This window comes from Halichoerus grypus, chromosome 6 (assembly GCF_964656455.1).
Source record: "Halichoerus grypus chromosome 6, mHalGry1.hap1.1, whole genome shotgun sequence".
Taxonomy (NCBI): domain Eukaryota; kingdom Metazoa; phylum Chordata; class Mammalia; order Carnivora; family Phocidae; genus Halichoerus; species Halichoerus grypus.
This window is the reverse complement of record NC_135717.1, coordinates 161,488,865-161,633,043: the sequence shown is the minus strand read 5'-3', so window position 1 is coordinate 161,633,043 and position 144,179 is coordinate 161,488,865. Positions and strand designations below refer to the sequence as shown.

General features: G+C 43.1%; 2 protein-coding genes across 10 annotated transcripts; both read right to left on the bottom strand.

Annotated features, from left to right (window-relative positions):
• Positions 1-26,582: 26,582 nt before the first annotated feature.
• TXNRD1 (thioredoxin reductase 1) lies at positions 26,583-143,835 on the bottom strand. 9 transcript variants are annotated; one of them, XM_078076497.1, is made up of 15 exons: positions 143,770-143,835; positions 114,227-114,287; positions 74,234-74,356; positions 72,680-72,752; positions 70,370-70,489; positions 63,137-63,279; positions 62,660-62,775; positions 60,895-61,120; positions 55,651-55,743; positions 55,021-55,097; positions 52,848-53,004; positions 46,378-46,485; positions 43,643-43,738; positions 39,941-40,075; positions 26,583-28,484 (listed from the first exon to the last, which is right to left on the bottom strand). In XM_078076497.1, the coding sequence occupies exons 2-15, from the start codon at positions 114,260-114,262 to the stop codon at positions 28,422-28,424; spliced, it is 1,566 nt and encodes a 521-aa protein (XP_077932623.1). In that variant the 5' UTR covers positions 114,263-114,287; positions 143,770-143,835; the 3' UTR covers positions 26,583-28,421. The 9 variants fall into 9 exon arrangements, with proteins under 9 accessions (XP_077932623.1, XP_035959368.2, XP_035959329.1 ...); XM_036103475.2 differs by lacking the exon at positions 143,770-143,835 and adding an exon at positions 119,497-119,631; XM_036103436.2 differs by lacking the exons at positions 114,227-114,287; positions 143,770-143,835 and adding exons at positions 93,951-94,060; positions 95,358-95,649.
• On the bottom strand, positions 82,195-84,526 carry EID3 (EP300 interacting inhibitor of differentiation 3). The gene has a single exon (XM_036103487.2). It carries the CDS (start codon positions 83,583-83,585, stop codon positions 82,482-82,484), a length of 1,104 nt encoding a protein of 367 aa, XP_035959380.2. The 5' UTR covers positions 83,586-84,526; the 3' UTR covers positions 82,195-82,481.
• Positions 143,836-144,179: the final 344 nt, after the last annotated feature.

Here is a 144,179-nt window from a genome sequence, read left to right as displayed (position 1 = left end):
GCCATAAACAAAGTTTTCCACTGGCATTTACCCAAAGGAGCTGGAAACCTAGGTCCTCACAAAAACCTGCACAAGAGGGGCACCTGGGTGGCTCAGTAGGTGAAGCGTCTGACTCCTGATTTCGGCTCAGGTCATGATCTCCGGGTCCCAGCACATGAGGCTGGTGTGGAGCCTGCTTAAGATTCTCTCTCTCCGGGGCACCTGGGTGGCTCAGTTGTTAGGCATCTGCCTTCCGCTTGGGTCGTGATCCCGGGGTCCTGGGATCGAGCCCCACATCGGGCTCTCTGCTCAGCGGGAAGCCTGCTTCTCCCTCTCCTGCTCCCCCTGCTTGTGTTCCCTCTCTCGCTGTGTCTCTCTCTGTCAAATATATAAATCCTTAAAAAAAAAAAAATTATCTCTCTCCCTCTGCACCCCCAACCCCACTCGTGCATGCACGTGCTCCCCCCCTCTCTCTAAGAAAAACCAAAAAACAAAAAAGCAAAAAACCTACACACAAATGTTTATAGCAGTTTTATTCATAATTGTCACAACTTGGACGCTACCGAGATGTCCTTCAGCAGGTGAATGGATAAATAAACGGCAGCACATCCAGACAATGGAATATTACTCAGTGCTAAGAAAGAAATGAGCTATCAAGCCATGAAAAGACACGAGGGAGCCTCAAATGCAAATTGCTCTGCGAAAGCAGCCCTTGTGAAAAGGCTACGTTCTGGATGACTCCAATTACCTGACACCCTGGAAAAGGCAGAACTACGGAGACAGTCAGAAGACCAGAGGTTATCAGGGGCTGGGGAAGGGATGAACAGGGGGAGTACAGAGGACTTTGAGGACTGTGAAACTAATTCTGAAAAATAAAATGACCTCCTCTGTAAATTCCCCAGGGCTCCACCCCTCCCCATGGCCCCCCTGACTTGAGAGCTAGCGAGGGGAAAGAGAACACGCTGGATTAAATAGGCAAGAGCCTACGCTGTCTTTATCACTATCCTTTCTTAGGGACCGAACACGGGCGCCACGTTGTCCGGCTCCTCAGTGGCATCCACACGTGTTCTCGGCTCCGAGGCACTAAGCCCGTTGTCTTTGCGATGGACTTACACGCCGCTAGGCATAATGAGATCATCCATCCAGAAGAGAGGGGCCCGTGAAACCAATAAAGGCTGGATTAGCACCTGTCTCCCTCTCCTCCTGGGCCCAGAACGGATCTTCCCTTCCCTGTGTTCCCACTGAGACGTGCTACCAACTCCTGAGCAAGCTTATTTCTTTATCTGTTGCCCTTTCCTGGACCGAGAGTCTGTTAAGGACAGGGACCCCGTGCATCCATCGCTGGTTTAGCGAGCCCCCACCTGCGAGGTACTGCAGGTACGATGCTGAACACGGAAGGCAGAGATGGATAAGACACAGCCACGGCCGCTGGCGAGTGCTCGACGCGGGAGCCTCGTGTCTTGCTCATTTCTGCATCCTTGGCCTTGAGCACAGTGCCTCGCAAATAAGACATGTTTGTTGAAGGAACGGATGAAAATCCCTACATGACCCCACGTCACATTGCAGAAAGGGCTGCCCTTGAAATCCGTTCCGAGCGCTCCTGCCATGTAGGCCTGGCACCCAGGGAGGGGCAGTGATGAGGGCAGGAAGGGTCCGAGTCACCTAAGGACAGAAGGCATCCCTTACTGTCGCAGACCAACAGCCGTGCCAGCCAGCGCAGTGTCCTGACAGCCCAGCGCTGCCCTTGGTGTGAGCGCGCCATAGCTCGGAGACATGGACAGGAAAGGTGATGACAGGGTTCTTTCTTGTCATTTGATTTCTTTTCCTTTTAACAAAAATGGGACCATATATAGTATGCGCTATTTTGTAACTGTGGGCAGAGGGTTCCCCCTCCCCCCCCCCCCCGCTTAAATACATACAATGTATATATTTTTAAAAGATTTTTTTTTATTTAAGAGAGAGACAGAGAGAGTGCATGAGCAGGGGGAGGGGCAGAGGGAGACAAGCAGGCTCCCCCGTGAGTGGGGAGCCGGAAGTGGGGCTCAATCCCAGGACCCCAAGATCATGACCTGAGCTGAAACCAAGAGTTGGAGGCTTAACCGACTGAGCCCAAGCGTCCCAAAACATGTAACGAATATTTTTCCGTGTTACTAAATTTACATGTCCAGCACCAATTTTAATGGTTGCACAGTGTTCTGTTGCATGAATGCATCAGCTTTATTTAAATTATTTCCCCAGTTGGGGATATTTAGGCTATTTCCAGATTGTCATCATGAGGAATATCCTAAATTCTCCAACCTTTCGTGGAAATTCCTAGGACAGGAATTGCTGAGTCAGAGAGCATGTACATGTCGGCTTTTGACATTTATTACCGCCTACAGATTTCCCGCTGGGCGAGGATAAGCAGGCGGGCGTGAGCGTGTGTGGGCAGCTTTACCCAGCTCTGTGGCCTCATCTGAATCCCCTGGGAACAGACGCATTTCAGAATTCAGAATTTTCCAGGTTCTAGAGAAACACGGCAGTGTATCTACTCCAGGGGCTGCGTCACACCTCCAGCAGGTTCTGGGGCAGACCCACAATCCAGCTCATGACTCACATTTCCCCAGTAAAACATAGGAACATTCACAATAAGTGAGATAAATCAAAACCGCAAAGAATCTCCTGGCAGCACGTTTTGCCACTATCTATGTTTTGGAGCTAGAAGTATGATGGGGCGCCTGGGTGGCTCAGTCAGTTAAGCGTCTGCCTCCAGCTCAGGTCATGATCCCGGGGTCCTGGGATCGAGCCCTGCATCGAGCCCCGCATCGGGGTCCCTGCTCGGCGGGGAGCCTGCTTCTCCCTCTCCCTCTGCTGCTCCCCCTGCTTGTGTGCTCTCGCTCTCTCTGTCAAATAAATAAAATCTTTAAAAAAATTAAAAAGTATGTTTAAAAAAAAGAAACCAAACTTGCAGTGTTCAGAATTTTTGCAGTTCGGATTTATGGAGAAAGGAACAAGGTAGAGTCACTCTGCTGCTTTGAGAGAGAATCGGGCTTAAGCTGGGCCCAAGGAGATCATGACCGGGCCAGGTAAGGATTAAGTCCTCAGCTGGGGAACGAAGCCCATCTGCATTTGGATGCTGGCTTTCCCTACTGCAGGCTGGGGGACCCCGGGCCAATAACCAGCCCAGGCCCGATAACTTTCTGGGCCTCGTCTCTGCAGAGCTGCGGAGAAGTCCACAAGGGGTGAAAACACGCGGAAGGCTTAGCACGGACCTAACTGGTGCTGACAGAGGACAGCCGTCATTGAACTTGCCTAGGTCAGTGGCAGAGTTGAGCCGTGAAAGTTTTGCTTCTCCTGCAAGGCCAGGTGGGCCCAGGTACACACTGCGTCCCAGCCAGGCTGTCTGCTCTCACTCACCTAAGTGGAATGCCCAGAGATTTGGGCAGAAGGAAGGGCCCCAAATGGCCTAGGCCCGCCCTGGTGGCGCTGGGGTGCTCTGGGTGGGGCAGAGCCCAGGCCAGCCCCACCTGGACCTCCGCAGAGACCTATTTTGGTGTCCCAGCGTGTGGTTGTGGCAAATGAAGGCCTGGAGAGTTTGAAGCTGCAGTTCCAGGAGCAAGTCAACCAAATACCTGGGCAGGACACCAGCAGGTCTCACAAAGAGTCAAACTGTCTCCTTAAGGCCAGGGGCCGTCCAGTGGGAAGAGGTGTGAGAATGGGCAACCGTTCACTTTCCCCAAGTGCTGGGGTGCCGCGGTGGGAGGGGGAGGGAGGGTGGCTGGATTGGCGGGGGTGGGGGCCAGGGGTCTGGGCTCGGCTGCAGGGACAGAGCAGAGGGGAGGGAAGGGGCCAATGCAAGGCTTCTTTCCGCGTGTTGCGTGACCCCACAGACCAAGGGGACAGAAAAACTACACGCCTGGCTTGTTTACTAAAATTGGGGTGGGGGGGCGAGGAGAAGAGAAGGAACAGACTTGGTAATAAAGCCTGAAAAGCCCTCTGTCAAATCCCCTCTGTTGACGACGTTTTCCCAGGACAGATTATAGCACCTTGGTTGCTGGAGGCTCTTTGCACTGAGAGTTCTGAGACGAGTGTGCATTTGCCAAGAATAATTTTGCCAGGTCTGCACCGGGAGGTGGGGAGCTGGAAATTTTCAAAAGCCCCCAATCCAATGAGGCCTTTCACAGCTCACCACATAGACCCTGGAAAATAGCAAACTGGCTCATCTGTTTAGAAAGTGCTGCAGGGGTTTCTTTAAAAGACTTTAAAAATATCCTAGATGCCACTGTAGGACATTATCACAAGGGTTGCTTGCTTGCTCATAAGCCCGCTAATTGTATACAAGAATCACTTTCTTTTTAAATGCACCTTCCCATCTTTATCAAGAGTTACACGTGTATATTGTTTTAATCACAGTATTTTTAAATTTCATCTGTAGTTTTTTCTTTTACATTCCATAAACACTTTTCCATGTTTTTATGCTCTTCGGGGTAACTCTAATAATAGCATTTCATCCTATTCAATCCTATTCAATACCACACACAGGTTTCTCAACCAGACTATAAAAAATAGTTTTTCGCTATTATAAATAATGCTACAACGAACATCTCTGTGCCTATGTGATTTTTGCATACCGACTACTGAAATTAATGTTCAGTTATCTGTTCAACATATGTTTATTGGGTGCCTATTACGTTAGGCCCTGGGGACAAGTGAAAAAAATACACTGTCTCTGCCCCAAAAGCTAAGCATTCTATATTTTAATAATCTGCAGATCTTTCTCGAATATAATAATCCTCTAATTTAAACATTGTGGCATTCACTGCCAAGAAGGTAGATTGGGGCCTGGGACCCACGGAGCTGGGGCTCGTCACCAACACCGCTGTCTCACCACACACCCCCCACCGCCACCCCCAGAGCGCGCGGGAGTCACGGGGACGGACCGCGACGGCAGCTCACCTCCACAGGCACCAGGCTGAGGACACAGGCTCGGGCCATGCTGGAGCTGGCTGTTCTAACTGCAGAAGGACCTCGCCCGCCCCATCACAGGGCGCGCCGCGGGCCTCTGCAGGCCTCTCCCTGTCCCCTCCCTGCCACGCACGCACCCGGGGGCCCGCCCCTGCAAAATGCTGGGATCTGGGTGCAGGGAGGGTAGAAAGTATGCCTCCTGCAGACAGGCTGACTCCAAAGGGGAGAGGATGCTCTGAGCATGCGCAGCTCCTGCTCCTGAGCCCCCGAAGCAGGTAACTCGCTCCTCTCCGGACAGAAGCCAGGAGGCTGTTTCACCTGGAGCCCCCTCCCTGCCCGCACCCCCTGCACCCCCCAACCCTGCATGGAAACTGAGGGATACAGCAAAGGCAGGGACGATGGATTCTGGCACAGATGGTCGGGAGCCCTCGGCCGCGGGCCGCTTTTGATTTATGGTTGCTAAATTCACGTACTGACCCCTTCCTGTGTGTCCAGCAGGGTGCCAACCGTTTGACAGCCCCGGCCTGCGGAATCACCTGGGTAGCCCCCGACCGGGAGCACTGCCCAGCTCTCCTTCACCCAGGAGGCCAGGTACCTTCTCTGGGCTCACACCGGGAAGGAGCCACCACTGGCCCGAATCAAAGTGGGTCTGACGGCGGGCAAAGCTGGGATTCCCAGCCTCTGGGCTCTGCGGCCTGTACCTGGTCACCCCGGCCTTCTGGAAAGTGCGCGCACTGCTTTCAGTCACTGCCCACGTTACCAAAGAGGAAGGAAAGAAAATGTGTCTTTTGGGCACACGCACGAATTCACGGGTCTGGCCGGGAAAGCCCCACGTCTCCTCCGGCCAGCTCTGCTGCTTCTCTTCGTGTGATCACCGCTAACAGCGGCCGAGCACCTAGTCCCCGTGACGACCACACGAGGGAGGGACCCATGTTACTTATCACCCCCTTCTGCTAGCTGACGAATCGAGGCCCAGAGAGGTTAAACAGCCAGCCCAAGTCACACAGCAAGTGCCTCAGCTGGGATCTGAACCCAGAAGCTGTAACTTTCACCACCTTCTCGGATTCCTTCTGGGCTGAAGATGAACAGAGCAGTCAGTCCATTCAGAGTACAGGACGCGGTGGGGATGGCTCGTGGTGATTTTCCCTCCGTCCTCTCGGCATATGCACTTCTAGACTTTTCCACCGGACAGTCTCCGGGAAATGTCCATTATTTCCTACAATGGGGGCATGGGCAGCAGGGAGGGGCAGGTGATGGAAGTCTCGTGCTATTTCTGAGCCTAGACTCCTCGGTGCCTTATTCTTATACCAAAGTACTTAACCCTTCTTAGCCTCTTTATTGACCGTCCCTGATTCTAAAATGTCTCCTGCATAAAACATTCCATTTCCATAATGTGGCCTTTCTTTCTCGTGAAGACTTCTCTTCCCTGCAAATATTGACAGAGGTTTTTTTTTTTTTCCCCTGTTGATGAATTAACACACGCCACAGCCCAGCCGGCGTTCAGGGCGCCCATGTACACCTTGAAATGTACCCGGAAGGTTTTTCACTGATTTTATTTGTAGAGAGAACTGGCGGGCCTCTGTCGCACTGAGAACAAAGAATGAACAGAACACGGAGGGATCACAAGAGGTGAGGTTTTAAAGCAAATGCTTAGAATGCTTAATGATGATCTAACTCACATCCAAACCTTCTCTAACAAATAAACAGGGGAAAGCAGACTGCTCCAGGATGGTTCGTCTTGCTTTCCCTTTTGGCAGCTCTGATATTCCGAATCATGCCTCTAGCTTGTTGTGCAGCACATTACAGAGCTCCTTCACGCACACAGTCTTCGCTGAGCCCATAACAACTGTGGGGGAGTGACGGAGCCTAGAGGAGGAAGACAGACATGAAACGAAGACCAGCTTCTCCTCTGCCTCCCTCCACTGCCTGGTGTTATCACTGCTTTGTGTGGCTAATCCACCCAATAGACTGGAAAAGCTCAAAACAAAACAAACTTCACTTTCCCAGTCTCCCTTGCAGCTCAAGGTGGCTATGGGACACAGCTCTGGCCAGGGAAAAGCAAAAGTCTGCTGGGGATTGCTAGAATAGCTGCATAAAAGGTAAAGAGGCAGTTCCACCTCTTTTACCCTCTCTTCTTACTGCCCTGAATATGCACTTGGTGCCTGGAGCTGCAGCAGCCATCTTGTGACCATGAGGGAAAGGAGAAGAGAATTGCAGAACCTTGACATCACTGAGTTGCTGCTCCAATAGCTGAAACCACCTGCCCCGGGACTTCTCCTTACGGGAGAAAAAGAAACGTCTATTTGTTTAGGTCCCTGTTAGAGGGTGTTTGTTACCTGCAGCCAAAAACACTCCTAAACTATGGAGTGCTATTTGGGTGGCTATTTGGGTGCTATTATCTCCATTATTCAGGTAAGGAAAATGAGGTCAGAGACACTGAGTGTCTTGTTCAAGGTCCCATTGCCAATCAACAGAGCATGAACTGAAGCATGAGTCTTATCCTGGCCTCTCCCTGCCATTTCACCGCTGCCTCCACGGTATGGTGGTGGAGAAATCCTAAGTAGCAAAAAATCCACTGGCCATGATAGCTAGTACTCCCTTCAAGCAGTTCATATGTTTTCCTGAGTCAATGGTCCAAGCGTTTGTGTGCAGGGCTCCCCCAATCACGTTTCAGACATTAACTAGTTGGGACTTTGGTCACAGAAAGGGAAGAGTAAACTACCTTAGCTGTCAGAAGCTTTAGGATGTGTTCTTTAAGTCGGCTTGAAGTAATACTCTGCAAGCTCTCCCTCCCACTTTGGAGGCCTAGCTGAGTGCAGTCCTGGCCACCATCTAACTGGACGATGTCAGGGAACACGGACGCCAGCTGAGGGTCCAGAGGGCACCCAGTGACTCCTGGCCTCCATCCACCCGTGCAAACGCTCATGGAGTCTCACCCGCGGGGCCAACGATGCACGTTTTCTTACCAAACTCCTGCCTCTGGCCTGTGCAGGCTGATTTTCTGAATGCTTAACCCCAGCTTCCCATGTGCCCGACCCCCAGACTATAGCGGTTCTCCCTGTTCAAATGCCTCTAAGTCATCTGTATTGTATTGTCTGTCACTTATCGCAGTTGTAATTAAACACTTATTTATGCAATTATCTGTTGGAGGTCTGTCTCCCCCACTAGACTGGAAGCTCCACGTGGGCAGAGACCCTGCTAGTCTCATTCACCGACATAACCCTCAAGTCTAGCACAGGCCTTGGGCAAGAGTAGGCCCTCGATGATGCTCTTTGAATGAATAAACGAATGGATAACTGCATGGGTTCAGCGGCTCTTTCTCCTTCCCGTGAATTCAAAACGCACCATCTCTTCAACTAACGCAGCAAGTTGACATGTTCTCTTGGCAACTGCCATTTTTCCCTCCTCTTTTTTTTTTTTTAATGATTTTATTTATTTATTTGACAGAGAGAGAGAGAGCACAAGCAGGGGGAGTGGCAGAGGGAGAGGGAGAAGCAGGCTCCCTGCAGAGGAGGGGGAGCCCGATGCGGGACTCGATCCCAGGACCCTGAGATCATGACCTGAGCTGAAGGCAGACGCTTAACCAATAAGCCACCTAGGCACCCTTCCCTCCTCTTTTGATCTGGCTTTTGTTCTAGGCCTTGAAATTACAGAGGTGAATAACAACAATAACAGCAGTTAACATTTATGAAACACTTAGTATGGGCCACGCACAGTGCTAAATGCTTTCTAACCATTACTTCATCTAATCCACATACGAAGCCTCTAAGGTAGATGCTACGTTTCCATTTTATGGGAAAGGAAAATGAGGCACAGAGAAATGCAGTCTCTTTTTTCAAAGCTACACAGCTAGTAAGTGGCAGATCAGGATTCAGTCTGGACTCAGGGCGACGGGCTCCCCACAGTGCCCTATACTGTCCCACAGATATAGCCCCAAGCATCCTGGACCTTCCAGTCTGGTTGGGCAGAAAGACATTCCTCAAATAATCCCCCCATGATCAGCGCTATAAAGGAAACTTCCAAGGGACGCTTGCTTTGATGATCCAATCTTTGTTTTTTTTTAAGATTTTATTTTTTAATTTGAGTTGGGGTGGGGGGGAGCATGAGTAGGGGGTGGGGCAGAGGGAGAAGGAGACTCCCTGCTGAGCAGGGAGCCCAAGGTGGGGCTCGATCCCAGGACCCTGGGATCACATCCTGAGCTGAAGGCAGACGCTTAACTGACTGAGCCACCCAGGCGCCCTCATAATCAAATCTCCTGAGATATGGGAAGAGCCTGTTGAGCACCAGGGTTGCTCTTTTCAATGCCCTTCTGGGTTGAAGCCACAGGGGATGTGCAGAAAAGCTCCCTGGCTGAGGTTCCTGGTCCTCAGAACACAAGGCCATGGGCAAGCCGGAAGGCTGCCGACCGAAGGCCGATGAGCTGCTGCAGCAAAACTCCTCCTGGCCTCCCTTCCTCTGGGGGCTTCTCTTGCACACCCTGCTTCCCACGTGTCTTTCTTTCCGGTCCCCATGCTGGCTCCCGACAAGACTTCAGGCCTTCCGGAAGCCCTGCCCCCTGGAATGTACCTTAGAATCTTCCCATGGGGTATGATGTAGGGGAGACTGGGACTTAGGCTGCCCCAGTGGTGACCGACTGCCCTGATCAGTCTCCCACATTTCAGGAGAGGGTGGGGCCTCCAGTCAAAAGGCCCCACTCTGGAGGGGCCACCACACACTCTGGCACTCTTGATCTCGGATCCATACTGGAGAGTCTGCTACTTAGCAATAACAGATGTTAGAAATAGATTTAGGTGGTGAAATTCGTGGCTAGGGAGCATCATGGAAGCTACGTGGGCTCTCCTTGGGAAAATCTGTGGTCTTCAGATATGCGCATTGGCTGACAAACACTAGAGACGTGCCATCCGTGTGTGAACAGGAAATGGAGCCCGGGGCGCCCTCCTGCACGCTACCGCCGTAGGCTCCGATCCTAAAGGGTGTCCAGCCACCAGTTGAGATGATTGGGTGACACTTGGCCTCAATGAGCCTTTTATCCGAGGTGCAGAGAGAGCGCCTCCAAGGACAAAGAACTGGGACTTAACAAGCAGACCATAGGATTGCTTTGCACCTCTTTGCTGATAAATGTCAGTCCAAGTGGTAGCATTTCTACCAGGGAACAAAGTCGGGGAGTACCACCCCTAACATCTACCGGCCTCTGCCACCAACCAGAGGTTACCTCGCCATTTGCTTAAGGAAGCTGGCTGACGTGAGTTCACAGCATATATATATTCTACCATTCAACCCAACACTATATGCATGGGTCCTTTTAGAGTTCTGTGTTTTTTTTTTTTAATTTTATTTTATTTAAATTCAATTAACATATAGTGTATTATTAGTTTCAGAGGTAGAGTTCAGTGATTCATCCATTGCATACAACCCCCAGTGCTCATCACATCACATGCCCTCCTTAATGCCCATCACCCAGGTACCCCATCTCCCCCCCAGCTCCCCTCCAGTGACCCTCAGTTTGTCTCCTAGAGTTAGGCGTCTCTTATGGTTTGCCTCCCTCTCTGGTTTCATCTTATTTTCTGTGGGGTTTTATGGGGAGTCTTGCAGACCGCTCTGGAAGCCATCCTAAAGCAAGCCTACAGCCCGGTCTCAGCCCCAGCACTGTGGGCAACTTGGCCTGGATCATTCTTTGTTGTGGGAACCGTGCACCGTGGTATGTTCTGCAACATCACAGCTCTTCCACTAGATGCCAACAGCACGCCCACCCCTGCCTCCGCCCGGACCCCTGTGCCCAGCTGTGACAACCAAAAATGCCTCCAGATGCGAATGTCCCTTGGGGGCAAACTTGCCCCTCATTGAGAACCACTTCTCCTGGGGCGCCTGGGTGGCTCAGATGGTTAAGCGTCTGCTTTCAGCTCAGGTCATGATCCCAGGGTCCTGGGATCGAGTCCCACATCGGGCTCCCTGCTAGGCGGGGAGTCTGCTTCTCCCTCTGCCTCTGCCTCTGCCTCTCTCTCTCTCTGACTCTCATGAATAAATAAATAAAACATTAAAAAAAAAAGAGAGAGAGAACCACTTCTCCTTAACGATTGGGTCAGAATCCAACACGGTCAACACGTCCATTAATGGGAGGAAGGGCCCTTCAACTTCCCAAAGAACGGAGTCTCTGCAGAAACACACTGGCTAAAACACAGCCCCACATCTCCACTTTCTAGTGGAGACACAAGCTTCAAAGTTACAGAAAAACTAGGTCTGATGCACACTCTAACCTTTGAATCATCCTAATGTTTGGAAAAGAACGCAATCTGAACGGGGGGGCGCCTTGGAGCGCAAGCCACCAGCATCACATCCATCCCCAGCGGTCGGTGAGGTCAGAAATTCCCATCTCCCCGTGGTCAGAGCAAATCTTCCCACACTCGGGTTGCTTTGCTTTGCATGAGCATGACATTTGATCACTGTGTAAAGGTTGGCGCCACCAAAGCCACTTAGCTTTTCTGGTCCTCCAAGCTTCCTTTGGAAATCAAGGCTGGGAAGCCCTCACCTGCTCGAAGGCAGAGTGCTGGACAGAATGGGTCCTTGCAGGTTCTTCCGTCCAGCTCAGAGATCTAGGACTTTCTGCATCCTCAACTTGCTAATGCATCCAACGAGCGTTTGCCGAGAGATGCCGAGATCTGATGCCACGGCCAGGCATGAGCTGCACATCCTTGGAGAAGTCACTCCTTCCCGACCTTCAGTTTCTGCTTCTGCAAAGTGAGTGGCTTTTAGAAGCCACAGAATTCTTTGCAAATCTGAGAAAGATTAGGCACCATCTCCCTGGAAAATAGAGATGAGCATAAAATCTTGCATGTTCACAGGTGTCTTTGAGGAGGCATGAACCCAGTCAGGAATATTCAGTTGGAAGCCTCTAAGCCTGCTTTCAATTCTGACTTCCTGGAGCCTGTTCTCTTCCTGGAACAATGCTGACCACAAGTCAGGGCCCGGATGCTGAGGGCTGGGAGGGAGCTTGACAAGGGTTGGAAGGGAACAGCAGGAGTCAGAGTGGGAAGATGGTTCTTACAGTTCTTGTTCTTTGATTACATCAAAGAGAAAATCTCAGCTGGATGCTCTAGTCTCCTCACCCCCTCCCTCTGCTACCTAATCCTCTTTATCACAGAGAGGGCCGAGGCTGAGTACCTTCAGGAGGCAATGCCAATGTCTGGTTTTCATTGCATTTTTTTCAAACTATTTGTCTTTGTTTAAGTCCAAAGGCAGAAAGTATAAATGGGATTACACAGAAATAGTCACTCAAAGTGGTTCCCCAACCCCATCCCTAGCCACCAGTTCTTCTCTCCCAGGCAATCACTATGTGCTTCTTAGGCCTTCCAGAAATATCTCATGCACTGCAGGCATATGCAATGTGCATTTTTGCATTTATTTTAAAAATTAATATCTATTTATGGCAAGTGAGGCTGGTTTCCATTTATGATTTCGATATATGGTTTTCTTTTCAGATAAATGTGTTCAGGGGCTCCTGGCTGACTCAGTGGGTAGGGCATGTGACTCTTGGTCTCGGGGTCTGAGTTCCAGCCCCACAATGGGTATAGAGATTATATACACACATACTATGTGTTCACATTTAAAAGAAGGGGTGGATCACTTTATTAAAGCACAGTGTTAGGTAAATGCACAGAGATGACACCCACAGATCCTGCTCCCAGCCCTGCTCTCTGCAGGGGCCAGGGGCAGTCTTCCCTCTGTCTCTCGTCCACCCGCCCACCGTGACCAGTGTCAGAGGCTGGAACGTGCCTGGTTCAGATCCAGGCCTCCTGTTGGAGCAGCCCCTCCCCAGCACCCTCTCCCCTGGGAAGGAAGGGGAGCCCAGGTGGAAGGCTCAGCCCCTGCCGTCACAGGAATCTGGAGGTGGCAGCCGGGCCTCCTGTCTCCTGCAGAACGTCAGAAGCCTTGGAGCCCGTTTCTACTGCTGCCCCCGTGTGATGGAGGTGCCCTGGGCCCCCACGTGTGTCTCAGTAAAGCAGCAGAGAAGTTGCAGAAACAGAGCAGTGATCCCAAACTCGTACCTGCGCAGCGTTGGTTGTCTGGCAGCGCTTAATAGTTAGGAATAAAATGTTCGTGCATTTTATTTATGCACTAATGAATTTCATTATAAATACAATTAACGCTCTCATTCTTCTCAGACACAACACCTCATGAATCTAATGAACACAACTGAGAGGGAACCACCTCCCGTCACTATCCCTAACTGGATCCAGATTTTGGGAGATGCACAACAGCCTCTCAAGAGGGGCCCTGAGGACGCAGAGCATGTCCACCTCCCGTGCACAGTTTTGGGAGCTGCGCTGGATTCAAGAGCGGCGGCACGTGTTTGTCACTGCACAGAACGATTCCAAGGTGAATTTCACAGGGTCAAATGAAAACAGGCTCAGAAGTGCCTACAGCTGTCAGAGTCACTCTGTGGTGCCACGTGCCATGGGCCACTCGCAGAGTGACAGACCTGATTGTCCTATGATCCCTGGACGCTTTTTGCACATTCATCAGCTGCAGGGATCACGGGAACTTCCGGCCCAGCTGAGCCTTGAGAACCTATCTGCGCACCTCACACAGACAATTACTCACGAGGCACAAAAAACCCCATGTCCCAGGGGCTGCCTTCAAATAAACATGTGGGCCTCTCAGCAAGCCGTGAGAAGGTTAAGGCCATGCCACAGAAAAATGTGTGGTCTTCATACTTGGCGTACATCTACGCAGCTACGTTTTCTTTTCTTTTCTTTTCTTTTTTTTTAATGGACTTTATTTCTTAGGTTTAGGTTCACAGCAAAATTGAGTGGAAGGGACAGAGATTTCCCATATAACCCCTGCCCCTAAACACACACACACAGAGCCTCCCCCCATCTCGACACCCCCACCAGAGTGGGACATTTGCTGTAATCCATGAACCTATGATTGACATAGCACTAGCACCCAGAGTCCAAAGTTTCCACCAGGGCTCATTCTTGGTGTTGCACTTTCTATGGGTTTGGATGAATGTATAAAGACATGTGTCCACCATTATATCATCATACAGAGTAGTTTCAGTGCCCTAAAAATCTTGCTTTTATATACTGACTTTTTTTCCCCACAGAGCTATACACTATAAGCCTTTTCTCGTATCATGAAATATTCTCTGAAAAAAGTGATTGACACGGCTGTATTAGTTGGAGTACAGGCTAAGCCGCTATATCAGAGACCCCCCGCCCCCAGAGTGCTGTATCTTCAAAGAGGGACCCATGCACATATTTCTTTCCCTCTTATCCAGCAATTAAGAGGTGGACAGGGTACTCTGGGCCTGCTCACCCAGGGACCTGGTTCCTTCCATCCTGTTGTTCCTCCTTTGTATTTTATTTGCTGAAGAGAGCAGATCGTCTGTCCATAGTCTGCGCACGTGCCAACGCCCAGAGGTTCTCCTAAAACATGGGAGAGTAATGCCCAGCTCTTGGGCCCATCTGTGAGCGAAATGAGATACGGCAGGACAGAGCCTCCGACGACGTGCAGCAGAGTGCGTGCATTTATTAAAGCTTCCTTCTCATTTCAGAGGCTCAGGGGAGAGCAGAGTCGATGATGGTGACCACAAGCAAAGCCCTTAGGAAGCACAGCTCTTGGAATTCTGCATGTGGCTGAGGGAAAGCCCCCACGCCTGTCTCCCAGAGCTGCCCGACCACACCCAGCAGGGAGAGCCCCGGCAGGACCAGCCCTGATCCGCTGCTGATGGCCTTTCCTTCCCTACCTTTGCTTAATGGTCCACACCCAGGATTCGCCACTAGATTCGAAAAAAAGAAATTTGTAATAAGGCGGTCATTAAACTCCATGAGCCATACAGGAGGCAAGTCAATTACATTCCTATTCATTCTCCTATCTCTTCACTTCACCATGAGAAATTCATTTCACCAACTATTAGGCTCAAATTCACTACAGGAAGGAAGGCCAGGGGAGGGAGGTGCCTGTGATGCAGCCCATCACCACACCACCCCCTGGGGGGGGGGGACTCATCCACAAAATCCCCTCCCCATGGGTTGTTTCCACGCTAGAGTGATGCTACAGTGGACATGGTTAGGCATGCTCCCTTATGGCCGCGTGAGAACTCTCTGGGGCTGGTGTCCCAGAGCAGGATGGCCACGTCGTGGGGTACACGGTACTGGTCGTCTCAACTCGCACAGCCTGGGAGTCCCTTCATTTGGCATCAATCAGCCTCTGATGTCGGCGGATCTCATAAGAATCCAGGGCAGATCCTAAAACCGTTATCCATTCACCTCTTAGTTCCTCGCGAGCTTGCACACCTCTGCTGTCTTGGGAGACTCTTCATGGAATAACCAGCTCAGCGTCCTCTGCCCATTTTCTTTCAGGCGCCCTGTCTTCTTGAGGGTTGGGCAGAATTCCTTGGTGTCATCGGGGTCTAAGTCCCTTGTCAGTTTTAGATGCTGGCAGTTGTCTTTTCCCAATTTTGCTGGGTCTCTAATGACCTCTTTTCCAAGTGGCCTTTTGGGTCAGAACCTGTGATGTCATCAGTCCATTCGATGTTTCTGCCTACGGTTCATGCTTTGAGACCATGGTTGAAAAGTCCTTCCCTGCCTCCAGGTCATAGAGATATTTTCCTACATGACCATACACACTTCATGTTTGTACCATCCACACGCATTTAGGTCTTTCATCTGTTTCAAGGCTGCCTCTCTTAGAGGGTGTTAGACAAGGATCAGTTTCCCAGTTATACATATATACAGTTATACATATATAGTGATGGATTTTTCCCAGCATCATCTGCCAAACTGTGTGTCCTTCCCTCTTGATTTGCAAGTCCTGTAACTTTCTGACTCTGTGGACTTATTCATTCAAGGGAATTGTTTGTGTTCAGTAACTGATGATAAGCAGGAGGCAGAAGCGGCAGCCTGCTGTTCACATAGATGGACACCAGGGGGCACACCTTCTCTTTGCGCTGCTTACAAGCCCTGGGAGCTTGGACAAATGACTGGATGCTGGACTCGGAACCTTACCTTTCTCACCGGAACAATGGGTACAACAGTCCCGAGGGTTCTTACAAAGATTAATCGAACCGCTGTATGTGAAATGCCTTGGATGTGCAGTTCTTTTGTTCTGCTTGCCTGAAGTTTCCATCAGTTAAGGCCTCTTTTCACATTTCCTCTCGGGGCCGTTTTGAGGCCTCCATTCTTCCACACACTTCTGTTGGCAAGTTGCCCCCACACCATCCCAGACATAAGAAATGCATCCCCTTCCATGTTAACTATAATGTTTGCAAATATATGGGAACCAGATCTGATTGCATTTGATTGGTTGAGATAGTATTATGGAGGCATTTAAAGATGTCTCCACTGCAATTTTTCTGTGTTGACATTTTTCCTTCATATTTTGAAGCATTTTTTTAAAGGTCTGAAATGTTTTATAAACACTAGCACTTAGCGGATAAAACAGCCCAGGCTCCTCCACCTCAGCAATATTAAATAATCTTGTGGCTCCCATTCGCCAACCTGTGTAGACATGGGCTCAGAACCCAGCACCGCCCCTCCCTCCTGAGCCCGAGCCCCACCGTCCCATCTTCCACCTGACCGACCCCACCGAGTGCCCTGCCTGGATCTCACCCGAGGACGTGTGGTCTTCTTTTCTAGTGCCAACAGCCAAGAATGCAGGCCCTGGACCAGGCCAGCTGGGTTCAAATTCTTATTCCGCCATTTACTAGCCGTGACCTTGGGCAAGTTCGTTGACCTCTGTATGCCCATTTCCTAATTTGTAAAATGGGGCAGGAATGACAGTGACCTCAGAAGCGTTGCTGTGAGGAGTATATGAAAGGAACCCCATGTGCAAAGTGCTGGGCAAGTGAGTGCCGAAGTCCCGTGTACTATGAGTACAGTTCTGTTCTGAGAAGCAGGCTTCCCCACTGGAGGCACTCAGGTATTTCCGAAGCTGGCTCACTCACAAGAATCACCAGCAGGACTTGATAGAAATATAGATCCCCAGGTCGATCCTTTGAGGAATCCAATTCTGTTGGTCTGGGGTGGGGCCCTGGATTCCGGATTCAATCTCAGATCTGAATCATATAGTGTTAGGCAATTATGGAGTCTCTCTGTGCCTCAGTTTCCCCTATGTAAAATGGGGATAAGGGCTATCCAGGCTGCAGTGAGAATTAGAACAGTGTCTGTAACACCTGGCATAATGCCTGGGGCGTAGCTTCCTTCTCCGTCTCTCATCTTAGTCTCTGGCTTCCTTGGACCAGATCATTATTTCACTTTTTTGAGAATTGTTTTTATCAGTTAATTTTTTTGATAAAAACAGCTGGAGGGGCACCTGGCTGGCTCAGTTGGTAGAGCATGAGACTCTTGATCTTGGGGATGTGAGTTCAAGCCCCATGTCGAACAAAGAGCTTACTTAAATAAAATAAAATAAAATAAAATAAAATAAAAGGCTCTAAATTTTCCTAAGACCTTAACTATATCCCATAAGTATTCTTTTGTGTTATTTTCAATTATTATAGTTTTTTTCATTTAAATTCAATTAGCCAACATATAGTACATTAATCTCAGATGTAGCGTTCAACAATCTGTCAGTTCCACGTAACACCCAGTGCTCATCACATCACGCACCCTCACTAATGCCCGTCACCCAGTTACCCCATCCCCCCACCCACTACCCCTGCAACAACCCTCAGTTTATTTCCTAGAGTTAAGAGTCTCTCATGGTTTTTCTCCCTCTCTGACTTCCCAGTCAGTTTTCCCTCCCTTCCCCTATGATCCTCTGCCCTGTTTCCTATATTCCACATATGAGTGAGACCATATAATTATCTTTCTCTGATTGACTTATTTTGTTCAGCATAATACCCTCTAGTTCCATCCACATCGATGCAAATGGCAAATATTCATCCTTTCTGATGGCTGCATAATATTCCATAGTATATATACACCACATCTTCTTTATCCATTCATCTGTCGATGGACATCTCGGCTCTTTCCACAGTTTGGCTATTGTGGACATTGCTGCTATGAACATTGGGGTGCAGGTGCCCCTTTGGATCACTGCTTTGTATCCTTGGGGTAAATACCCAGTAGTGCAACTGCCGGGTCATTGGGTAGCTCTATTTTCAACTTTTTGAGGAACCTCCATACTGTTTTCCAGAGTGGCTGCACCAGCTTGCATTCCCATCAACAATGTAGGAGAGTTCCCCTTTCTCTGCATCCCCGCCAAACTTGTTGTTTCTTGTCTTGCTAATTTTAGCCATTCTGACTGGTGTGAGGTGGTATCTCATTGTGGTTTTGATGCGTTTTTCCTCAATTATTACAGTTTTAATGACTTCTTTGATCCAGTTTTTAAAGACTGTTTCTCAAGTTCCAGGTGGGTAAGTTTTCTGGGTTATATTTTTGCTCCTGATTTATTGCGATCAGATATTATGGTTGTGATAGTACATCTCTGTGAAATGTACTAAGGTTTCTTTTATGGTTTCTAGAAATGCTTTGTGGACATAAAAGAAAAATGTGTATTTTCTATTTGTAGGGGCAGAGCTATACAAGCTCACTGATTATGTCATTCAAATATTCTACATCCTCATTATTTTGGTCTTTTTCAGTGTTTTCTATACTAGAGTCATTAAAATACTCACTTTTGTGATTTTTTTCCATATCCACATAACAGCTATACTGCTATTTAATATATTTTACTTTAAAAGGAAACCAGTATCATTTGTCTTTTCAGCTCAACATCAACACAAGCCTAGCACAGGGCACTGAAATACTTGAGAATGAATACGTTAGGGGCTGAACCGTGTCCTCCCTAAAACTCGTGTTTAAGGCTTAACCTCAGAATGTGACTATATATTTGGAGATAAGACTTTTACAGAGGTAGTTTAGGTTACATGAGGTCATACGGATGGGCCCTCATACAGTAGGACTAGTGTCCTGAGAGAAGAGGAAATTTGGGATACACAGAGACACCAGGGACCCGTGCACAGAGAAAGGCCATGAAAGGAACCAGCAAGAAGGTGGCTGTCTGCGAGTCAAGGAGAGGAGCCTCAGAAGAAATGGAACCTGCCAGCCCCTTGATCTTGGACCTGTAGCCTCCAGAACTGTGAGAAAACACAGTTTAAACCCCCCAGCCTGTTGTCTTTTGATATGGCAGCCCTAGCAAACCAATATGCAAGGAATGAAGCTTCCCTTCTCTGGGGAGACCCAGCGCAGAGGCAGGCGGTGCTCCCACCGCGGATTCACGGCCTTGCCTGGGACCCACACAGCAGGAGGACTTGCCCAGAAGCTCACGGAGCTCCGGCCGCACTCTTTGCTGAGGGATGCAGGGGTCAGGCCCCCCCGGGCAACAGCAGGAATCCTTGCCCTGGGCCCTGCTGGGGACACAGCCTAAATCCGGTCTCTAGACCTACAGCCCCTACATCACCTGTGAATCCTGCCAGGCGAACAAATGAGCTGCGTTAGGCTTGTCTGGTTGAAGTGCCCGGCCGGAAGCTAGGGATTGAGCCTTACGCCCATCTCCTCTGGCCCCTGGAGTCCTTTTTGGAAGACTAGACTTTCCCTTGCTTTCCAGTCAAGCCAGCTCTGAGAACAGTTCAAGCAGGCGGTAGGAAATTTATACCAAACTGCAGAATGGCACCCTGCCGTGTCCCTCAGTGTCTACGGCTCTCACCTCCATCACAGCCACCACCCCATCCTTCCCGTGGCAACTGCCATTTCAGGCTCCCTCTGTCTCTTGCTCTGACCTGCAGTTGCCCACGAATCCATCTCTCCAACTCCTTCCCGTTCTTCATTCTGACCAAACCACGTAATAGCAACAGTTGGTTTTTCCACATGCCTTCTCTCCACATAGGAAGGTGGTATTGCAAGCACCTTAGGTTTCTCAACCTCACAGACACCCTTGGGGGGTACACTTAACACCCCCATTTGACAGACAAGGGAACTGAGGCAGAGCGAGGTTAAGCAACAGGTAATGTGGCCAAGCGGTGGCACAGCCTCGATTCAAAGTGTGCGGCCTTGGTGGGGGCGGGGTAGGACGTCCATCTGCCCAGAGCCTGACTGCCCGTCGGCTGCTCGGGGCCGGGGTGAGGAGCACGAGGAGCCGAGGGGGGCAGAATTCGAGTCCCGGAGCTGGGCCAGGGCTGGTCCCGCTCTTAGGAGGCCCTGAGTGGGCGGGCCTCCCTCACCTCACCCCCACCCCGGCCCTGCACTTGTGTTCCTTCCCTGCTCCCCCAGGCCCCAGAATGACGTCTGCTGGGGACCTTCCACAGGCTGCTTACGACTCACCTCTCGGTCTTCCCGTCTTTCATTTTGTCTCCACGTCGTGTCTGCTTGTCTGCCTGCGATGTCCTTTCCCAGCCCCACGTCTGTGGATCTAACACCTGCCATCCCTCGCCACACAGATGGTCCCCAGGGATCCTCCCACCCTGCTCTGTTCTCCTGTGGGGCCACTGCTGGTTTCCAGCAGAGCTTTCCTCTTTGCTCTCTGTGCTCATGCCCCGGGGTCTCATCATTCTCGGACTTGAAACCTCCTCCACTCTGGGCTGACGCTCTGACAGTCAACACTCTATCCTAAGCCGCAGACCTGCCTACTCGACACCTCGACTCGGCCGTCTACTAGGCATCTCCAACTCGGTCCCCAATGCCCGAGCATCTGATAAGACCCCAGGGACCACCCTCCTCCCAGTCCTCCCATTTTGGGTGAAACAGCACCTCCAGCCTCAATCCTTCCAGTTGCTGAAGCCCAAAGTGTCGGAGTTGTCCGGAGCTTCCCTCCCTCCCACCCCACAGCCTCCAACATTGAATCCCATTGGTTCTCCTCTCAATTTATGTTCAAATAGGACTTACTCATCACAGCTACTGCTACCACTCTGGACTCAGGCATCATCTTCTCTCCCCTGGATTGCTCAGCAACCCACCTTGCCCAGTGGCCCTCCACCCAGCCACCATCGTGCTCCTGATAATCTGTAAGTGGGGTCTTGCTCCTCCTCTGCTCAGAGCCCTCCCTTGGCTCCCAGTGGTGGCCAGTTCCTCTAACCAATAAAAGCCTACAGGATCTGCCCCTCTCTCTGTTCTCTGACCTTGACTCTTAATTCTCCCCCCTCCCCAGCTCACTCGAGTACACCCTGCTTAGTTATCCCCCCAACATTGCAGTCATACGCTGCCTCAGGGCCTTTACACTTGCTGATGTCTCTGCTGGAATGCTCTTTGCCTCAATACCTTCCTCACGTTCTCTGAGTCTTCAGTCAAATGTCACCTTCTCAGTGGGGTCTTCCCTGACCAACTTAGTTAAAATCCCACTCCCCGTGCCCCACACCCCATCCCCTTCTCTGCTTAGATTTTTCTCCTTGGCACTTATCACCAGTGAACGTTCTATACAATTGACTTAATTATTTTTGCCTGTTTCCCTTAACTATGGTGTCAGGATTATTGATAATTTGTTTACTGCTGAATGGCATTTTTAAAAAGATATTATTTATTTGAGAGACAGAGAGAGAGCATGAGCAGAAGGGAGGAGCAGAGGGAGAGGGACAAACAGGCTCCCCACTGAGCATGGAGCCTGACGCTGGGCTTGATCCCAGGACCCCAGGATCATGACCTGAGCTGAAAGCAGATGCTTAACTCACTGAGCCACCCAGGGGCCCTGCACAGCAATTTTTAAAGAAATGAAGGAATAACTGTGTACACTCAACCACCCTACCTGACCACACACACCTTCAGAGTTTTAGTCCGAGTTCTCTAGAGAAACTAGACCCATAGGATGTATGTATAGGAAAAGATTTCTTATAAGAAATTGGCTCGTGCCATTATGGAGGCCGAGAAGTCCCACGATCTGCCGTGAGCAAGCCGGAGAGACCTGAGAAAGCTGGTGGTATAGTTCAGTCCGAGTCCAAAGGTCTGAGAACCAGGAGCACCAAGGACAGGAGAAGACGGATATCCCAGCTGAAGCAGTCGGGTAGAACAAGCTGAATTCTCCCTTCTACCAAGGCCTTCAATGGATTGGACGGTGCCCACCCACACAGGGAGAGCAAACTGCTGTTCTGAGTCCACGGATTCGCTGCTGATCTCCTTCAGAAACACCCTCCCACCACACCCAGAAATAATGTTTAGCCAAATATCTGGGCATCCCATGATTCAGTCAAGTTGACACATAAAGTAACCATCATTGTGGTTATTCACTTCGTATCCACTGTGCCTTCCTTGGATGTAAGGAGCATTCAATTGTGTCTGTCTCTTCATTCGTTCAGCAAACACTCAGCCAGGATTTTCGCTTTTGCAATTATTAGGCAGGCTCTACCTCACTGTCCTGACATACGAGGTTCCCCCATCATACGCGCAGGGAAGCCAGCACCATGGGCTCCCATGCCCCGTTGCAGGTCCGTCGGCATGCGCTGCTGCATACCTACTGTGCGCCGGCCACGGGGCCAAGGACCTATCCGTCTGCAGGCTTTTTCTGAGTCAACACATGCTTCCGTGCCCGTCAGTTTCCCTGTAATCAAGAGAGTGCTTACATGGCCAGTGTTGTTGGGCATGTGGAAAACTACACAGGAGACGCTAGGAAGAACAAAGCAGCACCGCGCTGTGGGAAAGCACAAAGTTGGAAGCCAGAGTGGCTTCTGGTCCCAGCTCTGTGCTGAGCTGTTTAACCTTGACCTTGATGTTGAGGAGGCAGCTTCACATTCAGCCTGTTTCTGCACCTGTAATCGGACTTGCAGGAGCTGACCTCCCTTTCCAATCTCAAATACTATGGAATAGTGCCTGAGAGGCAAACGGCTGTAGTAAGGCTGTTCATGGTGAGGTCCCACGCACAGCCGGCCCCGGGGGTCCAGAAACACCCCAGGAGTGCCCAGAGGACGGTGTATGGTGCTACCGCTATGGAGCATTAGCAGGAAAGGTTCTCTGCAGGAAAACACTGTTTCCTTGCAGTGGAATTTCAAATTCAAAAACTTAAAAAGAAAAAGCTCTTTTCTTTTTCTAAATAAAAAAATCTTATGAAATATTAAAAGTTGAGTGATCTGATTTCAAGTGGGTTCAAGGGAAGAGACCTGGCCTGTCGTTCTATGACCTCCCTCTCCAACTCCCATCATCTAATGCTGTGTCACAAATTACCCCAAAACTTAAGTTTATGTTTTGCCCATTCCTGGATCTCCTATCAGGGATGGAATCGTGGTAAGTGATGGTCAGGAAAGGCCTTGCGCTGTTCGGGCACACCTCGTAGATACTGCGGGTCCGGTTCCAAGCCACTGAGATACGGTGACTATCACAATACAGTGAATCAATAAATTTTTGGTTTCTCGGTGCATGTAAGTTATGTTCACACTATACTGTAAGTATGCAATAGCATTATGTCAGAAAGAAAACAAAGTACACACCTAAATTAAAAAACATTTTATTGATAAAACAGCTATCATCTGAGCTTTCAGCGAGTCATAATCTTTTTGCTGGTGGAGGGTCTTGCCTCCATGTTGGCTGCTGATTGATCAGGATGGTGGTTGCTGAAGGTTGGGGTGGCTGTGGGGATTTCTTAAGATACTGAAGTTTGCTGCATCAGTTGACTCTTGCCTTCACAAATGATTTCTTTGTAGCATGAGATGTTGTCAGGTAGCATTTTTTTATTTTTATTTATTTTTTAAAGATTTTATTTATTTATTTGAAAGAGAGAGAGAACGAGCAGTGGGGAGGGGCAGAGGGAGAGAGAGAGAGAGAGAAGTAGACTCCCTACTGAGCAGGGAGCCTGATGTGGGGCTCGATCCCAGGACCCTGGGATCATGACCTGAGACGAAGGCTGACAGTTAACCGACTGAGCCACCCAGGCGCCCCAGCATTTTTTTTTTTTTTTTAGAGAGAGAGCACACACATGGGGGTGGGAAGGAGCAGAGGGAGAAGGAGGGAGAAGGAGAGAGAAAATCCCAAGCAGCCTTCATGCCCAGCACAGAGCCCACTGGGGCGCTCAATCTCATGACCCTGAGACCATGACCTGAAACCAAGAGTCGGGTGCTTAACCAACTGAACCACCCAGGAACCCCTATCTGGTAGCTCTTTACCCCCAGGAGAACTTCCAAAATTAGGAGTCAATTCTCTCAAACTCTGCCACTGTGTTATTACCTAAGTTTATGTGATATTCCAAATGCTTTGTTGTCACTTCAACAGTCTTCACAGCATCTTCACAGGGAGTAGATTCTGTTTCAAGAAACAACTTTTTTGTTAAGCCTCTGAGAGTCCCATGTTGGGAATCTGCGCTCAGCAGGGAGTCTGCTTGTCCCTCTCCCTCTGCCCCTCCCTCAGCTCCTGCTCTCTCTCAAATAAATAAATCTTTAAAACAAAGAAACCTTTAGTTCCTAGGTGCCCCTTCCTGACCCCACCTCCATTCTTACCCCTTCCTAGGCAACCACCAGCTTACACTCCATATTCTTCATTTTGAATTTTCATTCTCTTGCTTTCCCTTATGGTTTTATGCCAATTTCATCTCTAAACATACATACATATAGCTTCATTTTGCCTGTTTGTGTATGCAGTGGAGTCACACTGTACATATTCCTTCATGACTTTTTCACTCATTTTGTTGCTGTAGTCTTATTACATGGAGACACCACAATTCCTGTGTCCATTGTTGTCTGACGGCTCTTGGGGCTGTTCCCAGGTTTTGGCTTTTGCTGTTCCTAACAGCACCCCGAATATTCTCGTACGTGCCTTCTGGTGCATATTTGTACATTTGTGCTGGGTATGTATCTGAGTGTGGAGCAGCTTGGTAACAGGACATGCACGTTTAACTTGGTACTGGGTAATGTCAAACTGTTTCCCAAAGTGACTGTACCAATTAATTTACACTCCTGTCAGCAATAAATAAATGTTCCATTTGCGCCACATCCTTGCCAACATTTGGCTGCTGTCAGACTCGAAATCTGCTACGTGGCTGAAATGCAATGGTATCTCAAAGCAGTTTGTGTCTTTTTCCTCACTGCTGAGGTGGACTGTTTTTATGTTCCTGCCCTTTCTACTCTCATTAACATTTGAATCAAAGGTTCCCCAGGTAAAAGGAAGAGATTAACAGGCTCCATCTCTGACAGGCCCTGATCCAGGGCTAAGGCTCCACCAGCCAAGGCAATTACAGGAATGTTCCGGGTGCCTCTGCAGCGCACCTGCTCTCGTGCACTCACAGGGCCTTGTCCTAGAAGCTGGGGGGCAGAGGTGCAGAACCCTGACCACCGAGAGGTAGAGACAGACCACAAGTCACATATACCATCTCCATGCGGAGTAAACCGAAGTGCTCTAAGAAAACACTGAGTACCACGGAGTGTATGACACAATCCTTGGTGGAGGCAATCCAGAGCAGGGAGGTCAGGAGAAGAGTGCATTTGGAGCACAGAGCAGGTGCGCGCAGATGAGCAAATGAAAGCAGAGGTCTGCAGGTGACAGGCCTGCTGTCTGGCAGGAGACTATGGGCCTATTCAGAGGCCTCTGGAAAATGCTGAGGGCTTGGGGCGAGGGAAGTTTGAACAATAACATCCTGGCCACAGCCTGGCAAGAAACTGGCCGTGTAAAAACCAGTCGGGAAAAGTGCTAAAACAACGCAGACGAAGTACTGATCAGTCGTGCCCACAACACTGCACCGCGGCATGTGAGAAGCCGGGAGTCCCCCCGATGGGCCAGCAGCTCTGAAAGCTCCCATTCGTCAGAGGGGGACAGGAGGCCGAATGGAAAGGTGGCGAAGAGCGGGGCCCGGGGAAGTCACGGCCCTAGGCCTCGCTTCAAATACTTGCTCCATCACTGTCTAGCTGTGCCATCCCGAGCAAGGACCCCCAGCTCAGCCTGTTTCTCCATCTACAGCCGGGTGGGGACAGGAGCACTTCCCGAGAGAGCGGCCTGAGGACGAAGACGAAGGCGGCCAGCGCCGGGCACAGGCTGCAGCAAAGACGCAGCTGGCTAGCACTGCTAGCACTCTGCAATCACTCGGGGTGGAGCAGGAAGATTTTGGAAAGGTTTCTGGTTAAGGAGTAACACAAAATAGGAGTTTCTGCTCAACAACCGATGCCTAAGAAAATGAGGTGCACGTGGGTGACTAAAAGGCGCAGGGCAGGCAGCATTCATTAAGCGCTGACTGAAGAAGGGCTGCGCCGTGCCTGACCCGGCCTGGCCGGCAGCGGCAAGAACCAGTCGGTCCACCCCAGAGGGGAAGGGGGGAGCACACACCCACACACCGCTCTGTGGGCAGAGGCGCACAGCCATGGGCACCCGGAATGCTGGGAGGGAGCCTGGGCGGGGGGGGGGGGGGGTTTACTGCCCTAAAGATCAAGACCAAGCGGTCAAATCAGGATAAGCTGAAAAATGGAATCCGAAAAGCCAACAACACAAAAACGTAAAGCTCAGCGACCCCCATGAAGCTTTTTTTTTTTTTTTAAGATTTTTTATTTATTTATTTGACAGAGAGAGACACAGCGAGAGAGGCAACACAAGCAGGGGGAGCGGGAGAGGGAGAAGCAGGCTTCCCGCGGAGCAGGGAGCCCGATGCGGGGCTTGCATGACCTGAGCCAAAGGCAGACGCTTAACGACTGAGCCACCCAGGCGCCCCTCCATGAAGCTTCTTTAGCAGCGAGTGCTCATCATCGTCAACACGAAACCCGAACTCTTCAGCACTCGTGAGAAGAATCCCGAGACCGCCACTCAGTAAGAAGGCACACAGGGTGGATATGAATACCTTTTAATGTTTCACATTGTTTTTTTTTCCAGAAGATATATAACAAAATACATAGAATTTAATATGAATCTCAGTACAGTGGGCAATTACAGAACCTAAATAGGACAAGTCGATAAAGTATAATCCTTCTTGTGGGGGCCGAACATCCCATTCCACTAAGAAGAGAGAATCACAACATGATTAGGCACAAACATATCACACTGCCTATTGTTCTAACTTCTGAGACTGGCAGGCTTGGAGGAAAAAACTATTAAAAAAATAAATAAAACTGAACACAGTCAACTGCCTCAGTTTCCCCCCGTTCTCCTTTCCCGTGGTCTTCATAGAACCGCGTGGGTGAGGGCGTGAGGCAGAGCCGTGTGGGGCAGGTTTAGGCGCTCGGCTGACTAAGTGCCAGGCAGACGCAGAAGCTCCCTGAGGTGACCAAGAAATGTACTGCGGATCAGCCACTCGGCGTTGCTGCTGAGAATCCGGGCTGAGGGGAGGGGTGACCTGCTGGCGGGAGGCCCGACGGCCACAGCACAGGTTTCAAATCCAACTTCAAGAGAGACAAGGTGGCCCGCACGTAATGCTGGAGTAGTCAGCACATGCACGCAGAGATCTAGAACTGCGGAGCTCATCCCTCTCTGTCACACTACAAGTCGGAATGCTAATGGAGCATGAACACTCCTGCCACAATTCCGCCAGGACCAGTCATTCACTCAACAGAAAAAGTCAAAACCATTTGGTTTTTAAATGAAAATCCTTCACATCCACCTGTGGTCAAAAATAATAACTTATGACATTAATAGCTTCCTTAAAAAAGCAATTACCACAAAAGAGTTAAATCATAAGTGTGGGAAGACCTATTTTCCTATGAATGTAGCTCGTAGGAACGGACAGATACAAAGCACACGTGAAAAGTAAGGCCGTGATAGTCTGTGTTTTTAGCTTAAAGCTAAAGTTACCCCAAAAAAAGGTATTACAGAAGTTAAATGTTTCTTACTGCAAAAGAGCTCACTTAGACCAACACAATAAACTATATAAAGGACAACATTTATTGTTTTTCCCCATTTAAGGTGCCCCTCTGCCTCCCTGACGAGTCCTGGTGGGAATCCTCCTCTAGTGCGAATTCCACGCACCGGAGGATTACTTCCAACAGGCTGGCCAAGGAGCCTAAACACAATTACAACTGCATAGTCGGTGATGTAGCACATGGAGCAAACGTGGCCAGATTCAACCGTAACTGTACTTGTTCTGGACACAGAACTCATCAGGGAGACCCTGCTCAACGGTCACAGAGAACAGGATACGGGAATCCTGGGACAGTTCTCTTGCGCGCGACAAGCCCATGCAGCCTCCAAGGGACCATGCACCAGGCGCCTTACTTGCATACTCTAGCCAAGACTTACTTTTGGACAAAAACCGACTACTAACATGTCTTATCTCTAGTCTCATTTACCTCGGAGGAAAAAAGAATCAACGTTAGAAAGCTTAACAGTGAGAATCAGCAAACCCAGAAAGGGAAGGTCATGCTCAAACTGCTCGACAGCTGTTCCATCACTGCCCACCACACGGGCTTGAGGCCAGTGACTTCATGGATGCACCGCGCCGATGCACTGCCGAATGTCAGTTCCAGTCCGTCACGGTGACCCCAGTGGGACGCTGCCTGCCTTCCATTCACCACCTCCTACCCGGGAGATCCAAAGGGGCCTTGGGTGCTGTGAGCACAGGACATGCATGTGCCAAAGCCCAAGACCCTTCCTAAAACTTCCCCTTGGATTTGGGCAAGGAAACAGGGCAGTGGTTTGGAGTGCTGGCGGCAGCATCCACACTGGGGTTTAACCTCAGCAGCCGGCCTGGAGGATGCTTCCCCCAGAGCGCTTGGTCACCGACAGAGTCGTGAATACCTGCGGGGAGGAGAGAGCAGGAGATTTTCAGACACCCGAGCAGATGAATTAACAGCGAGCAGTGCAGATAACACCATACCTACCTATCAAGAGTGACTTAGAGGACTACTTAAAACGAATACAACAGAAAAGTAATATGACCAAGGATATCACCACTTCTCCAGATAAAAGGGGAAAAACATTTTAAAACCAAGGTAAAAGAGAAAAAAATTGAGCTTATATCAACTTTATTACCATGAGGGTGATTAAAGCATTAAATGTATCACCCAGGCTGCGTGTCAATTCTCTAAAAGAAATGCATGGTGAAATATTCTGGATACGCAGAAAGGTATAAAGTACACTGTTACAAACACCCATGTGCCTACTCAGCTTGGGGATTACAAACGTGGTTAGAGCCCCCCCTCAATCAGTGCTTACCAGTCCTCTACATTTCCTGCATATCTTCTGTGCGCTTTTAAAAACTTTACCTCTGAACAGCAAAGTGATATATGTACCCCTTACACCTGCTTCCTTGGCTCCATCCTGCATTTCTGTACCTCATTCACCCATATGGGTACAACTCTGCACTGAACAGTATTCAATTAACTACAGTCTACGATATACACTGTATACTACAGAACCCAATTATTCCAACGGCGAATACATATGACAAATTACATATCCAGGCTCCTATATTACTAATACGCTATTTGCAATATGCTCTAGGACATTCCAGCAGTCGCCTTGCACCCACAGCTAGAGGTACAATTGCTGGGTTGGAGGGTTATGTGTCACTTCTATGTGACTGGATTCCCAAGGTCCCAGACCAACGGATACTCTCATCCGCAGTGACTGATGAGTCCACCTCCTGTCACATCCCTGCAAACATCTGGTGCTTGTGGACTTAGAGCCTTAACATCTTCAGGTGGCTGTTTTACTGTCTACTACTCAAGAGCATCTATTCACAAGAACAATGATTCTTCAGTGAACAAAGTCTACTCACAGATTAAAATACACAGAAATTATACTGATCTTAATATGGCAGATTTAGGGTAAAAGCCCAAGAATCTCATTTTTAGCACAAGTCCCAACTGATTCATTCTAACACAGGCTTGTCTTATAGTAGAATTTCTTGTGGACACCAGCGCAGGCAATGCACTGCGAATTATGGGCAAAATCCAAAGTCTAGAAGTCTACTGCATGGTAAACTAACCAGCAGTTGCTTATCTTCGTAGTTTTACCAAATAGGAAGCCTACTATCAAGATTTTTAAAAACGTATATTCCGGGCGCCTGGGTGGCTCAGTTGGTTAAGCGACTGCCTTTGGCTCAGGTCGTGATCCTGGAGTCCCGGGATCGAGTCCCGCATCGGGCTCCCTGCTCAGCAGGGAGTCTGCTTCTCCCTCTGACCCTCCTCCCTCTCATGCTCTCTGTCTCTCATTCTCTCTCTCTCAGATGAATAAATAAAATCTTAAAAAAAAAAAAAAACGTATATTCCTACACATTTAGAAACAGATTTTCATTCCTGATCTAATGGAGTGATCGGTACCAAACCAGCTCCTTGGACAAAACTCATGAAACTACTTTAGACACCAGACAACAGGCAATCGCCTAAAAAAGAGAAACAAGGTGGCCTTCAACAGTCCTGGCTTTCTACGCAGAAGCATCTAAAAGACCCTGGCGCAGCCCAGAGAGAACACAGACATCTCGGGGACTTGGGAGAAATAGAGTGGAGACTGGGGAGGCTGAGGTGGCTGGGATTTGTGGGGCCAAATTCCCAAGAGGAGGCAGCCACCCAGAGAAAGAGCTGTCCCCTCATCTCTGCCTGAATACCAAGCTGTGCAATCAGGCCGGGGGTGGGGGGACAGGACCCCAGGAGGCCAGAGAAGTACCATCAAAGCTGAACCAGCACCAGAACTCACTCAGGGCCGGGAAATGTTCCCGTTCGCACCAACTGCAGTCAAGGGACTTCTCTGAGCCCCTGGAGCCATCAGGAGAGACCCCAGAAAGCCACATCTAAAAACAGGGCTAGGCATTACTAGCCCCAGAGTAAAAGCTACTCTAGACCACCCTAACAAAGCTTAAAAACAAGCTTCCAAAGGATCAAATGATCCACCAGGACATTAAGTGTCTACCACAAGAAAACTCCGTCCTATTTAAAGGAAGACAACAAAACCCAGATACTTGGCACAGATTCAAAGTGCTAAATAATGGGGGGGGGGGGGAGAAACCTGTCAACCTAGAATTCTACAGTCAACAAAAACTTCCTTCCATGAAGAAAGCAAAAAGAAGACATTTCAGACAAACAAAAGCTAAGCGACATTGTCACTAGCACAGCCACATTACCAAAAATGTTACCGAAGTTCTTCCAGCTCCAGGAAATGCAACCAGCCTACATCACCTGCCACCCGGGGCTAGCCCACTCTTCTAAGCCCCTCCTCCTGGCAGGCTGGGCTCTGGATCCCACCCCTCACGTTCTTATTTCATGTATCACCTGAACCCACCCCTTTTTATTCTTGACCTTGCCTTTTCCATTGTTCTTCCTTCTTGGCTTTTAAACAGGCTCACCCTGCATTAATCCCCCCAAAATTCTCCCTCGACCTTATGATCACCTCTACCACCACCGTCTCTTATCCTCTTTACAGACTAAATCTTAGGCTGTTGGTACTCATGGTCTATTCTGATTCCTCATTTCACTGAAATCTGGCTTCGGTCCCTGCCACACCTGTGGGTCATCGGGAATCTTCTGGCTGCCAAACCCAGAGGGCACCTTGCAGTCTTCCCTTCACACAACCCTCTGTAGCACTTCTTGTCATCTGCCTCACCTCCCTTTTAACAACTCTTTCCTCTTCTTGTCCCACAAGAAGGATCGTGGCTACTCCCACCATGGCACAGAGCTGTGCTGAGCACCCATCTCCCCCAGCTCGTGGCCGCTGAGCCCCTGGGCGGGCAGGCTGTGCGGCCCAGGGCCTGCTGTCCACTCCAGCATGCTGCACCCGTGCTATCACTGAGGCCGGGAGGCGCTGCCCCAGGCCTCCACCCCAGCTCTGCCCCTCAGACACCCTCGCGCTACCCGTCTCATTCAGTCTGCCTCTCCCTCTTAAGCACCATCTCTCCAGCCACTGTGTCCCTCCTGAACTCTCCACCAGCAAGACCTAACCAACACCTCTTCCTGGATGACACTTCAAACTCACCCTGTCCAAGACTGCACCTGCCCCCTCCCTCTCCCTGAATCCAGCTCCGCTCAGTGAGGGCCACTGCCAGGCCACGCATCTGCAATGAATGCTTCTTCCGTCTCCAGGCCTGCTGAGAAGCAATCAATTATGAGGTCTTACATAGCTTCTTTTCTGTCATATCTGATCTCTCTTTATGTTAACACTGATACTTAATTCATGTCTTACAACTCTGACCGAACTACTGGGAGGTTTTTGCTAGTTTCCAAAACACAGTGCCCCATGAGGACCTTCTGTGTGGACCACACATTATACACTTTCACCCTATTAGATGTGAGGGGCCCAGGGCTTGCTTTGGCCAGGGACATGTATGGGAAGTAGGATGCGTCGCTTCTGAAACCCGTGAGCACGGGTTTAGCGTGCTCTCCTACATCTCCTTCCCCTCTGCGACTTAGCCAGAGACGCCCTGGGAAGGGGCTGCTTCTACCAGTCGGGCCCTGGACTGAAGGGAGCATGGAAACAGAGTTGCAGCTGACCCATGATGACCACAGGGCACCGGCAATGAAGAGACCTGTTTTTAGAAGCAAAACACCACCACCACCACCTGTCCATCTATACTGCCCAGTCATGAAAACGTAAATGGGCTTTGTGTTCAATTCATTAAATTTAGAAGCATATTTGGTTATTGAGTACAATTAAGATTTCAATCCAAACCTTTCTGGGCACCCCAAGTAGGCTGGAGGGAAACACCAGTAAGTTTCGGTAGAGTTCGTCTGTCCTCTCCTACACCCAGGCTGACCTTCTCCAGCCACTACGTGTCTTCCTGAGACTGGAGGCCATGGCTTATTTGAGAGAGTCCCCGGGGCGAAGCAAGACTCATCGAGTACCCATATCTGTGTCGGCACACCTGGACACACTTTTTGGTCAGCTACCCCCTTGACTCCTGAGAAATAACTGGTTTCCTGGCTTTCAATAAAGAGGAAAGACCAAAGAAATCAAGGCCACTTTGACTTATGCAGGTCAAAGCAACAGGAATCAGCATCAAAACTACTTTTGAATAAAAGGAGAAAAACTTTTTGTGTAAAAGAGGAACATTACTGAGAAAAGCCCTGGGTCCATTTCAGTCTTTAAAGTAGTGACAAAAGGCCTTTTATTTCATATATATATATTATATTATATATATTATATATATTATATATATATCAGCAACACCTTAAAAAATTCAGACCCAAGTAATAATGGACAGTATTTTTATGAAGCCAGAAGAAAATATGAATGATTCACATTTTTAAAAAATAGGTTAGCAAAGTGGCGCCTGGGTGGCTCAGTCGTTAAGCATCTGCCTTCGGCTCAGGTCATGATCCCAGGGTCCTGGGATCGAGCCCCGCATCGGGCTCCCTGCTCCTCGGGAAGCCTGCTTCTCCTTCTCCCACTCCCCCTGCTTGTGTTCCCTCTCTCGCTGTGTCTCTCTCTGTCAAATAAACAAAATCTTAAAAAAAAAAAAAAAAAAAAGGTTAGCAAAGATATGTAAAAATCCTTGAAAGTTAGTCCTTTTTTACTAAAATAGAAAAAAAATTTACACTGAATTTTGTAACATTTTCATTAGCACTCCTAAATTCATGCTGATGACACTGTAAGCTATGACAACTCTTTTGAAAAGCAATAAAATTCTTTTGTTTAAAAAAATGTGCAACTGTGGACAAGGACAGAAAGACTATACGTGATAATGAAAAAGCTGTGTTAGGATGATATCATGGGCAATTTAAAATAACATCAAACACACTGGCTTCAATTTTTATAAAGGAAAAAACATAAAGAGCCAGCGAATACATTACAGCAAATTTCAGGCTTCTGAATTTACAAGCTTAAGTTTTATTTCTCAGGAATTAATTTAGAAATAGAACTGGTAGGAGATGTGGATAGAAAAGGAACCCTGGGACGCCTGGGTGGCCAGTTAAGTGTCTGACTCTAGATTTCGGCTCAGGTCATGATCTCAGGGTGATGAGATGGAGCCCCAAGTCAGGCTCCACGCCAGCGTGGAGTGTGCTTAAAATTCTCTCTCTCCTGGGGCGCCTGGGTGGCTCAGTTGGTTAAGCGACTGCCTTTAGCTCAGGTCATGATCCCAGGGTCCTGGGATCAAGCCCCGTATCGGGCTCTCTGCTCGAGGGGAAGCCTGCTGCTTCCTCTCCCACTCCCGCTGCTTGTGTTCCCTCTCTCGCTGTCTCTCTCTCTCTCTCCCTGTCAATTAAATAAATAAAAATCTTAAAAAAAAAAAAAAATTCTCTCCTTCTCTCTCTGCCCCACCCTGCCCTGCTCACACAAACCAGCTCTCTTAAAAAAAAAAAAAAAGGAAAGAAAGAAAGAAAAGAAAACCCATCAAAAGATTTTTTTTTTAAAGAGCTCTTATCTATTTTCTTGTACTAATAACATGCTTACGGTGAAGATATGGAGAAGCCAAAGTGCCACTGCTGATTAGTCTAAATGAAAAAACGAACAAGGTCAATTTTTGCAAGATTTTTATTTGCACGTAGCTGCTTTAGAATTTTCATAAAAACACATATTTTTTAAAAGGAGCCTGGAGGCCGCCTCTTCCTGTTTCTCTAGGCCAGCACAAAGAGCACTTACAGAGGTCAAGGGCTGCTGTAGGCACGCCCCTCACATTCAGATCTGCCACCGCCTCCCCAGGCTCACAAGCCCCCCTACTCAGGCTGCGATTAGGTTGACAGTTAAAACTTTCGATGTTCAGCACTAAGATTGACTTAAAAACATTTCCCGGGGGTCTTTCCTAATGCTCTCTCCTCTTGAGCTATTATTTTTCCCCTACAAATAAACTTGATTAATTGGAATTACTACTCCAAATGATGTGCAATCAGTTTCCTGTTCAATTATTGCTGCTCAGAGATCCGGAATAAATTATCACCACACTATCTTCACGTTGAATAACGCTAACACATTACTGATGCTCCAGGCGTTAAGACTCCCCCGGTAATGACACCAAAGAGATCTCAATCCAAACAAGAGTACTCTCTCTTTCTTTTAGAGCAATTCCTCAACTGAGGAATCTGTCATCTTTTCTCAGTAATTACTCCTCAGAACCAGAGGTTGGTTGCTCAACTGCCCAGGTTATGTTATCAAAATGGTATGAAGAACACTCAGTGATTCATTCTGCAAACTGCCGACAGCTGGCCCGGAGCTGGGGCTAGTTCTGAACATTTTAAAACAGTGCTCAGGACCAGTTTTTAACTTTATTATTACCTCTAATCCAACCTATGGCCTGACATTTGTGAAATCCAATAAAAATGTATTAGAAAATGAAATTTTAAAAGGCAGGTAAAATTAAAAGCCAAGCTTAGATACGGTCAAATAGCTCGTCAAGTTCCTACCCTCCCTTCTTCATTTCCATCCGTATCTCACATGGACTGGTCACAAACCCTCTGGGGACATTGTGAGTGGCACATCTCTAGAGAAGCTGGACATGAAAAAACAGTGGGCCCAGTACCTAACCTAATTATTGTCCAAGTCACACCTACCTTTAATACAGAAAAAACAGTCCCTTAAAATTGCCTACAAATCAAATTTCACTTTCCCTTGTTCAAGACGCTGTAAAAAATATTTCCATAGCTGGGAGATTGGAAGACTTTGGTCTTTCAAAATCTGATTTGTGAACAAGTAGTTCATATTGAGGGAGGAAAAAAAAAAACCAACACTCCTCTCTTGCCTGAATGGAAGAAAATAATTGTAAATCATGTATCTAATAAGAGGCTAATATCTAAAATATACAAAGAATTCATACAACTCAACAGCAAAAAATCAAATCCAATTAAGAAACAGGTAGGTCTGAACAGAAATTTTCCCAAAGACATCCAAATGGCCAACAGGTACATGAAAAAATGTTCCACATTATTAATCATCAGGGAAATGCAAATCAAAACCAAAATGAGATACCACCTCACACCCGTTAGTATGGCTACTAACAAAAAGGAAAGAATTAAGTGTTGGCGAGGATGTGGAGAAAAGGGAACCCTTGTGCACTGTTGGTGGAAACATAAGTTGGTGCAACCACTATGGAAAACAATACGGAGGTTCCTTAAAAATAGAACTATCAATATGATCCAGGAATTCCAGTATTGGGTATGTATCCCCCCCAAAAAAACACCAATTTGAAAAAGTATCTGCAACCCCATGTTCCCTGCAGCATTACTTATAACAGCCATGATATGGAAGCAACCTAGGTGTCCATCAATGGATAAAGAAAATGTGGTGTGTATACACACACACACACATACACGTCTATTACTCAGCCATTAAAAAAATGAAATTTTGCCACCTGCAACAACATGAATGGACCTCAAGAGCATTATGCTAAATGAAATGAGTCAGAGAAAAACAAATACTATAGGGTCTCTCTTATATGTGGAACCTAAAACAAACAAACAACATGGGGCGCCTGGGTGGCTCGGTCAGTTAAGCGACTGCCTTCAGCTCAGGTCATGATCCCAGAGTCCTGGGATTGAGTCCTACATCAGGCTCCCTGCTCAATGGGGAGAGTCTGTTTCTCCCTCTGCCCCTCTCCCCACCACCGTCACTTGTGCTCTCTCTCGCTTACTCTCTAATAAATAAATAAAATCTTAAAAACAACAAAAAAACAAATTCACAGAGAAAACAGACTGGTGGTTGCAAGAGGCAGGGGTGGGGGGATGGGAGAAATGGATGAACTATTTTGTTTTCTTCTTGTTTCTGTTTTCAAATAATTTTTTTTATGATTTTATTTTTAAGTAACTTCTACACCCAAATGTGGCTGAACTCATGATCCTGAGATCAAGAGTCACATGCTCTTCTGACTGAGCCAGCCAGGCACCCGGAAGAGGAGCTTTTTCAAAATACGCACCCCTTCCCACCCCAGCCCCCAGCCCCCTGAAGAAATACTATAAGGATGACCTTGAGTGAAACCACATCTTCTAACAATGCAAAGCCCCGTAAGAACCCAGCCTAGACACTCTCTGCACAGCGCTGCTCACCGACCCTATGACTCCAGCACCATCTCTGTTTTAGTTAATGGGGAAACTAAGGCCGCCGAAAAGCTGGGCGCTGGGGCCAGGCTCACTGAGCTTTTGCTGAGATTACAATCCAGCTCTGTGTCTCCACACACTCGTGCTGCCACCAGGAAATCACTTCCATTTTTTAAGTCCTATGTCCAATACCGTGGAAGGAACACGCAAGTGGAGTATCGTCTGCACAGTGGTGTCTCGGGAGCCAGACTGGTCGGGTCTGAATCCTGGTTCTGTCAGTTCCAAGCTGGAGAACCATGGATGAGTTATTCAACCTCCCTGTCCTCCATTTCCCCATCTGTCAAGTGGAGCTCCGACTGCCCCTCCCCGCCAAGGGGGGAATTCTTGTAAGGACCTGGCAGAGAGCAGACTGCCTGACACACAAGGAAGGCCTGATGAACGTCAGCGCCGTGGTCAGCATCACGCCCCTGGAACCTGCTCTTGCTGCTTCAAGCCACAGCTGTGAGTCACTCCCACTTCTTCCCTCACCCACTTGCTGTCAGTTGGCAAGCACGTGAAGCCACCTCCTATTTCCCTCCCAAATGTATCAAGGTCTCTTGATGTCCACTGCCAGCACCATCTCCTCTCTTACTTCCGGATGTGCCCGCTCGGGTCCAAGTCCAATGCCACAACGCAGCCAGGGATTTCTCTCCACGGTGCATCTGATCACATTACCCCCTGCGCTGACCTTCTCTCAGCCGAACTCCAGTGCCCCCAGGATAAAGCCCAAACACCCTGCCTTGGTTTACAAGGCCATGACCTTCCTACCTACTTCTCTAGCATAATTTTTCCACCTCTCTCTGGGCTCCTTCAAGCTACAGCAGTACTGAGGGCCTTCCAGTTCCGTGAAGGAACAGGATCTCTCCCAGAGCCTTGTCTCTGGTGATCCCTCTGACTGGTTAACCACCAACACATTCTACTCGTCGTAGATAAGAACTACCTCCTCACCTGTCCTGCCCCGGCATCCCTACTCCAGACACCACTTTGGATGGACCCTGATCTGGGGGCTTGTCACACTGAACTGCAACTGGTCCTTCACTCAGCTGCCTCCTGCTCTCTCTTAATCTCATCTTAAATCCCTGCCCTAGCCCCACAAGTGCCCAGCACAGTGCTACACACACAACTGCATAACAAATGTGTTCGCAGACTGACAGAGCACCCAATTTTTCTCTCATTAATCAACCACCAGCTTGGGAATAAAAAAAAATTTTTTAAGCCCTATCAAATCAGTGCAACTTTCAGCCTCCAAGCTTCAAATTCATAAGAGAACCAACAGATGGAGATGCATAGCAGCAAATGCTTACCCAGGTCCCCAAATGTGCCAGGTCCACCAGGGAGAACAGGCCTTTGGCTGACCTCCCTGTAGGCAGGGGCCTCGGGGAGACGCCCTAGCTCTTCGGCGCATCTCTCTGCCCAGCTGACAGTCATCCTGCCAGATGCCATCCCACTCGCCACTGCTGGGCCACAATACAACACAACTACGCAGGTGAGGGCAGGCAGTCTTTTCACCAGCCCACCGAGAGCTAAACTCAGATTTAAAAAGTTAGACACTCACATACGCAAGTTGAGAAGTCATCTTTTCATCCATGCCAGAGGAGTGCTGTTGTTTGTAAGGACCTTGGACTGGCTTCTCAAGTTTTAAATACACTCACTAATGTGAGTTATGTCTCGCAGAAAGATATGCTCAAGTCCTAACCCCCGGTCCCTGTTAACATGACCTCATTTGGATAAGGTCAGCTGGATTTGACCCCTAATCCAATGACTGATGTCCTTCCAACAAGGTGAATCCAGACACAGACACACAGGATGCAAGGCTGTGCACGTGAAGACAGAAGCAGAGATTGCAGCGACGCAGGACTGAGCCAAGGACAGCCAAGGGCAGCCAGCGACCACCAAGAGCTGGAAAGGCCAGGCAAGATTCTTCTCGAGAGCCCTGGGAGGGAGCGTGGCCCTGCTAACACCTTGATTTCAGACTTCCAGCCTCCAGAACTACTTGAGAATAAACTTCTGTTGTGTTAGGCCACCCAGCGTGTGGCACTTGGTTACGTCAGCTTGATCTTTTTAAAGCATCATATTATATTCTAATATTTATCTCACTGAACGTGTTTTTGAAAAAATGAAGTTAGGTGGTTCCCCCCCTAGGCAGATAGTCATTACACTGAACAAAAAAAGATATACTGTACATTCTTTAAGAACTTCCATCTGGATTCTTTTTAATTTGGGGGTCATCCTTTTAGAAGTTTAGGTTTATTTCACAAAAACAGCAGTTTTCTAGGAATAATGCCCTGGTCACTAAACATGTTAATATTTTATGCATCCATCCCAGCCAGGTGCATATTAACACAGAGGAGGACCCTATCCCTAATCATAGAAAAGGCAAAGCAGAAAGAAAAAAACATTTTTCCAGGTCTTGAAGTTGACATTTCACACACTCGGCAAAGAGTTCAGCTGTGCGAGGGCAAAAAGAACAGAAATCAACCGGGTAAGCGGCCGTAGAATGAAATCGGGCATGAGCACGCACACATGTGTGTAAGCACACACCCGCCCTGGAAACCACGGACTCTGGCAGCCAGATAACAGCTACGATTTCCAACTCCAGAGCTAAGCTGGTCTAACACGAGCTACCTCCTCCCCACCTTCACCACGGTCTCCAAAGTAGACACACTTTTAGTTTACAAGGACTGCTTCGCAGTAAGCATGACAACATTCAACTCTTGCGTGATCCCAGACAAGCATGAGGAAACACTGACACCCAGAGGCCCAGAGCAGTCAACTTCCACTTCTCATGTCATTTTTGCTTGATCTCTTAAAAGCATCACTTTCAAATCTCATCCTTTGATACCAAAACTAAAGAGGGAGACAACATCATTTAGCCTTGAGGTAGCTCTGGGATAACAGGATTGAAGCTCTTTCTGGGTATGAACAGCATTAGCCACTGACTGCCGTGAAAATAATTTAGGAGACATGATAAAAGATTTAAGGCACATCTCTATAAATAAATCATTGCCATCATTTTTCCATCAGCATGAAACTACTATCCAGTTCACACCAGGAACGAAGGTACGTGAAAAAGGAAAAATCACTTCTAGAGACAAGGCTCCTTGTGAGGTATTCCGTCATGAACTAAACTGTAAGGAGATACAGAAGCAGCTCAGCTACAGCACAAAGACACTAACTTCAGAGTCCTGGGCTTGCCACTCGCAAGCCACGTGCTGTTGTGCACTTTTAAACAGAGCTGTTAAAGTGTAGGGGACCCACCTCTGCACAGACGGGGTGGATTCCAATGGTACTGTCCAGCTGCTTTTTGGTCAGTCCACACTTGAGGGCAGCTGCAAAGCCTTGTGTCACTTCTCCAGCATTTGGACCCAGTAGGTGGAAGCCCACAACACGTTCCTAAGATGTCAAATAAAGTAATAACAGTTATACTGATTCTTTCCCCCTTTATAACCTAGAACACAGACCTAGTCTATTCTGAAAACCCTGTTCAGAAATTATCAAAGACCTATATTAACACTTGCTAAAAGTGACTTAGGCTGCAGATACTCCAACATGGGCCAGCAGAGTGTGGTGGTGACAGCAAGCAAGAAGGGAGAGACAAGAGCTGGCCTTGACCAAGGAAGAAAATCATTAAAAGCAAACATGTCTACAATTCCATAAGCACCAAAATGTTCTGGAACATGTTTTCAAAGGGCAGTTCTGTCCTCATCTCCTCTATCTGGTTGCCTAAAAGCTCTAGATAAACTACCTGTGATAGCCGTAACATTTAAAAGCAGTCATTTCGGGGTGCCTGGCTGGCTCAGTCGGTAGAACATGCAACTCTTGATCTTGGGGTTTTGAGTTTGAGCCCCATGCTGAGTGTAGAGATTACTGAAAAAAAGTAAAAATCTACGGGTGCCTGGGTGGCGCAGTTGGTTAAAGCATCCCACTCTTGGTTTTGGCTTAGGTCATGATCTTGGCATCATGAGATCAAGCCCCACATCGAGCTCTACGCTCAGCATGGAATCTGCTTGGGTTTCTCTCTCTCCCTATTCACCCCCCACCCACTCTCTTACTCTCTAAAATAAACAAGTCTTAAAAAAATAAAAATTGAAAAAAAAAAATAGATAAAAGCAATCATTTAAATTTAAAAATCATTTTAACTAAGGCTTTGGGGGTAGACAGCACAGTTAGACTTAAAATTCTTCCAATCTGAAACCCTTTCTGAAATCAAGAGGAAAATGTTGGCAACTCTGAATTAACTCTAAATCCCGGACTCCAGCTACCAAGGGCAGAGAAATCTGATGAATTCTAATGTTCAGACTTCATGACTGAGCTAATACTACCTAGTCAACCTCCTCACCACAGGTAAGGCACCTCAGGCTGCGGGGTGTACAGCGTTATCTAAGGTTCAGTCGTTGCCTGGAGAACAATCAGGAAGGTCATCCTGTTGCTGAAGTACTGTAATATATTCCACCTTGAACTCTTACACTATTCATCCCGCCCATCAGGGGTTTAGCGTATAGATAAAGCACCAAACACACTGCACTTAAAATATACTAGATATACATTTAATAATATGGATAGATCTCAAAAAAAAGAGATTTTTTAAAAAGTTGCAGGCTTCTATTTTTAGCTGAGGATACCACTCTTAAACCACAATGCATAATGTTTATGGATATATAACAGGCAGCAAACGTAAAAACATGAACAGGTGAGGCACTCACTTCAAACAGTGTTACCTCTGGGGCAAGGGGTGAGGACTTTGGGATTGAGAAGGAATACGAAAGACTACACAGGCATAGGGTAATGCTTAAGAGCATGGGATCTACACTGCCTGTGATTAGTTCCAACTCTGCCATTAACTAGATAAGTGAGCTGAGCACAATTACTTAACCTCCATGTGCTTCAGTTTCCTCATTAACAGACGGGATAACAAGAGTACACACCTCACAGGATTGTACAAGAATTAACTAAGTTAATACATGAAGACCTCTAAGTACTGCAATGGTACACAGTAAGTGCTCAGTAAACATAAGCTGTTATAAATTGCCTCTGTGATGGTTTCTTTCTTCCTAGAGAAAAGCTTTGGTGAAGCAAACACACCAAATGTTAACATTCATTGAATCTGGACAGTGGGTACTTTCCCTATCTTCCTGTAAATGTTAAATATTTCATATAAGAGAAGCACAGCATACAAAAAGAATAAAAACCTAGTAGACAATAAACACTGGAAAAACCAAGCACAGGTAGACACTGTGAAGTGACTGACTCAAAATGAATAAAGCATATGCCCCAAGGATGGTCAAGTTCTAGAAGCATGCTTTTGCATGAGATTGCTCATGACAGAAGAACAATGACAAGTATTCATCTTTTCTAATACTATCTTTGTCTATTAAAATAATTGAAAACAGTATCACCCTCCTTATGGCCTCAACTATTTTAATTGAGATGGGGCTCACTCGTAGTGAAAACCATTTTTCATATTAAATTTAAAAAGTGTTATTTGAGGGGCGCCTGGGTGGCTCAGTAGTTAAGCGTCTACCTTCAGCTCAGGTCATGACCCCAGGGTCCTGGGATCGAGCCCCGAGGAGGGCTCCCTGCTCTGCAGGAAGCCTGCTTCTGCTGCTCCCCCTGCTCGTGCTCTCTCTTGCTTTCTCTCTCACATGCTCTCTCTCTCTCAAATAAATAAAATCTTTAAAATGAAAGCATTATTTGAACAAATGACACAATACTGAAAAAAAGACAAATGAACCGCATATACATGAAACAGATTTCCTTGGTCTGAAGGAAAATGTGGAGATTTCATTGATTGCTACATGCAACATGCAACTGAACTAGCTCTTGCTAGAGGGAGACAGAACATCAGACATTTTCTCCTTCTGTCTACAGCAGCATGATGGCTAATGTATACTCAAACACTTCTAATAATAAAAACCTACGTCTGCAAAGCAAAAATTCCGTAAAATTGTTCTTTACGTCAACTGCATCCTAGCATATTCACTTATTAAATGTATCTGGGATGATCTTTTTCATAAAGGGTCCAGGTTTTCCTGCACTACTGTCTGAAACAGTAGCTTCTCAACAGGATACATGGTTTAATTATATTCAAATCCCAAAATAAGAAAAAACGTGAGGTTATTTGGCTTTTAATTATGGATTCTTTGGCATGGTTTACATTTTTACTCAGGCCTTTTTTTTTCAAAGTAAGATCCCAGCTAAGTTAAAAATACCAGTCCTCATCAGAGTCAATCCACAAGTATGTATGTGTGCATACATGTGTTCTGAGCATGGGAATAGCAGCCAAAAAAGACAGAAAACCAAGCATGTCTTCAATCACTTTGTAGGTATGGAAACAAGCTCTGTGAGGTCAAGGAGTTTGCCCACAGGCTTTCAGTTACTGGTGTTACATGCAGTAGCCGGTAATGAAATCTTAAATCAGAACCCAGTGAAGAGCTCTTCCCATTACACACCTTTCTCATTAGCTCATTAGATTGTATAAGAATTAACTAAGTTAATACATGTAGACCTCCAAGTACTGCAATGGTACATAGTAAGTGCTCAATAAACATAAGCTGTTATAAATTTCCTCTGTGATGGCTTCTCTCTTACTAGAGAAAAGCTGCTTAGGACACAAACGTGTGTTCCTCCCGTTCTTTTATACTTTCTCGTTATTTCTAGAAGTCACTGACTTCATGGCTTCCCTTTTATGAACACACACAGTTCTCACGTTGTCTCTGTGGTCTGCGCTTGGCAAGGTCGGCGGGCCTACCGGCCACGTGCGGAGCCCTGTGCCGGTGACGCTGAGTGCAGGCCAAGCGGTGTCACCATGACCCTTGCCCTCAGACCGTGTCCACGCGGCTGGGAAGACCAACACGTAAAATACTAAAGGAATGCTATGTCCATCATGTGATCAAAATAGAACTACGTATTAAAAACAAATGAAATTACTGGAAAAAAGGATTCAATGAGGATTTCACTTACATTGTCTTTGATATTACAGATTACTTTTGCATAACATTTGTTGCTATCTCTTGATGGAATCGTCCACTCCAACGGCCAGAAGTAACTATGGTAAACCTGAGAAGATATACACACAATTTAAGACCCATTATCTTAAGAAGTATGTTTGACAAACACCAGCTGTGGATTAAAAACATTGGAGGCTCTTTGATACTTAGACTTTCATTAAACAATAAAATTCATGGAATAAGTAGGAATTTGGTCAGAAGGTAAACGACCTTAAACTTGTTGTCAGGCCCCTTTGCTATAAGCTCATCCCTTAATTATATCTCAACCTCCGAACAGTAAACCTTAAGTAATAATAACAACAAAAAGCAAGCAAATGAGAGAAAGAAGCCAGGTAATTACTTGCTGTCTTACATCAAGAAAACAAAAGAAAAAAGAAATAAAAAACATAACACTATCTTGCATAGGAATGACAACTTTGGGCAAGAAACAAGTGAAGTGCCAGGAACAATTATAGCAATCATCCAGTTCCTTGCTTGATGCTTCCATAGACATTTCCTCTTTTGGCATTATTCGCCAACAGCAATGAAGAAGAGAAAGGCAGGAGGGAGGGAAGATGAGAGGTGGGAGGACGCAGGTATCTTGACTGATGCTTCGTGAACTTAAGTCTGGGTGACTACAGGGATTTTTTTCCGCCTCCAGCTGCTAGTCTCAATTCAAAACATATATGGTTGTCTACCTTTTAAAAACATACTGATTATGTAACCATTATAATAAAGTGTTCTTTGATGCTGTAATACAATGTGAACTTTTTTTTAAAATGTGGGTTACAAAACTGAATAGTGTCATGTATCACAATAATTATACAGGGAAAAGATGATTAAAGAAATTACCCAAATTGCTAACAACTGCTGTGTTACAGACGTAAGTCTATGGATAATTGTTTCCTATTTCCATTTTCAAAATTTCAACCCAAATGCATTACTTTATTTATTTTTAAGGATTTTATTTATTTATTTGAGAGACAGAGAGGAGACAACAGATAGTGAGAGAGAGCACAAGCAGGGCAGAGAGGGAGAAGGAGGTTCCCCGCTGCTCCAAGGGTTCTTTGAGCCCGACGCAGGACTCAATCCAAGGACCCTGAGATCATGACCTGAGCCGAAGGTAGATGCTTAACTGACTGAACCACCCAGGTGCCCCAAATGCATTACTTTTATAATGAAAAATGCAAATTCTAATAAAATGAAAGCCAAAGCCTGTCAAGAAATAGGAGATATATATTAAGAACCTTAAAATGTGGGGCGCCTGGGTGGCTCAGTCGTTAAGCGTCTGCCTTCGGCTCAGGTCATGATCCCAGCGTCCTGGGATCAAGCCCCGCATTGGGCTCACTGCTCTGCGGGAAGCCTGCTTCTCCCTCTCCCACTCCCCCTGCTTGTGTTCCCTCTCTCGCTGTGTCTCTCTCTGTCAAATAAATAAATAAAATCTTAAAAAAAAAAAAAAAAAGAACCTTAAAATGTAAGAATCTTTTGATAGGAATCTATCTTCAGAAAATAACCAGAGAAATACAGTGAATTATGAAGATGTTCATTGTTCTATTTATGATAGTGAAAAACTATAAACAATCTAATAAAAGTATGGCTTAACAAATTATTTTATAGCATCCAAAAATACATAAGTCACTTTTAAAAACACTGTTTTTAGGGTGAAATGCTCATGACCTAACATTAACTGTAAAATAGAACAGAAAATTGCCCATAACTTAATCACACTTAAAAAAAATTAAGACATATGTACCTACAATTATACATACACACATATATATACAATATATAAACACATAAATACTTATAAAGAGGCTAGAAGGAAATGTGCCAAAATATTAATAGTAGTGATCTCGTTATAAATTACAATTTCTTTTACATTTTCCTAATTTTTCAAACTTCCTACAATGAGGATATACTATTTTTATAATCAGAAAATGCTACTCATGTGGTACTAATAGACCAAGATATTACATGCTACTGCTAATGCGTATTATAAGAAAAAGATTAAGAGATTTAAAATAGGCTATTCTATCATAAAATTTACGGATTTACAGATCTGGTCTTCTGGAAGGTTTTACTGGACACTTTCTTCCTCAATGACTTAAAGCAGCAGTCCCTCCAGGTATAGCATTGTACACACACAAGCAGTAGGTGCCACGTGTCTGTTCCTTGGCTGTGGCAGTTACAAGAGAGCAGCACAAAAACACCCAACTGTCACTAAGAGAGTGGTCGAAATGTTGTTAAGTTTTAGTTTCCTTCTTTGTATTTTCCATATTTCCAACAATATTGTTTTAATAATAAAAGGAACCAGTAAAAGCGGTTTCAAAAAATAGAAGGAAGTATTACTGGGTCAGCTGACAAGACTGAAAAACGGAAGGTGGATTATATCCAAGTATTCTATCAACATTAAACTTCCTAAAAGTGGTAACTATAACATGGTTACTAAAGAAATACCCTGTTCGCAGGAAACACACCCTGAAGAATTTAGGAGTAAAGGGGCATTTAACTTCCTTTCAAAAGGTGCAGGGAAAAAAATACAGACACAGAGAGATAAAAAAGAGAATATAAAAAGTATAAAACAAATTTATAGGTTAACGAAAGGTCTTTGTACAATTTTTCACCTTTTCTGTATGCTTGAAGTTACTTTTAATTTTGAACAAAAAGCAGCAGTAACTTAACACAGGCATAAAGAATAATATAACTTACCTCAATATTTTCTTCCCCAAATGTCTCCACAGCTTTCTCCTCAGAAAGACCACAGGCACCATATTCCAAAGGAGTAAACACAGTTGTTGGAACATTTTCATAGTCACACTGTTTCAAAATGAAGTAAAGAGTTAAGACAGGAGAAATTATAACTCAAAAAAGGGTATATGTCAAAAAGGTTCAAAATCAGGAGAAAAGCAGACTAATAAATTTCTACCAAAAGTATGGGAAGTCACAACCCCAGGTATAAACCTACTACCCTGAGAACCATTAACTCATGTGACAGTTGTAATAGAGGTTTGAAGTCTGGCAAGATCAGTCATGAATAGATTCATGTGCCTTCTCCATCCATCTACCAACTGATGTTAACAACAAGGACACACTTTTGCTCCCTTTATAAAGCAGCCAAAAACAAGACGAGTGTACCCAATGCTGACAGTCTCATATTGGTGACAGGAATTAATAGACTTCTTTGGAAAACCAATTAGGTAATACCGATTAAGAGCCATAAAAACATTCTTTATCTCTGTGCCAAGAACCCCACTCTTAGAAATCTATAATAATAATTTACAGAAAAAGCTCCATGCATTAATCGAGCATTGCTGCAGTACACCTCAACAGTGGGAATATACTGAGTGGCTCTCAAACGCAAACAGGACAGTGGTTCCATAGTACATACACTCAGTGTGGTATTACATAGCCACTGAAGTGGAAGCTACAGAAACAACAACAGTTACCCACGGTATTTCCAAAGCACATTTTATGTTGTTAACAGTAGAGATGACAAAAGGATTCTGAAGTCAAACAAGTTTGTGAAACGCTGGATTAAGTAAATAAACAGGTTTCTCTACTACGGATTTCTCAGTCTTCAGTATACTGATGTGAAGTGTGGAAAAGAGATTATGTAAATGCCAAATCTGTTTGTAAATGCAATGTGGTAAAAACCTACCGACCACATTTGTACACAGAGGGGAGCCTAAGTAACAGTCTGCATTTAAAATATCAGATACTCAATTCCCTTTTAAAACAGTAGGGTAAAATCTTTAAAATGTGTCTCCCTTTAGAAACAATAAATATAATCCTTTTTCTCTAAAAAGAACATAAACCCTTGGAATTCGGAATCAAAAGCACAGGCAGACATCCCCGGACGGCCATCATGGTGTTATCAGGGACCGGAATTACTGTCCTGCTTTCAACAACGAGAAAACAAGACAAAGAGCAGGCAACACTTTCAGATGCTGGACAACAGGCAGCGCAGGACTGTGATCCAGGCCTGACAGAAAGGCAACAAATGAGGCGAGTCCAGTGATTTCTTGTTTACCGTCCAGAGCACTATCTAGGGACTAGGTGCAAGAGGAGGGAACTCAGAGCCCAGCAGTCTCTGAGTCATGGAGATAGAGACCACAGTTCAGGGGAGTCAGGGTGGCTCAAAGCTGCGGGGCACAGCCCCAGAGGGTAGAGCTGCATGAAAGAACTCTTGAAATCTGCAGAGATTTGGGCTGAGAACTGATCTGTCCATGTGTCACAAGAGGTACTCCAGGGTAAGGAAAGAACCACTGGAAAACAGAGAAAGCAGGAGGCCCCAAGTGACCAGAGCTCTTACAGGACTGGAAATAGCTCCTGTTCCCTCAAGCCAGAGTAGAAAGAATTCATAAAGTAAGGGGAACGGGGAGAGTCCTCCAAAAGGCAGCCCTAGATGAAAGGTGGCTATTGACAGACCCTAAAAAAGCACAAAAGCAAGTTTTACAAAAGGATAAAACTAGTTCCACATAACTTAATGGGCGGCCAGCACAAAATCCAACACTGTATAAAGAATTCAACAAAACCCATCACCCAACAATGTAAAATGTCCAATGTCCACATTCATCCAAAATAACAAGACATGCAAAGGAGCAGGAACACGTGAGCCAAAACCAAGAGAAAAATCAATTAACAGAAACAGACACGGAAGACAGATGATGGAATTATCAGAGGACATTCAATGAGCTATTATAAATATGTTCTGTATATTCAAGCAAATAGAGAAAAACGTGAACCCACTGAGGAGAGAAAAGGAAAAGATTTGAAATAAATAAAACTCATAGAGATGAAAAAAACTATTTGAAGTGCAAACTACACAATATGGAATTAATAGCCTTAGTGCTGAAGATCAGCAAACTTGAAGACATCATGACAGATTCTCGAAAAAAATACAGCACAGAAACGGGGGAAAGAACATGAAAAGAGCATCGGAAGACTCATGGGATAATACTGAGAAAACCAATATTCATCCATTGGAGGCTGAGCGGAAAAAAAAAAGGAAGAGGGAAGGCAGAAAAAACAAATGAATGGCTGAAAATTTTCCAAATCTGATGAAAAGGATAAACATAAATCCAAGAATCTTGACAAACCCTGAGTAGAATAATTATAAGGAAGAGCATGCCAAGACATGCAATAATTTCGTAGTAATTGCTAAAACACAAAGATAAAAATGATAGCATACTTGTGTTCAGAATCCATGCAACCAAAAGATAACAGACAGATCATTAAATATTTAAGGAAACACAGTAAATCTAGAACTCTATATTCAGCAAAAAATATCTTCCAAAAAAACGGAGGCAAAATAAACAAACAACAACAAAGAGTAGAAAAGGAATTCACCAGGAGCAGACATGCACTAAGTAACTGTTAAAGGAAATTCTTCAGGCAGGAAACAGTGTACCAGATGGAAATCTGGATCCATATAAAAGAAAAGTTTGTCCCGGGCTCCAAACTGCAGGTTCCAATGGACTTAAATGGACTGTTGTGGCCTAGCCTGGAAAATGTAATCCTTGTCTCTAACACTTCCATTTGGAGAATACACTTCGCAGTTTTCACATCAACTTAATGAACTTTTAGAACACAACCTGTTCTGAAGTTGAAGATATGTGTACTGTGGCTTCTCTATGGTTTTCACATAAAATATTTTATATATTTATTTTTTATTTTTTAAGTAGGCTTCACACCCAACACAGGGCTTGAACTCACGACTCTGAGATCAAGAGTTGCATGGTCTACCGACTGAGCCAGCCAAGCACCCCTAAAATATTTTATAAAACTGAGTTAACAAATAAAGTACCACTTTAATAATAAAGATGCCAATGTTTACTCTTTGTGAAAACAAAGTATTTCAAGTGTTTGAGAGCAATTCTAAAAAGATCCAAGAGACAGCAACTGGTCATTCTGCTGACACGTCCGTCATTCTGTGCTTTAAACTGGTATCTGTGTCTTCTCATGTGGCTTTTTTTTTTCTTTTTAAAGATTTTATTTATTTATTTGACAGAGAGAGAGACAGCGAGAGAGAGAACACAAGCAGGGGGAGTGGGAGAGGGAGAAGCAGGCTTCCCGCCGAGCAGGGAGCCCAATGAGGGGCTCGATCCCAGGACCCCGGGATCACGACCTGAGCCGAAGGCAGACGCCTAACAACTGAGCCACCCAGGCGCGCCCCCTCATGTGGCTTTTTAAACAAAGGGCTTAGTGGAATGACCATCATCTACAGGCCACCCAGGCGCCCCCTCATGTGGCTTTTTAAACAAAGGGCTTAGTGGAATGACCATCATCTACAGGCTGACTCAGCTTTACAGTCTGTTCTAGATCAGTTTTTGAAATGATAAAAACTTTTTTTTCCTTCCTTCATTTGTGTTTCCAAAAGACTGTTTATTTAATGGCAAATATTTTTAAGTTTCAAAAGTTTATTATTAAATGTTAAAAAGGTTCATTTAAATTTTCCCAATGTATTTTCCACTTCATTTTATTTAGGAAAGTTATGTGTTACAGAGATGTTTGCAAATTGGTGGATTCTTTAAGTCTTGAGATACCTTTCCTATTCCAACCCCTATTCTTCTATAATCTATACTTCCCAAATCTTTCTTAGGCAATAAATCGTCATGATTAAGACAGCAGTATCTAAGATCAGAACTGGACTTCATTTATGCCTCGGCTGCCTCCCAGCCTTGTGACCTCGCAGTTACCTAATTTCCCCGTACTATGTCATCAACCTCCACAGCTGCCCCGAGGCTGAATGAGTTAAGGCTTACAAAGCACTTAGCACAGTGCCAAGCATGTCGCAAGAACTCACATGTAGCGCTTTGTCTCCCTTTCCTCCCAACGCTCTGGTAAAGCAGTGAGGAATAGACAGCAATTTTGGAGGAAGGCACTAACACCCAGGATTCAATCTGGGCTCTCTTAAAATCCCATCATGGATTTAACTCAGCCAGGTGTTGATGTGAAGCTAAACTTTTCAACAGAAAAGAGATCTTTTCTGGGAGCTGCTCCTTTAGAAGGAGGGCAGACATGGATTCTCTCACCTTCTCAGATATATGGTAACATTCTCATTAACACACGTTGGGCTAATTAAAGAGATTATGCAGTTGCTTTAAAAAAAAAAAAAAAGAAGTGTTTGATTTCCCCAAATACATTCAACCTAGATATCTACTGGCATTTCGACTTGACTTTATTTACTATATTAAAGGATAGATAGACCAGTGAGATTTCAAACTCAGAGATCTGAGCAGCACCTGTTTATATTTTCCTGTTCGGGAAAGCATTTGTCTTATTATTAGAGTTAGACTAAAAATAAGGGAAAAAAACACAAAACAGAACAACAGAAAAAGAGTCCTTTAATTGCAACTTACATAAAATTTCTGATGTTGATAAAGCTTAAGGCACTTTAAGAAAAAATTTGCTCTACCTGGCAGAGAACAGAATACAGTACCATGGCCACACATGGAAGGCCATGTATGTCCAAAGTAGGTGCAAAGATTCATTAAAGGTTTTTAAGAATTTTGTGCTACTTAATTCCAACTTAATTTAGGAGCAAATATTTGCATGTGCCTCCTTTGGTTATTTATGGCATATAAAAATATCTCCATTTTACTAAAACACAAAGACATAAGGTCAAGAACAAATTCAATGCATCTCAGGCTGTATTTCTAAATACCCCTTTCTTGGTTTACCAGATACTCAAAAATTGCAACAATGAATACAAGACATAACTCATTCAAAGAAGTGGTTAAATTTATCCCAAATTGTAGTAATAACCAGCTGCTACGCCCTGGATGATCAGACAATCTGGAATTTAAAACCCTTTTTAATTTTTAGCCTCAATCCTGTTAATTTCAAAATAGAAGATCTTGCTATGCCACCATCCAAACTAACCCCAGGTACATTTGAAATGCCGGTTACAAATTTTACTAGCTGCATTCTTTGAGGTTTCCATTACTGTAACCCACCTAGATCAACCCATGGTGATTAATGTGTAAGGAAAATGGGCAGAGACTAAGTGCTTTACAATCAGTGTTCCTGGAATCCTTTCCAATAATTAATTAGAGAGGAAATGTTGATAATGGGGAAGGCTATGCACATATGAGGGCAGGGAATAACACACGGGAAATCTTGGTACCTTCCTCTCAGTTTTGCTGTGAACCTGTAACTGCTCTAAAAACTCATCTTAGGGGTGCCTGGGTGGCTCATTCGTTAAGCATCTGCCTTCAGCTCAGGTCATGATCCTAGGGTCCTGGGATAGAGCCCCGCATCGGGCTCCCTGCTCAGCGGGAAGCCTGCTTCTCCCTCTCCCACTCCCCCTGCTTGTGTTCCCTCTCTCGCTGTCTGTCAAAGAAATAAATAAAATCTTAAAAAAAAAAAACTCATCTTAAAAAATGAGAGTCTATTTATTCTTGCCATCTAGTCCCATGAAACATACCTAAGAGTTTCAATTTCCTATACCGACTTTAAAAAAATCACTTTAGAACATTAATATAACACATTAAACATTCCAAGAGCGGAACACATATTTTTAAAAATGACAGGGTAATAAAGCCTGAATATTGGTTTTAACTGACATTATTAACCAGATCCCCAAATCCTTTTATAGCCTAGATAGGTGCCATAAAAGGATTTAGAAAATTATACTTAAATTGGTAATAATGAAATTAATGTAAAATGCAACTATTATGCGTATATGGAACATAACAGTGCTGAAACTTGATTAATCAAGCTCATTTTATTCCCAATGTGATTCTAAGAATGACAATTTTCTTAATAAAGTCATAAAAGTATAGCAGTCTTAACAATATCTTGTTTGGGATACAGTTAATAAAGCACATCTAGGATGCTGTCAGCAAGATAGCTAAATTATTCAAGACCTTGAAAACCTCACAGCTACCCCTGACTAGGGAACTGGCAGTGTTACTGAAAACAGTATCAATAGTGGGGCGCCTGGGTGGCTCAGTCGGTTAAGTGTCCAACTCTTGGTTTCGGCTCAGGTCGTGATCTCATAGGTCGTGGGACCGAGTCCTGTGTAGGGCTCCATGCTCAATACAGAGTCTGCTTGAGATTCTCTCTCCCCCTTTGCCCCTCCCCCACTCACGCACGCTCTCTTTCTCTCTCAAATAAATAAATAAATAAACAAAACAAAAAAACCCAGCATCAATAAGTGTCATCCACAAACTCACCTTCACATTGGAGCCAGCATAAAGCCTCTGAGCCAGCAACCTTCCTGCCTGGATTGCTACTGGGGTGAGCTCCAGCTTCCCCTCTAAGACATCGCCAATGGCATAGATGTAAGGCACATTGGTCTGCTCTTCATCTGTGACAGGTATTTTTCCAGTCCTGAAAATTCATTCAGTTAAAATCATCAATTACCACTATTAAGTAGAACAAAATCTCCTTTCTCCCAAAGAAGCCCAAAATCGTGGGGCACCTGGGTGACTCAGTCGTTAGGCATCTGCCTTCGGCTCAGGTCATGGTCCCAGGGTCCTGGGATCGAGCCCTACATCGGGCTCCCTGCTCAGCGGGAAGCCTGCTTCTCCCTCTCCCACTCCCCCTGCTTGTGTTCCCTCTCTCGCTATGTCTCTCTGTCAGATAAATAAATAAATAAAATCTTTAAAAAAAAAAAAAAGAAGCCCAAAATTGTGATTCTAGCTAAGGGCAACGTTCTAACGTGTTAACTTAAAAATATATACACACATGGGCGCCTAGGTGGCTCGGTCAGTTAAGCATCCGACTCTTGATTTCGGCTCAGGTCATGATCTCAGGGTCATGAGATCAAGCCCTGAATCAGGCTCCACGCTGAGCATGGAGCCTGCTTAAGATTCTCTCTCTCCCTTTGCCTCTCCCCACCACACCACCACACCCCCCATGCACTCTCTAAAAAAATTAAATACATACATACATAAAATAAAATATAATAAAATAAAAATTTTAAAAAAATGTAAAAAGCTTAGAGATAATTCTGGAATAAGAAAACTGTAAGAAACTTTGGAGGAAAACTACAACAGTGGTTAAGAATATGCAGATTCTAGGGGCGCCTGGATGGCTCGGTAAAGGAGCATGCGACTCTTGATCTTGGGGTTGTGTGAGCCCCACGTTGGGTGTAAAGATTACTTAAATAAATAAAACTTAAAAAAAAAAAAAAAAAAAAAAGAGGGCGCCTGGGTGGCTCAGTTGGTTAAGCGACTGCCTTTGGCACAGGTCATGATCCTGGAGTCCCAGGAGTCCCTCATCGGGCTCCCTGCTGAGCAGGGAGTCTGCTTCTCCCTCTGACCCTCCCCCTACCTTGGGCTCTCATTCTCTCTCAAATAAATAAATAAAATCTTAAAAAAAAAAAAAAGAATATGCAGATTCTAAACTATAATAACCAGGTCTGTTTGTTATCACCCCTATGATGTTGGGAGGGCTATTTAATATCACTAAGCTTCATTTTCCCACCTATAAATGGGAACCATAATAATGGGAATACTGGTAATAAGAAAAAGGATACGATCTTCTACCTTAAGGGAATGTGAGGATTCAATGAAAATGTGTACAAAATATTTAGCACAAAAGTCCGTGGCTCACAGTAAGTGCACAGCAAGTGTTAGCTGTTAACATTACACAAAATCTAAGCTTTGGACCCACTGGAAACAGGCTAGCAGGTTTATTAAGTTGATGGAACATTTGGTCTGCTAAATCTTATTGGTGACCTCCTCAACAACTCTGTCTCTTCATCCCAGTAAAAAAATGAATTTTCAAAAATCCTCACAATCAGATTAGGAAGTTTCTTCTCCAAAATACAGGTTATTCCTAAAAGGGGAAAAGAAACCTGTATTTTTAGTTTCCCAGACATTTGGCATACACAGCACTTGTTTTTACTGGGCCTTAAGAAAGGTGATATTGGGAAATAGCCCCAGGCAGGAGATAAGCAGCTACCACCCATCTTAGTTATCTCATGTGGTGCTATAGTCCAGAGGATGTGAAGAACTTTTAACCCCGAAAAAAGAAGTTGTCGATACTTGCAGCTCTCACTAGAAATACAGTGACCACTCATCATCCTAAAACTTGGTAGCTCTAAACATGGTTCAAATCTACATATTTAATGAAGCTCAAAGCACACACCTGCAATTAGCTGTGGGGTGAGATTCTTTTTCTGGACACTATACCTTAAAGAAACAAAATGCAATCTGCTCTATCTTCCATTTAGATTTTGAAAAGGGAAAAAAAAACAGGAAATACTAATGTGAGTGGCACTGAGAGTTTTCTCCAACTATAATAAAAACTAACTCTAAAAATCTAAAACTCCACTATTAATCAGTATTACAAATAACTGAAATAGTATTCGATAAAATATAATAAAATTTTTTCTCTTACTTTTCATTTATCTTTACCCCCACGGTTTCTAAGCCAATTTTTCTTGTGCAAGCATCTCTTCCTATTGCCAGCAATACCTGAAAAATTATTAATATATCAGTGACTGTTATCAAAAAGGCTGCACATAAGTTACTTAATAATTAAGCCAATCTGATTTCATTTTCCAGACCTGGAAAGAAGTATTTCATTAAGAAAATAATGCAAGAGTTTAATCAAATTATTTTAAAAATATATCCACTGAACAGGATATAGGAGAAATCCTTACCCATTTATTAAGAAAAAGAAAGTTAACAATTCCTTTATAAATCTAGCCAAGTTTAGGGACAAAGACAGCATAGCCTATGACTGAATTATTTTTTTTTTAAGTAGTGAGCTAGGGAGATTAAAATTTTGAAAGAGAAGTTCTAGGTCATTTAAAAACTTGGATACCATTTTTACCTATTTGACAAACGATATTTTTAAGTTACATATAAAACAAATTATAATATCACAAGTAATAAAGATGTCTTAAAATGGGAATATAATCAAGGGTTTTGGAAACAGAAAACTGCCGTTATATGTACCCAGCAAATATCCAATAAGCACATTATTTGCTTTCTAACGAAGCAATGACTTGGGTTCACTCCTTACCGTATTATACTCTCCTTGAATGATTTCATCACGACTGGTGGACTTAGCTATCACCCTGAGTCGGCCTGGTGTCCCTGCTTCAATTCGTTCAACCTATAAAAGTAATGAAGTTTTACTCCACAATAAGAACATGTACTAACCCCCTTCTATCAGGTTAATGCAAAGTTAAACACAAAGGCTGGAAAGGTCTTTCATGTCCCATCTCCCTCACCTTAACATCATTAGGACAGTAAGATTTTTTTATTTTACCCCTTTCTTTCTTGTTGCTTAATGTTTGCTGGAGGGGCTTTCTTTCAAATAATTCCCAAACAGAATAAAATTCAAAGAGAAAAGTGGAAGAGGACTACAATCACTAAACTCCAATTAAAGACTTGCTGCTTTTCCCAGGCTCTTATATTGCAACTCACCCAGAACCATGAATCCCCTGGAGAGCCACTACTGCTCAAATTCAGAGATTCTCTTCCAACTACACATGTGCAGCTTGGTCAACAAAGAACAGACACTGGAGTAAATCAAACATGATATAGGTAACAGCTAGAGCGCCCTAAATAGTATAGTGAGCAAGGAGGTAGGTTTATCATAAGTAGGGGTGGTCTTCACTTGTCGGGGATGTAAGGAGGAAGGAGCCAACCCTGGAGCTGTGCTGTGCCAGATGGGATCAAACACACTAGCCCACTACTCCGAGATGCCAACCATGACCTCCAAACTAGGTAGCGACGGATGAAAAACGTCATCACCTGGAGGCTTCTGCAGGTCTGTAGTTCACCTTTGTCTCTGAATGACAGCAAATCATGGGTTTCTATAAAATATTTACTCAAAGAAACTCAAAATCACCTGCAATTTCTACTCTACCTTGTCGATACAACCATTCTGTATGGGAAGACTGCCAAGGATCATTTTACTTTCACCATCAATACGATAATAAAGATTTCCTTCTCAAATTCCCTTCCTTTTTATATAGTTAAGCCCATTTAAACATACTAAAAATGTCTTTCCTATTTAAGTTTAATGTTCTAACCTCTGGAGAAGAGCTGCATTAGTCAGATTAGCTGCATTAGCTCAGATTTGCCTAAAAATGATAAAGGCCTCATCACACCTCTAGTTCCTTCCTGTCTCACTCACTTTTGTATTCCAGTTAGGCTTTTCCTGTATCTAAAACAATTTCTGCATTTAGAACAATTTTATTCCCCGCAATCTCTCTGCACATCACACTGCTTTGTCCCAAACGTGTTCTCTCCTTCCTCCCTGCAGAAGGCCACTTCTACTAGGTCACTGGCTAATGCAACACACCTTCACCAAGGCCCATGGGGGTCAGAGAGAGACCCTGGGAACCCAAGTAAAATGTCAGGTGCAAAGATACATTTATTTCACTAGGGGACAGTCCACAAGATTCTCAAAGTTGCCCACAACTCTCCAAATATTAAGACATTATAAAGAAATAGTCAATTAATCTCCAACAAAGGAGGCAAGAATATGCAATGGGAAAGACAGTCTCTTCAATAAATGGTGTTGGGAAAACTGGACAGCTACATGCAAAAAAAAAAAAAAAAAAAAGAAAGTGGCCCACTTGCTGACACAATACACAAAAATAAACTCAAAATGGATTAAGGACCTAAATGTGAGACCTGAAACCATAAAAATGCAAGAAGAGAACACAGGCAGTAATTTCTCTGACATCCGCCCTAACAACATTTTCTAGATACGTCTCCTGAGGCAAGGGAAAAAAAAGCAAAAATGAACTACTAGGACTACATCAAAATAAAAAGCTCTTGCACAACGAAGGAAACAATCAACAAAACTAAAAGACAACCTACTGAATGGGAGAAGATATCTACAAATGACATATCTGATAAAGGGTTAGTATCCAAAATATATAAAGAATTTCTCAAAAAAAAAAAAATTTATACAACTCAACACCAAAAAAAACAAATAATCCAACTAAAAAATGGGCAGAAGTAGGGCACCTGAGTAGCTCAGTCAGTTAAGCGTCTTGACTCTTGATCTCAGACCAGGTCTTGATCTCAGAGTCATGAATTCAAGCCCCGTGGAGCCTACTTAAAAAAAAAAAAAAAATGGGCAGAAGACATGAAAAGACATTTCTCCAAAGAAGGCATCCAGATGGCCAACAGGCACATGAAAAGATGATCAACAACACTCATCATCAGGGAAATGCAAATCAAAACCACACACCATGAGAAGGGAATGCCTGGGTGGCTTAGTCAATTAAGCATCTGCCTTCAGCTCAGGTCATGATCCCAGGGTCCTAGGATCCAGCCCCATTATCAGGCTCCCTACTCCACGGGGAGTCTGCTTCTCCCACCCCCTCTGTCCCCCAACCCCCACTCTTGCTCTCTCTCAAATAAACACACAAAATCTTAAAAAAAAAAAAAACCCACTACATCAACATGGATGGGACTGGAGGAGATTATGCTAAGTGAAATAAGTCAAGCAGAGAAAGTCAATTATCATATGGTTTCACTTATTTGTGGAACATAAGGAATAACACGAAGGACATTAGGAGAAGGAAGGGAAAAACGGGGTGGGGGGGGAATTGGAGGGAGAGATGAACCATGAGAGACTATGGACCTGAGAAACAAACAGGGTTTTAGAGGGGAGGGGGGAGGGTGGATTGGTTAGCCCGGTGATGGGTATTAAGGAGGGCACGTACTGCATGGAGCACTGGGTGTTATACGAAAACAATGGATCATGGATCACTACATCAAAAACTAATGATGTGGGGCGCTTGGGTGGCTCAGTCGTTAAGCGTCTGCCTTCGGCTCAGGTCATGATCCCGGAGTCCTGGGATCGAGCCCCGCATCGGGCTCCCTGCTCAGCAGGAAGCCTGCTTCTCCTTCTCCCACTCCCCCTGCTTGTGTTCCCTCTCTCACTGTATCTCTCACTGTCAAATAAATAAAATCTTAAAAAAAAAAAAACTAATGATGTATTGTATGGTGACTAACATAACATAATAAAATTTAAAAAAAAAACCCACAATGAGATATTACTTCACACCTCTCAGAAGAGCTAAAATCAAAAACACAAGAAACAACAAATGTTGGCGAGGATGTGGAGAAATAGGAACCCTCGTGCACTGTTGGTGGAAACGAAAACTGGTGCAGCCACTGTGGAAGACAATATGCAGGTTCCTTAAAAAATTAAAAATAGAGGGGTGCCTAGATGACTCAGACAGTCCGCCTCTTGGTTTCGGCTCAGGTCATGATCTCAGGGTCCCAGGATTGAGCCCCTTGATGGGCTCTGCACTCTTTGCAAGTCTGCTTATCCCTCTCCCTCCTCTCTGCCCCTCCCCCCCACTCCCCACTCATGTGTACATACTCTCTCTCTAGAATAAATAAAATCTTTTTTAAAAAAATCAAAACTAGAACTACCCTATGATCCAGTAATTGCACTACCAGGTATTTACCCAAAGAATATGAAAACATTAATTTGAAAGGATACATGCACCCCTATGTTTATTGCAGCATTATCTACAATAGCCAAATTACGTAAGGAGGCCAAGTGTCCATCAGTAGATTAATAAAGATGTGATTTATACAAACAATGGAATATTACTCAGCCATAAAAAAGAATGAAACCTTGTCATTTGCAACAACATGGATGGAGCTAGAGAATAAAACACTACGCAAAATAAGTCAGAGAAAGACAAAGAATGTAAGGTTTCACTCATGTGGAATTTAAGAAACAAAACAAACGAATAAAAGAAAAAAGAGAGACAAACCAAACCAACAGACTCTTAACTATAGAGAAGAAATAGATGGTTCAGAGGGCAGGTGAGTGGGGGGATGGGTAAAATAGGTGATGGGGATTAAGGAGGGCACTTATCATGATGAGCACTGGGTGACACATAGAATTGCTGAATCACTATATTGCACACCTGAAACTAATATAACACTCCATGTTAACTACACTGGAATTTTAAAGAAGACATTATAGGAAGAGGTTACTCTTCCATCAGAACAACGTGTACGTCCAGCTATTGTTTTCTAATCATGGCCCTAGTGCAAACATAGCATATCTACCTCCACTCCCTAAAAAACAACTCCAGTAATCAAGTACTGATTACTTCCAGGACATCTGCTACTTAATCCTCACTACAATATTGGGAGATAGGTTCATTTAAGATTTACTCTGTGCCAGGGTCTGTTCTAAATACTTTCTAAGTGTCAGCTAATGCAATCTTCATAGGAACTCTGAGACGGGTGCTATTATCATCCTGATTTTACAGAAGAAACTGAAGCTCAGAGAGGTTAAGTAATTCCTCCAAAGTCATATAGTGAGAAAATGCCAGAACAGTATTGAAAGCAAGTCATGATCATCCCAATGCTCAAACTCTACCCATCTACATTAAGAGATCCCTAACATGGTCCTACAAAGAACCTAAGTTAAGCCACTGAACAAACTTGACAGCTAAAATTCCTTAATTTGTGTTAACACAACAGTCTCATCCTTACCTGCTCTAAAGGAAACTTATCTATTAATCTGAGATACAAGAAGTGATTGATTTTGTCACTTTTATATATCAAAATATCTGTGTAAATTGGCATATTTTTCAATCTTTTCAAAAGAAGATTAAAGAATGAAAAAAGGCCAGCCCATATAACAAAATTAGATAATTGTTCTCAGAGAAGCCAGAATAATACAGTGCATCTGTTGATTACACAGTATACCAAGGGCTAATGTCTTATGAAAAAAATTAAAAAACCAGCCCAGTCTTGAACTCTTATTTAAATCACTGGTGTGTACGGAGAACAAAGGATAACAGACCAAAGATTATAAAGTAAAGGGATGCCCGAAGGAAAGCATTAAACAAAAGAGAACCAAAGGTAAGAAAGTTGAGAAGAGAAGATTATTAATCTGCAGCTAAGAACAAAGCTGTTTAGGTGGTAGCAGGTCCAAGTTCATATACCAGTATCACAGACGAGGCACTGCGGCATTCCTAACGGTTTATAATGCCCACCCCAACACACTCTTCTCCTGCCTTTTAAAGGTAAGTATAGGGCCCCGGGGTGGCTCAGTTGGTTGAGTGACTGCCTTCGGCTCAGGTCACAATCCTGGAGTCCCGGGTCCCACATCAGACTCCCTGCTCGGCGGGGGCGTCTGCTTCTCCCTCTGACCCTCCCCCCTCTCGTGCGCTCTCTCTCTCTCTCTCTCAAATAAATAAATAAAGATCTTTAAAAAATAAAGGTTAAGTATAAAACCAACAAACCTACCAGCAACTCCACTTACTTTTATTGGTACAAACTGTTTTATAAACTTGACACCATGTTCTTCCATATGTTCACCAATTTTGTTGGCCATGTCCTGGTCAAATCCTCTAAGGAGAATGGATCGTACCATAACAGTAACATCTAAGCCAATGCCAGCAAGAAATCCAGCACATTCCAGGGCAACATAGGATGCTCCAACCACCAGCGTCTTACCCGGGCAATAAGGTAAGGAGAAAAGATCATCACTGAAAAGCAATTTAAAAAAATAAAATAAAATAAAAAAAGAAGAAAAGAAATCGAAAATGTTCATATGTGAGTAATGACTAAATCAAAGTAAAATTTTTGGTTTCTTAAGAACAATACACTTTTAAGATTAAAAACATTCAATTAGCTACACACATAACATATGAGAAGTGTTTACAAGGCCTTAGACACTGTCCCTCTCTTGCCACTCGGTTGCTTTGGGAGTAGCTCAAGCTGCCCAGGGCCAAACACAGCAAACCACCTAACTCATGCTCAAACAAAATAATTCTGAACTGTTTGGAGTAATTCTCCACTAGTGTGTCTAATATTGTATATTCGCAAACCCAAACCCCCACCCCTCGTATCACCACCACTCAGCTCTCTCCAAGGTGGAATATCTGTGTTACTTCTTTTTATCTAGAACACCAATTATCAAGAATGGGGAGAAAAGGGGGCGCCTGGGTGGCTCAGTCGTTAAGCGTCTGCCTTCGGCTCAGGTCATGATTCCAGGGTCCTGGGATCGAGCCCCGCATCGGGCTCCCTGCTCCGCGGGAAGCCTGCTTCTCCCTCTCCCACTCCCCCTGCTTGTGTTCCCTCTCTCGCTGTGTCTCTCTCTGTCAAATAAATAAATAAAATCTTTAAAAAAAAAAAAAAAAAAAGAATGGGGAGAAAAGGAGGAGAAAACTTCCAACATAACTGTTTTGTAAAATAAAAACCAACTATAAAAAGGAAAACCTGACAAAATCTTTTAGTCAAGTGAAGAATATACAAGACATGAGATCAGAAAAGCATTCTTAGGAAATGAGTTTTTTTTTAAATATGAGAAAGGAAGCCATCCAAGACAACAAAGAGAACTGTTGCCATCTGAGCTCCCTCTACATGAGGCACAAAGGAAAAAATCGTTACCTCCTCCCCCCAAAAAAGGGTCTCAAAGGAATAATTTATAACACAATCAGAAACTCCTGGGCAAAAAGCATCCAAGAGTACATATTTTTCAAGAACCTTTCTTCATGTTGTCATAATGTGAAATTCCTTATTTTATTCCTAATGTGAATTATGTCACCATATGATCACCACATGGGCAAAAATATATTACAAAGCCAAACCTTGCTTGACTCATTTCAGAAGGCCAACCTACACTGACATTGTGGCCATGTGAACAGCAAGGAGGAAGGACTAGGGTTTAATAAATCTACATGGCCCGCCATTCTGTCATTGTTTTAGCATCCGCATGAATATCCATCTGGTTTTAAATATTATACATTTCTAATATACACTCACACATATGTACATTCCAAACGTAAATCTATATGTCAGCAGTGATGTTAACTGGGTGGTAAGAAGACCAATGTTTACAGTCTTGAATTCTTGCATAAAATAATTTTTCCCTTCTCATTTTCCCAATTCCCTGTCCCTTTGGGCAAAAATGTGGCAAAACACTAGGAATGTTCTAGGAATGGACTGAATGAGTTTGAAGAAAAAAACCTAAAAAGCATAAATCTACAATTGGTTTCTCTTTTCTCCCTGCAACACTCCCTTACCTGCTAATGCAGTACTCTCTGTCACCAGGGATGTTCAAGTAACGTGGCCTCTCACCAGTAGCAATGAGAAATCTCTCTGCTGAATAAATTTTTTCTTTGCCTTTGTTATTTGTTGCCTACAAAGAAACCAATGTCAACTTTAAATAAGTTATTATTCATTAGATAGTTAACAAAGGCCATTCACATTATCCAATTTGATCTTCATAAAAATTTAGTAATACATAAAGATGTGAAGGCTGAGTAGTTAACAGACTTGGTCAAAATCATGAATCTAATAAGTGGCAGAGCCGAGAGTCAAATCCAGGGAACCTGGCCCCAAATCCAGTACACTCACACTACCACCCCACAAGAGAAAGCCCCATAAGATGTGACTGCAAAATTGCCAAACTGGACAGTCTGGGTCACCATGGCTTTTCCTTCTACTAAGATAATCACTTTCTCTTTTCCTCCCCTACCCCCAACCAATCACACAATTACCTTAATCCTATGAGGACCCACAAACTGCCCAAATGCATTCTCATAGGTGACTTTCTTCTCCCGCAGAGCTACCCGGTAGCCCCAGTTCAGAGAGCCAATGTGGTTCTGTACGGCTTCTGTCATTTTATTCCAGTCATGTTTAACTGCACAAGAAGAGAAGATGAAATGTTTTTAGCTTTTCAACTGCCAGGCAAAGATCATTTCTCAATAACTATTCACAAGGAATACAAAGAGCAGAGCTTCTAGTCTGAAAAAGCAGGGTCCTTCATTTTAAGCATATAAACAACTTTTTCATGCTCAAATATTCTTTCCTTTTTAGAAGACTACCAGACAATTCATCATGCAAGGCTTTCTGACAATTCTTAAAACTAAAATAACTAGGCACAAACTTTTTTTCTTTTTTAGAAATGAACGGGAATTTTACTTTGATTGTAAATACGGATTGCTGGGATAATGAGGTGTGGGAAAGCCTAAGATCCTGTATTTTTAACAATCCCCAAGGGATCCTGATGTAGCCAGGTTTGGAGTTAGTGAGCTGGTAACAGAGTCTAGACCAGAGGCCGGCAAACAAAGGTCAACTAAGGCCCCACAGCCAAATGTAGCCCATCACCTTTTTAATAAAGTTTATATACCCATGATCACTTATTTACATATATCATCTAGGGCTTCTTTTGTGCCACAATGGCAGAGCTGAGTAGTTGTGACAGGGATCATTGGGCCTGTGAAGCCTAAAATATTTATTATCTAGCCTTGTATTACATTCAAAGTTTGCTGACCTTTGATCTAGACAGAGTATTTTAAGACTCTGTCTCACTGACTCCCAAATCCCCATCTCACCAAAGAGAGGAAGATTTTTTAATTCTATCATAAAATGAATGCTTTGGGGGGCACCTGGGTGGTTCAGTCACTTAGGCATCCGACTCATGATTTTGGCAAAGTTCATGGTCTCAGGGTCATGAGATCGAGCCCTGGGTCGGGCCCCACACTCAGTGGGGAGTCTGCTCTGGATTCTCTCTCTCCCTCTCCCTCTGCCCCTCCCTGTGCACGCACACTCTTTATCCTTCTCTAAAATAAATCTTTAAAAAAAAAACGAATCCTTTGAGCCAGGCACTAATATATTAAATTTCAATGGATAAAAATCAATCATTCATTCATTAATAACTTATCAATGCTAGAAAAAAAATAGGACGCAGATAAAATATACTCTCGTGATAGGACAAAGGCAGGTCCTAGGAAAGCTGTGGTTTGGAAAGAAGGAAAAGAGAATCAACATATACTGAAAGATCTGTCATGGAAATGAGAGGAGTCTGAATCTTAGATTCAGTATTAGTAAGTTGCTTGGCCACATAGGAAGTGGTGAGCCAAGTCTAGCCACCCAACGGCCAGCCTCTAGAACTGAGAATGAGAACACAAAAATTGGTCTGTGGCCTCCCAGAGAATAGATCGTCGATATTCAATTCACAGAATCATAAAATGTTAGACTTTGAGAAATCAATGAAAACAGAGAGTGACTGCAGAAGCCACTGTGGTTGCAATGCTGAGAGGGTGGTGTCCTGGGGGGCGGGGCTGGGGAGCGTGGAGGGAGCCCTGCCAACCCACCCATTTGGCCTCCGTCTAGCAAAAGAAGAGACAGGATTCACTCCTGCTTTCTTCCCCAGGAATGGAATACAATAGTGTAACTCACCCCCTTATGCCAATCATCTAGCTGTAACAATTCCCAACATTTTGCCAATCTCATTTCATATACCCGCTTTTTCACTAGAATATTTAAGATTTTATTTTATTTGAGAGAGAGAGAGAGTGTGTGTGCACATGAGCGAGGGGAGGGGCAGAAAGAGAGAGAGAGGGAGAGGGAGAAGCAGACTCCCGGCTGAGCGCAGAGCCTGACATGGAGCTGGATCCCTGGACCCTGAGATCATGACCTGAGCCAGAGTCAGACCGACTGAGCCACCCAGGTGCCCCTTTACTAGAATTATTTTAAGCAAATCCCAAACATTTTATTGGTGATGTGTTTGGCTGTTACAGTGATTTAGGAATGACCAAAGGCCAGTGATGTTAAATATCCTTTACTATAGTTTCTTACAATTAGGAGGTATCTAGCCCAACATACCAATAACGCCCCCGTGGAGAAATAATGAACTAGACCACAGGGAGGATTGATTCACTTCTGAAATTTCACAATTATAGAACTATTAAGTGTATTATACTCTGCTAATCCATCAGGAGATACTATATTCTAAATAAGACATAGTTGAGATTAAATAATAGCACCAAAAAATTCAATTATTTCAAAATTCAAGTTCGACAATTAGACCTATCCCAGCCTTAATTCTGTTAAAGCTTTCCTTTGCAGCTATCAGGTCCCACCTGATTTTCAAATTCCTCAAACCCCTCTTTTCTACCAAAGTTCCTTCTTCATCCTCTGGTATAGAGGGCAGTCACCCCTGCCCCCAATCTCTAGTGTGATTATGCTCAGGCAGAAGGAACTCTCAAAAATTGCAGCCCACCAGTTTGGGATTCAGCATCTGGGAACTCTAGCTGCTCCTATGGTCCTGATCTTGCATTTCATTCTGAGAATTAAGCTTCTGTCTTGTAAAATCCAAATTCCTACTTTATATACTACTGGTGGTAAATGGCTCCTTGCTGGACTATGGATGGTAACATATCTGGAACCCTAGTTCTCTAGGGCTGCGCTGCCTTCTGATAATACCCCAAATCCACCACCTCCTTGAATTCCCAAACACCACCTGGATATTCCACATCCCCACTCAGCCCACCTGCTGATATAGTCCCAGCATTTCTCATAGGTCTCCAGATTCAGCCGGCTCAGTCTACCAGTTATAATCCAAAGCTAAGCTTCTGCAATATAGATTCTAGCTGAGCAGGCAAGATGTGCAATTCACCTGTGTGTGACATTAATGCCCACCACAGCAGCTGGGTCTTAAAGCCAACTGTCTGTTGCTCCTGATCTGCTCCTCTCCTACTACAAAAAGCCAGGCCACACTCTTAAATTTGACAAGAGTAATCAGACTAACTGAACTTGTGGTATCTTTAACACCTTCAGTGCACCTACTTATTTGAACTTCAGAACACCTGAAGAGGTACAAATTACTTCCAGTATCCACACAGGGAGATCAAGGATGGATGACCTCCCCAAGGCCACACACTAATTCAGTGGCGGCCACAGATACACTACATATGAAACATCAGGTGTGTGCGGGAAGAACAAATCCTGTAACTCCCCAATGATCTTGCTTTCTTTGTAATGATAAAGGGATCGTAAAACTTCTCAAATAAAGGGCAGATCACAGCTGAGTCCTAGATGTGTCACTCCCCCAGTCACAGATTCAGCTCTGCTGCCTGGTCCAGCTCCCTCTCCTCCTTCCACGCCTAGAGCTATCTACAGTGTCAGAGAAGACAACCTTCCCAGAACACTGGAGCACTGTTACACTGTTATTTGGTCAAGGACATGAGATTAGATGTGTTTCTATTTAAAAAATGCAAAATAAGCCTTCATGCTTCATCTGTGGGAACAGGATCAGCAGCCTCTAGGGGTTTCTCATTTGAAAAATACATTGCCAAGTTTCTTTCTCGCTCTAAGACCTAATGACATAAAGTAACATCTGTCTAAATCCACTGTACTCCTCACTACAACCATTTTAAAAGGAGGGAGGTGGTGACCGCTCCCTCAGTGGTGGGTCCTGACAGGCACGGCAGACCTGGATCTCTGCTAGGCCACAGCTAGCTTCAGAAGTCCCAAGGCTCAATGAGAAGAACAGAAGATAACACAGTAAACAAACCACGAGGTTTCCATTTAGGAAGAGTGAAGGGATTTAAATACAGGGCACAACTCCCATCAAAGCCTTTGGGATTGTTGCTGCCAGCATATACAAGAGGAGGAAGGTATAAAAATAGAAAATTATGTATTTCTAACATTAAAACCTGGAAAGGGGGAAGAAGCACAAGAGTAAAACTGTTAATTTAGTTGAATAAATAATTTCTTTAAAGACAAACTTTGATTTGGTCCAAGTCTTAAAATCCCATTAAAATTCAGGGAGCTGGGGCGCCTGGGTGGCTCAGTCGTTGAGCGTCTGCCTTCGGCTCAGGTCATGATCCCAGGGTCCTGGGATCGAGCCCCACATCGGGCTCCCTGCTCTGCAGGGGAGTCTGCTTCTTCTCCCTCTCCTACTCCCCCTGCTTGTGTTCCCTCTCTTGCTGTGTCTCTCTCTGTCAAATAAAATATAAAATCTTTAAATAAATAAACAGATAGATATATAAAATTCAGGGAGCTTTTACTGGTTTTAATGTATAGATCTGGACTATGCCAGTGGTGGTTCTTTATTACCTCAGCGGCTATACATTTATTAGTTGTTATATAATTTAGAAATAAATTCAACATAAATAAGCGTAGCTAGTGTTTATTGTTACCTGACAGCTACAGAGATATTCTTCTGCTGGAAAGATCTGTCAATTCACCAAATTCTATTTCACCACCCACTTGATTACTGAATTTATTAGAATTATACTTAGTTGGCCCTGTTAATAAAATTTCACATTCAGCAGAGGCCTGTACTTAACTCTTTTTAAGATTCTAAAGACCCACTATATATACTTCTACATTTCTAACTAAATTAAGCAATTCTGGGGGTGCCTGGGTGGCTCAGTCGTTAAGCGTCTGCCTTCGGCTCAGGTCATGATCCCAGGGTTCTGGGATCGAGCCCCGCATTGGGCTCCCTGCTCAGCAGGAAGCCTGCTTTTCCCTCTCCCACTCCCCCTGCTCGTGTTCCCTCTGTCGCTGTGTCTCTCTCTGTCAAATAAATAAATAAAATCTTTAAAAAAATAAAAATAAATTAAGCAGTTCTGTTCCCGTGACTTCATTTTTCATAAGAGTGGATAGCTTAAAGCTAACATCAATTAGTACAACATACCAATTTGAGTACTAGATCCCTATATGAATGAATACAAGTTGCGTGACTGAGTTATATAGCTCCCGGCACTGTGATTTACCTAGACTTAAGAGACAGACCCATTAGGTATAGATGACAGTATATGGAAACTATAAAGCTGCATAAATCAAAATTTGCTTGGAACAACCTTACTTTTTCCAATGAATTCTAGACTTTTTCAGGTGAATATTCTTGTTACATGTCCTCTTTAAGAGGGAACTAACTTGGTTCAAACATACGAACTTCCTATATCTGTAAATGTTTTTCTACACCCCATTAAACAAAGAACCAAGTGCTTGGCAGAGTCTACTCCAATTTATTGAAACTGTGAATGGAAGAATTAAAAGCAACAAGTCCAGAGGAAGAGACAAAAACGATGTGATGCGTAGCAGCTATCTGAACTACTGCTGTACTTAATCCTCATGACATGCAGTGAATGGCAAAGTCAGAAGTTGTGCCAGGCCTCACTATTACAATAACCTACATTTTAATGTGTCAGGAGGGCTAGGGTGAAGGAAGTTCTTAACCCAAGGGACCCAGAATACCAGCAAACATTGTGTGCCCACTTAACTCACGTTACCCATTTTACCTCTGGGCTCCCGGGGTACATGGTCTGCACATCAATGATATTAGTGCATCAGTGATTAGCGGAATCTGTGTACCTATACAATTTGTGTTACTCATCTCTGTATTTCCCCAGCACAGACTCAACTGCAAATAGTGGGCACTCAACAGCAATATTCTATAACTTTATCAGTAGAATTTCTAAAATGTCTACTAAGAAGTCTATTAAACTAACTCTTGTTAACCAGGTACATTAAAAGCAGGCTTCCAGAAAGGGAAAGAGTGTATGAATGGCAGACTCAGTGAGGAGACTTTCAGACACAGAAGTAAACAATAACTTGGGGAGGGGGGCAGAGGTGGGCCTAGAGGCAGACTATCGGTAGATTATGTGTTAAATTCATATTCCATAGGTCAAAAGGGTCACCTCGACTGCCCTTTCTGTTGCCAAGAGAAAACGATATGAGGCATGGCACCTCAGAAATAAATAAGGAAACTCTTAGTACCAGCCTCAGGCCCCAAAGGTCATGGACAGAGAATAGCTTTGTAAGGATCTGAGGAAAGAGAGATGACCCCAGCATAAGAACACTTTTAAAGTAACTGATTTTCTAAGACTCCAGACTTAGGGAAAAAAGTACTGTTGATTTCAAACAGGAAGTAAAAGCATCAAACAGAGGAAGCAGGACTAATTTGAGTAGGGGCAAATGTTTCAAAGCATGTATTTATGCCTTATTTTAATATTTAATAAACTATTAACTAAAACTCAGAAAAAGCTACAAAATAAATTACCCTGGCAAATGCCCCACACCCTGTAGATCTCAAAACTAATATCAGGGAGCATCTGGGTAGCTCAGTTGGTTGAGCACCTGCCTTCGGCTCAGGTCATGATCTCCAGGTCCTGGGATGGAGCCCCATGTTGGGCTCCCAGCTCAGTGGGGAGCCTCCTTCTCCCTCTCCCTCTGCCTCTCTCCCTGCTTGTGCTCTCTCTCTCTCAAAGGAATAAATAAAATCTTTAAGAACAACAACAAAAATATCACATAAGGCTGGAGTTTCCCTCTTCAAGGACATGGTAACCTATGTCGTTAATCAACTATGCAGCCGGGCCAACCTCATTTTTTTCTTCTACCAGATAATGTAATCTACTTTCCAAAGGCAGCAGTTTCTCTTCAACTTTCCAAGGGTTGCTAGGGTACTCTAGATATTTTACCCAACAAAGACTAACCATCTCTTTCTCAACAAATAAGCAGTCCCCCCACCCCCAAAATATCAGCTCATGAAACATTTCTTTGGAGAGAGAAAAATGAAACAGCTTCAAAGGAGAGCAAATGTAACTTAACACTCTTTACGAAACTCTATATATAAGAATTTATTTGAAGGGCACCTGGCTGGCTAGTCGGTACAGTGTGCGATTCTTGATCTTGGGGTCATGAGTTCAAGCCCCACACTGGGCACAAAGATTACTTAAAAATAATAATAATAAAGAATTTATCTAAATAATTCTGGTTTTCTATTATAGAAAGGCACTCCAAGTACAGTATCTGTTCTTACCACAACAGCTATGCAGCTATCTGACACAGAATAACTACAGGAATTTTATACATAAAAAATGTCAACAGTAAAAACCCCCAGGTCAATTTCTAGTCCCATAAAAATGGATGGTGCTTTGCAAGCTCATAGCCTAAACCCCACAAAAGCACAAACGAAAGAGCGGCTTCTCCTGCCATACCCATCTCCTCGGTGTTCCAACCATAGTTGCGAGAGTCTTGTAGGGCTTGTCCTAACAAAGCCGCTTGGTGCATCAGTTTTTTAGGTATGCAACCCACATTCACACATGTTCCTCCGAGACCTGCAACAACATTGAGAGATCAGTTTACATCCAGCTTCACAATCCTTTAAAGAAAACGGTCAATAATTATTACTATGCTATGGAAGATCATAATCTATTTGCTTAATGTAGCCAATACTGTTTTTACAAGTTTATTCTAAGACTCGTGGCATTTCTAAGCTCAGAGAGCCTTATGTATCAAACAGTGACACATCCTAAAATAGAAGAAAAATGAGATTACCACAATTTCCACACACTGCAAAGATTCAAAATTAACTGCTGATAAGATGCCAGAAATTGAAATTTTACTTTGTGTACAATCCTACACTCGCCACCACATCTATGAATAGAACTAAATGGTAACAGGGTTGTTAAGCTGGCCACAGATGGACTGTAATGGAGCTAGAACTACATATAAAATCTGGTGTATATGAGCTTTTTTTTTTTAAAGAAGGTGGTCGGGACGCCTGGGTGGCTCAGTCAGTTAAGCATCTGCCTTCAGCTCAGGTCATGATCTCAGGGTGCTGGGATCGAGCCCCACATCGGGCTCCCTGCTGAGCAGGGAGCCTGCTTCTCCCTCTGCCTGCTGCTCCCCCTGCTCGTGCTCGCTCTCTCTCTCTGACAAATAAATTAAAAATCTTTAAAAAAAAAAAAAAAAAAAGGTGGTCTACAGCTTTCGTGGATTCTCACAAAAGGATTCATGACCAAAACAAACAAACAAAAGGTTTAGCATCTCTGAGCTTCAAGAACATGGTGATAGACTGTCTCCATTAAAACAAAATGTAGGCAAGCAGGGAGGGAGACAAAATGGCGTAAGAGTGCAGGACGGCAGTGGACTTCACGTAAGCCGTCTGAAGAGAATGCTTCCAAACTGCGACTATGGAGTGTAAGCTCCACAGGCCAGAGTGGCTATGCCCAGCACAAGAATAGTGACTGACACGCAATAAATATTTGCTGAATGGATCAATTAGAAACTCAGACACTCTCTTATCCAGAGTTCCTGCTTCTTGCTTCCTAATTAGAGCAGCTAAGTTATCTTGGTCAGATTTACATATCACATCAATCCCCTTCTCAAAGACCTCCTACTATGCTTTAGTTAGATCCCATTCCTCATCTTGACCTACCAGGCCCTGTACAGCCTGACACCTGCCTTCCTCTCCATTCTTAGCCCCAGCTCATACCACCCGTGCTACAACCATGAAGGACTCCTACCTGCCTCAGGGCCTTTGTATGTTCTATTCTGTGAGAGAAACTGAGAAAAGTCCCCTGGAAGGTTCTTCCTCAGCTTTTGGCATAGTTGGTTCATTCTTATTCTTTTGGCTTCATCTAAAGGCCACCTCTCCAGAGGCCTTCTCTGATAATCTTCTCAAAGTTAAACTCTTTCCTCTACCCAGTTCCTCTCTATTCTACCATATAATTTTTTTTAGTACCACTTATCATAATTCATAAAGTTCTTGCTTATCTTTTGTCTCCCCACTAGCACGTAAACTCCACAAGGGCAGGAACTTCATGTCTACCGAGTCCCCTGCTATATTCTCCAATGCCCTTGCTCATAATAAGTGATAATTTAATTAATATTTGTGGAATAAATGAATAAGGAACATTTAATTCACCAAGACTCAGAAGCAGCACAGGCTATTCATTAAGATACCTAATTCCAGGGGCGCCTGGGTGGCTCAGTTGGTTAAGCAACTGCCTTCGGCTCAGGTCATGATCCTGGAGTCCCGGGATCAAGTCCCGCATCGGGCTCCCTGCTCGGCAGGGAGTCTGCTTCTCCCTCTGACCCTCCTCCCTCTCATGCTCTCTGTTTCTCATTCTCTCTCTCTCAAATAAATAAATAAAATCTTTAAAAAAAAAAAAAAAAAGATACCTAATTCCAGTTTTTGCTGAATGTAGGAACTGGTTTTAAAACAGAAATCCACAGATAAGTGTTTAAACTTTCAGTTATTAAGCCCCTAAATTTAAAAGATTACTCAAATATTTAGCTTTAAATCATCATAACAGCTGTGGATAAGGTTTTGCATTATCTTGACTCTGCCAAAAAACCCTAAATTTTCAACTTTTAACTGGAGTCCATTTTAACAGCCCAAGTGAAAAAGGTAGATTTTTTTTAATTTTTAAATTTTTAACTGGGTTTTAGGAGCCATTTAAGCCAATGCCAGGGAAAAACCTGCTCTTACAAATTCACTTCTAAAATACTTTAAAGCTTACCCCATCTAGTTCCACGAGGGGTTGGAGTGACAAAATCCAGGACCATTATCTTCTTGTCATATCTGGCTGCCTCCTGGAAAATAAAAGTATTAAAATCAATTGGAAAGGTAAACATGACAGACTAGAAACGGGCTTTTAAAACTCCAAGCTATTCTTATTAAGCTGTAGTGCCTAAGGCATAACCAGTTATTATTGCCTTGGAATTTCAAATACAAGATGATTAGCATGACTCCAAGATAAAAATTAAGCAACATTCAGATAGTCATAAGGGCAGTTTTAAAGAATATGCAGAGTACAGTTATAAAATCGTCAGCTGAAAACACCAGAATCCTCTTTTAACACTAGAATCCTCTTACAAAATTCCACTCACACAATAACATATTAAGCAATAATCTGAAAAACCTGTGGTCATTTCTAAGCAAAAAGGTGAGTATCCAATAAAAAAGATCTTTGACTGTCTATAACTCTTAATTCAATCTGTAGCCTATACGTATTTTTTTAAAGTACTTTTAAGTTTTATCTAATTCAGTATCTAGGCAGATATCGGAAACATTTTTCTTCTAAAATTGTCAGATTTCTTAAAATTTCATGTGAAGAGCCAATAAAAAAGTTGATGATATCTATAAGGTTTCCAAATCGATTTTAGGGGAGTGATGACAACAGTGAGAAGTTCATTTTGCAGAGTACCCTTTATCCTTCTCAGAGAATAAGCTTTGTGTATTGGCAACTAGACCTCCAGGTTATTTGAAAGGACTGAGTCTACATATCCTTTAAAACCAGGAGAACTAGAGTAAAATACATCTGGTATTACTCCTGTATCATTTACAGCAAAGTATTGCTTGATGCCAGACCCTGGCCTACTCCTCATTTGGGCTGCTTCATTTGAATCTACCTTTACTGATCCACAAGCTACACCTTAGGGGAGTATAACCATCTCATCTTTTAAAAGTACCTGTTGGGGAAGGATGACAGGCCACAGGCCCCTCACACATGGAAAATGTATCTCAATTTAGGGCCAGAAGCCTCACTCCTTAACCTCCCTTATATATACATCCTCTACCGCCATTACCCCCAGGCTGGAGTTAGTGGTTATTCTTGTAGTTCAGTTCATATACAAAGGAGGAAAGCATTTTTAATGATTAAGTTTAAGAAATCCAATTGCTCTCCATTTTTCTATTGGGGAAGAGGACTTGTGAATAGGGAAATCATCAAAGTGAAAACCTAATATTAATATTTATAAAGAATAAGATATTTAATTTCAAACCATTTCTATACACCTTTATTATCTTTGAAAAACCAGCCAAACTTAATATGAATCAAAATGTGTCCCAAAATATTAAGCCTGGTACTGTTATACAGAAGTACTTTCATCAAGAAGATACAGTTCAACTTGGAAAAATGATTTATAAAATAGTTCCTTTATAAACATGTCCTGCCCAAGTTAATGTGCAAAATGCCACAAGAGTGGCTCAAACAAATTCCAGGGAGAACCAGAAGTCTGTCAGGAATGTGACTATTCTAGCCATCACCCAGATAACACACAGGGAGCCTTGCCTTGGCGGCTGCCAGTCCTCCTGAGCCCCCTCCGATGATGATGAGGTCATAGTCGTAGGCCTCAGGGAGATCCTCAGAGCCATTCATTTTTAGTAGGTTTTGAAGCCTGTCCTCCTGATAAGCCTAAAGAAAAACAATGGAAGGGGAAATAACGTCACTTAAAAACAGCAATGTCTGAAAAGTTTTGTGAGAAAACCTTTCTTTAAAGAAAAGCAAAAGGAATTTTCAAAGGAAAAATATTAATTTATATTACAGCACCCAAGTAGAAAACGTGTAACCCTCCTTTCAAGCGGTGAGCAACGATCTGCTTTTGTTAGGATTGTCCGAATTCCTTTTCACGTGATGGAGAGCTAATGCTGAGATGTTCCTGCAGACTTCTACATACGTTAGGGCGTGACATTCCAACAAGATCCAACCTAGTCCTAAATCAAGTATCATCATCAGTCCTTTTTTCCTAGAATTATTACACCAGGATTCAAAGTAGGTTTTTAAAACACTTGTACTGTATGTTTTAATAAAACTATCAATTCCAGGGATGCCTGGGTAGCTCAGTCGGTTAAGCGTCTGCCTTTGGCTCAGGTCATGATCCCAGGGTCCTCTGCTGTGCACTCACGCTTGTGCTCTCTCTCTGACAAATAAATACATAAAATCTTAAAAAAAAAAACCAACTATCAATACGAGTCGGCAGCATCTTTATTTTCTATTGTCAAAGGTACCACAATGAGGGCGCCTGGGTGGCTCAGTCAGTTAAGCATCTGCCTTGGGCTCAGGCCATGATCCCAGGGTCCTAGGATGGAGCCCCACGTCAGGCTCCTTGCTCCACGGGAAGCCTGCTTCTCCCTCTCCCACTCCCCCTGCTTGTGTTCCCTCTCTCACTGTGTCTCAGTCTCTATCAAATAGATTAAAAAAAAAAAAATCTTAAAAAAAAAAAAGGTACCACAATGAGCAGGCTAAGGTCTCCTGTTAAGACAGGGGCCTGGTAAATAGCAACTCAAACAGATTAGCCAAATAAGACTTTTCTGCACTGCTTAGGTAAAAATTCAGAACAAAATCATGAATTGACATTTCCCTGCATGAGAAGTGTAAAAGTCCCTGATTTTCCAAGGCATTTTTAAATAAGCAAAGAAAAAAAGGAGGATGGAGCAGGCTAAATAAACATGACTCTGTAAAGCTTACTTCTTTAAGAACACATTTTATTTTTTTATGATATATATATTTTTAGTTTTTTAAGTAATCTCTCCATCCAACCTGGGGCTCAAACTCATGACCCCGAGATGCTCTACTGACTGAGCCAGCTGGGCACCCCTCAAGCTTACTTCTTTCATCTACCTATGCACGAGGCCTCCTGTAAGTTATTTAGGATTTAGTTTCCATGTTCTTGACACATAACAAGCTTTATAATATGAATATTATAGAATTTTAATTTTAAAAACCATTTCATTCCACTAGCTTTTATACCCATTTCATATTAGCTTGGAAGACTGTTTTGGTGATATATTTAATATTACCTTTTATTAAAACAAAAATCTGCACTAATGGGAGATAATGGTTGGAAACATTGTGAACAGGCACTAAAAAAGTTTTTGTAAAAATCCAATTTTAATCTCAAGAGTCAAAAAGAGCCCCCAAACTTACCAGCTCCGACTGTACATTTCCCTCCTGCCTACCATCAGCTGTAGGGGGCGGAAGGCAGAGCTTAGGGTCAGTAGAGCAGGATGCCTGGGATGTGGAAGGGGGTGCAGTGGAGGAAGGTGAAGAAGGAGGCATGGCACTGTGGCTGGCCCTTGGCAGTGTGGCAGGTGCACATGACGGCTTGGGGACTGAAGGGAGAACACGTGGACACCAGCAACAGTGGGGACCAGACGGCATCACCCTGACCGTCTGTACAAAAGGTCTAACGTGAGAGGCTGGTAAACACAGCCAGTATTCATGAACTTGCATTATGGCAGAGGCTCCTCCTTCAATACAAGGCACTGTTGAGGGGGGGAAACAATTTGGTAATAATAATAGCCATTCACATCAAAGGATCAATATAAGCTTCAGATAACAAGCGTTACTCTCTAGTTGCTCTCAAAGAGCACAGGCTGACTTGCTGGCTTAAAAGGATTAACTAATAAATGCAGCCAGATGTTCTTCTGGAAAAATAACATGACCATTTTTAATCTCAGCCTCAATTTTATCTGCAAGTACTTGACACAGACAGTGATAGAACACAGTCATTGGCTGTCTAAATGGAAACTACCCATTTCCTAACCAAAACCCCAACATATCTACTAGAAGAAAGAAAATGCACTGTCATGCTGAAAAGCCACATATTCCCTCCACCAATGTGTAATCTGTTCTGTACTGAAATTCTGGATCACACCAGATTCTTACAGTTCAAACTGGAAGTCAAATTGTATCAACCAGTGTACAGATTTTACAAAGAAAGCTGAGTGAGCCTGAACACTTAACTCTATTATAAAGTAAAATCAGTAAGACACAGGCAACTAAAGCATTCCAGTGACCCCAGAACTAAACATGGTGTTTTAAAATTTTAATCCAACTTAAAACTGAAATTGCTGTCCATAAGGTCCAAGTTAAGTGGTTTCCCACCTGTAATATAAGATAGGTAGTAAAAAACAGCTCCCCCAGGCAGGGTCAGGAAGGAGCATACAGATGGGTAAGGAGAGAAGGAGAAAAATGCCCCCTATTCTCCTCCAATTATGAGTGCTAGAAATAGTGACCACCAACCGTAGTAGCTGATAAAGAACAGGAGTTCTTAAACTTTTTAGCCTCAGGATCCCTTTAAAACCTTAAATTATTTAGGACCCCGAAGAGCTTTGGTTAATGTGAGGTTTATTTATCAATTTTAGTAAATTAGAAATTAAAACTAAGAAAGAAATTTTAATATTAAAACATTCTAAGTTATTAAAATATTAAATACCTTAAGTATTACTGTTAAACATAACTTATTAACAATAATCTTTTAATTAGTGGGAAGAGTGGCATTATATCTTTGTAATTCTCTTTACTGTCTGTCTTAATAGAAGACCGCTGCTATCTTTTCTGCATTCAGTCTATTACAACCTGTCTGGAAAATTCTATGGTAGACTTGCGAAAGAATTATAATGAAAAAGCATCTTAGTACTATGGAAATAATTCTGACTTCAAGGCCTTCCTCTTAGGGCCTCAGGAGGCCCCCAGAGGAATGCAGACCACACTTTGAGAACCACTGCTATAGGACTTCAGTGTAATTACACAACACCTCACACCTGCAGGTGTCTGCCAGCCTTACACACTGGATATTCTTCCATTTCTTCCATCTGCCTCTTTCAGGAACGCCTCTGCCTCACCCCACCCCTAGCGAAACACTGCTCCAGACTCACCTCTGAAAAGGCACAATACCAAAAGTAATTCAAGTGTACGAGATTTCTTTAAAATCAGAATAATCTTTATGTTGCCTTCCCCCCATACAAGACTCCTATCCACTGGACACAGGCATGCACTAGTTTTTACCATTATACATTAGCTCTGGTGTTGAACTGACCTGGGTTAAATAAAATACTTGCTCTACCACTCTCTAAGCTAGGTGACATGAGCTAATCACCTAATCCTTAGGAGTCAGCTTTTTCATTTTGTAAAATGAAGTTAACCTACTGTTGTACTTCACCAGCCTGCAGGGTTTGAGTGAAATAATGCCTATCAGCACAGTGGCTAGTAGGAAAAATCTCTTTAGGTTACTAACTCTCCCCTTCCTAAAGAAGGGAACCTGCGTGGTCAAAAAGCTCCTGCAGAGTTCAACAGATTCCCCTGCACCTCCCTGCACCACACCTCACCCGAAATGCCCTCTTCCCATCAAATCCTGATACAGTACATAAACCATTATGTTAAATTATTTTTATTCAATGTACACAAACACATCCCTTCCAAAGAATTCCTTTAGGGCTGGGGGACGGGGGGGTTCTTTTATCAACATTCTAAGACTCCAATACAATGCCCGTTTCTTCCATTAGGTCTCCCTAACGTTCCGAACATTCTCCTTTTGTTCCTTGGCACTCCATTAACACATTACCATATCCTTATACGAAGGAGGCAGAGGGAGACTTCACCACAGTAGTAAATGTGAAGACAGACTTAAGAAGTTGCACCGGCAGCTTTGATAATGGAGGAATACAGGTGGCCTCCAAAAACTGAACCAGGCAAGAAAACAGATTCTCCCCTCAGAGCCTCAGCAGAACCAGCCCTCCTGAAACCTTGATTTTAGCCCAGAGAAACAGATTTGAGACTTTCAACCTCTAGAGCTGTAAGATAGTACATTTCTGTTGTTTTAAGCCACGAAAAGTTTGGCAATTTGTTAGAGCAACAAAAGGACACCAATACACACTCTGAAATATAAATTCCATGAGAGGTGGTCAATTTTCTGCCCACCACTTCTTCCCCAGTGCCTACAGCAGTGTCTGTTACAGCACGCACTCAAGCAATTGTTGAGTAAATTAACAAGTGCCAATTCCAATCACTTGCTAACGGAGTCCGCCAAACAAAGGCAAAAGCATGAGGAAATCATATCCTGACTTAAAGTGCACGAACCATGACAGAGATGTCACCACTGAAGGAGGTGGCAGCACAGAATTTCTGACCCTGAGAGTGAGGCACTAACATGCGTGCCCACAACGAGCCAGACACTGCTAGATGCTTTATATATATGATCCCATTTGATCCTCACAACAGTCTTCCCAGCAAATGTCATTTCCATCTCATAAATGAGGTCCTTAGCGACGAAGAAATTTGCCCGATGTGTCAAGAATCGAACCCAGGAGTAAATGATTACAAAGCTCCTGCTTTTCTCACAATACCATACCTAGTAACTCACATTTCAAAGAACAGTTGACCCTTGGAACATCATGGGTTTGAAACGTAATCCACTTATACAAATTTTTTTCAATAAATATGCTACTATAAATGTATTTTCTCTTCCTTATGATTTTTAAATTTTATTTATTGATTGAGAGAGAGAGTGTACTCGTAAGAGAGAACAGGGGATGAGCATAGGGGGAGGGAGAGAATCTCAAGCCAACTCAGCGCTGAGCGCAAGCCTGACAAAGGGCTCAATCTCACAATCCTGAGATCATGATCTGAGCCAAAATCAAGAGTCAGACGCTTAACCAACCAAGCCACGCAGGCGCCCCATTCCTTATGATTTTAATATTTTTTCTCTAGCTTCCTTTATGGTAAGAATATAGTATATAATACATATACAAAATAGGTTTCAATTGACTCTTTATGTTCATGGTAAGGCTTCTGGTCAACAGCAGGCTATTAAGTTTGGGGAGAGTCAAAAGTTACACTGAATTTTTGACTGTGCAGCAGGGATGGTGTCCCTAACCCCGATGTTCAAGAGTCAACTGTACTTGTCACACAGATTTTCTAATTTTATCCTTATTGTAAACTTAAGACACGGGTATTATTCCCACTTAGCAAGTCAAAAACCAAAGGTTGAAAGGTTTAATAACTTGCCCAAAGTCTCTAGGATGTTAGTCAGGATTTGATGCCAGGTGCTTTGATCAGAAAAGTGGTTCTGTTATACAATAAAGTTCTAGTTAAAAATTTTTCTGCAATATTCTTCTAAAATTCAAATGATTTTATTAAACCTGTGAAATTTAAGCCACTCTCATTATATTACTAGGAAAACAGTAGATCTGCAGGTTGGCTCACAACCTATCTCTGTAATTGTCTATCGGTCAATTCTTTTTTCTTCAAAGTAAGCAGTCACTTTAATTTCAAAGTGATGAGGCAACTGAGGTGTCACAATAACCAGTAAAAATACAGACAAGTGGTCATGATTTATATGTTAAAAGCTATAACTTTAGGGCGCCTGGGTGGCTCAGTCAGTTAAACGTCTGTCTTTGGCTCAGGTCATGATCCCAGGGTCCTGGGATTGAGTCCCACCATCGGGCTCCCTGCTCAGTGGGGAATCTGCTTCTCCCTCCCCCTCTGCCCCTCCTCCCCACTCGTTCTCTCTCTCTCTCTCAAATAAATAAAAATCTTTAAAAAAAATTTTAAAAAGCTACAACTTTAGGGAAGGCCCCCAAAACTACCATCCCCCTAAACCTGTACATGCTCTATTAATGCTTTTAGTCAAGTCTCCAATGCTCTCAGTAAAGAGACGGGCACTTAACAGAGCCATCCGGTGATGAGTAAAAAAGGGAGGCAGGATCCTGTTGCTACTAAGAAATTATTTTCCTCTAATGGCAAATCTCTGAAAAACCCAGGAACTTGGTTGGGAAAGACAGGCTAAAGTGAGGATCAGCAAGACCAAATGATACTCCCATGACTGCTAAATAAATCAAAGGGTGGTAGACACCAGGAGGGTTAGCATTCCTTCACATGAAAATGGGGAAGGAATGGTTACTTCAGAAAACAACTTAACATTCATGAGAAATTTCTATTTTGGCTAAAAACCTCAACTATTACTGAAGAAACTTCCCCACCACATAAAGATTACTCCTGTCAATCTTGATGTCATTTATTTAGTCTTTGGACTTCCCTTCCCTGTACCACACTAGACTTAATAGGAAAGTTTATTGTTACTTCTATGCAAAACAGATACTTATCCATTTGCCAAATCATGCCTAATGGCAAAATCTACTACTACCAAAGATTAAGTTCCTATAGGGATCAAGAAAAGCAGCCTACAGGCGCCCGGCTGGCTACACAGTCAATACAGCATGCAGCTCTGGATCTCTGGGTCCTGAGTTCGAGCCCCACATAGGGAATGGAGCCTATTTAAAAAAAAAAAAGAAGAAGAAGAAAGAAAAGCAGCTTATTTAGGCATGCTCTATACCTTCAAAATTGTTTTCTTAAAGACCCAAATTTTTGGCATAACCTCAAAATAAGGTTGTAATTTATAACCTTAAAACAACTGCAAGCAACAAAAAGAAAAAAAAAAAGCTTGGGGCGCCTGGGTGGCTCAGTCGTTAAGCGTCTGCCTTCGGCTCAGGTCGTGATCCCGGGGTCCTGGGATCGAGCCCCGCATCGGGCTCCCTGCTCCACGGGAAGCCTGCTTCTCCCTCTCCCACTCCCCCTTCTTGTGTTCCCTCTCTCGCTGTGTCTCTCTCTCTGTCAAATAAATAAATAAAAAATCTTTAAAAAAAAAAGCTTTTATGGTTAAGTAAAGAACATTTAGGTAAGTTAATTATATATCTCAGTATAAAGAGAGATCATTTCCAGGCATTGAAAGCCTGAATAAGAAACACAAAATTGAACTGGGAATATTCAAGGCTGTTACATAATGAAACACCACTGATTCTGAAAGTCACTCTGTGCACTAGCAGAAATTACAAAAGTGTTTGGACACTAGAGGCTAGAGAAGAAATCAACCAACTAGATAAAGACTATAACTGGTTTTGTGTTTGAAATAATCTGACAAAAGTATCGTCTACCTCTGAGGACACTAATAGATAAGGTAATTCAGTTTTTGCCCAGTTTAACATTCAAATGGAAGTTTTCAAAAAAAAAAAAATCTCATGATTCTCTGGTGCCATAACTTCTCACAATTCCATGTATTTGGCCTCCATATTCCCCTGGCTAGAATCCCTTTCCTTTCTTTGACCAAACCCTACTCACCTTTCAGCATGCACTTAATTGATGCCTCCCCTAACAAAAGTAGAACGTCTCTACAGTAGATAAGTCTAATCACAGGAGAAATTATTTAGAATATGGATACCCACTCATTAATCTTACTTAGTCCTCCTTGCAATGAAGCATGACATCTAGATTTTTTTTTACAGTATTAACATTGCTTATTCACTGCCCTACGGACAAAGTCTTTCTTGACCATTTTTTTTTCCCCCACCCTTCCCCCAACCTTGTCAGGAGCCCCATTTGTCAGGAGCCCCATACAGGTTCCCTGTAACAGAGAAAGCAATGCACTATCACAGAGCATCACAAAATTGATTTTTTTATAAATTATCAAATGCCTCTTATGAAATTCAGAGCTGATTTTTATTGATAAAGTCTTAAAGGGCATTCAAAAAAATCTTCCCACAACATGCCAGTGAATAATTTTTAATTACAGAAGATCGTGACAACCTTATAAACTACCAAAAAAAAGAAAATACACTGCACAGTAAAACAATTTCTGGTGTTTTTGAAAATACTTTTTCACTTTACATGAAATACAATTATGTGCTTCTGCTTGATTTTACTCTCCATTTTGAGATACTTTAGAAAAGCCACAAAATGCATCCTATACTAAGAACAAAAATCCCTAGTATGAGTTTGTGATCATGGCCTCTGAAATTTCAAAAGTTGCCACAATATTTTTCCAGTCCTGTAAACTCAAAGATATAACTCCTTGTTTCCTGCCATGAGAACTGGGATCATTTTCCTCACCCACTTGGTTAATATTAATCGGCTCTAATATTGGCAGCCTGTCTTGGTCAAGCCTTATTCTCGCAAAACCATCCCTTATAATGAAAGAAACATAAAATATATTCTCCACAGTACGAGAAAAAGAGTTTGGATCAATCACAAACTCAAAATAGGACACGGGAGTATCAGGATACTTTCGAAAGTAAGTTTGCAACAATCCCAAGATTCTTTCTACTTCTTTTTCTGTTGCTTCTTGATTATTACTCAGGTCCAACTTCCTCAGTTTTGTAGGCATATCCCCATTTTCTTCCATTTTGTGAGCTTTTTTGTGGTGTTCAAGTCGGGGCTTTGGTGCAGGTTGGGATTTGAATGAACCAAAAATAAAGTGGAATGTTTCAGCTTGCAATATCCAGGATGTTGCTTCCTTCTGTACGGTCTCCCAGAAGGAAAGAGCTGTATTATCATCACAGCCACTCAATTCATCATCTTCCATCCAGTTTAGACCCACAAATATAAACAGAAAGTCACAAAACGCTACTTGATTAAAAAAGGTCATATCACAGTTTAGTTGCTTTGCTTTTTCTTTACCCAAATCAGAAGCCAAAACAAGAAACTGGGCATCGAGAGCTGCTTCTCTTGTTCGGCTCACTTCATCAAACAGGACATCGGCTTCTTCGAGAGCCTCGGTTAACGAGTCGCTCGCGGTGTTCACAATGTCATCACGGTTCTGCTGGACGTTACAGATGAGCTGCCGGTACTGTTTGCGGATTTTCCGGCATTTCTCCTCGTCATCCGTAAGCCCTAGGAGGTGGGGGTCTAGGTCGGCCTCCCCACAGCTGAGGTCGTCAGAGCAGCCATCAGCCCCCACCACCACTTCCACCTTCATCGGTTCTTCCCCATCATCCGCCTGCTTCACAGAGTACGCACTAGCAGCGATGGTCCCCACCGGCTCCTCTCCTTTCTCTACGCCTCTCCCCAGAGAACCTTTCTCAGTAGGCATTTCGGCGACCGGCGACCGGAGCACTCAGCTAACGGCCTTCGCAACGTTTCCGACAACAGCGGAAATTGAAGGGGGTCTGTCGGAGCTGAGGATGTCCGCCCATGCGCACTGGCGATGGCCCGGAGGCCCCGCCCCCAGCTCGCTCCACCTCCCGGCGGCCCCGCCCCGCGGAGCCCAGACCCAGCGCGTTCGCACCCACCTCCCTGCGGCGCACAGAATGCCGTAATAATGGGCCCCCTCTCCATGTTGGAATAATACCTGCTCAAGTGATAGCTATTATTTATTTTAGCAATTACTCACAGTGTCATCTAGCTTTCTAAGAAATACCTGGAAAACCTTATGCCAAAATTGTGGGGGGGGTTGGGCGCCAAAGGTCCTGCGCTTTAGAACATTTGCCATCACATACCGCAGTTAGGTCAACCTATGTTTTTCGTTCTTACTATGATTAAAAGGTAGGGTCTCTGGGGTTCTGTTTTTTGAAAACTAAATCTGGCTACGTTGTAAACTGCCCATAAAGCTAAGCATCGCGAGTTGCAGAACGTCCACCACAAATAGCTGGAATTCTCAGGGTTCATTTGCTAGGTGGCTATTTGGACTACATTCTTCATTATACAAATGCATATCAGGTTAATTACCTTCACGGACCCTCAAAAGCCAGACCCCTTCCAACCAACGGAAGAGGCAGACGCCAGGCAAGTGTCTGAGCTAGCGCAGGGGCAAAGGTGGGGGAATGTCGGGCATTACCCAAGTGACCTTCGGTTCCCCACCACCCAAGGGTGGAAGAATAAAGTGGGTACAGTCTCTGCAAAAGAGCGGTTTATCTGGAAGCTTGCCAAAAGCTAAAGGCCACAAACTCTGAATGGAGATAAATCTCAACCCTTAGATTAAAGAAGATTTTTTTTTTTTTAATTTTTTTTTTTTTTTAAAGATTTTATTTATTTGCAAGAGAGAGAATGAGAGACAGAAAGCATGAGAGGGAGGAGGGTCAGAGGGAGAAGCAGACTCCCTGCTGAGCAGGGAGCCCGATGTGGGACTCGATCCCGGGACTCCAGGATCATGACCTGAGCCAAAGGCAGTCGCCTAACCAACTGAGCCACCCAGGCGCCCAGATTAAAGAAGATTTTAAACACAATCCGATATAAAGATATGAAAGTGAATGCTGTAAATCAATTGACTACATTGGAAAATTCACCCACTAGTTCACTGGAAATTCACGTACAGTTGGGAAAAAGGGCTTAGCTCATCAGTTTCACAAGGAGCAAAGTATATACAACAATAAGGAATACATTTTGTTTTTAAAGAGAACAAAAAAAGTGCACTCTCAACCCACAAGATCAAAAGCTTTTCACTTCAACACGTGCCCCTTTTTGGGGGGGGGGGAGCACACCACAGACGGAATACCACACTGTGCCACCTGTCAATTCAGGTTTCAAGGCACCAAGGAAGTAAATTAGCCTTACATTCCTTCCTATGAATCTAGACTAGTTCATTTTTCCTTGTCTTTAGCAGAAAGTTTCTTGCAAATGCATGAACAGCACAACCTAGTATTAAATTTCTCTAAACTATTTATATTACTCTTCATCCACCACAATTTTTTTTTTAAAGATTATTTATTTATTTGAGAGAGAGAGAGGAGCAGAGGGAGAGGAGCAGAGGGAGAGGGACAAGCAGACTCCACGCTGAGCCCCATGCAGGGCCCACAACCCTGAGATCACAACCTGAGCCAAAATCAAGAGTTGGAAGCTCAAATGACTGAGCCACCCAGGTGCCCCCCACCATAATTTTCTTAAGTAGAGGTATAATTCAGGGGAAAAAATATGCTTTTTCCAAAAACACTAGGCATTATGGTTATTCATGCATATATATTACCCTGCTATATTAGACTGAACTTCTCTAAAGCAAGAATCTGGTGTTAAATCTTCCAAGCAAAGCTGTTTTCACAAGGATACATTTGAGTATGCACATTGGAATGTATAAATGAATGTAGATGAGAAACTTTCTTCCAGTACCTACTACAAGTTATTTGGCACAAAAGATTAATTTCACAAATTAGTGGGGAAAAAATAGATCCAACAAACTGAAAATAAAAGCTGACTGCTTTTCAGAAAGTCAACCTTAACTCTTCTCTGAAATAAAGAAAAAGCAAGAGAAAAACAAAGGCGGGCCCCAGTATCACCAAACAGCCATATTTTCCTCCCCAAGTCTGGCCAATCACAAACATTTTAAATCTTAGATGAAAACACCCAGTTAATTCCAAGTTCCAAAACCAAAAATGTTTCCTTTTATAGTTAACCATATTCTTGAGAGCTTCTGATATCCTTTTCAAATACAATTAAAGCAATTTATAAGGGAACTCCAAAAAATAAGCCAACCTTCCCACCCTAAGGTGCCTATTTTCTGCTGTCTCAGAGGAGGGAAAACAGGCAGATACCAATTTGCTCTATACAGAGCTTTTCATCTAAGAATTTCAAAATGGCTTAGAAAAATAAATAAATTCTCCCAACCTACTTAGAAAGTATTACTAATACCATTTACAGGGATTTCTCAGGAGATAACAGCCCACACAACTTGCTCGGAGCAACAGAACACATCAAGGCAGGCATCATATTATTAAGTACTGATTTCCAGTACTGAATTCATTCATTCTATGCTAGCTAGATCCCTGTCCCTAAGAACCTTGGTAACATGTAACTCGGATCATCCTCAGAAAGTCATACTTGCATTATATTCTGCCTTTTTTTTTTTTAAAGATTTTATTTATTTATTTGACAGAGAGAGACATAGCGAGAGCAGGAACACAAGCAGGGGGAGTGGGAGAGGGAGAAGCAGGCTTCCCGCAGAGCAGGGAGCCCGATGTGGGACTCGATCCCAGGACCCTGGGATCATGACCTGAGCCGAAGGCAGACATTTAACGACTGAGCCACCCAGGCGCCCTATATTCTGCCTTTTTAACTCTGCCTTTAGAGCACAAGGTTTAAATGTTGCTACAAACTAAAAATCTCAAGTCTAACAATTTTGCTTAATCATTTAAAAAATGGATTTCTATACTTGTGAATCCTGTAATCACTAAATAGCGATTTTCTACCCTGAAGTCCAATTACTCATAATAATTATATAAATGCAGCTTAAAAAGACAGAACAGCAATAACTAATTCAGTTATGCTGGTAGGGGGAGGAGCAAGATGGCGGAGGAGTAGGAGACCTAAATTCCATCTGGTCCCAGGAATTCAGCTAGATAGGCATCAAACCTTTCTGAACACCTACAAACTCAACAGGAGATCGAAGAAAAGAATAGCAGCAACTCTCTGAACAGTTATGCTGGTAAACTTCTCTATGGATTGTAACAGCAAAAGTGCACTAGTACTTCAAAGACATCACTGAAGTCTACCATCCTCATTCAGTAAGGCTAGTTCAGGCAACCACGACACACAGCTTGGCCTCCAAGAAAATTCAGCTCTTCTCCTCCCCCTTTTCCTCTTTCAGGAGTTGCTGCCAAGAACTCAACATGGCCCTACATTTCCTTTCTTCTTTTCTTCAGTTTTTTAAAATTTTATTTTCCAGTCCCTTTGCTCCAAGTTCAGACTCATTCATTCCCAGCTCTTAGGCTCTCTCCCACAACCCCCAGTGCTCAACACAAACATGGGATGGGTGTCACAGGTTAAAGCTCTCTCTATGGCCAAATAAAAAAAGAACTCACCTAGGGTCCGTGGGGTTTTTACTGCAGGATTAATCTATAACAAATGGGCACAGAAGAGGCCTCTGAGCCATAGCCAGGGGCCAATCAGGTTTGAATCCCACACTCTAGGAGATATGCTTATCCTGCTATTAGCTACCTCCCTGAACTTTTCTGTTCCTTCTTTCACAGCAGTTTTCTCTCCCCTCATTCTGCCAGGGTATCTATTTAACACTTAGCTGAGAAGAGTCTTACTGATAAAAGTGCTAGTTTGATTTGTTGGAGTAGCAGGATGTTAGGTATATTTTCTCTTTCATCTTAATTTCCTTTAAGGTTATGTGTGTGTGTATATGTTTTTGCTTTGGTTAGTGTTTTAACATTTAAGGTAAACTTTGCCATAATCAAGGCAGATACATATTTTTTTAAATAACCATGGACAGGGGAAGGAGGCAAACCTGGGTTCCAATCTTGACCTATTATTAGTTATTAGGGTTCTCTTAGGTAGGTCGCTTAACTGCTCAGCCTCCGGTTTCCTCATCTGAAATGTGGGAATACTACTACTTACACACCATCAAGCTACTCTAAGTACTGAACGAGAATTACGTGACAGATCTGATAATATTTTCAATTATTGAGTACTTAGTAAGTCTAAATCAACCCAAAGATAGCAAATGTTTATTAATAAACATTAGAACCTAAACAGAAAAAAGTATACAAACCAGTAGCCTCACTCTTGCATGTTGTTTTATGACAGAAAAATATTTTAAAGGTTAAATCCATAAGGAGCAATACAGGAATATATCCCCTATAACTAATACTGGTGAAAAGAAATTTGCCATATAATGCAATTTAAAAACCTACTAAGGTTTCAACTAATGGAAGTGTATATAGTACTTTGAAGAGGTAAAACTCTGTACTAGATAATCTGAAGCAGGGTCTATGAAGAGTCTGAGGTTCTCATGAGTGGTTCCTTGGATTTCAGCACATTCTTTAAAAAAAAAAAAACAACAACACAGTATCCAAAAGAGGCTTCAAATAACTGTTCTATTCAAATAACATGGCTTTATTGTTAGTTAAGTAAAAGACAAAATGACAGTCAAGTCCCACAAAATAATGTGGACTCAAGCATTCAAATCCCTTGGAGTACATAAAGCCTCCACCCTCTTTGTGATCCGTCTTACACTTCACTGACACCAGAAAACCCAGTGCCGGCTGACTTACCAAGCCTCAAGAACTAACATAAACAAGGGTGTGAGTTGAGAATAGAACCTTTCAAGTTACGAGAGCAATTACCAACTCTTTTAGGACACACCTCAGAAGTCAGCAATGACCAGGAGCATCATTTTGATAGACTATGAGGAGGAAGGTACTGGATATGTGGTTTTTAAGGTGCCAGCCTTGCAGGAACTCACTCTGAAAGCCTGGGCTCAAATCAAAACTAGTGCTGTATTAGTTTTCATTGATTTTCTTCAGAGTCTGAGTTTCCTCCTTTGTAAAATGAATCTATTGGATGTCTTCGCTGCCACACAGAGTGGTTGTCACTCTTTATAAAAAATCATATACAAACATTTGTTGACAAATACATCTTTAAATATATACATTGGCCCTGCAGATTTGTGTTACAGAGAGCAAAGACAGCGCCTAGCCCAAAGCTGAGAACACAGGTACTCAATAAATAGTAGCTAAATAAATGTAATGTGACTTCCTTCTCAAATGACCTGGACACACCTGCATAAGACAATGCTGCTGTCATACAGCTCTTTAAAATTGGGAACTGTTTATATGCTGCTTAGAATCTCTCCAGAATATCTTAGGGGTTGGTCTCAGATAGAGTAGTCTACCCTACAAAATCAGACAGCTTGTAACTAAATACCTCACTCAAAGTGAGTCTCCTCTGGCCCTACCATCATCCATTCATTCAACAAATACTGAATGCAAACTAGGTGTTAAAACACACACATACACACACACACACACACACACAAGATACAAAAATAAATCTTTTTTGTCCTAAAGGAACACATAATTTAGTAGGCACAAAGGAATGCAGTTCCTCTCAGCAAGCATTTAATGAATGAATGCCATTTGCCAGAGCTATGCTAGAAATACCAAGATTTGCATGGGTTCAGGCCTGAATCATGAGCACATAATCACAATGGGGAGATCAGGCATGTATCCCAACAGCTGTAACACAAAGTCAAGTGCCAGCAAGTATGAGTACAACACCATGAACTTCACAGACAGGCCTGGATTCCATTCCTGGTTCTGCCATTTAACTAGCTGTGTAATCTAGCCATGTTCCTTACATTCCCAAGACCTCCATTGTCTCATCTGTAAAACTAGATAATACCCCCTTCTGCACAGGACTACTGTGAGAATTTAATCACCTAGGTATCACAGCATTTAGAATCTAATGTATAGCAGAGATTCAATAAATGGTAGTTACTATCATTAATAGGTATGCTCATTTAAATATCTGCTGAACTCTAATTAATATAGACATGGGATCCTAGGCACAAAGACTAAAACTCACTCTGCACTTTTGATGGTAAGCCAAAAAATTTTATTTGGCAGGATTCCTCCTTTTCCAGAGATAAGAATTCATGAGAAAGAACGGGCAAATCTGGCCTTGTACTCTACCACAGGTAGGCAGTTGGAAAAGTCAGTTTGAGCAGGAAGATAAATCAGAAACTGGAATAAAGAGCTGAACAAAGGAGGGAAATTTTAGGGACTCTAGCTGCAACGGTAGTCCCACTTCCGGTAGGTAAGGGAGCAGAGCAAGAGATAACCAGAAAAGCAGGTGGGTGCCAGGCCCTGGAGAAAACAGAATACCTAGCTAAGGAATGTGCTATGTACCCTGCATGCAGAGCTGGGGGCAGGGAAGGAGCAACCAGAAGATGCCTTGAACATCCAGTCCAGATGGAATGGAAGGGGAGGGAGATCAAAAGTGTGAGGCCTGTTAGAGAGACTGCTGAAGCAGTTTAGGCAAGAGGAAATGAGGACCTGGAACAGCCCCAGCAAAAGTTAATAGAGGCAGTGGGCCTGTAAGTCAGGCCCTAGCAAGTGAATAGACAGGAGAGGCCAGAAGCAATATGAAGCCAAGACCAGCAGAATAGTGAAAGAATAGATGAAGAGCAGAAAGGAGGTTTGTGTTGTCACTTAGTTCAAGTGGGAGGAAGACACATGGGAGTCTCAACATGGATTCACAACTACTAAAAATTTTACTACATATATCAGCCCCAGAGAAATTTATTTGCAGTCCTAACAATCCAGGCCTCTTTTAAATCTCATTAGTCCTTACCCCTTACCTTCTTAGGTCAGCCAGAGTCTGTTCACTTCCCTCATCTTCAAAGCAGTCCTCCCATCCCCCTCAGGCCTCAACCTTCTCTCGGCCAAAGTAGGTACACCCTTAATCTCCCCAGAAGGATGTCAGGGGGAAGAATCAAAAGAAATAAAGTTTTCTGCCAATTTTGGTAGAGTATTAAGAAAGGAAAGGGATGGCTGGAGAGTTATTAAATTACCACTCATTTCCCGATGTTTATTCGGTTAAGAGTCTGGTTTCTGGCTTGAAAGTCAGGCTTGAGAGGGGGAGACCTGCCTTTGTTTTAGTGGCTACCCACACAGCCATGGATCATGGGGCCTGAGCTTCACAGCAACAAGATCACACCTGAGCTCTGCCCACAACTGGCATCCAGGTGAATTATGGAAACAATCAGGCACTGCTTTATGCCTGGCATCTCTCCTACTATTGCCTTGAAGAAATTAAGTCCCCTGTTGCTGGCTTTAGTCTTATCTCCCAAGACCATTATCTCAAACTACTAGTCTCAATTATGACCTGCACTCAGTAATGCCAATAAATACTTTTCCATTCACTTCCCTTACCCTCTCAATTCACCGAATTCTAATTATTAAGCAACCAATCTTGACCAAACTACCTTATACATTAAAGTAAGTCTCCAATGTGATACTTATCCTAAGAATTACCTGAGGGACTGTGCTTAAAATAAATTAAAAGGCAGATCCTAGCCCCTTCCAGAGGGTTTACTTAAGACCTCAGGTAAGGGGCGCCTGGGTGGCTCAGTCGTTAAGTGTCTGCCTTCGGCTCAGGTCATGATCCCAGGGTCCTGGGATCGAGCCCCGCATCGAGCCCCGCATCGAGCCCCACATCGAGCCCCGCATCAAGCCCCGCATCGGGCTCCCTGCTCCGCGGGAAGCCTGCTTCTCCCTCTCCCACTCCCCCTGCTTGTGTTCCCTCTCTCGCTGTGTCTCTTTCTGTCAAATAAATAAATAAAATCTTTAAAAAAAAAAAAGACCTCAGGTAAAGCCCAGGCATGTACCTTTAACAAGCACTCCAGGGGATTCTGTGCAGGTGGCCCATACACTGCTTTTTTGAAATACACTTCCTTAAAGCAAGGTAGGCCTTGCTGATGCTCCAGCTACTGTGTTTACTGAGGGGAAAGGGAGACAAAGGAAGAAACAAGAGGAGAAAGGAAAAGCAGGCATTTTGAAGAGCTCCCTCTCCCCTATTTACGTTGCAATTAAAGTATAAAATCTTAACCTTTTTTTTAAGGTGTGGACTTTAGGATTATAACACTAATCCTATAAACACTTAATTCTTCACTAAATAAATGCCTTCCTCCACTCTAACCCAACGTTCCCTAAAGATTTTCAAAACCCATCATTTAGCCCCAAATGTGGGCAACAGGTGGCTGGAAAGTCACAAACATTTCAAATCAGTAGTCTTTACTTCCATGTGTCTCCTTCCATTTCTTACTACTCATTAGAAAACAAAAATAAATGATACAAAACAGAGTGGTAAGCTTACTTAAAAGAGATGTGCTAAATATTTTTTTTTATTTTAATTATAACTTGGGGGTATACTTTTCAATCTTGGCACTGCACCTCACTAAATGTCTGAAATTAACTATGATCATATGGACTGAAAACATCAGATCATACCAATAAAGTGGATTGAAAGCTTATAAAAACAGTGATTCATTTTACTCCCACTGATGCTAAAACCAGAACCATTTGTAGAATTTATATAAAGGTCAAATGCCCCTAAAACTTTTTAAGTGCAAATTTATGACACAGGTAGAGAAAACAGAACAATCAGACAGAAAGTAATATTAATAGACCTTTGTCTCAGGGGTGCCTGGGTGGCTCAGTCATTAAGCGTCTGCCTTCGGCTAGGGTCATGATCCCAGGGTCCTGGGGTCGAGCCCCGCGTCAGGCTCCCTGCTCCGCGGGAAGCCTGCTTCTCCCTCTCCCACTCCCCCTGCTTGTGTTCCCTCTCTGGCTGTCTTTCTCTCTGTCAAATAAATTAAAAACCTTAAAAAAAAAAAAAATAGACCTTTGTCTCATCTTACTTGCAAACTAAAGGTCTGACTAATACAATACACTTTAAATCACACTAAAAGCCTTTTTATCCTTTGTTTCCCATTAAGTTGCTATTTGTTTTTGAAGCCTATCTGCATTTCCTATTCCATTACCCATTCTTAAAAAATGGCAAATAAGATTCTCTTAGAAGAAAAGGTAGCAAATAAAAATGCAAATTAATTTTCTTCCTCATATGCACATATCTAAGTAGATTTTTACATTTAACAGAGGCCTCAGGTTTACTTCTAAGAAGGCAATGTTCCAGTATGAGTTCCATTTCTTAAAAATTACATGGATACAGGGCGCCTGGGTGGCTCAGATGGTTAAGCGTCTGCCTTCGGCTCAGGTCATGATCCCAGGGTCCTGGGATCGAGTCCCGCATCGGGCTCCCTGCTCAGCGGGGAGCCTGCTTCTCCCTCTGCCTCTCTCTCTCTCTCTGTCTGTCTCTTACGAATAAATAAATAAAATCTTTAAAAAAAAAAAAAAAATTACATGGATACAAACAGATAAGGACAAAAAAGATCATCAGCAAAAATTAAAGCAAATGTATCAAGCTAATGAGATTATGAGGCTTTCTAACCTGGTAGCCAACCACACCCGGTCTGTGTTGGGTATCCTCCTAAACATTCACCCCGCCTCCAAGCATTTTGCCAGTACCATAGCCAGACCCATCCACCCGACCCCACGGTGCACGGTCCTAAGGGAGGGGTGCCATCACGCTTGCCACCAGCCAAAGGAAAGATTTCTTTCTCTCCTTTCCCTCCACCCAACTGTTAACTCTGGGCCAAAAAAGAGATACCTGAAGGGAAAGGAACTCACTCCTGAAGCTTGCAGATTGCTCTCCCCAGAGCCTGGGGCTCCTGGGTTTCCCTTCCAGAGAATTAAAGAGAAAGATGATAGGGATGGACGAAGATATGCATTTCCTGATCCCCTTTTCTCAGTACTTCTCCAAACAACTCACTTTCAGCAGTTTACACTGCTGCTGGATAATTTTAAGTTATCTAGATTGATTAGGAGGGGCTAAGGAAGGCAAAGTAGGAGGAAACACATCTTCTGAACACGTGTTTTAAAAGATGAAAAGTTAACATATTCCCTACCAAGCTCCCGAGTTCTGCATTTACCCGCCGACTCATCAACTTCCATCGACACGTGAGCTGGCCCCTGTGCGCTTCTTTGTCGTTTTTAAGGACATGCTCCGTGTGGAGGTCCGTTCACATCCACCCCGGCCTTGAAGGGAGGGCCGCGAGCACGGCGGGCTCGACCAGCTCATTCCCAGGGCAGGCGGGTAAAGAACGTTAATGTCCCCCACCTACCCTCAGGGTTAGACCATGGCCGCCTATCTTTCGCCGCTTCACGAACACCACGGGCACGTCGGTTTCCGAGGTCGGCTGGGAGAGCGCTCTCTCCAGGCCCCTGGCGTCCTCTGCGGCACAAAAGCAGAGAGGGGCGCGGGTCAGCACCGCCGACCCGGCCGCGGCGGGAAGTGCGCGGCAGGGGCGGGGCTTCCGCGTCCCCAACCACGCGGCCGGGGGGACGCCCGCACGCCGCCTCCGCCGGCCGCCGCCCCCCCGCCCTCCCGCCCGGCCCCCCGCACACCTGCGCGCGCTGGCTGCGGCGCCTCGGGCCGGCTCCGGACGCCGGAGAGCCGGCCGCGCTCAAGTGCTGGCCGCCTCGCCGGAGCAGGCGCTCCGGATCCTGGTCAACCCCCAATGCACACGGCCTCGCACAGGAGACAGGCAGCTCCGCTTCTATAAAACGCCTCCCGATGCAATCTGCCTTTGAACTCTGCATCTATACAGAATGCCAAAAGCCAGCTTCCCAGATTTAACCACGAGGCAAAATTAGGAACATTCTGCCCTCTTAGGGTGCTTTCATTTCAGAACCTTGAAGCCATACAGCAACACCCTGCTTGACAGACCGGGAGCTAATGGCCCAATTTTACAAACGGGTGAACTCGGATAGGTAGTGAGTCACTGATGGAATTAAAAATAGACTCCAGTTACTCTAACATCATCAGGCCCATTCATGAGGCAGAAATCACACCGACACTCAGAAGTGCGGCTGTCTAACAATAATGGCAGCTAGCACTTCTTCGGTGCTTTGCACGTATCGACACTTCATCTCCACAACTGCTCATTTGAAGGAGGTCCCAGCGGGTCCACTTCACCCGAGTTCAACTGGCTAGAAAGTCCACAGCAGAGCCATGGCTCGAACCCAGGCGGGGCCGTGCACCCTTCTTCACCGCCACCCAGTACTGCCCGATACAGCGAGACACGCGCTGGGTGCCCTCGCAAGCTGTCCGGGTTCAGAGGCTGGGGCAAGTCACGTGATTCTGAGCCTCGGTTTCCCCAACTGTAAATAGGGAGATACAGACGATTTGCCAGCTCAGGATTTCCGGGGATTAAATGATGCGAACATTTCCTAAGAGCCCTTTTTAAATCGTTATACTCCCTCATTATACTCGAGGATCTGTCAATCTACTCGTCACATTATCATCCACGTTCCGATACTCGTGCAGTAGGGAACCATACAAACACTCATTTTTTTTTCCACCTTTCTGCACACTGTTTCCATAGAGAGCTAGCGGAAGAAAGCCACCAGCCGACCGGGGCCGGCGTGTCTCACCTACCCCAGGCTAAGCTTTCACCGACCCACGCGCAACAATAACGCGGCCAAGAAGCTCACCGCCTTAGAAAAGCTTCACCCCTACTCAGACACACCTCAGAACGTCTCCCCTTTCCGCGATCCAAAGCGCACCTGGCAGGCGGCTGCCCCCGTCCCCGGCCTCACAGCCCAGGGGCTCGGAGCTCTGCCCGGTTTCCGTGAACCCACCGCTGGCGTGAACCCGAGCGCCGGGGCACCAGGCTCTTCCCGCGGGCGGCCCCCGCCTTCCGCTCCGAGGCGCTGCGGACTACTGCGGAGCGAGGCGAAAGGGTGGCGGGCTCCCCGCGGCCACCAGAAGCCACGCCCTGCTCGGGCTGGTCGCCAGAGTCAGAATGACAAAGCAGAAATCCACTCCCGTGCAGCCCTGCCGACTACGCCGACGGGCTTAGCGCAGTGGGACCTCCTAATTGGGTGACACCACATCCTCTTCCTGCTCATAGCGCCCCCAACCCGAGAAAAGAGCAAAAACAATGTGAGCAATGTTTGGAAGCCGAACCCAAAAGTAGAGTGTTTTAACGAAACAAAACTGGACTATGCCCTAAGGCAGTGACTCCGGAACTTTGCTGCCCATTGTAATCACGAGAGGCCCTTTAAAAATACTGACGCCTCGTTCCCACTCCCAGACATTCTGAGGTAATAGGTATTGGGTGCGACCTGGGCATCTGAGGTTGTTGTTGTTGTTGTTTTTTAATTCCCTGGGTGATTCTAGTGAACAGCAAAGTTTGGGACCCATTGCCCTAAGGTAATAGATTAGTCAGTCTGGCAATTCTCTAAAGGAAATTATCAGGCTTTTAAAAGAAACACCTAACTCATGCCGGGTAATCCTGAAAAGTGACAAAAATTCTCACCAGCACATAACTTCCCCTTATATCCTTCCTCCTTAACCCACTCAGGTTTTGGTTTGTCGTGTTTGTTTTAGGGAAAACAGTATATTTGACTCCAGCCATGCCAAACCACCTGCAGCTGCCCGAGTAAGCCATGCTCTCTCATACTTCCTGCTCTTACTCATATTCTTACTCAGCACCTTGCATCAGTAGGTAGCTACGAATATTTGCTGAATAAATAAATGAGTGAATGAATGTCTCTCCCACTTCTTTGTCTGGATACTGGCCCACTGAAGCACGCTGGGGTGAAAGGATTGTTGGTTTCTTAAGGCTGAGGGCAGCCATGCCTTCTCTGAAGTGGCAGGCAACCACAGTTTGTTCCTGTGGGTCCGTTCCAAAGCACAAGTTAGAGGCTTGATATATAGCCTCTCAGCTTCTGAACACGCGTGCACTTGTGCAAACATACACACACACAGCATACATAAATGGTCACTCTCTGTGCCGGTTGATTGTATGCCTAAGTGCACGCCTCACCGTGTCTTCTGGGATCCTTTGAACAGAGTATGGGTCTAGCACAGGTGTTCAGGAAACAATGTGATTTAAGGAGCAAAGGATGAATAATGAGAGGGCAAGAAAGCTAGGACTCCAAGGTAGAAAACAACATTTCCTCCTGGCTGCTGAGCCCAGCTCTGTTAACCGTTTTATATGCATTAGCTCATTTAATCTACACAATAATGACCCATGAATCAGGGTCATAAACTCCTCATTCCTAAAATATATAGAAACTACAGCTTCCTTCAAAGGTATGTGTCAAGATAGAGAGGGACTGTAAAATCATTTAACTGGAAATGCACTAAAAGCAAGTGATAAGGATTGATCTCTATGAGCCTCATACGACAGATCAGAGTTGTCATAGTTCATATCTTCTAACAGCATATCAAAAAAGGCATTTTAACTTCACAATGTTAAGTGAGCAAATTATAGCACAAATACCCAGAGTAGCTCCATGTAATTTTTTTAAGTTAAAAAAAAAAAATCACCATTTTTAAAAACCGTCACTTTTCTTTCAAACCTTTCTTGCTGCAGTTAAGGGCCCAGGTGCCTTACCCTTGCCACAAAATACAGAGAACTCCTTAGTTATACTTAAGTTTGTGGGTAGTGGAAGAAGGGCTTCATCTCCCACCATTTCTCATCATGCAGCATTTGTTCTAGACATAACTCTAACATCTCTTGACTGAGCTCATGTTATTCCGGCTGCCTAAAATAAGCTTCCCTCCCTAAGGCCTACTCCTTCAAAGCTCATCTGAAATGTCATGTCCTCTGGGAGGCCTTCCCTGATTCCCACCCAATGTTGATAGCTCCTTCCCTATTCTGGGACCCCAAATACCTAAGAATAATTATAAATCATGTAAATCCAAGAGGGCTTTGGGAAGGCAAACCCTTGTTTGATTTATTTAGTCTTCCCAGAACCTGCTATATATAGTAAATTACTCAGGAAAGGCTGGAAAAGACCCTCGATGTTCCTGAGCTCTCCTGTAAGCACACTATAAGCAGCTCTATGCAGGTATTTGAGCGAGGGTCCTATCGCATTAAACTACTAGTCCTCCTACAATAAGTTTCTCTCACACACACATACACCACACTGAGCTAGAACAATCTTTCTGACCCTCAAATCTTCTCTGCTCAAAACTTGTAGCTCTCCAGGACCCGCAAAATAAAGTCCAAACTCCTCAATTGTACTGACTTGGCAAGGCCCACCCTTGTTAAACCTAGCTGTCCACATATTCTGTACCCTACTTATACAACAAAACATTGCTGCAGAAAACACAGAAATTAAAAGTGATTTCACTTCAAAGTCAAGATCGCAACCTTCAGTGTGTCCCCAAAGCTGCCCAGCAATCCTTTGCGTCTCTGGTAGATTTGTTTTCCTAGTTTCCAAAGTAAGTATTTCATACTTACTCCTCTTTTCTCAAACCTTTAATATACCTACACCTTGCCATTAACTCATGACCTGCTTTCTACTTTAATAGAATTGATTGCCTGATTGATTGTTCTGTCTAGAACTCCCTCCCATTTTCCTCTCAATCACCAAGCTGCCATATTCTCTACCTTCACCCCTGTTTTAATGAAGGCCGACTTCTCCACTTGTGTACAGATTCTCATTTCTTCCTGCCTTCTCCATCTTCAATAACTTCACTCCTGAAATTAGTCTCCCTCTCTGGTATCATCAGTTTCTTGTTCTCTGCCTGATCATTCCATCATCATATATACTGTAGTTTTCCCATTTAAAAAAAAAAAAGCCTCCCATGATCCCATGTGCCCAACCCCCATAGTTACCACCCCATTTCATTGTTCCCCTTCATGGGAACTGGTTTCATTTGTTTGTTTGTTTGTTTTTAAAGATTTTTTTATTTATTTGAGAGAGAGAGAGAGAGACAGTGAGAGAGGGAACACAAGCAGGGGGAGTGGGAGAGGGAGAAGCAGGCTCCCCGCTGAGCAGGGAGCCTGATGTGGGGCTCAATCACAGGACCCTGGGATCATGACCCAAGCCGATGGCAGACACTTAATGACTGAGCCACCCAGGTGCCCCTGAAAAAAACCGTTTGAAAGAATTCTTTGTACCCTGAAAAAGAAGTAGGGTACAGAAGTCAGGAAAGATCTAAGAATATGGCAGTTGAGCAGACACCAGAGTGAAAGGAGGGAGCAAGACTTAAGAGGGGAGGGAAATCTTTCTAAGTAGAAGAAACAGGAAGTACAAAGTCCTAAGCTGGGAGCCTGCTTGACTTGTCCAAAGCTCTGCAAGGGAAGCAGTGTGCCTAAGGCTCAGTGAACAAGGAAGAAAGTGGTAAATAATGAAGCCAGAGGAGTAGCCAGGGGTCAGAACCCAAAGGCCATAGGACTTTGGATTTCATTCTAAATGTGATAAGAAGCCAAAGTGTCACAAGAGAGGACAGGGAAATAATCTATTTTGTATCTTAAAAGGATTGTTCTGCTGTGTGGAGAATAGACTAAGGCAGGTAGGGACTTGGAATGGAGGAGCACAGACCAGCTAGGAAGTTGCTGTGGTGGTCCAAGCTAGAGATGATGAAGGCTTGGATTAGGGGGTGAGAAGAGATATTTGAAGGTAAAGCTCATAAATTTTGCAGGTGGGTGAAATGAGGGACATAAAAGAAGGCGAAGACTCAATGATGACTCTATATAGAGTTTTAGCCTTGGCAGCTGGGTAAATGGGGTTTGGGACAAATCCACAGTGTGGTTTGAGAGACCTGTTGTTAACCAAATGGAGATGCTGAGTAGACAGCTGGTATGCAAATCTGGAGTTCAGGGAGGAAGTCAGAGCTAAAAATAAGAATCTGGGAGTCAAATATAAAAGATATTTAATGCCATATATATTAGCCAGGGTTCTCCAGAGAAACAGAACCAATAGGATGCAGAGAGAGAAAGAGAGAGAGAAACAAATGGGCTCTCGGGATTGTGGGGGTTGGCAAGTCCCAAACCTACAGGCCAACAGGCTGGAAATACTAGCAGTCTTAATGATGCAGTCTGAGTCTCAAGGCAGTCTCAATTCCTTCCTCTTCAATAGATTGCAATCTTTTCTCTTAAGGCCTTCAACTGGTTGAATGAAGCCCACTGGCGTTAAGGGAGAGTAATTTGCCTCATTCAAAGTCTACTGTTTTCAATGTTAATCACATCAGAGAATACCTTCACAGCAACATCTACGCTGGTGTTTGGCCAAACAGGGCACCATAAAATTAACCATCACACCTGAGACTAGATGAAAAGACCCAGGGAGGGGCGCCTGGGTGGCTCAGTTGGTTAAGCGACTGCCTTCAGCTCAGGTCATGATCCTGAAGTCCCGGGATCGAGTCCCGCATCGGGCTCCCTGCTCAGTGGGGAGTCTGCTTCTCCCTCTGACCCTCCCCCCTCTCATGTGCTCTCTCTCTCATTCTCTCTCTCTCAAATAAATAAATAAAACCTTTAAAAAAAAAAAAAAAGAAGAAGAAATACATTTAAAGAAAATGAAGACAGTCGGGACTGAGCCCTGGCAGAGTGCAAAGGAGAAGGGTCCAGCAAAGGAGCCTGAGAAGAAACTGGAGGGAGGTAGGAGGAAAACCAAGAGAATGTGGGGTCTCAGAAGCCAGTGAAGAAGTGTTCCCCCCAAAGAAGGGAGACCAGCTATGTCAAGTACTGCTGAGAAATACTCCAAGATAAAAACTGAGTCAAGGATGTCGTTACTGATTTTTATGAAAATGAGGGAGGAAAGAAAGCCTGATTAGAGGAGGTTCAACAAGAAACAGAAAAAGGACATGGAGGTAGTGAGTACAGCCAACTCTTCAAGGAATTTTGCTATAAAAACAGGAAAGTGGGAAAGTAGCTGAAGAGGGATGTAGGATCAAGGAAGGTGTTTTGTTTAGTTTTGTCTAAGAAGGAAATTATTATGGCATGTATTCTGCTGAAAAGCCAATCTAGTAGAGGGAAATCTGGCAATTTTCTAAGAGGAAAGGAGTGCAAGGAGGTCATTACAGAGGCAAAGTTCTTTGAATATGCATCTATGGTGCAGCCTGGATCAGTCAGCACAGGCTCTACCAGTAACTAGACTGTCCAGTTACTCAGCCTCTCAGCTCCCTCATCCCCTTTCTACAAGACCCGCCGTGGTCCTTCTACCTCTCTACCTCACCCAAACCTGCTCTCCACCTCTACACCCCTGCCATTAGCCTTTTTTCAGTCTCTTTATTTATCTAACCACGGGTCTTTGCTAACTCCCAATCGTTCAGCAGACCTAAGTTCAACCATTCTTCCTTGAGGAAGCCATCACATAGTTCACATCTCCCTATGAAATGCTCCTCTGTTACCATGTATTCTTTCTGCTTGCTACTTACCACAATTGCAGTTATATTTTTATTGATGATTATTTGGTCAATGTCAGCCTCCCCCAAGGACAGCACAGTTCAACAGAATTTTCTATGATGATGGAAATGTTCTGTATCAGCACTGTCCAACCCAACCACTGTCCAGCCAGCACTGTCCCACTAACCACACGTGACTATTGAGCACTTAAAATATGGCTAGCGCAATTGCGCATCTGATACTTTTATTTAAGTTTAATTTGTCTAAATGTAGTCTGCCCCATGTAGACAGGGTCCAGGATTATTTATGCTCACCATGGTGTTCACCAAAATGTGGCAGTCCATCAACTTCAAACAGGGAAAGCAAATAATGGTATGGGAAAATTGGGGAAGGCCTCACAAAGCAAGTGATACTTGAACCATAGCTTGAGGAATAATGGAGGTAGAAGTAATAGGAGTGGGAGAAATGCCTGAGAATGTTTCAGTGCTTGCCAAAAAACCCCTGAGGTATAGAGAGGATAATTATCTTTTTTTTTTTTTAAAGATTTTATTTATTTATTTGACAGAGAGAGACACAGCGAGAGAAGGAACACAAGCAGGGGGAGTGGGAGAGGGAGAAGCAGGCTTCCCGCGGAGCAGGGAGCCCGATGCGGGGCTCGATCCCAGGACCCTGGGATCGTGACCTGAGCCAAAGGCAGACGCTTAACGACTGAGCCACCCAGGCGCCCCAGAAAGGATAATTATCTTGCCCACGGCCACCTAAATAACAATTGGCAGAGCTGAGACTGACCCTCAGTCCTTGGCAATCACCACGATGCTGTTCTACCTCTTGAACAGAATTTTTTCTAGGCAGAGAGCAATGCACACAGACACAGTCATAGGAAAGCAGTGGCGTGTTTCTGCATGAGATGCCGAAGCATAAGGGGAGATGAAACTATAAATATATGTTGGGTTCACTTTGGGGTTCACCAGGCAGCTAAGTGTCTGGTTCTTTTCCCTACATTCTCAGTTAATCCGCAAAAATTATCTAAGTATTACAATATATTAAAAATTAGAAACTGAAATTTCAGGTAGTTAAGAATCTTGCCAAAGGTCACAAAACAGGTGTGTCAGAGTTAGGATATAAATCCAGGTGTGCCTATCTCCAAATCCATTGTTTGTCTTACAATTCAATAATATATATTGAGATAGGAGCCAAAAAGAGGCAAAAGCAACATGCTGTAGGGACAAAAACAAAACAAAAACAAACAAGCAAAAAGCCATTAACTTCCTGACAAAGACCAGCGCAGACTTCATCCATGAAACATCCACCCTGAAAACGTCAAAATCCTGCTTGGGGGATCATGATTTCTGTGATGCCTTCTCTGAACAAACACAGACCTAGGCACTCTTTTATTTCTTACATCAATCTACATTAAAACTGTTTACATGTCTGCCATGCTTAGAATGGTCACTTATTGAGCACCTCTGTGCCAGGAGCTTTGCATGTTCTCGTTAATCACTACAATAACCCTTTGCGATGTGTATTACCATTTCCATTTGCAGACAAGGAAAGCAAGGTTAAGTGAGTGGCCCAAGCAAGGTCTGACAGCTAGTGCAGGATTTCCATCTCATGCTCTTCTCTCTCCACTACGGTACTTTTCACCTGAGGGCCTGGTCTTTGTTGCCCCAGTACCTAGCACAGTGCCTTTCCCACAGTAGCTCGCACTTGAGGTTTGAATTCAACTGGCACTACGGCAGGCTTTCAAATGTTAATGAAGTGGAGAAGAGAGTCCAAAGTGTTCTGGTAAACCAGCTTGTGAGGGAAGCCTGAATTTGTAGCATTTGCCAATTTCTGTAGTATAAATACTCCCACCGTGGCTAATTTCAAGCTATCAACCTACTTGGAGAATTCCTCAACATTTAATAACAGAGCAGCTCCAGCACAACCCCTAAGGGCTCAAGGTCATCAGATACAAGCTCCTTCCCCTCCTACAACTCCTCTTCACTGCAGTTCTCTATTCTTAGACTTTACTGCAATCTCAGAAGGCTAAGGATCGTTCTACCTCGGTTTAAGCACACCTTTATCAGAGCCCCACAATCTATTCCAATTCCAGGCAGTGTTAGGGGACCCCACATCCCTTAAACATCCTCTCCTTATCTTCTATCAGGGACTATTCAAGCCCTCCTGCCTTCAAACATGCCTGGGTCTCCTCTTTTGTAAATATCTGACTGACCCCACAGCTTCATCCAGCTTTCTAGTGACAAGCAACACGGCCCAATAGTCAGGGAAGCTCCTCTGAAGTCACATAACCTGGTTTTTCTGCCAAGAAGCACACCCTTAGGCAAGTTCTGTTCCCTGTTTACTCATCTGTAAAATGGTGATAAATATAGCACCTCCACCTCATGTGGTGGCAGCGGGAATCAGATGAGTAAGTAGATGTAAAGGGCTCTGAATGTGGTAGGTATTCAATATCCGAGTTATTATCATCACTATGTCCTTACGCATGGTGTAAATCTAGGAAGACCACAGAGTGGTTAAGAGTTTGGATTTCCTCCTTTGACAAAATATTCACAGTAACCATCAACAATGTGTTACATGAGACGCTATTCAAAACTTAATTCAAGGGCAGCCCATTCATCTTTCAAACTAATTCAAGGGCAACCTATTCATCTTTCTTTTAATTAGCAATCTATGGCTAAGCACGCCATTTTCCACAGTTATCTATCCTCATTACTCAGAACTTGTTCTTTACCTACAGGAAGAAAAATGTAATTTCCTTAAACAATTTGCTAAAAGAAATGGAAAGGACATGAGGAACTTCTAAAAGAATCAGTACGTGCATCTCGAATTGCATGTCCGTACACACACAATGTACACACACTAGAACACGTGGAAAGAGTCCCCTCCTGTGTTTCATTTGTTTTAGATCTCTTGGTGTCTCATCCCAATTCTAGAGGAAAGAAAATGTTTTTAATGCAGAAAACTACCAGCCAGCAGAACCTCAGGAGACACAGGCTCTCTTGAAGTCAACTCTCAGATGACTCGTCTGAAAACACTGGAGATGAGCCACCCTTACCACCAGCCAAGAGGTGGTGTGAGTATTAATTAGTAGTGGTAAATAGCTTTTAGATCCTACAGATGAAAGAAGAGCCATACAGTTTATTACCATTGTTAACCTCTAAATTCTTAAACCCTATTAGGTAGTTGATACTAAGAACTTCCATCTCAAGGACGCCTGGGTGGCTCAGTCAGTTAAGCATCTGCCATTGGCTCAGGTCATGATCCCAGGGTCCTGGGACCGAGTCCGGCATCGGGCTCCTTGCTCAGTGAGGAGCCTGCTTCTCCCTCTGCCTGCCACTCCCCTGCTTGTGCTCTTTCTCTCTGACAAATAAATAAATAAAATATTTAAAAAAAAAAAGAAAAAGAGAACATCCATCTCTAATCACCCCAGGAGCCCAAATTCCAGAATCCCAAGACAGTTGATGACTACAAGTCATTGGTGGAGGGCTACTGTCACCTTATGAAGTGGCCTTGAATCTTCTTGGATGGCAACTAATCATCCAGACCCTTATTTGAACTGAGAGGGATCTACATCTCATTAATAACCATAGATGTATTAAGACCAACTTTTCCACTGTAAAGACAAATGAGAACATTATAATTTTCCACCAAAATATTTCTGAATTTCTTTATCTATGGATTTACAATAACTGTAATAATCTTTCAGAAACTCTTTTGAAGAGTTGCAACAGACAAGGGTGGACTACCTCCTACCCCCTTGATAAGTCAGGTTCAGTGTTAACCATTAAGTGAGATAACTAGGCCTCTAGTTCAGTCACTGGCCTTTCTAAGACCGCAAAGTATTTTCCAGCTCACTACCATCATTTAATGAACATAGCAGGGTGCCTGTGTACTTATGATTTAAATAGGAGACAAATGTATGGTTTATATGGAAATTATTATACTAATCTTCAGATGAACCAACCTCAGCTATTCTGCAGGCAAAACCAAGATGTTATTAGCATCACTAACTGGACTCCTGATTTTTAACTGTGCACTTGACTCCCAAAATAAAGGTTTCATTTCCCTGTCTCCTTTCAGCATATATATGGCTAAGTGACTAAATTCTGATCAGTAAGACATAAGCAAACTTCCAAGTGCAACTTCCAGGAAATGTTCTTAAATGGAAAGGACAAGTCCTCCTTCAGTTCTTCTTTCAAACGACGGCTGAAGTTTGGACCCCCATCTTGGAACATAAGATGGAAGACAAATGCTGAGGAGTGTGGAACATGAACACAGGAGGACTCAGCAATGGATCCAGCACTGTGGAGTATCATACAAGTCCTGGACAGACTACTCTATCTAGACTTCTTTTAGGTGAGACAGAAATAAGCTTTTTTTTTCTTAAAGAAAAAAAGATTTTATTTATTTATTTGAGAGAGAGAGAGAGAGCTCAGGAGAGATAGCGAGCAGGGGGGAGGCGCAGAGGGAGAGAGAGAAGCAGGCTCCACGCTAAGCAGGGAGCCCAACACGGGGCTTGATCCCAGGATCCCAGGATGATGACCTAAGCCAAAGGCAGACACTTAACCTACTGAGCCACCCAGGTGTCCCAGTAGGAAACCCTTTTATGGCAGTATCTATGAGCCACTGCCCTAAGCACGGCAAGTGTTAACTAGTTTAACCACACAGTTCTGTGAGGCAGATTTTTCTATTATCTCCATTTCACAGATGAGGAAATGAAGGCACAAGAGGCTGGACAACTTGCTCAAGGTCATACAACCAGGTTCTTACTACTGAACTCTGATCTAACCTGTGATAATGATCTTGCAGGTCCCGGTGCTCCTCACTAACCTCCATACATACATACACCAGCCCCCCAGACTGCTTTTTATACCTGTTTTAGGGCTGCTTGTGGAGATAACCACTGCACTGACTGAACCGCTTATATATGCTTTGCTCTTACATAAAGAGCACAGAGACCAGTGGTTATATAGCATTCACATAAGACTCTGTGCATATACACCTCTATTCAAGTGAATTTCTGTTTTGGAATGAATGCAAGGTGGGTGGGGAAGCTGATTATTTAAGAAAACAACTCACACATTTTATGAAAAGATTTCTCTTAAGTAAGAAGTAGAAAATATATTTTGGTATCACACAGATGTAGGTTCAAATCCATGCCAGGTGGGATAATGTTGTCCCTTTGTTTGAGTTGGAAGAATTAAATAGGATAATGTTTGTCTCTTAAGTACAGAGAACGAATTGATAGTTGCCAGAGGAAGGGAAGTGGGGTGGGGGGCGTGAAACAGATAAAGGGGATTAAAACTATAGTGAATAATGTATAGAATTGTTGAATAATTACATTGTACACTTGAAACTAATATAACACTGTATGTTAATTATACTTCAATAAAAATAAAAAATAAACAGGATAATGTTTATAATGCATCTAACATAGTATTTAATTAATGTCCTCTTCCCAATGTACTTAGGTATGAAAAAGCTAGATTTATTATTATTTTTTAAGATTTTACTTATTTATTCATTTGTCCGAGAGAGCACAAGCAGGGGGAGCGGCAGGCAGAGGGAGAAACAGGCTCCCTGCTGAGCAAGAAGCTCAATGCGGGACTCGATCCCAAGACCTTGGAATCATGACCTGAGCCGAAGGCAGATGCTTAACCGACTGAGCCACCTAGGCATCCCGAAAAAGCTAGATTTAGATTAAACTTTTTATGAGGCAAGATAAAGTTCTCTTTAATTGCCAGATATACATTCTAGTAAATTGTTGATTCTTTTCATTCTTTGAACAAATGTTGGAGGGCCTGCTCTTACACATAAATGATAAGAGTTCTGCTCTTCATGGGCTCATTATCCATTGTGGGTCATTAGTCATAGGTACCACAGGTGGAGGGCTCTTTGCTCCTCTGAGCCTTTGTTTCCTCATCTGTAAAGTGGGGAATCTAATGAGGATGCATGTAAAACACCTAGCACTGTTCTTGGCACACAGTCAGTGCTTAGTAGCCGTTGCTAACTCATGTAATATTATGCAGCCCTTAAAAAAGATTCACAGAGGGATGCCTGGGTGGCTCAGTCGGTTAAGTGTCTGCCTTCAGCTCAGGTCATGATCCCAGGGTCCTGGGCCTGCATCGGGCTCTTTGCTTGGCAAGGAGCCTGCTTCTCCCTCTGCCTGCCTCCCCCCTGCTTGTGCGCACGCGCTCTCTCTCTCTCTAATAAATAAATAAATCTTTAAAAAAACGGGGGGGCACCTGGGTGGCTCAGTTGTTGGTCGTCTGCCTTTGGCTCAGGTCATGATCCCGGGTTCCTGGGATCGAGTCCCACATCGGGCTCCCTGCTCAGCGGGAAGCCTGCTTCTCCCTCTCCCACTCCCCCTGCTTGTGTTCCCTCTCTCGCTGTGTCTCTGTCAAATAAATAACTAAAATCTTAAAAAAAAAAAAAAAAGGCGGGGTTCCTGCTATTATTATTCCATGAGGAACATGAACACACAATTCAGATAATGAAATACAATGCAGATAACGTGCTACAACATATAGGAAAAAACTGCCTCATTAATAATCAAAGAAATACGAATTAAAATAAAGATATTTTTTTGGGACACCTGGGTGGCTCAGTCGTTAAGCGTCTGCCTTTGGCTCAGGTCATGATCCCAGGGTCCTGGGATCGAGCCCCACATCGGGCTCCCTGCTCCGCGGGAAGCCTGCTTCTCCCTCTCCCACTCCCCCTGCTTGTGTTCCCTCTCTCACTGTGTCTCTCTCTGTCAAATAAATAAATAAAATCTTTTAAAGAAATAAAAATAAAAAAATAAAGATTTTTTTTACCTCTCAAATTGGCAAACGGTAAACTTTAAATACCTCTTATTTCTTAATACTCACTAAGTATGGGGAAAACTCATTGCATTTGTGGAGTTATCAATTAATACACATCATTACAAAGGCTCTAGAAATTTAGAAATGTTAATACTCTGAACCAGATATCAATTCTAGTAATCTAGCCTATGAAAAGAATTCTAAATACAACAAAAAATTTAGGTACAAAGAAAAATATTTCTAACCTATTATTTCGTAATAGCAAAAACACTGGCAAAGACTATTTGTCCAATCACAGTGGAATAGCTAAATAAAAATATTATATGGAATATTTTATAGCAACTGGGAAAATTTTTTTTTTTTTAAAGATTTTATTTATTTATTTGAGAGAGAGAATGAGAGAGAGAGAGAGCATGAGAGGGGGGAGGGTCAGAGGGAGAAGCAGACTTCCTGCCGAGCAGGGAGCCCGATGCGGGACTCGATCCCGGGACTCCAGGATCATGACCTGAGCTGAAGGCAGTCGCTTAACCAACTGAGCCACCCAGGCGCCCGCAACTGGGAAAATTATTAAGAACTTTTAATAACATGCAAAAATATCTTAAAATAACAAAACAACACAGGATACATAAAAGGCATACAAAAATATTAATAGTGGTTCTTCTCTGGATGTAACTCTATGTGGTTTTTGTGTTTTATTATCTTGCATTCTACAAAATCTCTAAAATGAACATATTTACGGGCAAAACATTTTGAGCCTCATTCATTGAAATAAACAGGACAACCTCCCACGGACCCCCATTTCTATAGCATAAAGCCTCTTTATTTTTCCACTTTTATCTCTCTTCATTCTCCCTGCCAGGCACTCCTCACTAGATTCACTCTAAATGAACAAGCCGCGATGTTTTCCAACTTGTTTTGTTTACAGCTATGAATTCCTTACTCACCACTTTGTTCTACCAGGAAAACACCTGTGCAACATGCTATCACAAGTACTCTGTGATGCTGCAGCCTTTCCAGGTACCAGATCACACTGAAATTAGAAGGGAGGCAGATGCAAACAAATAGAATGACCTTAAAGAACAAAGCTGTGCCTTCTTCATCTTTTTGCTCCTGCCAGTGCTTAGCACATAAATAGGTGCCCGAAACACATCTGTCGAATGAGTAAAATCGATACCCAAGTAGTAGGGTCTGAGCTGGCCTAACGTTCCTTGGAATGTAAGGGGTTTTTGTTTGTTTAAAGAAAGCAATCCCTCAAGAGGCAGCTGGGGAACCAGACAGGCCTGGGCCTGACACAGCAACACTGAGCAGTTACTAAAATGCTGAGTGTCTGCTTCCTCGCTTAGAAAGCTGAATTAAATCCAGCAACCTCACAAGGTCATTGAGAGGATTAAGTAAGAGAGATGTGAAATACAGGCATTAAAAAAAAAAAAAAAGCTCATCAGTATAACTCAAATGGGAGTAAGTCAAGGTCGATTCCTTGCCCTCTTGCTGAAGGCATTAAAGCCGTGGCCTCTGTAAGCAGCCGGGGACAAGGATGATACCCATCAGCACCCCCAAGCCAGTGAGTGACATATGGTAGCCGGATACACACTTCTGGCAATGGTCACACGAGTCCTCTCAAAACTTCTGTTTTCCACAGCGGCAGCTGGAGAGTGGCAGCAGCTACCAGACCAAGTTAAGATGACTACACTGATGTTGTCTGTTCCTCAGATTGAAGCCACTGGGCAGATACCCCAGGCCAAGATCGAGGCTTCCTAGGCCAGTGGGCCCTGTGAGGGACGGCTCCTGCACAGGGCTAGCTGAGGTGCAGCTATCACAGTGGAAGGCTGCACCACCCCCAGCCACAAGAAGTCACGGGCACATCCAGGAACACCCATCATAGTATCAATACCATGAACATCATACATTAGGCAGATCGGGTGAGTCATGAAAGCCTCTAAGGAGGTAATCTGACGACACTGAGGGGAGGGATCTGGAATCACCAATGGGTTCACCAGTAAGCCACCCATCCTCTATGTGAATACTTTTCTACATTTTGTTTCCTCATCATAAGAAGGTGATATCACTACCTACCACACTGATGGTATTCTGAAGATTAAGTAGGAGGACGTGCATAAGCCTCTGGCACAGGGAGGGTAGCGTTTATGCCCATTACCGCTGCCCACACACAGGTACTAATGCCAAGCCTTCCAGGGGCCGAGCTCTTCTCTCTAGTACCAGTCCTGGTCGATCTGAGCTGATCTTGATGGTGGTTCTCAAATAATAACCTTCATATATATAGACTGGTCCAAAATACAGCCCGAAATAAGGAAGAAGAAACTGTCAGGGTGGGAGGGGAGGTTCCTGGCAGCACAGCTTTCCTCCTCGATTTTCCTTGAGAGATGATACCGCTGCCACCAGGAACTCTGCTACCAGTGCGGTCAGGGGCACGCTGCGCTGGCCGCCACAGACACTCAACTCGAAAAGAAAAGGACGGGGATTTTCGGGGCATGGAGGGGGGTTTGCGAGTCTAACTTCACAAGAGCACAGTTCCCTACTCTCTTTCCAGTGCTTAGTACAGAGCCTAGCACTCAGCAAGTACTCAATAAACACTCTGGATGAGAAAATGCACCCACTTGATTCTATCCTGAATACCCCTGCCCACCAAATGACCCCCTGGCTCTAGGAGCACCTACTGTGATCCAAGCACTGGGGAGATCAGGTATCCAAGACCAGTGAGAAAATAATGCCTGCGGAGCATTCTTCGTGGAGCCAAGCCGAAACAGGTAAGAAGCTGTTCATCGACAAAACCAGCACTTAGAGACCACGGCAGCAACTCCAGCTCAGTAATTACAAGCTGCTTGCAGACACAGACCTGATCACGTATCTCTCCTGTGCAGCTAGTTGTGAGGCCCAGCATATGTTGTACCGTGATCCTCCTGCGCTGGAGACCAGTAAATCACACAGAACCCAAAGTTCTCGGATTTTTTTTTTAGTTTTAATCTCTTTTAATTTTTTAATTTAATTTTAATCTCTATACCCAACATTGGGCTTAAACTCACGACCTGAGATGCAGAGTCACAGACTCTTCCAACTGAGTCAGCCAGATGCCCCCAAAGTTCTTAGATTAACACTCATACTTCCTACTTGTCTCAGAACTCAAGATGTCAAACTTTTGGTATCAGTACCCCTTTATACTCTTAAATAATTATTGCGGACCCCAAAGAAGTTTTGTTTATATGGGTTATAGCTATCAATATTTACATTAAAAAATTAAAACTGAGACATCTTAAAATACCGATTTATTCTCTTGAAATTAATAATAGTAAACCCATTACGTTAACATAAATAACATACTTTAATTAAAAATAACTATATTTTCCAAGACAAAAAAATACAATGAGAAGGTTAGCATTATTTTATATTTTTGCAATTTTTTTGTCTGTTTGGTTTAACACAAGACAGATTCTCCTATCTGCTCTACATTCAATATATTGTGATATACGTTGTTTTAGTAGAAGTATATGAAAAAAAATCCCACACTCACAAACACAAGCAGTTGGAAAAAGGAGAAATATTTAGTAGATTTTTCAGATAACTGCAGATATTCCTTGATACTACACCAAAACTCAACAAGTAATAGTTGATTAAAGTGAGTTCCAATGTAGAATCTGAAACCACAGAGATGAGCTTTTCATACTCTCTCACATTAAAGATAGACCCATTGGTCTATCTTATACTTTGAATGGCTCTTTGACCCATGAATGACTTTGTAAGATCATACATTGACCATTCAGAAAATAGTCATTCACTGAGTTATACAGATCTTCCACATGTTGACATATTTTAATCCACAATATCAAAAAATTAGATTCATAAATATTACATTGAACCTCATCAGAAAAATCTTTAAGTACTGAAAAGCTATTGAGTTCACATGCCAGGTACAACTTCCAAAGTTCTTATTTTCACCTGAAAGCTCAAATTTTATCATGGGCAACAAATACTGTCAGTAGTTTTCCTTGAAGTGACAGACTTGCTTTGTTCATTTGAGGGGAAATGTCTGCCAGATAACCAAATCTGAATAATCCAAATCATTTGAATAATTTGACTGTCAGTCATTCTTTCAAGTATATATAGTGTTCCATGAGAAAAGCAGCTAGTTCATTTTGCAACACAAACTATTAATTGTACAAGTGCTTTTCCTTGAGACAACCATCGTGCTTCATGCAACAAAAACACTATGCATACTTCTCTCATCACACAGAATATGAAAAGAGGTATACTCAAAGGGTTGAGACTTAATAAAGGTAATGATTTTTACTTCTTCCTCAAGAATAATCTTAGGTAAAATTGCCATTTTCTTTATCAGCGTGGTAGCGAAGACTATAATATAAACCAGCACCATCTGGCACCCCTAGTTTGGTTCATGCTAAGCCTCAGCAGTTTTACCTACAACTACTTTAGCACCACCAATGAAAATGTCAAAATAGCAAATGACATCTTAATCATTATCAGATAACAGTTTTGAGTTTGAGGACCCCTCAAAAGTCACAGGCACCCCCAGGGGTATGCAGACATTTTGAGAACTGCTATTTTACTCTATAAATCCTGTTCTGTTCCTACAAGCTGCCCAGCCTCTAAGTAAGCATGAGAAGGAAGACAGCTTCTGGGTGATGAAGCAGCAAGTGAGGACACAGAGGATCATCAGCTCCCTCATCCAGCAAGAGGCTCCCGTCTTTCAACTACAGAAGCTGGTTCAGGTCAAACCTACCCCAGCTCACATACATCATTCAGGTTTTCTTAGGTAAGACTTTACCAAGGGGTGAGTGGGAGCTCCCAGCTGTGATCTCGGCCACTTCCACACTAAAGGGAAAGAGCTTCCTGTCTGATTAGGGTTGCCAGAACTAAAATGTCAGAGTAGCTGACACTTGCCTTTACTGATCTCCCATCCACCTTTGGCACTTTGGTCACAGTCTCTGCCTTTTTACTCATGCCCTAAAGCACTTGGTACCTCCGTCATGCCCATCCTCTTCCATTATTACCTCCCGTCCTTTTCCCATCCTTAACAGACATGTTCATTTGCTTTATCTTGTTAGTTTAATTAGCTTGTTGTGAGTTTTCTGATTCACACCAAGTTGCAAGTTGATTTAACTCTCCCAGGAAAACGTACATTTTTAAAAGGCGGTTTTTTGGGGGTGCCTGGGTGGCTCAGTCATTAAGCGTCTGCTTTCAGCTCAGGTCATGATCCCAGGGTCCTGAGATCAAGCCCCGCATCAGGCTCCCTGCTCAGCGGGAGGCCTGCTTCTCCCTCTCCCACTCCCCCTGCTTGTGTTCCCTCTCTCGCTGTGTCTCTCTCTGTCAAATAAATAAATAAAATCTTTAAAAAAAAAAAAAAAAGGCGGGGCACCTGGGTGGCTCAGTTGGTTAAGCCGCTGCCTTCGGCTCGGGTCATGGTCCCAGGGTCCTGGGATCGAGCCCCGCATTGGGCTCCCTGCTCGGCAGGGAGCCTGCTTCTCCCTCTCCCTCTGCCTGCCTCTCTGCCTACTTGTTCTCTCTCTCTCTGTCAAATAAATAAATAAAATCTTTAAAAAAAAATAAAATAAAATAAAAAAGGGCTATTTTTTGGCCCAGGTAAAATTTTAATTATTGGGCTTTCCTTCCATATACTATGGAGTGTTTGGAGCAAGAATGTTCCTTGACAGAGGGTCATGCTTTCATGCTAGGGGAGACAGACAGCATGGTATTATAGGAAGAACACAGACTTTGGAATTAAACAAGCCCATGTCCAGACTACAGATCCACTACTTACATGACCTTAGGGAAGTTATTTGATTTTCCTGGAACTCAATTTCCTCATCTGTAAAATGGGGATAAGTTCCTTGCAGAGTTCATGTGAGGTTTAAGGGCTTTGCATACAAGCCCAGCACAGTCCCTAGGAAGCACCAGCCCTCAATAGGTGGCAGCTATTACCTGACTCTCTCTGTGTTAGGGAACCTGCCTTCTAAAGACAAATAAGAGTTTCCTGCCCCACAACTACCTCCTTCCTCCTGACCCCAGAAATGAGCTTTCTATCCCAATTACCGTATCTTGCTAGCTGAGCCTCTTCTCTTTTGTTTTCAAACACTATTTGATATGACTTACCAGAAAGGTGGCAAATTTGCAAAAATATTAAACTTACCATGAAACCAGCAAATACTGTACCTGTAACTAGACTCCAGGTTAATAGGAAGAATTATTTCAACAACAGGAAGCTCCTATCAAGGCTATTGATGAGATAATGACTAAAGGCAAATATGATCATTAGTCCCAGAGAATGGCCTAGCTAAATGGTCAAAAAAAAGAATCCACTGGAAAGAGCTCACTAAACAATAAAACCCTCAAAGGAGAAAAATAAAAAAACAAACAAAGTAGATTAAATAAAATTACAGTCAGCAGATATAATTTACATATTAAGCAGAATCTTACCTGCTTGATCAAGTTCGAGCAAAAAATAAGGAACATGCATCGACTTAAATAACTTCTTTACCTGGAAAAACAAGGGGGAGAATTTTTTTTAAAGCCTTCTCTCCAGCTTTTTACTTTCCTCTTTAATCAGCTTCCCCTTTGCAAACTTACCAGCCCATTTTTATACAACCCACAAGACTCTCCCTGCCGACAGTAATGATACTTAATGGGTATTTGAAGTCTGTTGATTCCACTCTATGTTCAATGATTCACCTATATAGCTTCATAAAATACATTTTACATGTTTAGTGACTCCGTCTACCCCACTATAAAATGGGTTTAATATTAACCATGTTTTAAAAGGCACTGGAATATGTACTATTTCCAAAACATATGTGGAAACTCTAAGAAAAAAACCACATCCTACAATAGTTAACATATTATTTATTTTTTAGCCGAGTAAACCTCAACCAACAAATCAATTACAAAAGTCATATGCTCAAGATTACACAAATTATTTTTTTTAAGATTTAATTTATTTATTTGTAGAGAGAGAGCACAAGCAGGGGAAGCAGCAGGCAGAGGGAGAAGCACGCTCCCCCCTAAGCAAGGAGCCCGATGTGGAACTCGATCCCAAGACCATCGGATCACGACCTGAGCCAAAGGCAGACGCTTAACCGCCTGAGCCACCCAGGTGTCCCAAGATTACACAAATTATAATGGTAAAAAAAATTTTACTGGAAGGATAAGAGTTATTTTTGCCAAACTTGCGCCACTAAATAACACTTAAATTACTGATAAAAGAGGCTTTAAAATGATATTTATATATAAGACATAATAGCCTGTCATTAATCCTTAGGACAGCTTAGAACCATCTCCAGCTTCTACAATAAAATGAAAAAGGTCAGACAGAACTATGGCCTGGAGTTCACAGAAATTAACAATCTAGAGAATGTATTCTCATCCCATCCTAATTTAACTACTAAAACAGTAGGCTGAAAGATTTCTATCAATTGTATAGGACCAAAGATAACATTTTGATAAAAATGGGAGAATAAGTTTATTCACACAACCTCAGTGGCCCTCCTCTTATGCTCCTCGGGGCAGTATCTGTGCCCTGGTAGGAATTCAGCTCCCCCTGGCAACATACAGTTAAAAAGATAAGAATCTTTTTGAAGAGTGATGGGGTGAGTAAAGAGGGACTTTAAGGAAAGGGCAAGGAAAGCTACAGCTGGGAGACCATCTGGACAAAAGTCAATTCATATTCCAATGCTCATTTTCTAAGACTAAAAATAAAAAAGTTAAAACACATATAAAATCGTGGAGTCTTAAGGCTTCCTCAGCCACTTAATTTTAGAAATAAACCATTTGCAGTTTGTTACAGAAAACAAGTTTTCCAGATTTAGAGAGTAATCCTAAAAACAGCTCCTAAAAGTATCAAAATTTGACAATATGTGAAATGTAGAAAATATCAGCTCTAGATTCCAGAGTACACGTGACCCCTCGGCAAGAAACTCTTTAGTAGATTATTTTAGCTCTGATGAAATTTTCACATTGCTCCACAGTACAAGATTAAAGATCTGTATTGAATATCATTAGCACTGGTTTCCAGAATATTCTAATTGATAAAAGTAGAGGATGGTCAACTTTGCCTGTAAAAACACTACGGAGAAATGGCAGTGGATCTGGGTGTCAGGCAATAGATAAGCTACGAGACATCATTTGCTAATTCCAACTTCATACTTGTAATTTCCCATTGAAATATCCATAAGAAACAAATATCACATTTTCTGAAGAGGTAGGAAGTTATCTTTGCGTTTTAAAACCCAGTCTTCACAGCAGGATGCAGGCAAATCACACACCTTAATGTGTTATGCAACAATCAGGAAACTTACATAGAAGTTCATTTCTTTGTGGGCATTTCCCAACTTGAGTCAATGCAAATTACAGTACTCATCCCAGAGAGAAATATAAATTCATCAGGCCAAGTACAGATATAAAAATGAAGTTTCTCCATTCTGATTTACTCACATCACAACTGTTAAAGGATAAGATCAAAACTGAAGGAAATAACCTGGGAAAATGCTACTTCAAGGTAATTTTTAAAAATAATAAAAATTAAAATTAAAAAACCATGAGCAGTCAAGTCTATAAGTTGTACCCTCACAAAAGAAAATCACTATTTTTACAAAAAGAGACACCTAAATCATCCTTCACAGCCAAAGACATTGAAAGTTAATTTCCATTTTATTTGGCACAAATCTGAAAACAGCTTATATATTATGTATTCAGAAAAGCTAAGGAACTGGTATTTGTCAAGGTAAAACCAAGGGATGCTTGTCCAAAAGACCTGGCATACCCAGGAACTATTCGGATAATGACATTAAATAAAGTTTCCAGAATTACTATACATTTTAATACTATAAATATACAAACCCCTACCACAAATTTTACAGGAAATGTTCATTGTTCCTAGAGTACATTTAATTGAGAAAAAAAAAAAGGCTTTGTCTTTTTAGAGTCAGGGAGGAGAGTTAGGAAATGAAGAAGTTAGTAGAATTCAGGGAGAAGATAGTAGAAATAAGAGTAACTACAGGTCAAAGAGATGCGAGATTGCAGGGAGCATGCAATGAAACCCAGCAATCCTGACCACGTTAGCCCTCCTTCACTGCAGGACTACAGCAGAGTCAAAACTGCAATTTCCCAATTCTTTAGTAATGTTGGGGCACCTGGGTAGCTCAGTTGGTTAAGAGTCCTACTCTTGATTTCAGCTCAGGTCATAATCTCAGGGTCATGAGATGGAGCCCCATGTCAGGCTCCATTCTCAGCGCCGAGCCTACTTGAGATTCTCTCTCTCCCTCTCCCTCTGCCCTCCCCCCCTCACACTTGCACGCATGCAATCTCTCTCTCAAATAAATAAATAAAATCTTTTTTAAAAAATATAAGGAGAGTGACCAGACATTGCCTGGCACATGGTAGGCGCTCAGTGGTGGCTCCTAATACAAGCCTACACTATAGGCTTCCAAGTGCTTTCACATGGATTTGAAATTACTTGGTTTTCATCATGAAGCTGTGTAGTTAGCAAGTATAGTAGATAAGGTGGCATTGCCAACTTTACTGTTGAGGAAACTGATTTACAGAATGAGAACTGAGCCCTTTTAACTGCAGGTGTTCCTTCCATTACACCACCATGTGCATAGTTTCGAAGGGAGAGGCTAGTTTAGAAAAAAACGGCCACTTCATAATAGGAGTAACTATACCGGGAATAGAGTCAGATATTTGTTGATTTCCACTTAATTGAGGCTCAATAATGATGAAGGAAGATCACCATCCAAGGTGTGAAGTCCTGATAGGAAAATAGGAAGGGCAAGTAGTTCTTTCATTTAAAAAACATTATGTAATGCACAAACAATGAATCATGGAACACTATATCTAAAACTAATGATGTAATGTATGGGGATTAACATAACAATAAAAAAATAAAAAAATAAAATAAAAAAATAAAATAAAATAAAAAACATTATGTAGCATTTACTATGTGCCAGGCATGTTCTGTGGCTTCTACAAATATTAGCTAATTTGATCCTCATGACAAACTTATGAGATAGGTGTATTATTACCCACATTTTACAGATGAGGAAACTGAGACACAGCAGGTAAAAAACCTAACCAAGATCACATGGCTAATAAGTCACAAAAGCAAGGTCCAAACTCTGACTTCAGAGTTCAGGCTCCTCACCATTATTTGGAAACAGAAAAGACTATAGACAACTCCATAATTTCAGAACTAAAAGGAATCTCAACAGTCAACTAGTCCAAGCCCTTCATTTTACAGATTACACTAACAAGGGAGAAGAGCCTCAAAAGACCACTAGGGCTATATAATGAAGCTCCCAGAGGCCAGGAATTATGCAGATTTCTAATATACAGCCCTCTTCCAAATTCTCTAATGTTTACTGCCTATGCTAATCACTTAGAATTTAGCATCGGTTACCTTAGATCATTTTTCTTTTTTTTTAAGATTCTATTTATTTATTTGAGAGAGAGACAAAGAGAGCATGAGCGGGGGGGGGGGGGGGGGAGGGGACAGAGGGAGAGGAAGAAATAGACTCCCCACTGAGGGTGGAGCTCAACTTGGGGCTCCATCCCAGGACCCAGAGATCATGACCTGAACCAAAATCAAGAATTGGATGCTTAACCGACTGAGCCACCCAGGTGCTCCAGATCATTTTTCTTTTTAAACCCAAGGTCTACCTTCTCAGTTTGACTAAACCCCCTAGGGATGGGACTCTGTCTCCTACCTCTTTGCAACCCTGTTCCCAACATGATGTCCTGCGCAAAAGGCTCCACAATGGCTTTAATAGGGATGAGGCCCCAGATGACAATGAAGCAGACTATGTTGGGTGAGAAACAAATATGAAAGGTTCTGCCTACTTTCAGTGTTTCCACTGCTTGCCCACCTTTCCTTTTTCCTTATTTAGAACAAGGGAAGACACACACACACACACGGAGTCCAAGAAGCCTGTCTCTGTGTAAGGCTTCCAGAATAAAAGGTTTCTGAGGTCAACCTCTCTGAGAGCTGGAAAAGAAGTCAAGAGATAGACAAACTAAGAGAAAATTAAACTTAATAAATTACCCTACAGGTGAACCCTGACAGAAGGCCAGTTATGTTGACTTAAGAATCCACTGTGTCTAGTCCTAGAGCTATCCTGAGTATAATTTAAAGCTAAGCTTCAGTGACATTTAAAACATCCTCAACCTTCCCATAAAGCACCCGATCAGGTTTGTCTTTCAATTCTCGACATCATTCTGTGGTTAAATCACAGTGGACTAAACCAACCCTCCCCATGGCTGTGATCACTGCCCTTTTCTCTCAGATAATCTAAGACTAAGAACCAAGTAGGAAGCACAGTTTATTCTTTGGGAAGTCATTTTCCCCATAATGAGCATGAAGAGGTACTTATCAAAATTTAGGAGTACCTTAAGTAACAGCTCCTTAGAAAATATTCTCTACAGAAATGCCTAAAAGAGTAACCAGTCACCTGGTTTGGGAGCTCACCCACCCCAAATCTGCCTGACCTTGAGAAAACATCTAGTATTTTGCAAAAGCTCAGGAGATTACTCAAGCAACATTTTGTTCTCAAAGCATCGCTCTCCAAGAACTCTGAAGCAACTTACACCCACACCAAACCCCTTCCTCAGGTGAAATCCAACTGTTTACAGCAGAACTCAGATGTCTCAACTTTCTCAAGGCAACAGTGTGTTGCTGCTCCTGGAGGCTGAAGCCTTACCTCTGCACAGCGCTTGCACGTGGACTTGCTGAAGATGACTACAGGGTGGCTGTCTATATAGGCCCTAAGCCGGGCTCTGGGGTCCAAGATGCTTGGGCTGCTGGGCCCTGAGGGGCCACTCACACCAGTGGCTGGGTTTTCTGGCAAAGGTTGACTAGGGAGATGATCCTTAGCTAGAAGTAATGGAAGCAAAGACGGTAATTATCAGAAAGGAAAACATGATGATGCATTTCCTAATATTAGATTCACTCAGCAAGCCTTACAATTTTAGTCCCAACCACAAAAATAAGGAGTCTGAGGAAGGGCTCAAACATGGATTACACATTAAATTCTGTCATCTGACTGCAGACTCCTGGCAACTCACTGCATATTTCCAATTCGTTTTTGCTACATTCGAGATTAGTTCTCAGGGGCCCCTGACAAATGATAGCAGGAGACTGAACCTCCCTGAGGTAGGAGACTAAGTCACAGGTTCTGACACTGAGGGCCACATATTACCTCAGCCCCACCCTACCCATGGTTTAAATGTAGAGGGGCCAAAGATCAGAGATTACGTCCCTTTCTCACACAACCCTGCTCAGAGCCACAAGATTGGGCAACTCAAGCCAAGGCTTCCTTCTTTTTCTCCAGTTAACGTCTGGATAAGCAGACACAGGCTTCAGGCCACAGCACGGCAAGATTTAAAAAAACAACTTTCTTCAGATTCTCTGTTTTCCTCTCCAGGATTTTTCTGCAGCCCAGTCTGGCACCATAACAAATGTGACCCAGCTTCGTGATATGTTACCCCACATGACACCACTATCATCCTGAGCATCACCATCAGCCAAAACCACTGAGAGATTGCTACCTCTGGCTTGTAAATATTTTCAACAAGCTCTCTTCTCCAGGGCCACAAACAAAGCAAGCTCAATCCTACCCTTACTACCTACTCCATAAGTTATTTCCTCTCATTTCTGCTTGTCTAAGACCTACCCATTCTTTCTCAGTCTCCTCATCATCTTCATAGTTGATATTAATGACAGAACTAGACAGGGAGTTCATATTTGTATGCATCATCTCATTTAATCTTTACAAGGATATCATTATATAAACACTGCTACCATCATCCCTATTTTGCAAATAAGGAAACAGACTCAGAGAGGTTAAGCAACTTCCCCATGGTTGCACAGCTTACAGTAAGTGATGGAACTGGAATTCAAATGTACATTATAATTCTCTAGAACCCACACTGTTTTTAAAAACAGCTTTACTGACATATAACTCATATATCATAGAATTCACCAATGGAGGGGCACCTGGGTGGCTCAGTCAGTTAAGCGTCTGCCTTCGACTCAGGTCATGACCCTGGGGTCCTGGGATTGAGCCCCGGTGTCAGGCTCCCTGCTCCACGGGGAGCCTGCTTCCCTTTCACCCTTTGCTACTCCCCCTGCTTGTGTTCTCTCTCTCTCTCCCTCAAATAAATAAATAAATAAAATCTTTTTTTTTTTTTAAGAATTCCCCAACGGAAAGTATACAGTTCAACGGTTTTTAGTCAAAGTTGTGCAACCATCATCACAATCAACTTGAGAACATTTTCATCACCCTGCAAAGAAGCCCTGTAGCCATTAGTTGTTCCCTATTTTCCTCCAGCCAGCCCTTCCCCCTTCCCTACCTCTAGACAACCACTACTCTACTCTATGGAGTCATACAATATGTAGTCTTTTGTAACTGAGTTCTTTCACTTAGCATTATATTTGTTAAGGTTCATCTGTGCTGTAGCATGTATCAGTGCTTCATTTCTATTCTATGACCAGATAATATTTCATTGTATGAATATACCACATTTTTAAATCTATTCATCCATTGATGGACATTTGGGTTGTTTCCGTATTTGGGCTGCTTCCACTTTTTGGCTATTGTGAACAGAGCTGCTATGAACATGTGTGCACAGGTTTTTGTTTTGAATACCTGTTTTTAATTCTTTTGAGTAAATACCTAGGAGTAGAATTGGGTAATGTTAAATCTTTTGAGGAACCACCAAACTGTTTTCCAAAGCATCAGCATTCCTACCAGCAGTGTATGAGGGCCCCAATTTCTCCACATCCTTGCCAACACTTATGATCTGCTTTTGGGTTCTAGCCATCCTAGTGGATGTGAAATGCGTCTCATTGTAGTTTGATGTGCATTTTGCTGATGGCTAGTAATGCTGAGCAACTTTTCATGTGCTTATTGATTATTTGTATATATATCTTCTTTGGAGAAATGTCTGTTCAGATTCTGCATTTTCTAATTGGATTATTTGTCTTTTTATTGCTGAGTTGTAAGAATTATTTTTTTTATTAATTCTTTTAAATTTATTTTATTTTGAGAGAGAGAACGAGAGCACAAGCAGCGGGAGCAGCAGAGGGAGAGGGAGAAGCAGGCTCCTCGCTGAGTGGGGAGCCAGACTCAGGGCTCGATCCCAGGACCCTGGGATCATGACCTGAACCGAAGGCAGACGCTTAACCAACTGAGCCACCCAGGTGGCCCTATAAAAGTTTTTTTTAAAGCTAGTTAATTACAATTTTTTTAAAAAATAACCCCTATTATATATGGTTAAGACAGTGTCAAAACCTAAGTGACTGTTTTTTTATATACCAAACAATCAAATATTACTAATACCCAAAATATAAAGTAAAAAGGGATATAGAAATCCCCATATCTAATATGAAGAATGGGTGCTTCTGAAAGAAAAATTAAAATCTATGCCAATTAATTATAGGATCCCAAAAGAGCAATGGGGCTTGGTACTTGTTGCAGAACATTCTAGACCAGACCTTTCATATCTGCCATCCATAAGCTGCACCAATGCCCTCCAGCCTCACCAATGACACTTCAAAATATTTTAATTAAACTCTGGTTTTCATATTCTCTTTTCCATGTTGCTTATTTTAGAAGGCAACATGGAAATGAGGATTCTTAGTGGTAACATCTCGTGGAAAGAGAATCACAGAATGTCAGCACGGGAAAAACACTGGGGGTCAGTAGGCCAACCTATTCATTCAACTAATGAGGAAACTGAGCCCCAGACAGTAATTAATTGGTGTCAGAGTCAGGGCTAGCACACACGCCTCTTGATTCCATTATGCCTTACTGACTCCTCTGACTCCACGGGACGCTCACTCTAAAGGAAGGTGACAATTCCTTACATAACACCTATGCTAAGGTCACCAACCACCTATTCAGCTCAGATACCTGCCAGTACACAGAACACAGAAATCAAGGCCATCACAGGGAAAGGGATATCCTCTTCAATCAAAAAGAGCTGCAGTATTACTGGGGAGAGACTGTTCACCCAAAATAAACATAAAATAAACAAATGAATAGATAGATAAGAGATTGCCCAACTAATCAAAATCATTAGCATTTTTCCTTAAACTCTACCTCTAACAAAAAAGGCAAATTTTATTTTTAAATGTTTCCCCTCATTTTGAAATAAAATTTGAATCAGCATTCAAAGAAATATATTAAGTAAATGTGGCAAGAACAGCACACAACCATGTGGTTAGAAAAACTCAGATAAAGTTGTAATTATGAGTTTCTTTATTTTGCCCCAACTCTTATGCCTAAGATCAGTTCCTAATATTTGGATCAATAAAATACCTACTATCCACTTGTAAAAACTCAAACCAAAAGTTAATAATAAAAGTGCTCCATACTTAACACTCATAAAAATTAGGCACATCAATGAAAGAGAATGGATAGCCAGGAAATAGACAAATATAGAATAATTTATGATAAAAAGACAGCACAAAGCAATAAAGAAAAAATGTATTTTTTAAAATAGTATGGTAATGGGGCGCCAGGGTGGCTTAGTCGGTTAAGTGTCCTACTCTTGATTTCAGCTCAGGTCATGATCTCAGGGTCATGAGATTGAGCCCTGTGTCAGGCTCCACACTGGGCATGAAGGCTACTTGGGATTCTCTCTCTCCCTCTCCCTCTGCCCCACCCCCGTCTCTCTCTAAAAAAAAAAAAAAAAAAAAAAAAAAATTAAAATAGCATGGTAATGATGGCTTGATAATTTGGAAAAAAGTTTTTTCCCTTATCTCTTACTATATAACAAAGCATGTTAAATAGAATCATTACCAGATCTCTAATGAGGTGATAACTTCCTAAACTTAGAAATAAATACAAAGGAAAAGAGCAACAGACTATACTGCAAAATAATAGTAATAATAATAACAATTTTTTTAAAGCAAAAGAGCAGCCTAGAGAAAATACCTACATAATAAAAGAAAAAAAGAACAAAAAGAACTCAAGAAAATTGGTAAAGAAACAGCAGGACCACAAATGATGAAGTGAATAAAGAACAGGAGCAACCAATTCATTAGAAAGAAAAGAGCAAACCTAGAACAAAATGTCTTTTTACTTTTCTTTCAAAATCAGAAATGCAGATTAAAGCAATGAAGTATCATTTCTTATATATTAAAAATGGAGGGGCACCTGGGTGGGTCAGTCGTTAAGCATCTGCCTTCGGCTCAGGTCATGATCCCAGGGTTCTGGGATCAAGTCCCACATCGGGCTCCCTGTTCAGCGGGGAGCCTGCTTCTCCCTCTCCCGCTCCCCCTGCTTCTGTTCCCTCCCTCACTATCTCTGTCTCTGTCTCTCTGTCAAATAAATAAATAAAATCTTTAAAAAAAAATAAAAATGGAAACTCCCAGTGCTGGTCAATGTACATTGAAGCAAGTCCATGAACATAAGAGGGTATATAATATAAGCTGTTACTATTCTTTTTGAAAACAATTTGACAGTGTGGATCAAAAACCGATGAAATAGCCATACCTTTTAACCAAGGATTCTTATAGGAATTTATCTTAAAAACAAAAAATTTAAACTAATGAAAACATTATATTCATAACAATGACCCTCATCTCTTCATTGTCTCATAGGAAAAACTTTTAGTAATTTTTATTAATACAATTAGCATCATGTAGTTAATGGGAAAATTTCCAAATCTCTTTTCAACATGAGTTCTATAGTTTTAGGAACAATCATGTTAAGTTCCTGTGAAATCCAGCAGAACAAAATAGGCCACTGACCTATCAACATTCTCCATTCTCTACCTCTTGAACATGTCCATCACCTTTCTAAGGCAGGGACAAAGTTATATCTTATCTCTGCTACCTTTCTCTCTCCAAAGGCTAAATTGCAAACAGATTGTATTCCTACTCTCCAGCCTCCTTCACCCCTTTCTATTCCCATCCTCAATCCACTCTTTTATTTTTTTTTAGATTTTATATATTTATTTTTGACAGAGAGAGAACACAAGCGGGGAGGGGCAGAGGGAGAGGGAGAAGCAGACTCCCCACTGAGCAGGGAGCCCTATGTGGGGCTTGATCCCAAGACCCTGAGATCATGACCTGAGCTGAAGGCAGAGGCTTAACCGACTGAGCCACCCAGGCGCCCTCAGTCCACTCTTTTTATCTACATATTACCAACACAGGATCATTGGTTATAGTAAAAAATTGGAAAACAACACATGTCCAACATTTTTCTTGTTGGACAATAATTTTCTTGTTCTTCAGTAATTTTAATGGTTCTATACTATGCAAGATTCAAAACAATGTGGAAAAAAGAAAAAAAACAATATGGAAATGGTTTGACATAATGTTAATTGCAAAGAAACAGAATACCAAATCCTATGTACCATAGTTTTATAATTACGTGAAACTTTGCATATAGGAATCCTGAAAAGGGATATGCAATATGGCACGATAGAATTATGCATGACTTTTCCTTTCTTATATTTCTCAAACTTAAAAAAAAATTTTTTTGCAAGACATAATAATTGGCCACAAATTGCAATATATGATCTTTAATTAGAGGCTCCAACTCACAATCCCAAGATCAAGAGTCACATGCTCCATGGACTGAGCCAGCCAGGTACCCCACAACTGAGTAAATTTTCATATGAACTTACATAGGATGTTATTACTGTGTTAAGTCCACCTGGTTTACATGGAAAAGTACTTGTTCTTAGGAGACACATGCCGAAATTCTTATGGCTGAAAGTCATGATGTCTGTAACTTATTTCAAATGGTTCAGGATAAAAGTAAGAGAGAGAGAGAGAGTGTGTGTGTGTGTGTATAGAGAGAGAGAAAGACTGACTGGGAGAGAAAAGGGGATGTAAGGAAGAAAAATAAAACAAATGTAGCAAAATGTGAATCTTAAGAAGAGAATAGCGGTATTCATTATATTAGTCTTTCAACCTTTCTGTTGACTGGGGGAATTGCTAGAATTGCTGGAATAATAGCCTTCAAAGCTCTTCTACAGAGCCCATAATAGTATATTCCTGTTCAGATTTGTGGGAAAAGTCTGGCTCATTTGTCTTCATTCCATCATCTTCAGTCATGTCTCTGCACATGGATGGCTTAAGTATGAAAAATTCAGGAAGTTGAAAGGCAGCCCACTTTGGGTACATCAATCTGTAGCTAATAAGGAATCTCTGGGACTGATTTATTGATTTCCTTTGTTCAGGCAACATAAACACCTCCTAGACCAGTGGCCCTCAAGATGTGGTAGGCACACGTCTGGAATCCCTGAGCTCAAAACTATTTTCATAATAATAAGATATATTTGCCTTTTTCACTGTTGGCATCCTTAACAATGTGAAGGGGTACTAAGACCAAAAGTTGGAAAACCACCAACCTTGACATTTTGAAAAATTTGAAAGAAAGAAAACATGAAAAGTAGAGTTTTCATAGGAGCTAAATTTTTTTATTTAGGACTGAAAAATAATATTCTTCTCTTAAAACTAAATAAAGTAAACACAACTTGGCTTCTCATCCAAAGCCCCCAAAACTAATTAGAATGGGGCAGTCCTTCAATCTAGGCCTCTCTTAAAAAACTTTTTTTAATTGCTTTTATTGTTGTTGTTAGTTCTAATTCCATGCCACTTAAATTAAACGTAGCCAGAAGAAGTAGAAGAAGAAGGTGGGGGGAGGAGGGGTAGGAGAAGAAGAAGGAGTTAGGTGGCTTGACTCCAACTAAAGAACAGATTCAACATTCCCCTCCTTTCTTGATCCTCACACATTGCATGAGGCTCCAGAGGCCTGCCTTTCTATGGTGTGGTCACAAGGACAGAAAACCAGCAGCAGATCATTATTAGAGTTGACTGCTTAGACTTCTGAGAGCACCAGGTCAAGGCTGTCAAAAGATGAGAGAAGTGGCTCATAAATTTCAGAGCAGAGAAACAAGGGGGAAAGCAAAGAGGAGCCCAGCAAAAGAAAGCAAAATGGCAAAGTGAAACACAGACTAAAACTGCCACTTGTTAGAACTTGAATTTCTGCCATTAATAAGCAATATGATCACTTCAAATGTGATGATAAAATTTTTATAGCACTCCACTCTGCCCACTGTCATCACTTTCTGGTTTGTAGATGTCACATGCATGTTTTTACCCCATTGCCTGCAGTTAAAAGCATCTGGACGATAAGACGTCAGAAGAAATCTAGGTTTTCTGCAAATCCTATATTAAGCTTTTTATTCGGCTCAAGAGTTTTGCAAACACACCACTACTTTTAGATTTCTTTTAACAAATTAACAATATTAATAGTATTTTATTCAACCCACACGGCACACAGAATATTATTACACTCGGGTCTAATAAGACTCCATGAAATAACAAGTTATTCCATAAAAAACCTAAGAGTGGGGAAGCTTTAATGAGGAAGCATGACATGATCTATAAAGCGAGAAGACAAGATAATTATGTGTGCTTTTTAAAGTCTGCAGGGTATGAGACATGCTAGAAAAATAAAACAACATAAGAAGGAAGACTAAAGACTCCTTCATAGGACATGATGGTGACTTCTCTGATGCTGAATATAATAAATATATCTTAGTTTTTAGTAGTATTTATTTGCCAAATTAAAACACTAGGATGTTTTAAGCCACAAAGGGATTTTTAGTTCTCACAAAGAACTTGTCATGTAAAGTACTTACTATGTTCCAGGCAAGCTGCTACAAACAGGCCTACAACATCCTGATTATAGCTCTTCTTCTTTATCTCCTTCAGAGGAGTCTCATTGGAAGGTTAAAATTAAACCTGGGTTGTGCTGAAGGTCCTACCTACTAGGAATTTCCCACTTGCCTTACCCCACAGTTGTATGCTAATGTGATTATATGCCATGTCTAGGATTTGGTAGCTATATGAGCCTGAGAATACACATTTGAAAGGAAGTATCTCTTCTCCAAATGACTGATTTATGGTAGGAGAAAATATGCCAGAAGCTCAAATGTGTTGTCACTGGAAACTGACTCTTCTTGTGGGGGTGCAAGGGAGTGGGAGTAAGGTTAGTGTTATTTACTGGGTCACTCAGCCCAAAGATTATCCTGTCAGGGTTAGGATCTACTACAGTGACCTTAGAAGGCTTACTGAAGGACCAAATGGAAGAAGAAGAAAATCCAACTTCCTTTCACCTAGCTGTTAAATTTCATATTGATGCTATTAATAAGAAAATCATTTTAAAGGAAATACTATAGAAGTTTTTTAAAATCAGAAGCATAAAAACATAAAAGATGTTACATGAAAGAATAGAATTGAGAAGTCTTCCTTAGTATGTCCTTCAAAAAATGACTTTCAATGACTTGGGAGATATATCTTTGATTTAATAATGCCCTCTGGATTTTAATTTCTTCAGCTGTGATATGAGTTGGTCTAGATACATACAAAACTTCTGCAAATATGCCCTTTGTGAACACAAAGCATCTACATGGGAAAAAATGTAGATGTGACCTTTGATTGTATAACATACCCACTATAAAACCTGAATTATAGCCACTAAAATATAAAAAGAATCTGTGGAAATCCCCCCTCTCATGCTCTCTCTCTCTCATTCTCTCTCTCAAATAAATAAATAAAAATATTTAAAAAAAAACACTTAAAAAAGAATCTGTGGAAAATGACACCACTGATCCCTCACACGCATGTACATACACGCACCCGCACACACACACACACACACACACACACACACATACACACACACTCCCCTACTAAATACCACTTAAGAGCTAGCTAAAAAGCTCTCAACTACACTAGACCATTAATTCTCATAATTTCAATAAACATGCTTCAAACATTTATACAGAAAATATTTTGCATTTTTCATATTCTTTATGTTACCTAATGAGTGTTAAGACTAGCCAATGAATGGAGTAATCATAGTACATTAAAATGTCCAGCCAATGTGACCAACACTAGGGTTTTGAAAAAACTGTCTCAATCTTTCCAATTCCCTCAAAAAGGTTTAGAAACAAAAGATAAGGTGGCATTCTATTTAAACAGATTTATTCTAACCCCAGGGCTTAAGAGAAAACTATAGAAAGCAGATGTATTTAGAAGTCCCTCTGATTAGAAGTCCCTCTGATTCAGCAACATTTTCACATCACACATCACACACATCACACACAAAGAATACCAGGAGGAGAAAAAAATTAATAAAAGATACTCTACCAATCTACACAGTCTTGTCCAGAAAATACAGGAGGAAGGATTATTTTCCAGCTCATTTTATGAGGCCAGTATTACCCTGATACCCAAACTAGACAAGGATATTAAAAGATAATAAAACTATTGACCAATATCCCTCATAAACAAAGATATGAAATTCCTCAACAAAATAATGGCAAATTAACTCCAGCAATATATAAAAAAATAATAATACATCATGAGCTAATGGTGTTTATCCTGGGGATACAAGGCTGGTCCAATATTCAAAATTCAATCAATGTAATCTACCATATTAATGGTCTAAAAAAAAAAAAACCCACCACGATCAATTGTATGCCAACATACTGCATACATGAAATGGACAAATTCCTAGAAAGGCATGCTACCCAAACTGACTCAAGAAGAAATGCAAATCTGAAAAGACCTATAACAAGTAAAGAGTTGAGTTAATAATCAAGAAAACTTCTCACGGGGTGCCTGGGTGGCTCAGTCATTAAGCGTCTGCCTTCGGCTCAGGTCATGATCCCAGGGTCCTGGGATGGCGCCCGGCATCGGGCTCCCTGCTCGGCAGGAAGCCTGCTTCTCCTTCTCCCACTCCCCCTGCTTGTGTTCCTGCTCTCGCTCTCTCTCTGTCAAATAAATGAATAAAATCTTTAAAAAAAAAAAAAGAAAGAAAACTTCTCACAAAGAAAAGCCCAGGCTCAGATGCCTTCATTAGTGAATTCTAACAAACATCCAAAGCAGAATTAAACCAATTCTTCACAAACTCTTCCAAAAAAATAGAAAAGGAGGGAACATTTCCTGACTCAATTTATGAAACCACTATTACCCTGAAAACCAGACAAGAACATTACATGAAAAGAAAAACGCAGAACAATATTCCCTAAAGACACAAAAATCCTCCACAAAATATTAGCAAACCAAATCCAGCAACATATAGGAATAATTATGTATCAATGACCTAGTGGAATTTATCCCAGGATTAACTTCACATAGGTTGATTTAACATATGAAAAAAATCAATTGATGTAATCTTATATTTATAGAATAAAAAACAAAAACCACATGATCATTCAATAGATGCAGAAAAAACATTTGACAAAATCTAATAACCTTTCATGATAAAAAAATACTCAGCAAACTAGGAATAGAAGGAAACTTTCTCAACCTGATAAAGGCCATCTATGAAAAACCACAGCTAACATCATACCAAATGGTGAAAGAGGGAATGGCAAAAATTGACAAGGCAAGAAATAACAAATGTTGGAGAAGTTGTGGAGAAAGGGGAACCTCTTACACTGTTGGTGGGAAGGCAAGTTGGTACAACCACTTTGGAAAACAGAGTGGAGGTTTCTCAAAAAGTTAAAAATAGAGCTACCCTATGACCCAGCAATTGCACTACAGGGTATTTACCCCAAAGATACAGATGTAGTGAAAAGAAGGGCCACATGCACCCCAATGTTCATAGCAGCAATGTCCACAGTAGCCAAACTGTGGAAAGAGCCCAGATGCCCTTCAACAGACAAATGGATAAAGAAGATGTGGTCCATATCGAAAATGGACTATTACTCAGCCATAAGAAAGGATGAATACCCACCAATTGCATCAACATGGATGGAACTGGAGGAGATTATGCTAAGTGAAATAAGTCAAGCAGAGAAAGACAATTATCATATGGTTTCACTTCTTTGTGGAACATAAGGAATAGCATGGAGGACATTAGGAGAAGGAAGGGAAAAATGAAGGGGGGGAAATCAGAGGGGCATACGAACCATGAGAGACTATGGACTCCAGGAAATAAACTGAGAGTTTTAGAGGGGAGGGGGTGGAGGGAGGGGCTAGCCCGGTGATGGGGATTAAGGAGGGCATGTATTTGCATGGAACACTGGGTGTTATACACAAACAATGATTCATGGAACACTACATCAAAAACTAATGATGTACTGTATGGTGACTAACATAACATAATAATAATAATAAAAAAGAAAGACGGGGGTGCCTGGGTGGCTCAGTTGGTTAAGCAACTGCCTTCGGCTCAGGTCATGATCCTGGAGTCCCGGGATCGAGTCCCGCATCGGGCTCCCTGCTCGGCAGGGAGTCTGCTTCTCCCTCTGACCCTCCTCCCTCTCATGCTCTCTGTCTCTCATTCTCTATCAAATAAATAAATAAAATCTTTAAAAAAATAAAAATAAAAAATAAAAAAGAAAGACGGAATGCTTTCCCCCTAATATCAGGAATAAGATAAGGATGTCTGCTCTTGCCACTTCTATTCAACACTGTACTGGAAGTTATAACCAGGGCAATTAGGCAAAGAAATAAAAGGTATCCAAGTTGAAAAGAAAGAATAAGACTATCTATAGTCACAGATAACAAAATCTTCTATGTAGAAAATCCTTCTATGTAGAAAACACACACACACACATACACACACCCCTCTTAGAAAAAGCAAGTTCATCAAGGTTGTAAGATATGAGATTGAAATAGAAAAATCAATTATATCCCTATATATGAACAATCTGAAAATGAAGTTAGGCAAGCATTTTTTTTTTTTCCATTTACAATAACCTTAAAAGGAATAAACTACTTGGGAAAAAGTTTAACAAGCCACACTGGGACGCCTGGGTGGCTCAATCGGTTAAGCATCTGCCTTCAGCTCAGGTCATGATCCCAGGGTCCTGGGATAGAGTCCCGCATCGGGCTCCCTGCTCAGTGGGGAGTCTGCTTCTCCCACTGACTGCTGCTCCCCCTGCTTGTGCTCATTCTCTCTCTCTGACAAATAAATAAAATCTTTAATAAATAAATAATAAAAAGAGGGCAAGACCTACACATTGAAAACTACAAAACATTTTCGAAAGAATTTAAAGAACTAACTAAATGGAAACACATCTCAAATTCACTGACTTTAAGATTTAATATTGTTAAGATGGCAATATACCCCCAAATTAATCTATAGATTCAATGCAGTCCTTATCAAAATCCCAGCTGTCTTTTTTGCAGAAATTGACAAGCTGATCCTAAAATTCATATGGAAATACAAGGGACCCAGAAATGCCAAAACAACCTTGAAAAAGTAAAACAAAGTAGGAGTACTCACACTTCCTAATTTCAAAACTCACTACAAATCATTAGTAATCAAGATAGTGTGGGATGAGCATATGGATAGACATACAGATCAATGCAATAGAATTGCAACTCCAGAAATAAACTGTTATATTGATCTTTGACAAGGGTGTCAAGACAATTCAATGGGGAAAGAATTGTCTTTTCAGCAAATGGTACTGACATAACTGGATACCCATATGCAAAAGAATGAAGTTGGACCTTTTCCTCATACCATACATAAAAATTAACTCAAGATATATCATACAACTAAATATAAGAATTAAAACTATAAAAACCTTGGGGTGCCTGGGTGGCACAGTCTCAGGGTAGTGAGACTGAGCCCTGTGTCGGGCTCCACACTCAGCGGGGAGTCTGCTTGAGATTCTCTCTCCCTCCCCCTTTGCCCTTCCCACTCATGCTCTTTCTCTAAATGAATAAATAAATCTTCAAAAAATTTTTTAAAAACTATAAAATTCTTAGAAAAAAACATGATAGTAAAGCTTGGTGACCTTGGATAGTTTCTTAGATACAACATCAAAAGCACAAGCAACAAAAGAAAACAACACATTAGACTTCATCAAAATTTTTAAAGTTTTGTGCTTCAAAAGACACCATCAAGTAAACTTAAAAAAATAACCTCCAGAATGGGAGAAAATATTTGCAAATCATATATCTGATAAGGGACTTGTATCTAGAATATATAAAAAAACTCTTAGGATATTTGTCAAATAGCCCATCACAAAATGGGAAAAGGGTTTGAAAGATATTTTTCCAAAGAAGATATATAAATAATCGATAAGCACATGAAAAGATGTTCAACATTATCAGTCATTAGGGAAATGCAGATCAAAACCACAGTGAGATGCCACTTCACAAACACTTGGATGGCTAAAATAGAAAAGACAGACAATAACAAGTGTTAGTAAGGATGTGGAGAAATTGGAACTCTCATACATTGCTGGCGAGAATGTAAAATGGTATGGATCCTTTAGAAAACAGTTTGGCAATTGCTCAGTTAAATGCAATTATCAGGGCGCCTGGGTGGCTCAGTTGGTTGAGCGACTGCCTTCAGCTCGGGTCGTGATCCTGGAGTCCCGGGATCGAGTCCCGCATCCGGCTCCCTGCTCAGTGGGGAGTCTGCTTCTCCCTCTGACCCTCCCCCTCTCATGCTCTCTCTCTATCTCATTCTCTCTCTCAAATAAATAAATAAAATCTTTAAAATAAATAAATAAATAAATAAATAAATGCAATTATCATATGATCCAGCAATTCAACTTCTAAATATATATCCCCCCAAAAAGAAAATGTGTCCCCACAAAACTTACACACTACTATTCACAGCAGCATTATACATAACTGCTAAAAAGTAGAAACAACCCAAATGTCCATCAACTGATGAATAAATAAATTGTGGCATATCCATACAATGGAGTATTATTTGGCAACAAAAGGAAATGAAGTACTGATAACATGCTATAGCATGGATAAAACTTGAAAACATACTAAGTGAAAGAAGCCAGTCACAAAAGAATATACATTATATGATTCAACTTCTATAAAATGTCCAGAAGAGGCAAATCTATAGAGACTTCAGAAGGTAGGTTGGTGGTTGACAGGGCTGGTGGTAGTATTTACTGCTAATGGGTACAAGGTTTCTTTTAGGGGTAGTGAAAATTACATGGTTTCACACTGAATTATGCACCTTTAAATGGTGATTTTTTTAAAAATTTTATTTATTTATTTGACAGAGAGAGAGAGATCACAGGTAGGCAGACAGTCAGGCAGACGGAGAGGGAGAAGCAGGCTCCCCACTGAGCACGGAGCCTGATGCCAGGCTCAATCCCAGGACACTGGGATCATGACCTGAGCTGAAGGCAGACGCTTAACTGACTGAGCCACCCAGGCGCCCCTAAATGGTGATTTTTTTATGCTATGTTAGTTATATCTCAATTTAAAACCCTTATACAAATGTTCTATAATCCAAAAAAAAAAGGAAACAATCCAAATATCCTTCAATGAATGAAAGGTAATAAATTATGGTACATTCAAACAATGTAATAAATGCAATAAAATGGAATAAACTATAGTTGCACACAACAAATTGGATGAACTCTAAGGCATTATACTGTGGGGAAAAAATCTCAAAGGTTACATATTGTGTAATTCTATTTATATGACATTCCTGAAAATGCAAAACTATATTGATGGAGAACAGATAGTGGTTCCCAGAAGTTACAAGTAGGGGTTGGTTGTATCCACAAAAGGATAGCACAGCATAAGGGGGTTATGGAACTGTTATGTAACCTGATTGTGTATACATGTGCTAAAACTAACACCAAAAATGTCAATTTTACTTGTATGTTAAATTAAAAATAAAATTTAAAAAGATATCCCAAAAGATACACTCATTTCCTGTGCAGTTGTTATAAAATAAAAAACAAGACTGTAATTGAGACCTTATAGGTAGAAGAGGGACATGAATTTAAGGATCATTCCTTTCAGAGAATGGGTTCCAGAAATATACTTTAATTTATGCACACTCTTCTACTCAAATCTTTTAAAAATGCAATCAAGACATTATTTGGATCTTAGTATATTTATTACTTTAAAGCAAGTTCTTTCTTGCTATGTCAGAAGTTACTGACTTGCCCACATAAAATGAAGTGAATGAGTTAAAATCTTAGTAATTATTCAGGCATGCATTCCAGCAGCCAAGACCGGAAAAAAGACATGTCTTAGATAATACATGTGAAATTACCTTGTATATTGTGGAATCCTATAAAATGCTAGGTATTTTTATTTGGAATTATTACATTTCCTATGCATTTGGGGACTCGATGATTAATTTTTCTGGGAGACAGAGCCACAGAATATTAGAGCTGGAAAAGACTTAATATTTATCCATTCACTTTATTTTGCAAAGGAAACCAAGGCCCAAAAGTGCTATGGAACTTGTCTAAGATCATACAGCTAGTTGATGGTACAACAAGAACTAGAGCTTTGTTTTCTTGACTCTAATTCTCTTTCCATTGCCCCTCAAGTGACTTATGGAGCCATAATCTAAATAAGCAGGCCTCAAATACACTGTCCCTGTAATGATGGTGACGATATTCCACCCTGGAAGCTAAGTTGTTTTATATCAAGTTCTTCCAGTCGGTTCAAGGTTATATTCCAGGGACACAATTGATCTTGTGGACAAGAAGTGATAAAGGGATTCTACTTAGCTTTGTAGGCAGTCAGTGAGCCCATAGCACTCAGTGTTCATCACCTAAACTGGATATTTTGGGCTATTCAGGATTTCTATGACTAATTTTTATTCTACTTGTCCCTAAATATAAGGTTAAACTATCTTTAACATGCTCTTTTTCTCACTATCTCCAGGTACTGGCAATCCTCCAAAAAGTTTTATTTTAATTCTACTGCTGGTTCTCACGATAACACAATGCTTTACTTCCAAGACTTATGAGGGGATGGAGGGATGCAGATTCTCATTAGATTAGAAATGGCTAATCAATCTAGTAAGGGAGGCAGTATAGGTCAGTGGTTAAGAGCATTTGTTCCTGGGTGAGAATCCTTGTTCCACTCCTTACTAGTTGCATGCCCTTTACTTCTCTGTGCCTCCTTTGCCTCATTTGGTTGTTCCAATGATTAAATGAGTTAATACACGTAAAGCAATCAGCACAGGACCTGGATCATAATGAGCGTTCAATAAATATTACTATTTTTCACAAAAAGTCTCAAAAGTTATACATTACTCTAGAAAACAACCCCAGAAAGACATGTTTGCTCATCACCCCAACACCTACAACAATGCCTAACATCTATAAGATGGTTAGTTTAAGTGTTGAATGAGTAAATGTAGCCCAATTTACAAGACTGCCTTAGGAGTTATCCTCTCTTTCAAAAAAACTGTATTACTGGGAATTACAATATTCTATATGGGATATTGGCAATCCCATTCCTTCTCCCTCATCACAAGGGCAATTTTACCTGCTGGAGAGGTCCCATTTGTAGGATTCCAAAGAGTTGGGGAAAGAGAATTAGATAAAAGAAGTTTCCAAGGGAAAAAAGATGGTCCTGGGTTGACTGTCACTGGGATAGAAAAATCAGATAGGAGGGGCACCTGGTTGGCTCAGTTCATTAAGCGTCCAAATCTTGGTTTCGGCTCAGGTCATGATCTCAGGGTCATGAGACCAAGCCCTGCCTCAGGCTCTGTTCTCAGCGTGGAGCCTGCTTAAGATTCTCTCTCTCCCTCTCCCTCTGCCCCTCCCATGCTTGTGTGGGTGCATGGGCTCTCTCTCTCTCTCTCTCTCTCTCTCTCGAAAGGAAGGAAGGAAGAAAGAAAGGAAAGAGAAAGAAAGAAAGAAAGAAAGAAAAGAAAGAAAGAAAGAAAGAAAGAAAGAAAGAAAGAAAGAAAGAAAGAAAGAAAGAAAGAAAGAAAGAAAAAGAAAAAGAAAGAGGGGCGCCTGGGTGGCTCAGTCGTTAAGCATCTGCCTTCAGCTCAGGTCATGATCTCAGGGTCCTGGGATCGAGCCCCGCATTGGGCTCCCTGCTCTGCGGGAGGCCTGCTTCTCCCTCTCCCCCTCCCCCTGCTTGTGTTCCCTCTCTCACTGTGTCTCTCTGTGTCAAATAAATAAATAAAATCTTTAAAAAAAAAAAAAAAGAAAGAAAGAAAGAAAGGAAGGAAGGAAGAAAGAAAGAAAGGAAAATCACACAGAAGGGAGTAACTTGACTCACTTCATTCCAACATTTATTGAGCATCTACTATGCACCATGATACACCATCCCAAACAGGGAATTCAACTCTGAGCAAGACATCCTTGCCCTGGGAAGTCAGTCTAGCAGAGCACACTACACAATGCACTATATGTCCTATAACAGGAATGGAAAGGGCCACAGGTGTCCACAAAGGGCAACACTAACACTACTTGGGGAATCACAAAACTGTCATTTGGAATGAGTCTTGATGGGTAAGGAGGGTTTGCACAGCAAAGAGGAGAAGGGAGAGTATTCTAGGCAGAAAACCAAATGTTCAAGAACAAATGAATGAGGCAGCTTGGCAAGGTCGGGGAACAGGAAAAAAAATGTGCCAAATGCAAGAGAGAAAGGCTTAAAAGAGGCCTAAACCTGTCAAAGGTCCTTTGTTCTTAAAAGAAACTTCACTAGGAGCTCCAGCATTGGTCTAATCTAGTAAGAATGATTATTAATCAGTACCTATGCAAAAAGAGAAGATCTGCATACAATTCTCTTTAAAATCTACCCCCTCCCGGGGTGCCTGGGTGGCTCAGTCAGTTAAGCATCAGACTCAGTTTCGGCTCAGGCCATGATCTCATGTGTTATGGGATCAAGCCCTGCATCAGGCTCCTCACTCAGCGGGGGAGTCTGCTCTAAAGACCCTCTCCCCCTCCCACCTCCTCCTGCTCATGCGCTGTCTCTCTCTAAAAATAAATAAATCTTAAAAAAAAAAAAAAATCTACTCCCTCCCCTTCCCACATTACTCTGCCCACACCCAGAGCCAAGATGTTGATTTGACTTTGTTTTGTTGTGTTGCTTTAATAAATACAATTAGTATTCTTTAGCAAGTCTGTTCTGGCTGTTGTGCCCGAAAACCAGCTGCCAGACACACACTGGCCCAAGCTTTTCTCCTCCCTCCTTGCCATCCCCACCCCTGGCTGCCTCTTAGTGATACCAGAGAGTTGTTACTGCTATTCCCTAGGCTTGACTGAGGACCAATACCCGGTCAGCTTCCCTTTCATTCTACTTTGGCCTGGACACCCCCTCTTGCCCAGAGAGATCAGCTCGACCAAATCCTGAGGATCATGTTACCAGTCTAGCAGATCAAATCACATTCAGAAAGATACCATGGAATCCTACTACAAACAGGTACAAAGAAACCTGGCTCCCTGCTCTCCCAACATAAAGATTGTTTAGCCCAGTATTACATTTCTGACTAAACCTGTTGGGGTGGAGAGCCAATTACCAAGTTCTAGTTCCTTCTACTACCCCCCCCCATACTTCTTCTTTGATCTCATTGCATACATTAAAAAAAAAAAAAAACACCTAGCCGTTGCTCAAATACGTACAATTACTTCCTTAAACCTAAAACAAATATGATGACGGAGAGCACGGTATCCACTTCAAAGTAAATCCTCGTGATAAAGCATTCAATGAAACAATCATTAACTGGATATAGAGGGGTGGAAGTCTTCAATATGCTCACAGTGGTTTAAACCTTTTGCAGGCTACAGCACATACCTGAAAAAGTAGTCAAATTTGTGCAGTACATTGGCGAGGGAGGAATAAGCAGCTTAAAATACCAGGAAATAAGTGAGTGATAACTCCACATTAATCATAACTATGGTATAATATCCATGATCTTAAGAAAAAGTATCCAAAGCTTGGAAATAAAGGAAGAGGATGACAATGCCATTTCAATGTCATACTGGGGCATTGTTTAACAAGCCCACTGAAGGACATTCAATCCTTTAAAAGAATGTACCTGTTCTTGACTTTGCTATTTCGTTAGTGTCCAGACACTGAAGTTTTGTTGTTTTTTAAAGGTGTTATTTTTAAGTAATCTCTACACCCAGTGTGGGCTCGAACTCACAACCCCAAGATCAAGAGTCATATGCTCTACCCACTGAGCCACCGGGCTCCCCCGGGGACACTGACGTTTTATGTTAACTTGTACATGTCTGTCCAGTAATACCAGAGGTTACAGTTTTATTGCCCTGTAGGACATTAACCAGTGTTGTAACTACTAGCAAATTCAATTCAGCAATTCTTTGACCGATTAAGTCTCTATTCCTTGGATTCTCCTTCAAATCGGTAGCTTTACCACCTACTGATTCCTTCATACATTTAGTTTAATAAATTTTTATACATGTTCATCTTATTTTTTACAAGAATCATGTTTTTAACTTTTTGAGAATCATACTTTGGTCATTACACTGTTCATTCAATCATTTCTCTGTGTTGCATTGCTATCTACAAAAAAACCCACAAAAAAACAAAAAAAACTGCTTTCTGCCCCAGCTACTGCTCTTACACGTTCAAAAGGGCCCATCTTCTTTTCCCGAATGTATGCGGGCTTGATACTACACATTCGCAGACCATAATGACCTGCAATCGTATCTTGTTTGGCCCTCAGGGTTTTATTTAATTGAATTATTGCTGACATTTACAAACGGGAAGAAGTCACAAAAACAATAAATAAATATGGATTTCTAGTTTCTCCTGAAAAAATCTAAAGGTCTGGCAGCACTAGAGTCATCTTCCCACCCAGCGAAGGAGAGCTGAGCCCCCTTTTAGCACATTCTGTCCCTTGGTCATCCTAGTCTCCACCCCTCTCTATTGTTACCTGCCTGTCCTTGCAGTGAATTTAAAGTTTCAATCCCTCAACTGTGGCCTGTCCATTCTTCTCATAACAAGCTGATTCTCAGTCTATCCCACTTCACACCACCTGTTCAGCTCAGTTTTTCATCCAATAGACACTGACATCTGAAGTGCATGTGTGTGTGTGTGTACACAAGCCTTACACACACACACACACACATTCAATTGTGGCAAAAAATAACTTTTAAATATTGATCGAAAGTTGGTAGCATATTTTTAAGGCATTCTCAACACACCTGACAGTTGAGAGCTGAAAACCATTGCACTGTCATTTAAACCAATAGGTAACAAACTGTTTTTCAACACCAAATAGAGATTCATGATAGTGATTTACAGCTGTACACATGTAGACTAGTTTCTTTTTTTTTTTTTAAGATTTTATTTATTTATTTGTCAGAGAGAGGGAGAGCACAAGTAGCGGGATGGTCAGGCAGAGGGAGAAGCAGGCTCCCCGCTGAGCAAGAAGCCCAATGGATGTGGGGACTTGATCCCAGGACTCTTGGATCATGACCTGAGCTGAAGGCAGACACTTAACTGACTGAACCACTGAGGTGTCCCATATGTAGACTAGTTTCTACCAGCAAAGTAAAGCTTAGAGCTTAAAAAGAGGATATAAGGAATATTCGTGAAATACTCAATGATGTCGTATGAAAGTTAAAAAAAAAAACAACCTTACACATTAATCCCTTCTTTCAAGGGCTTAATACAACTGCAAATCCAAAATATACTTTTTAAAAAAAGCCAAATTTAAAAGCTTTAAAACTCAGAAAACATTAATACAAAGAGGTGAACATTCAAGTGTGAAGATTCAAACAATGACCAAAGACTTTTATTAAATCATCAGGCTAATGTGGGCTATGAGCAAGTTTCCCCTTGAATTATCTAGCCAAGTTATGCAATATTAACTTCTGACTGCAGATTCCTAGCATGTCAATCAGGATGACCCTAGTTTCTACACCACAGATTTCAATTTCCTCTTATTACATCCTCCACCCAAACCTTAACCCCACTGCTGAGAGCAGGAGCCTCTCCCTAGGAAAAGGTGGGTTCACTCTGGCTCAAACACCTCACTCCCATGTTCTCAGACCTTGGTTCAAACAGAATCCCCTGAAGCACCAAACATGGCGATTCCTGGCCCAATACCCTGAGACTTGATTTAGTAGGTCTGGGAGGGAGGCTAGGAAAATGAACTTTTAACTTACACATACCCACCCTTTATGTAAGTAATTATCTTGCAGGTGGTCTTAGGACACACACTGACAAACACTGTCTCCTTGCTTCACTGGAGAGAGCGAGATGGAGTCACTCATGTCAAGCAGGGGCCTGCGTCAAGCAATGACGCAAGCACTTCAGGGTACTGCAGCTACGAGATACTGCTGAGACCAGCAGCAGCTGACACCCCAGAACTATAAAAAGCAGAAGCAGAGGAGGTCTGCAGGGGCCCAACACTGATTAAATCTCTCTAAAAAGGGAGGATTTCTGCAGCAAACTGTCAGACTCCTCAGACATGAGCCCTCTCTGTCTGACCACTTTAAAAAGGCAGCTGCCGCCAAAGGCTCTGCCTGATTGATCTCTGAACAGGGCTGAGATCCCTCAGTGCTTGAACATCACAGACAGTAAGTGTGGAGGGCTGACCTGGACCGGACCGAGGGCTTATCTCTACTCTGCGCCCACAGGCTGACCTCACGTTGTTTGTTAACTTCTACCTAATCTGTTATCTTGTTTATTGTGTGCCGTGTAAGAAGCCAAGTTAATCATATCGTGACATGTCATTGAGTTTGGAATCCTGAACCTGCTTTATAATTATGTTAACCCTGCTTTATGACCGAATAAAGCTGACGCTGTGGAAAGACACAACTCATGTGTGCGCCTCCGTGGTGTGCTTGTGACACTGGTCAATGTTAGTAACATTGGCTTTTGGAAAATTTCTCACTTACAAAAAGTTGTCCTTTGCCATATGGACCATATGCATACATTTACAGCGTCTCAACCATGTGTAAGGCAGTGTGTCAAGGACTGGGACAGATAAAATAATGAACAAAACACATTCATAACTCTCACAAATCCAGCAGGAAAAATAAATGTTTACAAGTTAATTAAAATAGAATGGAATATGTGTCATGGCAAGAATACAAATTAAACTCTAAGCACTCAGAAGTTGACTCCCTCTACCATTCTCTGCCAGCATCTGGTACCCGACCATCTTTATGATTACACACGATGACACAGCATTTTCCATGCCCTTCCACGGGACTGTATGTTCAAGGGCTGAGATCATGCCTTGTTCACTCCTGAGTTATTAGTGCCTGGTAAATAATAAATGCTGGGTTGAAGAGTCATTTAATCAAGAAATTCTTCATCATTACAACTTGGCCCAGATTGTGAGAAACTTCACATTAGATTCTGGCTGCTCATTTAGGAAGTCAGTTCCTTGAAACCTAGCCATGTAATTTCACATTTGGAGGGAACTTAGAGAACATGTGGTCCAGCATGTCACTAAATTTGGTGTGCAGATCATTGGTGGTACTCAAGGAAGATAGTTTCTAGAATGTTTATAGGTGATATATGAAAAAAAATTTTTTAAATTTCAATAGGAGGCATATCTATGTGTGTATAGAAAATATCCAGAACGAAGCAGTGCTTTTCATAGATGAATGCTTAAAACAGTGCTAAATTTATTTCAAAAAGTAAATATAGAACAGGTGAAACTTCTATGCTATTAGAAATCCTAGTGGCTGCCGTTGGTATGAGAGTAAGAGGCATGAGGGGGGCTTCTGGGGTACAGGAAATGTTTCTTCAGCTGGGTGCTTGCTGCACAGGGATGGTCAGTTATAAGCTGTATTAGGACAACTGCTCTTTTCTGTATGTACAGTATATTCCAATCCAAAAGTATTTTTTTAAGTGGATGTAAATAGTAAATAAATGATAGCACATGGACACTGGAAAAATCCCGAAGGTGTAAAAGGAAAGGTAAATTTGGGACACACGGACTCAAATTCCACTGTGTAGATGAGAAGAAACTCAAGTGATTGCCACAAATTAGCGGCTTGATCTTGAGCAGGGGCTGCCCCCACCCAACCTTCTCTCCCATTCTCCCTTTCCCCCACCGCATGTCCTCAATTCCAGCAGGATACGCACCCTCACTGTCTCCACGATGGTTTTATCAGCTGCTCCCCGCTGCTAAATCCAACTCTTCCAAGGGAGTTGCCTTCCCCACTTGGCTGTTTTTACCATTCCTCTAAGCCCTTCGCCATATGCTACCTTGTAACTAAATTGTAAGCCACGGAAAGGCACAGATCCTACAGCATTTACCATCTATTGGGCAAGTTACTTTTCCGGGTCTCACTTTTAACACCTGTAAATCCGGGGGGTGAGGGGGCAGTACAAAGATTATGATCTGGGGTTTGGAGTCACCAATTGCCTGTACCCAGCCCTACCACTTACTACTGTGGACCTTGCACGTTTCATCGTCGTTTTGTGCCTTAGCCGCTTCAACTGTAAAATCAGGGTTATGATAAACCTATCTTTTAGTGTTGTCGGTAAAGTGAAACAAGATTATCCGTGTGGAGTGCTTGAAACAGTGCTGGTAACTGCTGGCCATTATTACCATTACCTGCAAAGTGGAGGAAATAAAAGCGCCTTTCCCATGCCGGAGTCGCTGAAAGGATAGAGTGGGCTGGCGCTGTCAGGAATGTGCCTAAGACTCAGGGGGGAGAAGACGGGGGAGGACAGGAAGATCTGATGAGCCTGGAAGGCGGATGGTGCGTGTGGGCATGGGGGTACACGGGCCCCACCCACGACCTACCAAGTCAGAATCTCATGGGAAAACGGCCCAAGTTTCCCCTTGGCGCTTAAGCTCCTTTGATTTGGGCTTCTGTCCCCCTGCCCCCGGGGTCCTGGCTCCTTGACGGGTGAAGGTGAATTCCCCTTTGAAACACGGTGCTTGGAACAAGGGAGCATCAACAGCCCGCGACCAAAAGCAGCCCAGTAACCGCCTCCCGCCTCGCTCGCTCGTGAGCCGTCTTCGGGCAGGTCCTGCGGCCGGCACGCTCCTCCTTCCGTCTCCTACCTCTCGGAAAGCTACCGGCCGGGCGGGCCCTTCTGGGGGCAAACTTGGGGAGGCCGCTCCGCGCCGGCGGCGGGGTACCCCGGGCGCCTCTCGACTCCCCCGCGTGGCGCGCGTCGGCCGAGGCCCGGGGCTCCCGGGCGGCGCGGGCCGTCTGGAGGGCGCTTCCCGGTCACCGCACGCCCCAGGCCCGCCCGGCCCCGCGCCCTGGGGCCGCGCCTTCGCCCTAGCTCGTACCTGGCGATGGGCTGCCCCGGCCGCTGTTGCCGTTGGCTTCCGGCTGGGGGCATGCCGCCGCCCTCACCTTCTTGCTCTTCGCGCAGCCCACGGCGCGCAGGGACCGGTGGGAATTCCCGGCTGAGGGCAGCCGCAGCCGAGCGGAGGCCGCGCGCCCCCTGCCGGCGGAGGGCGGGGCGGCGGAGGGCGGGGCGGCAGAGGGCGGGGCGGCGGTGGGCGGGGCGGCGGAGGGCGGGGCGGAGGGCGGGCCGCACCCTGATGCCCACGCCTCCTCTCTTTCAAGCAGGTGGATTTTTTTCACATTAAAGTACGCTCACTAAAGATAAGTAGGAAAATGTAAAGTGGAAAGAAGTGCGAAAAAGGCATTATCCAAAATCTTATCTTTCAAATTACTGTGCTGCATTTACTAT

Bases quoted from the DNA above. Each gene is read 5' to 3' on its own strand.
- EID3 (XM_036103487.2), bottom strand. From the start codon at position 83,585: ATGCCTACTGAGAAAGGTTCTCTGGGGAGAGGCGTAGAGAAAGGAGAG.
- TXNRD1 (XM_078076497.1), bottom strand. From the start codon at position 114,262: ATGTTCCTTATTTTTTGCTCGAACTTGATCAAGCAG. The intron at 63,280-70,369 runs GTATGGCAGGAG...CTTCTTGTGCAG, and splicing joins TTGGAACACCGAGGAGATGG to TTAAACATGACTGGAATAAA. The intron at 40,076-43,642 runs GTAAGTGAAATC...TTGACATCTTAG, and splicing joins TCTGTAATATCAAAGACAAT to GAACGTGTTGTGGGCTTCCA.